This window comes from Rattus norvegicus, chromosome 5, assembly GCF_036323735.1.
Source record: "Rattus norvegicus strain BN/NHsdMcwi chromosome 5, GRCr8, whole genome shotgun sequence".
NCBI classification, from domain to species: Eukaryota; Metazoa; Chordata; class Mammalia; order Rodentia; family Muridae; genus Rattus; species Rattus norvegicus.
This window is the reverse complement of record NC_086023.1, coordinates 90,894,805-91,038,983: the sequence shown is the minus strand read 5'-3', so window position 1 is coordinate 91,038,983 and position 144,179 is coordinate 90,894,805. Positions and strand designations below refer to the sequence as shown.

Here is a 144,179-nt window from a genome sequence, read left to right as displayed (position 1 = left end):
TTAATTTGAACTCAATGAGATTATCTACAAATAAATGTGGTGGTCTGTTGTTCTGTACAAAAGAAGAAGAGAAAGTAAAGTGTAGCAGGCCCCAGACCTTAGCACAAGTGACTCTGTGATGGAAGTGCTTACTCTTCAGGCACTCAGCATAGACAGCATGGTCAATGGGAAACAAGAACCTAGCCTATCATGGTCAATGGGAAACAAGAACCTAGCCTATCATGGTCAATGGGAAACAAGAACCTAGCCTATCATGGTCAATGGGAAACAAGAACCTAGCCTATCATGGTCAATGGGAAACAAGAACCTAGCCTATCATGGTAAATGGGAAACAAGAACATAGCCTATCATGGTCAATGGGAAACAAGAACCTAGCCTATCATGGTCAATGGGAAACAAGAACCTAGCCTATCATGGTCAATGGGAAACAAGAACCTAGCCTATCATGGTCAATGGGAAACAAGAACCTAGCCTATCATGGTCAATGGGAAACAAGAACCTAGCCTATCATGGTCAATGGGAAACAAGAACCTAGCCTATCATGGTCAATGGGAAACAAGAACCTAGCCTATCATGGTCAATGGGAAACAAGAACCTAGCCTATCATGGTCAATGGGAAACAAGAACCTAGCCTATCATGGTCAATGGGAAACAAGAACCTAGCCTATCATGGTCAATGGGAAACAAGAACCTAGCCTATCATGGTCAATGGGAAACAAGAACCTAGCCTATCATGGTCAATGGGAAACAAGAACCTAGCCTATCATGGTCAATGGGAAACAAGAACCTAGCCTATCATGGTCAATGGGAAACAAGAACCTAGCCTATCATGGTCAATGGGAAACAAGAACCTAGCCTATCATGGTCAATGGGAAACAAGAACCTAGCCTATCATGGTCAATGGGAAACAAGAACCTAGCCTATCATGGTCAATGGGAAACAAGAACCTAGCCTATCATGGTCAATGGGAAACAAGAACCTAGCCTATCATGGTCAATGGGAAACAAGAACCTAGCCTATCATGGTCAATGGGAAACAAGAACCTAGCCTATCATGGTCAATGGGAAACAAGAACCTAGCCTATCATGGTCAATGGGAAACAAGAACCTAGCCTATCATGGTCAATGGGAAACAAGAACCTAGCCTATCATGGTAAATGGGAAACAAGAACCTAGCCTACCAAAATCCACAGCTCTGGGAACATCTCTAAATTACTAACCTTGCTATTTGCTTCTGTATTTCTGCTTCTGAATAACCTCTCTTTTTGACTGAAATATGTCAAGGTAAAACATGCCTTTTGTACTTAAAAGCTCACCTTAAGAAAGGCTCTGGACTAGACTGGAATCCTGAACATCCTCCAGTAGAGTTGCTGCCCAGCTAATAAAGACTTGCTGTTGTTTTAAACCCATTTATGAGCGGTCTTCTCTAGTGAATACCTCATAACATAAATATTAGATCAGTGACATCATTAATAATTTTCTGGGAACTCAAATGAGTTCTATTGTTAGGAAATAATCACATGGTGATTAAGGTTCTTTTGTTTATAAGTACTAGCAATAATAGCTTCTAAATATGATTACCTAATATCCATTCTAGCCACATAATCTTATAATGCGATGTTGACACTTTTCACAGAGAAATGGGGTCTCCTTGAACCTAGGTCAATTCCATAATTCATAATTCTATTAATAGGATAAAATGCAAATGACAGACACAAGCTAAGACTAGGACCCCAAGGGCAATGAGGCTTCTGCCTTGCCCATCTTTGTGGGACTTGTGACTTTGGAGCCCCATGACTCTCTTTAATGATTCCTTTACTCTGGAGCTACCATAAAGCAGAGAACAAAGATATCTCAAGAAAATCTCATATAGCCATTTCCTCTGCATCCCAGCCCCTCGAGTTGTGAAGTTCTGATTCTTCTAGCTATAATAGTCTAGTGTATTTGTTGGCTTTTTCAACTTTACACAAATCTAGACATATCTGAGAAATTGCCTCCACTGGCCAACAGGCAACTAATAGGGTATATTTGTGATTAATGATTAATGTGAGAGGGTCCAGCTCACTGGAGGCAGTGTCACCTTTGGGCAGGTTGTTGTAGAGTATAAAAGTGAAGTGAGATGCCCAACAAAGAACAAGTGAAAAAGAAGTACAGCTTCATGTTCTCTACTTCAGTTTCTGACTCCAGGTTCTGGCCTTGACTTTCTGACTTGAATTCCTTGGATAATGGACTGTGGTTTGGAAGTGTAGGAAGCAGGTCTGATGCTAGGGTCCTATTCCCCAATTAGTTCTTGATCTGTCAGTAAAAAGAGCCAGGAGCCAATTACTGGGGAGAAGGTACAGGCAGGACTTCTGGATCCTAGGAGGAAAAAGGCAGACTCAAGGAAGGAGAAGAGGAGTTTCTGCCATGCTTTAGAGGGAGAACAAGCCATCAACCTTTCGAGATCTCAAAATGGAGTGGCCACAAAGGCTGATCCTAGGGGTAGAGGAAGTTGGGGATTTTAGCAACTGAAGTTTAGGGTAGGTGGGAGAGACTGAGATAAAAAAAATTGATAAGGGCATGACTTTCCAGGCAGTAAATAGCAGCACCCAGCAATTGTTCCAGTAAGCAAGTTGTAAAGGAACAAACTCTCTCTCTCTCTCTCTCTCTCTCTCTCTCTCTCTCTCTCTCTCTCTCTCTCTCTCTCTCTCTCTGTGTGTGTGTGTGTGTGTGTGTGTGTGTGTGTGTGTGTGTGTGTGTGTGTGTATTTTATCCAAGGATTCAAAGGAAGCTGGGTAGGGGCTGGAAGCTCAGCCATTTCCTGGAGCAAAGGTGGGTGGAGAAAAAGGGAAACTGGGTGGGGGCTGGTACCATAGACGCTTTCCTGGAGCAAAGGCAGGGAAAGCATAAAACTACATGCAACATGGAAGTAAAAGCCAAATCAACCTTTTCTACTCACTTTGCTTTTGGTCATGGTATTTATTCATAGCAATAGAAATCCTAACTAATACACCTAAGAACCAGACATGTGTGAGCAAGATTTCAAGATTTCAGATGATTTTAATATCCCCATGCCCCTTTAAGGTGTTGCATAAGAAAAGGAAATCAAAGTGGACACCAGCTGTTCATGTTGGTTGCAGATCTGCAGGCTGGTAACTACTGTTCCTGTTTAAGCCACTCGGTTTTAGTTGATTTGTCACATAGCATATCGCTGCTACAGTCAATAAGAGAAGCTCATTAAAATAACATTATCAAAATAGAAGCAAAAGTTAAACTAACAAGGTTTAAGGGCAGCTGATTAAACCCAAGAAGCAGGGGAAATCCTAATAGATTGAACAAGGATAACTTGGGAAACTAGCAGAATCCCAGTCATTGCTTGGCTTCAATGTCTTCAATGTCCTCTCTTTCTTGTCATGTTTTTATTTTTTAACTCTATTTCTTGATTCATGGATCTCATCTGCCTGTTAACATAATGTCTTCCCTCCCTCCCTTCCTCTCTCCCATTCTTTCCTTCCTTCCTTCCTCCTCTCCTTCTCTTTGCAGTCTCTATCTGACCTGCTTAATACACAGCTCCTGACATTGTATACCCTGAGTTTAATAAGGATGGCTGTTCAGGGCTGGGGATTTAGCTCAGTGGTAGAGCGCTTACCTAGGAAGCGCAAGGCCCTGGGTTCGGTCCCCAGCTCCGAAAAAAAAAATAATAAGGATGGCTGTTCTAACACCTAACAAAATAGATTTTAAAATAGAGCTAGTCAGAAGAAACAGGACCCTTCATACTGATTCAGAGTATAATCCACATTCTACTTTGCGTTGCATTACTGTACCAAAGTCCACGATTTCCAAACACAACTTGTGGGGGAGAGTTTATTTGGCTTAGATGTCCCAGTCACAGTTTATCACTGAGGGAACTTAGATAGAAAGTTAGGATAGAAGCTAAAGGCAGAAACTTGAGGTAGAAACTGAAGCAGAGACCATGGAGGAAAGCTGCTTACTGACTTGCTGTATTTAGTTAGCTTGTTCAGCTTGCTTTCTTATATAGCCTGTGCAGGAGTGGCATAAACCACAGCGTGCTGAGCCTTCCTAAAACAATCATTAATCCAGGAAGTGACCTATAAACTTGCATACAGCAATCTGATGGAGGCATTTTCTCAATTTATTGTCCTCTTCTAACTTATATCAAGTTGAAAGTCACGATGACAATTGACCCCTTGTCAATTTTAACTATCAATTCATTAATATTCAATAATTTATACTTCCATTTTATCCTTGTATCTCATATTAATATCAATACCACAATACATAGTAAAACTTTAAAAATTCAGTCTATTTAAAATATCCCATGTCTTTCTAAAAATCCAAATGACACTTAAAAATCCAAAGTCTATTAAAAGTTATATTTTTCATATTGAAGAAAGAAGAGTCAGGGCACAGTCACAATTAAATCAAAACAAAAATCAAAGTCCAACACTTATAAAGCTCAGAATCAGATCTCTGGGACTTATGATGCTCTAGACTCAAAGTGCCAGGGCAATTCCCCTTCTCCATACCTGCCATCCAAAGCATGGGCACTCTTCTGATAGGTTTAGGTCAGCTCCACTCCATACCTCTTCTCTCCTACGGGTCATCCAACAGTCCTAGAATCTCCAATACACTGGCATCTCCTCAGGCTGCACTTTCACAAAAGCTTTCTTAGGTTTTCTTGAGGAAAAAAAACACCCTCAGCTTTTCCCCATGTCCCCTTCATTACAGAGGTCTCCACTGCAGCGAAGACTGTACCATCACGAATAGTGGCTCTTCGCCTCTCACTGTGCCAAAGTTTAGCTGATCTCCATGAACTTTTTATGCCTTTAAAACCAATGCCTCGTAGGAGATTATTACATATTACCGAGTCCAGGTTCCAGAATAAAATTCAGTCTTGGCTCCTTGAGGCCAAGCTTCTGTATTCTGAGCCTGAAGATACACCCCCAGAAATTTTTATCCCAGTGATCCTGGAATCTTAATTACTGTTCATTTATCAAGTTCAGCTGACTAGCATCAATTGTCTCAATAAAGATTTCTCTGTTGTTGTAAAATATAAAAAAAAAAAATAAAAAAGTATGTTTGTCTTTTATCTTGCTGGGTTCAGCACCTCAGTGTCCCAAGATGTCTGCTGGATATCTTAATTCTCAGTCAGCAAAGCATCTCACCCACTCTGCTCCATCCACTGCCTCTCTCTGAGCCTGGCAGCAATCTCTCTACCTATCTAGTTCCCAAGGCAGGTTTCCCAACTCAGTGGTGGCCCAAAGAAGCTGTCCCACACTCCATTACACTTAACTCTACACATGAAAGAACACACAACACAATACCCTTTGACCCAATTGATAAAATATATTTGCTCACCTAAACATAAATAGCCCAATACACATCCATCCTTTAAAAAACATTTGTAACAAGCTTCTGTAAGGCAAAATACACTATTGTTGGGACAAAACGGCAACCAACAGACTGGGAAAGATCTTTACTAATCCTACAACTGATACAGAGCTTATATACAAAATATACAAAGAACTCAAGAAGATAGACTGCAGGGAGTCAAATAACCCTATTAAAAAATGGGGTTCAGAGCTAAACAAAGAATTCACAGCTGAGGAATGCCGAATGGCTGAGAAACACCTAAAGAAATGTTCAACATCTTTAGTCATAAGGGAAATGCAAATCAAAATAACCCTGAGATTTCACCTCACACCAGTGAGAATGCCTAAGATCAAAAACTCAGGTGACAGCAGATGCTGGCAAGGATGTGGAGAAAGAGGAACACTCCTCCATTGTTGGTGGGATTGCAGACTGGTACAACCATTCTGGAAATCAGTCTGGAGGTTCCTCAGAAAATTGGATATTGAACTACCTGAGGACCCAGCTATACCTCTCTTGGACATATACCCAAAATATGCTCCAACATATGACAAAGACACATGCTCCACTATGTTCATAATAGCCTTATTTATAATAGCCAGAAGCAGGAAAGAACCCAGATGCCTTTCAACAGAGGAATGGATACAGAAAATGTGGTACATCTACACAATGGAGTACTACTCAGCTATCAAAAACAATGACTTCATGAAATTCATAGGCAAATGGATGGAACTGGAAAATATCATCCTGAGTGAGGTAACCCAATCACAGAAAAACACACATGGTATACACTCATTGATAAATAGATATTAGCCCAAATGCTCAAATTACCCTAAATGCACAGAACACATGAAACTCAAGAAGGATGACCAAAATGCAGATGCTTCCCTCCTTCTTTAAAAAGGGAACAAGAATACCCTTAGGAGGGGATAGGGAGGCAAAGTTTAGAACAGAGACTGAAGGTACATCCATTCAGAGCCTGCCCCACATGTGGCCCATACATATACAGCCACCAAACTAAATAAGATGGATGAAGCAAAGAAGTGCAGGCTGACAGGAAACAGATGTAGATCTCTCCTGAGAGACACAGCCAGAATATGGCAAATACATAGGTGAATGCCAGCAGCAAACCACTGAGCTGAGAATGGGACCCCCGTTGAAGGAATCAGAGAAAGGACTGAAAGAGCTGAAGGTGCTTGAGACCCCATGTGAACAACAAGGCCAACCAACCAGAGCTTCCAGGGACTAAGCCACTAACCAAAGACTATACATGGACTGACCCTGGGCTCCAACCTCATAGGTAGCAATGAATAGCCTAGTAAGAGCACCAGTGGAAGGGGAAGCCCTTGGTCCTGCCAAGGCTGGAACCCCAGTGAATGGGATTGTTGTGGGGAGGGTGGTAATGGGGGGAGGAAGGGGAGGGGAACACCCATATAGAAAGGGAGGGGGAGGGGTTGGGGGATGTTGGCCTGGAAACTGGGAAAGGGAATAATATTTGAAATGTAAATACCCAATTTAGTAAAGATGGAAAAACAAAAAAACAAAAAAATATTTGTAACATCCTGTAAAGGTACAGCGTGGAATCTTAATGTCACCTGCCATGGCTTCTTACCCTCTCCCTCCTGTCTCTTCCTCTATGTTCCTGTCTACTACTCTTCCTTCAAACTCCTCTCCCACCCATCCTTTCTTCTCTTCCAATGACAGGCCTCCTCCTATCCTGTACCTGCCCCTCACCTGTACTTTACAAATTCAATGGGGAGAAGGTTCTGGTCAAGTCACCTGATTCCTGAGTATGTGACTAGGTAGCTGTCCTTGGGGCAGTGGAATTAGCATCAAAATACAGATAACTCCAGGGCAAACCACAACAGACTTCACATTGGGGGTGCTTCAGTTGTTTCAGTTGATTATTTAGCTCCATATTTCCAGACATGACAGATTATTGATTCCAAACAACACATGAGCTGCCTTGATAGAGTCTTTAAGTGTCTCCTGAACTTCTCTGTCAAACTTTACAAGCCAGGCCTTTATCTTTTACATGGCTCTTTGCATTACCTTCCAAGGTGCCACAACAGCTCATTAAGCTCAACTATCAACAACTTTTATGACAAGAGCTCTAGAGATGGCACTAGTTAGTGTCTATCCCAAAGGACCCAAGTTCAGTTTCCAGCATCCATGTGGTTCAGCACCTCCTGTAATTCTAGCTGAAAGAGATTTGTTGTCTTTCTCTTACCTCATAGTCTCTTAGGTACTCACAAACATATGACATGCATTCACATAAACACACACACACACACACACACACACACACAGAGAGACAGATAGAGATCTGTAAAAAGAAAGCAAGCAAGCGAGCGAGCAAGAGCGAGAGAGAGATAGATATCTGTAGAAAGAAAGAAAGAGAGAGAGAGAAAGGAAGGAAGGAAGGATGGAAGAAAGAAAGAAAGAAAGAAAGAAAGAAAGAAAGAAAGAAAGAAAGAAAGAAAGAAAGAAAGAGAAAAGAAAGAAACCAATCAATCAATCAGAGCAGGGGAACTGGATGGAATGGCTCAGTAGTTAATTGCATACTGTTCTTGTGGAGGACCTATGTTTGATTCTGAGCACCTCTACTGGATTGATCACAGCCACTGACAACTACAACTCTACAGAATCTGATGCCACTGTGCGCACCTGTACTCATGTACACACACAAACTCAGAGATAATGTATATATACAAAATTCAAAATATTACAAATAAATCTTTTTTAAAAAAAAGGAATCAGGAACTGGAAAGTTGGCTCAGTGGTCAAGAACACTTGCTGTTTTTGCATAAGACCTGGATCCAGTTCCCACCAGGAGCCACACAGCAGTTCACAACTCCACTTCCAGCATATCCAATCTTTTTTCTGGCCACAATGAGCACAAGGCACATTCATGGTGCATGTACATATATGCAGGCAACACACACACTAAAAATAACAAATAAATGGAAAAATAAAATTATCACACTGCTTCTGCATTTCACTTTCTGGTCTGTTTCAATGTGGCATGCTAACTGCCACCTTGACACTTGAGGAACAAAGCTTAAATCTAAGCAAAGGAAAAGCAGATGCTTACTGCTTATTTTTGGCTGTCCTAGAGATGCCAGTGTCGATGCTAACCACCAGGTGGATTGTATGCTAGCTGATGGTGACATTCTCTGGCAAATTCTGTGGTCTTGTCCTTCCTATGAACTGAGACTTTTCTAGATTTTGATCTTGAGCCAGAAAGAATGGCAGCAACGCCTGTATATAAGTCCTTATCAGAACCTGGCCAGGTAACAGTGAAACAGGGAGAGCTTCTCTGTGCACTAATGCTGTGTTTTACAATGGCACTAGTAGGCTAAGCCTAAATACCTCTGTGTAGTCTCTTGTTACACCAGTACCTATTAAGCAAATATAAGGAGGCACAACCAAATAATATCAGAATTTAGGCTGTAAGTAGCCCATTGGACAAGAGGAGGACCCTCTCTCACCATCCAAATCCAGCAGTTGTTTGAAGGCCATTTGTATCCTAACCAAGACAATCTATAGTTGAAAGAATCAGAGTGTAGTTGCATCCTCCAGAATTCACAGCCATAGTCATCTCTAGGAGCTCTTACATCTAGCTCACGTCTGTCATTGTGCCAACAGGTGAGCAAAGAACTTCTTGAAATAGAATCTGTGGGAACTGCCAGGGAAAGCTCACCTCTAATGAAACAAACCTAGTGTTCTAAGAATTGTCAAAAACAAAATCCAGTATAAACTCAGACACTTATACATACATACAATTAAAAATAAAAGTAAATCTTTAAAAAAAAGAAAAGAAAACCAGAAACCCCAAATAAATTAAAGACTTTTAATTTAAATGATCTGAAAACAATGTATATGCTTGTGTATGAAACTGGTATTTGTAACATATGATTGAAATGTGCCAAATAATCACGGTTAATGTTTCGATTATATCTAAATATATTTAGGTCTAATTTAATGCAAAAGAAAATCCAGTACTCTGAAACATTTATTACCATTCAGTTCTGCCATCCCTCCCTTCCCTAATAAAGAGCATTCTGAGAACACAGTCATTCATATTTTCCTTTCACACACAGAATCAATCAGTCATCTGTTTGGAATCTTGTGTTCTGTCCCATCACTTCCATGGCAGGTAAGCAACTGGTGAAGAAGAAAGGTAGCAAAAACAGTACAGGAATACATAGTGAGCAGCAGAGGTACCATCTCCAATCCCACTAAGTATTAACATGCCAATAACCTGCTATGTATGGGGAGGAGGAATTTTACCCATTAGGGGATTTCCAGGAAGAAACAGGCTCTTTCTGGTTAAAGGTAGAATTTGGGTTTGAATGAGACCTCTGCCACTTCCCTTGGCTAACTAATTTAAATTCTCTATACTTTGGGTTTCCCTTCTGCAAAACAGGGAGACTAACAATAATGTACTAACAATTATTAAAAACTAGAAGCAGCAATCACTCACTCAGTGTTAGCTATTGTTTATTATATTGTTGTTACTGTCACCTTGGAGTATCTCCAGATCCTAATTATAATCCAACCTCATTATATTTCTCCCCATGTACATGCTATCAAGCCACCATAAAGACAAGGTGTAATTACCATTAGTTACTGAACTCTTTGTTGTAAAAATCAACATGAAACACTTTAAAGCTGATTTAGCAGTAAAGATAATGTGAGCTACTAGAAGAACTCAATTTTTCCAGGAATCCTACTTCAACCCATCCCTTCTGAGGCAGTTATGAGATGTACAAAGAAAAGACACCTCTATTATTTGCAGGTGGGAAACTCCTTAGGGCAGCAAATTAGCTTGGAAGAGTTTGAGAATGATAAAATAAATTCCAGCTTTGTAATCCTGTATATAAGCCATTAAAAGCAGAATTTCCAAAGAACTATTAATGCCCAACAATGCTCATGAAATGAAGTGAAAAGCCACTTTAAAAGCAAGGAGTAGGGGTTGGGGATTTAGCTAAGTGGTAGAGCACTTGCCTAGCAAGCGCAAGGCCCTGGGTTCAGTCCCCAGCTCCGAAAAAAAGAAAAAAGAAAAAAGGGAAAAAAAAAAGCAAGGAGTGGTACATGCCTTTAATCTCCGCACAGAGGAGGCAGAGGCAGGTGGATTTCTATGAGTTCAAAGGTAGGGAGTTGCAAGCCAGCAAAGACGACACAGTGAAACCTTATCTCTCTCACACAAAGAGATGTCATAAACCTAGACTATTTAAACACTGAGACAATCTTTTAGAAAATTCACAGCTGAATAGGAGAACCAGGGCTTGCATCAATGCCTCCTAACCTTTTGCTTTGGTTTGAGCCTAAAATGAATCCCCATAACGAAGATAAAAATTGCTATTGTTCGATTTCCTTAGTATGGAAAGAAAAACTAAGAGAAACTTCCCAGTTGACAAAACAAATGTACATAGATGGTTGTGGAGGTGAATCAGCCGATAAGGGTACTTAATGCCTAGGCTGACAACCTGAGCTTAGTCTCTAGGACCTACATGGTGGGAAAGGATTGATTCCAAAAAAGCTATCTTCTGCCCTCCATGTGTATGCCAGAGCACACATACACCCAAACACACACATACAATTATATATACAATAAATAAAATAATAAATAATAAAACAAGTTAATGTACATAAATATGGACCAAGGCAACTGCATGGATGAGAACCTCTAATAGGTTTCAGAATATAAACCAGCATTGGCAAATTACTGCCACTTGTTTTAGCAGCACTGGAGAGACACATCTTTGGCCCACAGGTAAGGGAAAAGAGAGCTCAGTCTATCAGCTTTGCTCAAAGAACTTTGATTTTTAAGGAAAAGAAGAAAATTAATATAAATTGTCCACAAGATAAAAATCAAGTGAAGTAACAGAATTAGCAAACCCTATGCTTCAATACAATAAATAAAATACAAGTTACAAATGTTAGAACTCAGTGCCATGTAGCTTTGCATAAGAAACATTTCCATAACCTTTTGGCTTTTAGATATTTTAGGAAAGGTTCCACAAGGAACTCCATTTCACTGGTTTGAGGCAGGGTCTCTTCAGGAAGCCTACCCTGGCCTCAAACTTAAGATCCTCCTGTTTTAGCTTCCCAAACACTGTGCTACAGGCAAGGAGTACCACATCCAGAATAATTTTATTACAATGTCCTCTACCCCCTTGTCACTGCATAATATTCTCTGAAGAGATTGCTGATTGACCACGTGGTAGTTTATTCTCCATTTTTCTATGATCCCAGGGAAAGATTCATCCTAGTTTATGTGATTTGATCCCATATTGAGAGTGGAGAGTAAATGACATATGTGAAGGAATTAGTACATAGATGTAGCTATTAGGTAGTGTCTTAGGGTTCCATTGCTGTAAAGAGACACAATGACTAAGGCAACTCTTATAAATGACAACATTTCATTGGGGATGGCTTACAGGTTCTGAGGTTCAGTGCATTATCACCACAGTGGAAGAAGCATGGCAGCATCCAGGCAGGCAAGGCACTGAGAAACTGAGATTTCTACATTTTGATCCAAAGGCAAACTAGAGAAGACTGACTTCCAAGCAGCTAGGAGAAGGATCTCAAAGCCCACCACCACAGTGACACAGTTCTTCCAACAAGGCCACACATCCTCCAACAAGGCCACATCTCCTTAATAGTGCCATTCTTTGGATCAAGCATTTTCAAACCACCACAGGCAGGTACAGAGGAACCAAAAAGTGTAAAACTTTATTTTTAAATTAAGTAATCACATACAGATTTTAAAATATCATACACTTGCCAATCTTAAGGGTTACATAATTATCTGTACATAAAGCTAACAACAAGTAGACTAATGACACAGAATTATAACAAAGTTACTTTTAAAACAAAATTAAACAGTTTTGGTTAAATAGTGTAGAAAGCAGAATGGCAACTTTTAAAATACCTTTTGAAAGTCTTTAAGATATGATGAAGTCAGCTCCATGCCTTACATGTAGTGAAACCTTTTCACAAACTAGAGAAAACTGACTTCCAGGAGCAAGACACAGAACTGCACAGTATAAAACTAGTGAGCAGCTCAAAATACTGAGATATTAGCTAGTCTCAGGAGTCATCAAAAACCAGACAGCATGAAACACAGAGCAAGAATTTGCAGAAACTGGAATTTATGAGAAATATGTTTTTAAACTTAAAAACATTATTCTAGTTACATGAATTTGAGATAAATTATGAGGTACTATGTGCTTTTCATCTCGAAATGACAAGACTTTAATATAAAATTTGTAATGTCTGATTCCATAGTTAACATTTTGTCAAACTTGAACTCTCCCCACTTTCCTTATCCCTTCCTCCTTCCCTGCCTCTCTCCCTCAATAAAGAAAATGGCACTGAGTGCCTACCTGTGAAAATATCTCTCTCTCTCTCTCTCTCTCTCTCTCTCTCTCTCTCTCTTTACAGGTACCATTCTTTTTTTTTTTTATTAACTTGAGTATTTCTTATATACATTTCGAGTGTTATTCCCTTTCCCGGTTTCCGGGCAAACATCCCCCTCCAACCTCCCCTTCCTTATGGGTGTTCCCCTCCCAACCCTCCCCCCATTACCGCCCTTACAGGTACCATTCTTAAACCTCAAGTAATGGGGCCATGTTTCATCTAATGAATACAATTAACTAAATTTTTCTTAGTAATAGTTTACTTGTAGCTTGTGGAACATAACAAGTACAGAGTCACAGCAGAAGAAAAAGATAGCATTAAAATTTCAAACACAAAAAATATTTAGCATTAAGTATAGTTTATTATAATATCAAGTTTTTCAAAAGACAATTCTCAATATTCCAAAAAAAAACAAACTCTTTAAACGAAACAGAAAAACTGATGGAATGCTCAGGCAAAGAAGAAGAAATCTCATTGTCTTTTATCAAAAAGTCAACGAATAAAAAGCAAGCTTTCAATAATCCAGTGATCATAGACTCTAAATCTATCATTATCCTCATTTGTAATATTGTTTTAATTGGAACAGACTCTACTAAAAGTTATAAAGATGTCTAAGCTAGAAGCAAGTGGCTTTCCTTAGCAGGCACCTCTATGAGGAATAGACAAACCTCTCCCAGGTCCATCCATTGACTCCTTCACCCTTCTCTGTCCATTATTGACTTGAATCAAAAAATCTCTTCACCTGGTACTCTAACTTTTCCAGACATATTTTCTTTAGTGTGTTCATAGGAATTCAAGAGTTTGCTACTTCTTGGGGGGAACAGGGAAAGACATGCAGAAAAGTCAGAGCAAATCTCTACCCTTCAAAAAACTTGCACTGGGAGTCCTTACAAAGGACTCATCTGCTCATGGAATTTTTTTCCCCATCTATTTTTCAAATTAAATCCTCCTGAGATCACTTCCCACTTGGACAATGCATCTGGTTTCTGCTTCATTTTCCCACACTGAGACTCAAATAAAATCATCTCCTCTACCAATTATTCTCTTCCAGTTAGTTTTGCTTTAATAGAGGCTTCCTGTAGTAGGACCTACAGGCACCAGTAATGGGCTGGTTTTGACTACACACATATGCACCTTTTCATATTATATGGTCCTTAGGACTCCTTCTGAGACCTGTTTTCAAATTGCCACATCAAGGAGACTAAGAACAAGAACAAAAGAACATTGACAAAATATTTTATATTTAAATGTGAAACTAATATATATTAGTCTTAACAAGGTATAATATCTCTTAGTAACTACTTCAAAGAAAGTCTAGCCTGTCTCAACATCTTCAAAACATGTATATGTTAGATGAAACATCTTTAAAATATCTCTTTATGCAGGTAAATCCTAAAACTAATTTCATTTGGCATTTAGTCTTCCAAAGAAGTTCAGATTGTTATTTTTTTACATTTAATAAAGAGGTGGGTTTAGCTATCTTGACTAAATTCTGTAATCAGATTTTCCTTCAACTAGAGTTTCCTTAATAATTAGGATTTGAAAGCACCAGACCCAAATCATTTTAATGTGTTTACAATTCACATTTTAATTACTTTTACATAAGCCTGACAGAGGTAAAGCCTAGAAACAGGCTTTTGGGTTTTTTGTTCTTGTTTTGTGTTTTGTTTTGGTTGGTTGGTTAGTTGGTTGGTTTCTTTGTTTGTTTGTTTTGTTTTGTTTTGTTTTTTGGCTAAATTTAAGTTTCTGGAACCCTTGGGTTTTAGCTTCAGGAAAGCAGAGCAACTCTTCTTATGTCATTCAAAATTACCGTGAAGACCTGAAGACACTGATACCCACAAACACTCAAATATTTTAAGATGCATGCAAATCACATTTATCAGTGCACACTGAGTGCAAAGATAAATACAAAACTGGTGACCAGAATTTTCTATTCAGGAGTTCCTGGAGCAGAGATCTGTTTTGGTCCCATTCCTCTCTTACAAATCATCCTAAGTGTAGAAAAGACTGGTGGTCAGCTGGCATGGGGGAACAGACTAGAAAGATTTAATATTTTCATAATTAGATAAAGCAGGGAAGATCTTAATGTTGCCATCTAAGGGTCTTGATCAAGTTCATTTTCTCTGCCAGTTAGGAATTAAAAGGCAAGAAAATCTGGAGCACTGCTAGTAGCAGCAGAGAAATTTTCAACACAGAAGAAAGAAACAGTTGGTAAAAAAGGCTTTGAGGCTTGCATACACACACACACACACACACACACACACACACACAAACACACACACACACACAGAGAGAGAGAGAGAGAGAGAGAGAGAGAGAGAGAGAGAGAGAGAGAACAAGCACACCAAAAGAGAGGAGACTCTAGTGCCTGAAAATGTAATCTATCCTCTAGAGCTTGTTTTTCAAGTCTTCCAGTTTAAGGTTAGTGTCTGATTAGCCCACAACTCTTCTGTAAACATGTCCTTCTGAAGCTTGAGCTTCTCAGGTCAGATCTTCAGCAGGAAGTCTTACGGGTGTTGGCGCCCCCTCCAGATCTCTGGTTTCTTTTGTTTTTCTGTCCCCACCCCACCCCAATTTCTTCCAGATCTACCCACCTCTCTTCCCATCCAATTTCCTCTCTCTCTCTCTCTCTCTCTCTCTCTCTCTCTCTCTCTCTCTCTCTGTAAACAAACAAAATGAAAATCAAAACTATGACAAAAAGACAAAAATACCAATACGAAAAGTAAACCGCCAACACAGAGCAGACTCTCTGTTTTGTGTTGCGTTTTGTGGATTTTTGTTTTAAGATGCCAGGCTTTTGCCTTTGATCAGGAGGGTGTGGAAGATGTCAGTGATCTTAGAAGTTTGCCAATTTTATACTTACTCATGGCCCCTTCTCCCTATCTGTCTATTAAGGAAATTGTTTAATTCTAAGTCTGTCTTCATCGCCCTTGTTTCTCTATCCAAAATACTTCCATAGAACCCAAAAGGCACAAGAGAATCCCTAAAGTGTTTCTTTCACGTAGTAGGTACTCCATAATCATGCAACAAGATGTCATGTTTTTTCAAAAGAACTTTCAAATTGATAAGGCCTGCCCTACAAATGTTATTTTTGTTAGATTATGGGTCTGTTGAGTTAAGACATGCATTTCTACACAAAGTCAAGCCAGTTTCCATCCTAGAGCTGACAGGCCTCTTCTGCAAAAGTCATCATAGTAGGAGAAAAGAACAAGCCCAAGAAAAAGGATATTTAAACATTCCCTGAAGCCCCTGACCAGTCAGATTCCCAATACCTTTAAGATTTCTCTGTTCTACTTCTAAGCTTGCTGTGTTTCTCTGTTTTACAATAATACTCCAATTTTGTTCAACAGAAGAACACCAAGAGACAAAGTCACTCACCATATAGCAAGCCTTCTCCCAAGAAGGTTCAAAAGAACCTTAAAGTAAGGTTAGTTTAATTTAACAACTTCATTCTGTCTCTTAAAAATCCTAACGTTTCTGGCTTTTAAAGTTGCTAGTGCTGAGCTTTTATATCAGCATTACTCACAGTGGGTCTCCCTGGTCTACTAGTATCTCCATCATCCTGGAACTTTCAATCAATTTAAATTCTCCAACACTTCACTTAGCTTATCCTCAAGAATCTGAAGCTCTTCATGTAGAGTCTAGCATTTTTCTATTTTATTAAACTTGCCAGGTGATTCTGATACATCTGAACAATGTTTGAGAAGCACTGCCTTATAGGCTCTTATAAGCTTAATAGCTCTTGATGTTTTTACATGATGGTGCATTCTTATAATACCATCACTGAGGAAGCTGAGGGAGAAAGACTGTTTATTAGAGGCCAACCTGGACACCAAGTGAGAGTCTATCTCTACAAACAAATGAGAAACATTTTAGGATGGGAGCAGATTAATTTCCAAAGTAGCTGGTCTATAGCTCAGTGGTGCAGTTCTTGCCTAGCATGTACCAGCACTGAAAATAAAATATATATATTTATATATATATATATATATATATATATATAGAGAGAGAGAGAGAGAGAGAGACATGCTGAATGGAAAAGAAGAGGAAAATGTTAAGAGAATGACGAGTAAAGCATATGTTATGTTGTAGTTTTAGAAAAACTATATATATATATATATATATATAAATTTATATATATATATATATATATATATATATAGAGAGAGAGAGAGAGACATGCTGAATGGAAAAGAAGAGGAAAATGTTAAGAGAATGAAGAGTAAAGCATATGTTATGTTGTAGTTTTAGAAAAGGACATTTCTGACAGAATAAGGTGAGATAGGTGTGACTTAAAACAACAATCTGCTGTATTGACTGGTTGGTTGCTCTCTGGCTTGAGTTTGGTCATGCAGCAGGTCAGGGTTTGGAAGCTGACTTTCCAGTACTCAGAGTCTCTGCATCCAAAATATGTCATGTGCTTTGAAAGAAGTATGGTTTAGGTAGCAGGCACACAGTGACGCTTTCAGTCTACAAGGAAGCAGATACTTTTTTTTCCCTTTCTGAGATGAGTCTTTGCCAGTCACCTCTAACAAAGGAGTAGCCAAGACCTTTTCCAGAGAGGCAACTGTTTGGTTTTAGGTCATAGAAATCAATCCTTTTGTTGTTTTCAAAGAAACCTGCTCTTCATGCAGCCTACACAAACTGAATGACAAGTGGGTGAGTCCAGGATTGGAAAGATAAAACTGTATTTGTTGATTTTTGACCTATTGCTGAAACAATGGAACAAAGGAAAGGCTTGTTTGTCTAAGAGCAATAAAAACACAATAACGTTAGTCATATAAGCAGAAGAAAATAGGAGAGGCTTAATGTGATAAATTACATCTAGTCACCACATTAGAGATTAAAATATTCTGATTAAGCAAACACTGAAAGGCCTAGAAGAAAGGATAAAGGGAAGAGTGTTAACTTCAGATGCAGAAAACAATGGGCCCTTCTATGTGGAGTGTTATACAGAAAGAATAGCTGTCAGCTGCTGTCTGAGCCAACTGTGAGCTCTCATTATGATACCACTTTTCTGTTCAACATCCTTCATCATCAGGGAAATGCAATGTAAAACTACTTTGAGATCCCATCTTACCTCAGTCAGAATGGCTATCATCAAGAAAACCATTTTTTTAAAAGAGGCCACTGAGCTTTCTCAGCAGGTAAAGGCACTTGTCATTGAGTCTAAACATATGAGTTCAATTCCTACCACCCACAGATAGAAGAAAACAATGGGCTCGCTCAAGTTTCTCTCTAACTACCAAGTACAGGCTGTGATAAAAAGTTTTAGATACAACAAATACTAGTTATATTTTCTCTTATATGTGGAACCCAGATTCTAATTGCTATATATGTATGTATATGAAAAAATATGTGCACATAGAAGCCAGGAAACTAGAAATGAGTCTATGGGAGGAGGAAAAAGAGGCCTTAAGGGAAGAGAAGTAGAATGATATGGTATGTCAATAGAAGAGGATTTCTGTGTGAGGAAGGTTACAGTGGAGACAGGATACAATAAAATAAGGATGGGTGGATCAAGAAAAACTAAATATATGTGAAAATGCCATAAGGAAATCTAATACTTATATGCGTATTTTATTTTATTTGTGTTTTGTTCAAGATAGGGTTTCTCTGTGTACCCTTGGAATTCACTTGATCTGTAGACTAGTCTGGCTTCAATCTCACAGAGATTCACCTGTCTCTTCCTCTTGAGTGCTGACTTTAAAGGCATGTGTCACCATGACCAATGAGCTGTATAAACATTGTTGAAAAAATTTAATTCCTATCCTCCCCGCCTGAAACCAGCATTCAGGAGTCAGAGGTAAGTTACTCTCTCTGACGTCAAAGGATAGACTGCAAATTCCAAGCCAGCCAGGGCTATACAGTTAGAGCCTGTCTGATAATAATAGGAATAATGTAATAATAACAATAACCCTGCACTTCATTACAAAAAACATCCTATGCTCAAATCTCCGATATACAATCCTACATATTATTTTCTCATCTATTTACTCTTGTGAGCATGTGAACTCAGCTTTTGTTCGGCTTTCTGCCCATGAGTCTGTGAATGTAGGTCTCTAATTGTGTTTGCATCCTAAGAGTTGTTGCCCTAACTTTCAAAGTGGTACTCAGTCACTAATGGTTATTAAGCAATGGAGAAATGGTAGACTAAACATTTAAGATGGCTGGTAGGTCTATGTGAACAGTAACTTTCTCATACTATCTTTACAAGAAACTTCCAGCAACTGAGATGAAGCTGATAGATTAGAGCTATTTCAACCATAGCATTGCTGGAGTTGTAATCGATGTCATATGCTGACATAGTTGTCTGTGGTTTAGATACATTTATAATGATGAAACAATTTTATTCTAAAGTTAAACATGAGGAAAGTCACTGACTCAACACTTCCATAGCTCCATGGCAGTAGTGATAAGCAAAAGTTGCTGCCAAGTGTTTTAAGACTGTGGAAAGATGAAGGTGTTCCGAAGTGCAAGTCTAAGCACATGCAAGGCCCAAGGGTTGATATTTCCAGCACCAAAGGTTAAAAAAACAAAAAAACATCCATGGGAACAAAATGGCTTTGAAAATGCAAGAGTACTCAAAGAATTTGTACCGAAGATACAGGGGCAATGTGCTCACTCCTCAAGCTCTATGTACCAAGATGCATTTGCTGAAAAGCAATGGCCAGTTTGGAAGTTAAAATTGGCCCTGTCTTAACAAATATTTCTTACTTGTTCATAATATACTTTGGAGATTGTACTTCTTTAGAATTGTCTATGTATACATATGTATCATACACACATGCATACATACATATGAACTTACATGTGTTATGTTTACTTTTTAGGTAGGTTGATAATAATATGATTCCTCATGATTTCTTTCAGATAGCTCTATTGTTACATTACCCTCCTCCTTTCTTCTATATTTATTTCTCTTTTCTCTCTCCCTATTTAGAGTCCCCCATTTTCCCCTATTTGCCTCTTAAGATCATGTGCACCCAGCTATCCCCTCTCTGTTTCTCCTATCCTCATCCTCCTCCACCCCAAGCAGTGGTCCCTTTTTACTTTCCTAGTTCCTGCAGTTATTCCAGGTTATACATACTCGAATCTGAAGACCTGGAGCTCAGAACCTCACATGAAAAAAAAAAAAACAGGCAATGTTTGTATTTCTGAGTCTGAGTTATGATCATTTCAAGTTACATCCATTTAACTTCAAAGTTGGTGCTTTTATTTTCCTTTGTGCCTGAACAGTATTACACAGTGTTTATGTATCACATTTTCCTTATCTATCATCAGCTGAAGGACACATTGGTTGTTTCTATTTCCTAGCTATTGTGAATAGAGCAGCAGCGAACATGGCTGGGCAAGTAAGTATCTGTAGACGAAGTTGTTGAGTCCTTTAGGAATATGCTAAGTAGTGGTACAAGCTAGGTCATGCAGTATACTTATGTTTCAATTTTTGAGGTATCTCCACACTGATTTCCGGAGTGTCTAAAACAGTTTGTGATCTCCTCAACAGTGATCAGAGTCCCTCTTCCCTCAGATCTTCTCCAGGATTTGTTGTTCGTTGTTTTGCTGGTTTTGGTCATGCTGATTGGGAAAAGATGAAATTTCAAAGTTGTCTTGGTTTGCATTTCCCTAATTCCTGGAGATGATGAACATTTTTTGCAACATGTCTTAGTCGTGTTTACTTATTCTTTGGAAACTCTCTGTTCAGTTCCCAGGTCCACATTTTTGGATCAGTCATTAGTTTTTTGATTCTTTGTTTTTGAGTTATCTATATTTTCTGGGCATTAATTCTCTATCAGATGTATAACTGGAAGGTTCTCTCCTTCTTTGTGGGCTTCCTTATTACTGAATTGATTATTTCCTCAGCTGTGCATAGCTTTTAGTTTGATGAGGTCCAACTTGTCACTTTTAGGCCTCAATTACTGAGCAGATGCAAGTCCTATTCAGGAAGTCCTGTCAGGTGAGGCACTAGCTATTTCTTCTAGCAGTTCCAGTCTTTAAGCTTCCATATTTGTATCACTGATCCATTTGTAGTTACTTTTTATACAAGGTGATGAATAGGTGTCTGCTTTCATGCCTCTACATATGGACATCCAGTTTCCTAGAACCATTTGTCGAAGATTCCTTCTTTTCTCCAGTTTATGTTTTTAAGTGTCCTTTTCACATATTAGATGGATGTAATTACATGTAACACTTTGGTATTTGATTTTGTTCCACTGGGCTGTATGTCTGGTTTTGTACGAATACCATTTTTTTATTACTATGGCTCTATATCTTGAGATCTGGGATGGTATCCCTCCTATGTTCTGCTTTTTGCTCAGGATTCTATTGGCTATGCATAGTCTTTTCTGGTCACATATGAAGTTTAGGATAGTTTTGATGGTGTTGTTTTTGTTGTTGTTGTTTTATTTTGTGAAGGATGAGGTGGGAACTTTCACTGGGATTGCATTGAATCTGTAATGACCTTTGGTAGAATGTTCATTTACAAATATTAAAACTAACAATTCCTGAGTATGCAATGCCTTTCAAATTTCTAGTATCTTTATTTCTTTGTACAGCAATTTAAAGTTTTCAATGTAGAAGTCTTTCATCTCTTTAGTTAGGTTTATTTTTAAATATTTGCTTTTCTTTCATGTTACTGTGAATGGGAGTGTTTCCATGTTCTTTTTCTCTGTATGTTTGCTATTGGTAAATAGAAAAGCTATGGATTTTTTCCAAGTTAAGTTTGTATCCTGCAGCATTGCTAGAATTACTGACCATTTATATTGGTTTCTGGTTGAATTTTTGGGATCTCTTATGTATAATATCATGCTAGCTGAAAAATAGGAATAGTTTGGTTTGTACTTTTCCTATTTATCTCTCTTCAATTTCTCTGTCTCTGTCTCTCTCTGTCTCTCTGTCTCTCTCTGTCTGTCTCTGTCTCTGTCTCTCTCTGTCTCTCTGTCTGTCTCTCTGTCTGTCTGTCTCTCTGTCTCTGTCTCTCTGTCTCTCTCTCTCTCTGTCTCTGTCTGTCTCTCTCTTGTCTTATTGATCTAGCTAGTTCTTTGAGAATGATACAGAGGGAGTTGAGAATGTCCCTTCTGCCTCCCTCTACCCCCATAACTGGGTTGTAGATCTTCTATGGAACTCTGGTAGAATTCTGTTGTGAATCCATCTGGGCTTGGACTGTTAGTTGGAAAGTTTACTAGTGTTTCAATTTCATTTGTTATGGATTTGTTTAACTTGTTGATCTCTTCATAGTTTAATGTTGCTTATTTGGTTTAATCTAAAAAATTTTTCCATTTCTTTTAGGTTTTTCTAACCTAATGAAATATTGTTTTGGTTTTTAAAAATATTCTTTTTTAATATTCTGAATTTCTTTGGTGTGTCTTGTAATGGTCCATGTTTATTTCTGACTTAATGGAACACTGTTTCATTTTGGTTTTTTAGTAGACCCTTTGAATATTCTGAATTTCTTTGGTGTCTGTTATAATATTTCTGTGTTTCTTTCTGATTCTGTTAATTTGGGTCCTTGTTTCCTCCTTTGGTTAGCTGAGCTTCATGTATGTCAATCATGTTTATCTTCCCATAGAAGCAGCCTTTAGATACATTAATTCTTTGTAGTTTTCCCCTTTGCTTACATTTCACAGTTTTCCGCTCTGATTTTTAGTATCTCTTAATGTCAATTGGGTTGGAGTTTAGTTTGTTCCTGTTTTTCCAAATATTTTAGTGTGTCAGAATTTTTTAGTGTAGATACTTAGTGTTATAAATTTCCCTCAGTAGGACTGCTTATCATATATTGCAAAGGATTTGGTATATTGTATTTTCATTTTAATTTTGTTCCAGGAATTTTAATACGTTTTTGGTTTCTTATATGACCCATTTTTCATTTAGTAATGAGTTATTTACCCTCCATGAGTTTATATACTTACTACAGATTCATTTGATGTCAACTTTAAGTTTTATTGTATTGTCATGTAGGATATATAGAGTTGTTCAATATTCCTGAATTTGTTAAGATTTGCTTTGTTTCTCAGGTTGTGGTTTATTTTAGTAGTGCTTCCATGTGCTGTGGAGTAGAACATGTATTCTTTAGTGTTAGAGTGAAATATTCTGTAGATATCTATTATGTTCTTTTGATATTTGATATTTTTTTAAACTCTGCTATTACTCTCTTTAGTTTTTTGTAATGGGTTGAAGTTAACCTGTGTCTTTTATCCTAGTTACACATTTTTTATGAAGTTGGGTGTGCCACAGTTTGGTGCACATCTCTGGACATGCAGATAGAGTCTTAGAATCCTAGAGATTGTGTGTGGTACAGAGAAGGGTATCAAATCTAAGCCTGAGCACTGGAGGTGGGACCCAGGCCAGATTCAGGGGTTGGTGCATAGAGAAAGATACCAGATGGATTAACCTAGCTAGGCCTTAGTAATGGCTGTGTTAATATGGCAGGGCAACTGTTGTGTTCTTAGGGTAGACTCTAGAAAGTACCTGAAAACATTTGGCAACATTTATTTGACCCTATTATCCATACATGCTTTATCAGCATCTAATCTGTGTAGATACGTAGCTCCACTTTTACAGCTGTTATCAGTATTTTACTCATTAGGGAACTCCAAACCACTCCTACCACCACTTACTCAAAGATAAATATTACATCTGCTCACTAAACTACTCATCATTCAAGTGTACAGCATAAGCCAAATAAACCCTTTCCTTCCCAATTTGTTCTTGGTCTTGGAGTTTCTTCATAGCTGTAGTAACCCAAACTAATACAAAAGGGTTGGTGTGTTAGCTCATTCATTTATAGCGCTTACTGCTATTATAAAAAAAGAAAAAAAGAAAAAACTGGGTTCAAACTGGAGTGTGAACGGTGAGCAGGATGTAAAGTGAATAAGTAAAAAATAAAATAAAATTTAATTTAAAAAAAGGAAAGAAAAACTGTGTTCAATTCCCAGAACCCACATAGCAGTTCCATTTTCAGAGAACTGGAAACCTCTTTTGATCTATGTGGCCTTTGCACACACATGAAACACATACATATACTAAGGCATACATACATTCACTAAGGCATACACACACACACATACAAATTAAAATAAAATATTTTTAGAAATTAAAAGATAAATTAACTGAAAAGAGATAAATTAACTGAAAGAAGGAAAATCCAAATTAATAAAGTTGAAGATGAATAGAGAAACATAACAGCAGATACTGAGGAAATTCAGAGAATCAAGACAACGTACTGTAAAATTTTATCTTCTGCCATGCAGGGCATTGCCTACATAATGCCATGATAATGAATGGCTAGGGAAGCAGAGGCAGGGAGATTTCTGTTAGTTCCTGCTCAGCCTGATCTACATAACAATAACAATGACTTTATATTTTTCATTAAATTAGAAAATTTACAAAGAAAATGTGAATTTCTACATGCATATAACCTAACAAAGTAGAAACAAAATGAAGAAGATAATTTAAGCAAATCTATAACAAGCAATGAGTTAGAATGAGTAACTAAAATTCTCCCTATCTGGGCAGCAGAGATGGATTAGCAGTTAAGAGCAGTGTGCTGTCCTTCCAGATGACTGAGTTATGGTCCTAGCAACCATGCCAGCTAGCAACAGCTCACAAATCATCTGTAACTCCAGCTTCACAAAGATCCAATGTCTCTGTCCCCAATATGTGCCTGCCTTCATGGGAACCACCCCCTTCTACACACACACATACAACTCAAAATAGAAAAAAAAAAATCTCCTAAGTAAAGAAAAGCTCATCATCAGATGGATTCAGCACAGAATTCTAACAGACCTTCAACGAACTAGCATCAGAACTCTTGAAATTATTCTGTAAAAACTTTCTAAACTCTTTTAACAAAACCAGTATTACCTTGATACCAAAAAAAGGAAGATACAACAGAGAGAGAGAGAGAGAGAGAGAGAGAGAGAGAGAGAGAGAGAGAGAGGAAGGATTATAGGCCAATCTCCCTGATGAGCACAAACCAAATTTGATCAGGTTGTCTTTTTTTCCCAATAATTTAGGGATTACATGACATATGCAAATTAGAAAAAGTAATTCATCACATGGATATATTCAAGGACAGAGAACAAAAATTATATAATCATTTCCATTGATGCATAAAAAGCCTTTGACAAAAGGCTTTCATTCTAAAAATCCTAGAGAAAGGATGGATGAAGGGAACATCAGTTAACATGATAAAAGATATGTATGGCAAGCTGATGGCCACAAATATATTAAATGAAGAAAAATGCCAAGCGTTCCACAAATATTGTGAATAAAACAGGGTTTCTACTTTTACCAACCCTGTTCAACATTGTGTTTGGAGGCCTAAAACAATAAGACAAAAGAACATCAAAGCATTACAAATAGAAAAGGCATATTAAAAATTAACACACCGTCCCAGACCCGGTGAGAGAGAGACCCAACCGCCTGGTCAGGTGGGCACTCCTGAGGCTGCAGAGCGGAAGAGACCACCAACACTGCTCACCCCTGCCCACATCCCTGGCCCAAGAGGAAACTGTATAAGGCCTCTGGGCTCCCGTGGGGGAGGGCCCAGGAGCGGCAGGACTTCTGCGCCTGAGACACCGCCGGAACCTGAAAGAAACAGACCGGATAAACAGTTCTCTGCACCCAAATCCCGTGGGAGGGAGAGCTAAACCTTCAGAGAGGCAGACAAGCCTGGGAAACCAGAAGAGATTGCTCCCTGCACACACATCTCGGACGCCAGAGGAAAAAGCCAAAGACCATCTGGAACCCTGGTGCACTGAAGCTCCCGGAAGGGGCGGCACAGGTCTTCCTGGTTGCTGCCGCTGCAGAGAGCCCCTGGGCAGCACCCCACGAGCGAACCTGAGCCTCGGGACCACAGGTAAGACCAAATTTTCTGCTGCAAGAAAGCTGCCTGGTGAACTCAAGACACAGGCCCACAGGAACAGCTGAAGACCTGTAGAGAGGAAAAACTACATGCCGGAAAGCAGAACACACTGTCCCCATAACTGACTGAAAGAGAGGAAAACAGGTCTACAGCACTCCTGACACACAGGCTTATAGGTCAGTCTAGCCACTGTCAGAAATAGCAGAACAAAGTAACACTAGAGATAATCTGATGGCGAGAGGCACGCGCAGGAACCCAAGCAACAGAAACCAAGACTGCATGCCATCATCGGAGCCCAATTCTCCCGCCAAAACAAACATGGAATATCCAAACACACCAGAAAAGCAAGATCTAGTTTCAAAATCATATTTGATCATGATGCTGGAGGACATCAAGAAAGACATGAACACACTTAGGGAAACACAGGAAATCATTAATAAACAAGTAGAGGCCTACAGAGAGGAATGGCAAAAATCCCTGAAAGAATTCCAGGAAAACACAATCAAACAGATGAAGGAATTAAAAACGGAAATAGAAGCAATCAAGAAAGAACACATGGAAACAACCCTGGATATAGAAAACCAAAAGAAGAGACAAGGAGCTGTAGATACAAGCTTCACCAACAGAATACAAGAGATGGAAGAGAGAATCTCAGGAGCAGAAGACTCCATAGAAATCATTGACTCAACTGTCAAAGATAATGTAAAGCGGAAAAAGCTACTGGTCCAAAACATACAGGAAATCCAGGACTCAATGAGAAGATCAAACCTAAGGATAATAGATATAGAAGAGAGTGAAGACTCCCAGCTCAAAGGACCAGTAAATATCTTCAACAAAATCATAGAAGAAAACTTCCCTAACCTAAAAAAAGAGATACCCATAGGCATACAAGAAGCCTACAGAACTCCAAATAGATTGGACCAGAAAAGAAACACCTCCCGTCACATAATTGTCAAAACACCAAACGCACAAAATAAAGAAAGAATATTAAAAGCAGTAAGGGAAAAAGGTCAAGTAACATATAAAGGGAGACCTATCAGAATCACACCAGACTTCTCGCCAGAAACTATGAAGACCAGAAGATCCTGGACTGATGTCATACAGACCCTAAGAGAACACAAATGCCAGCCCAGGTTACTGTATCCAGCAAAACTCTCAATTAACATTGATGGAGAAACCAAGATATTCCATGACAAAACCAAATTTACACAATATCTTTCTACAAATCCAGCACTACAAAGGATAATAAATGGTAAAGCCCAACATAAGGAGGCAAGCTATACCCTAGAAGAAGCAAGAAACTAATCGTCTTGGCAACAAAACAAAGAGAATGAAAGCACACAAACATAACCTCACATCCAAATATGAATATAAAGGGAAACAATAATCACTATTCCTTAATATCTCTCAATATCAATGGCCTCAACTCCCCAATAAAAAGACATAGATTAACAAACTGGATACGCAACGAGGACCCTGCATTCTGCTGCCTACAGGAAACACACCTCAGAGACAAAGACAGACACTACCTCAGAGTGAAAGGCTGGAAAACAACTTTCCAAGCAAATGGTCAGAAGAAGCAAGCTGGAGTAGCCATTCTAATATCAAATAAAATCAATTTCCAACTAAAAGTCATCAAAAAAGATAAGGAAGGACACTTCATATTCATCAAAGGAAAAATCCACCAAGATGAACTCTCAATCCTAAATATCTATGCCCCAAATACAAGGGCACCTACATACGTAAAAGAAACCTTACTAAAGCTCAAAACACACATTGCACCTCACACAATAATAGTGGGAGATTTCAACACCCCACTCTCATCAATGGACAGATCATGGAAACAGAAATTAAACAGTGATGTCGACAGACTAAGAGAAGTCATGAGCCAAATGGACTTAACGGATATTTATAGAACATTCTATCCTAAAGCAAAAGGATATACCTTCTTCTCAGCTCCTCATGGTACTTTCTCCAAAATTGACCATATAATTGGTCAAAAAACGGGCCTCAACAGGTACAGAAAGATAGAAATAATCCCATGCGTGCTATCGGACCACCACGGCCTAAAACTGGTCTTCAATAACAATAAGGGAAGAATGCCCACATATACGTGGAAATTGAACAATGCTCTACTCAATGATAACCTGGTCAAGGAAGAAATAAAGAAAGAAATTAAAAACTTTTTAGAATTTAATGAAAATGAAGATACAACATACTCAAACTTATGGGACACAATGAAAGCTGTGCTAAGAGGAAAACTTATAGCGCTGAGTGCCTGCAGAAAGAAACAGGAAAGAGCATATGTCAGCAGCTTGACAGCACACCTAAAAGCTCTAGAACAAAAAGAAGCAAATACACCCAGGAGGAGTAGAAGGCAGGAAATAATCAAACTCAGAGCTGAAATCAACCAAGTAGAAACAAAAAGGACCATAGAAAGAATCAACAGGACCAAAAGTTGGTTCTTTGAGAAAATCAACAAGATAGATAAACCCTTAGCCAGACTAACGAGAGGACACAGAGAGTGCGTCCAAATTAACAAAATCAGAAATGAAAAGGGAGACATAACTACAGATTCAGAGGAAATTCAAAAAATCATCAGATCTTACTATAAAAACCTATATTCAACAAAATTTGAAAATCTTCAGGAAATGGACAATTTCCTAGACAGATACCAGGTATCAAAGTTAAATCAGGAACAGATAAACCAGTTAAACAACCCCATAACTCCTAAGGAAATAGAAGCAGTCATTAAAGGTCTCCCAACCAAAAAGAGCCCAGGTCCAGATGGGTTTAGTGCAGAATTCTATCAAACCTTCATAGAAGACCTCATACCAATATTATCCAAACTATTCCACAAAATTGAAACAGATGGAGCCCTACCGAATTCCTTCTACGAATCTACAATTACTCTTATACCTAAACCACACAAAGACACAACAAAGAAAGAGAACTTCAGACCAATTTCCCTTATGAATATCGACGCAAAAATACTCAATAAAATTCTGGCAAACCGAATTCAAGAGCACATCAAAACAATCATCCACCATGATCAAGTAGGCTTCATCCCAGGCATGCAGGGATGGTTTAATATACGGAAAACCATCAACGTGATCCATTATATAAACAAACTGAAAGAACAGAACCACATGATCATTTCATTAGATGCTGAGAAAGCATTTGACAAAATTCAACACCCCTTCATGATAAAAGTCCTGGAAAGAATAGGAATTCAAGGCCCATACCTAAACATAGTAAAAGCCATATACAGCAAACCAGTTGCTAACATTAAACTAAATGGAGAGAAACTTGAAGCAATCCCACTAAAATCAGGGACTAGACAAGGCTGCCCACTCTCTCCCTACTTATTCAATATAGTTCTTGAAGTTCTAGCCAGAGCAATCAGACAACAAAAGGAGATCAAAGGGATACAGATCGGAAAAGAAGAGGTCAAAATATCACTATTTGCAGATGATATGATAGTATATTTAAGTGATCCCAAAAGTTCCACCAGAGAACTACTAAAGCTGATAAACAACTTCAGCAAAGTGGCTGGGTATAAAATTAACTCAAATAAATCAGTTGCCTTCCTCTATACAAAAGAGAAACAAGCCGAGAAAGAAATTAGGGAAATGACACCCTTCATAATAGACCCAAATAATATAAAGTACCTCGGTGTGACTTTAACCAAGCAAGTAAAAGATCTGTACAATAAGAACTTCAAGACACTGAAGAAAGAAATTGAAGAAGACCTCAGAAGATGGAAAGATCTCCCATGCTCATGGATTGGCAGGATTAATATAGTAAAAATGGCCATTTTACCAAAAGCAATCTACAGATTCAATGCAATCCCCATCAAAATACCAATCCAATTCTTCAAAGAGTTAGACAGAACAATTTGCAAATTCATCTGGAATAACAAAAAACCCAGGATAGCTAAAGCTATCCTCAACAATAAAAGGACTTCAGGGGGAATCACTATCCCTGAACTCAAGCAGTATTACAGAGCAATAGTGATAAAAACTGCATGGTATTGGTACAGAGACAGACAGATAGACCAATGGAATAGAATTGAAGACCCAGAAATGAACCCACACACCTATGGTCACTTGATTTTTGACAAAGGAGCCAAAACCATCCAATGGAAAAAAGATAGCATTTTCAGCAAATGGTGCTGGTTCAACTGGAGGGCAACATGTAGAAGAATACAGATCGATCCATCCTTATCACCCTGTACAAAGCTTAAGTCCAAGTGGATCAAGGACCTCCACATCAAACCAGACACACTCAAACTAATAGAAGAAAAACTAGGGAAGCATCTGGAACACATGGGCACTGGAAAAAATTTCCTGAACAAAACACCAATGGCTTATGCTCTAAGATCAAGAATTGACAAATGGGATCTCATAAAACTGCAAAGCTTCTGTAAGGCAAAGGACACTGTGGTTAGGACAAAACGGCAACCAACAGATTGGGAAAAGATCTTTACCAACCCTACAACAGATAGAGGCCTTATATCCAAAATATACAAAGAACTCAAGAAGTTAGACCGCAGGGAAACAAATAACCCTATTAAAAAATGGGGTTCAGAGCTAAACAAAGAATTCACAGGTGAGGAATGCCGAATGGCTGAGAAACACCTAAAGAAATGTTCAACATCTTTAGTCATAAGGGAAATGCAAATCAAAACAACCCTGAGATTTCACCTCACACCAGTGCGATTGGCTAAGATCAAAAACTCAGGTGACAGCAGATGCTGGCGAGGTTGTGGAGAAAGAGGAACACTCCTCCATTGTTGGTGGGATTGCAGACTGGTACAACCATTCTGGAAATCAGTCTGGAGGTTCCTCAGAAAATTGGACATTGAACTGCCTGAGGATCCAGCTATACCTCTCTTGGGCATATACCCAAAAGATGCCTCAACATATAAAAGAGACACGTGCTCCACTATGTTCATCGCAGCCTTATTTATAATAGCCAGAAAATGGAAAGAACCCAGATGCCCTTCAACAGAGGAATGGATACAGAAAATGTGGTACATCTACACAATGGAATACTACTCAGCTATCAAAAACAATGACTTTATGAAATTCGTAGGCAAATGGTTGGAACTGGAAAATATCATCCTGAGTGAACTAACCCAATCACAGAAAGACATACATGGTATGCACTCATTGATAAGTGGCTATTAGCCCAAATGCTTGAATTACCCTAGATCCCTAGAACAAACGAAACTCAAGACGGATGATCAAAATGTGAATGCTTCACTCCTTCTTTAAATGAGGAAAAAGAATACCCTTGGCAGGGAAGGGAGAGGCAAAGATTAAAACAGAGACTGAAGGAACACCCATTCAGAGCCTGTCCCACATTTGGCCCATACATATACAGCCACCCAATTGGACTAGATGGATGAAGCAAAGAAGTGCAGACCGACAGGAGCCGGATGTAGATCGCTCCTGAGAGACACAGCCAGAATACAGCAAATACAGAGGCGAATGCCAGCAGCAAACACTGAACTGAGAATAGGTCCCCTATTGAAGGAATCAGAGAAAGAACTGAAAGAGCTTGAAGGGGCTCGAGACCCCAAAAGTACAACAATGCCAAGCAACCAGAGCTTCCAGGGACTAAGCCACTACCTAAAGACTATACATGGACTGACCCTGGACTCTGACCCCATAGGTAGCAATGAATATCCTAGTAAGAGCACCAGTGGAAGGGGAAGCCCTGGGTCCTGCTAAGACCGAACCCCCAGTGAACTAGTCTATGGGGGGAGGGCGGCAATGGTGGGAGGGTTGGGAGGGGAACACCCATAAGGAAGGGGAGGGGGGAGGGGGATGTTTGCCCGGAAACCGGGAAAGGGAATAACACTCGAAATGTATATAAGAAATACTCAAGTTAATAAAAAAAAAAAAATTAACACACCAAAATCAATAGCCTTCTTATATTCCAAAGACAGACTGAGAAGATAATCAGGGAAACAATCTAATACATAATAGCCCCAGGAGAAAAGATAAATTTGAATAAACTTACTAAAAAAGTGAAAAGACTTATATCATAAAAACTTTAAAACACTGAAGAAAGAAACTGAAGAAGACACTAGACAATAGAGACTTCCCGTGCACCTGCATTGGTAGTTTTATTATTGTGAAAATGGTCATTCTATCAAAATAATTTTTCACAGAAACTAAAAAAGAAAGAAAAAGAAAAAAGAAAAATTTCACATGGAAAGACAAAATCCCTGGCTACCCAAAGGAATCCTAAACAATAAAATCACTGCTTGAAGGACTGGAGAGATGGTTCAGTGTTTGAATATTTGCTACTCTCACAGAGCCCCCAAGTTTGGTGGCTCTAAGAAACCATGTCTGCTCAACCATATTTAATTCCAGTTCCAGGGAATCTGATGTTCTTCCTTGCCCTTTGTGAGCACTGAATCCACATTGGGCACTTACATGCAAAACACACATGTGTAGATAAATGTACAAAATATTTTTTAAAAGAGAGAAAGACTTCTGTAGGTATCATTATTTTTGATTTCTTGTTATACAATGGTATAGTGGTAGCAGCAGCATAGTAACAGATACGAAATGACATTTAATTCAGTGAAACAGGATTAATATAGATTTGTGTACCTACAATCACCTGGTTTTTTTTTTTTATAAAGATGTCCAAATACACATTGGAAAATAATACACCAGTTTTAATTAAGGTTTGCAAACTAAAACTTGACCTTTCCCTCTTACCCTGCATATAAATCAATTCCAGATAAATCAAAGACAGCAATTTTGGAACTTTAAGACTTGTAAAAGAATGACTAGGCAGTAGTACAATTCAAAACATAGGCTTATATAAGGCATTTCCGGCTAGGATTCCATTATACAGAAAATAGACCCAACAATCAAGAAGTAGTAGTTAGGTTCAGCCCATGGCTCTTTCCATTTTTCCAGAGGCCTGCTGGCATCAAGGACATCTAGGTCTGCCTTCATCTATGGAGTCCTGCCTGACCAGGCTTGCCAACATCTGGGACAACCAGGTAAACTCTTTCCCAAGTCCTTTGCCTGCCAAATACCCTTAGGCACACCTCTGCACTTCATTTCTGGCCCACAAAGCTGCTTACATGTCCAGATGCCTGCCTGTACCCAGTAAAACCCCTTTCCCCAATCCTCTGCCTGCCATGTAACCCTAAAGCACACCCAACAGCAATAAACTGCACCCCCTCCTCTGTGCTCCATTTTCTGGCCCAGAACCCTATCTCCATCTTGGTGGTCTGTGGGTACCAGATACAACCAGATAGCTACAAGCCAGCATAATAGCACAATCAACAAGGGCAAGGGCAATATTGCACCAGCAGAGCCCAGCTATCCTACTACAACAAGCCCAGAAGAGCCTAATGAGTTGAAGCACAAAAAAAGGACCTTAAATCCAATCTTATAAAGATCTTAAATAAGAAATGAATACATCACTTAAAGAAATACAGGAAAATGCAATCAAACAGATGAAGACAACGAATAAAACTGTTCAAGACCTGAAGATAGAATAGAAGCAATAAAGGAAACATAAACTGAGAGAAATCCTAGAAATGGAAAACCTAAGGAAGCGAACAGGAACTACAGACACAAGCAACACCAGAAGACTATAAGAGATTGAAGAAAGAATCTCAAGCATAGAGATATAATAGAAGAAATCAATACATTGGTCAAAGAAAATAGTCAGTCTAAAAAGTTCTTGACACAAAATATCCTGGAAATCTGAGACACTATGTAAAGACCAAACCTAAGAATAATAGGAATAGAAGAAAAAGATTCCCTGCTTCAAGGCCAAGAAAATATTTTCAACAAAACAACAAAATCACAGAAGAAAATATCCTCAACTTAAAGAGATGGCTATAAATGTACAAGAAGCTTACAAAACATGAAATAGATTGGACCAGAAAAGAAAACTTTTGCATACCACATGAAATGTATAGAAGTCTTGACTCAAATGGAGCTAACTAATATCTATGGAACATTTCACCCAAACACAAAAAAATATACCTTCTCTTAGTACTTCATGGAACCTTCTCCAAATCTCACCATAACAAAGCAAACCTCAACAGATACAAGATAATTGGAAATTGAAATAACCTCTTTTGGGCTGGAGAGATGACTCAATGATTAAGAGTACCGAATGCTCTTCCAGAGGTCCTGGATTCAGTTCCCAGCAACCACATGGTGGCTCTGTTATGGGATCTGATGTCCTCTTCTGGTGTGTCTGAAGACAACAGTGTACTCATATACATTAAATGAATAGATAAATCTTTTTTAAAAAAGACAGAAAAAAAAACCTCTTCTATCTTATCAGACCAGCATGGACATTGACAACAGAAACAACAAAAATCCTACAAAGCCTACAAACTCATGGAAACTGAGAACTTTCTAGAATTCATTTAAAATGAAGCACAACATACACAAACTTATGGGACACAATTAAAACAGTGCAAAGAGGAAACTTCATATCAAGAAATGCCTTCATAAAGAAATTGGAGAGCTCTAATATGAGCAACTTCCCAGCACACCTGTAAGTTCTAGGACAAAAAGATGAAAACACACCCAAGAGGAGTAGATGACAAGAAATAATCACACTCAGGGATAAAATCAATAAATAAGAAATAAAAAGGATAATACAAAGAATAACAAAATCAAGAGTTTGCTCCTTCAGAAAATCAACAAGATAGACAGGCCCTTCATCAATCTAACTAAATGACAGAAAGAATATCCAAATTAACAAAACTAGAAATGAAAAGGGAGACATAACAACAAGTACTGAGGAAATCGAAAGAATCATTAGGTCATACTTCAAAAACCTGTACTCCACAAAATTAGAAGTCTAAACAAAATGGATGGTTTTCTTGATAGACACTACTACCAAAGTTAAATCAAGATGAAGTAAACAATGTAAGATGACCTATAACCCCTAAAGAAATAGAAGCAGTCACTAAACTCTCCCAACCAAAAAATCTCCAGAGGCAGATGATCTTAGTGCAGAATTCTACCTGATGTTCATAGAAAATCTAACACCAATACTGCTCAAATGATTCCACAAAATAGAAACAGGAGGGACATTTCCAAACTCATTCTATGAGGCCACAGTCACCCTGACACCTAAACCACAGAAAGACTCAACAAAGAAAGAGAATTTCAGACCAATTTTATCTACATTGGTTTGAAAATACTCAATAGAATAATTGCAAATCAAATCTAATAACACATCAAAGACGTCATCCACTATGATCAAGCAGCCTTCATTCCAGGGATGCCCAAGTGGTTCAATAAGCAACAATCCATCAATGCAATCCACCATTAAAACAAACTGAAAGGAATAAAAACCCCACATCATCAATTCATTAGATGCTGAAAAACGTTTGACAAAATCCAACAGCCCTTCAAGATGAAAGTCTTGCCAAAATCAGGGGTTCAAGGCCCATACCTAAACACAATAAAGGCAATATACAACAAGCCAATAGTCAATATCAAATTAAATGCAGAGAAATAGTGAAAGAAGTTTGACAAAAGAGAAAACAATTCCACTGATGTCAAGGAAAAGATAAAGTTGTCTATTCTCTCCCTATCTCTTTAACATAGTATTTAAAGTTCTAGTTGGAGCAAGAAAACACTAAAGCCGATCATGGAAACAAGTCAAAGTATTAGTCTTTGCAGATGATAAGATAATATATACAATAGACCCAAAAATTCTACTACAGCTGATAAACCTTTTAAGCAAAGTGGCTAGATAAAATATTAACTCAAAAGAAATCAGTCGTCATTCTTCACATAGTAGCTTTAAATTCATAATAGCTTTATTTACAATAGCCCAAAACTAGAAACATCCTAGATGTACCTCAACTGGATACAGAAAGTGGGGTACAGTTACACAATGGAGTATTGTGCAGATATTGAAAACAAGAACATCAGGAAATTTGCAGGCAAGTGAATAGAACTAGAAAATATCATCCTAAGTGAGGTAACCCAGGCCTAAAATGACAAACATGGTGGTACTCACTTTTAAGTGGATATTAGTCATAAAGTACGGGATAACAATGGTACAATGCACAGACCTGAAGAAGTTAAGTAACACGGAAGATCTAAGGGAGGATGCTTGAATCTCACTGACAATGGGAAATAAAGTAGACATAGGGGATGGATGTAGTTAGGGAACTGGGTGGGAGAGGGAGGATGGATGGGAACAGGAGGGAAGGAGTTCAGGGAGGACAGAGGGTAAGAGAACTGGGAGAAAGAACTGAGTTTGGGGGGAGCACATTTGGGACAAACTAGAAACTTAGGACAATAAAAACTCCCAGGAATCTATGAGGGTGACCCTAGCTAAGACAACTAGCAATGCAGGATACAGAACCTAAACTGGAGACTTCCACTGGAGGAGTGGGGACAACAACCCAGCTACAAAACATTCAGTCCACAATTTGTACTGCATACAAGATATGTAGGAGGAAAAGAGGAGTAGAAATTGTGGGAATGGCCAACCATGACTGATCCAACTTGAGACCCAGCTGCTGAGAGAGAGAGCCCACCTTTGCATAACTGTCCTCTGAGAGGCTTTACCCAACAGCTGATGGAAACAGATGTAGAGACCCACAGCCAAACATCTGGCAGACTCCAGGAAATCTTACAAAAGATTACAGGAACCAGGGAGGTAAAGACACCACAAGAAGACCTACAGAATCAGCTGTGCTGGATCCACAAGGGCTCAGAGATTCTAAACAACCAACTAAAGAGCATGCACAGGACAGAACTAGGCCCCCATCACATATGTAACAGATGTGCAGCCTTGTTTGCACATAGGGTCCCTACCACCTGGAGCACAGGCTGTCTCTGATTCTGTTGCTTGCCTTTAGACCCCTAGGCTCAATAGGAGAAGCAGCATCTACCTCTACTGCAAGTTGATATGCCAGGGTTGGTGGATATCCATGGGAGAACTCCCCTTTTCTGAGGAAAGGGGGTTGGAGGGTAGAGGAAGAAAAGGGAGAGGATGGGATTGGGAGGCTGGGAGGGAAAGGAAGCTGTTATTGGGATATAAAGTAAATAAACTTTAATAAAAGTAGTAGGAGTTTATGATGTACTACAAAGGAATCTCTCATTTAATTGAAAAGGCAACCTACAGAATGAGAAAAAAAATTTTGGTAGCTATACATTTGACAGAGGATGGATGCCTTGAATATACAAAGAACTAAAGATAGTAAAGACTAATGAAAAATCAAACCAATTAAAAAGCTAGTTGTGAACAGAACAGAGTTCTCAGAAGAACCTCTCATTTAATTGAAAAGGCAACCTACAGAATGAGAAAAAAATTTTTGGTAGCTATACATTTGACAGAGGATGGATGCCTTGAATATACAAAGAACTAAAGATAGTAAAGACTAATGAAAAAATCAAACCAATTAAAAAGCTAGTTGTGAACAGAACAGAGTTCTCAGAAGAAATAAAAATGGATAAGAAGTAGGTTTAAAAGTGTTCACCACCCTTAGCCATCATAAAAATGCAAGTTAAACACTACATGGGAAACATGAGTTTCACGTTACCACAGTCAGAATAACTAAGATTAAGAAAGGAAAAATAAGAAACATGGGTGAGGATGAGGGGAACAGGGAGCCCTCATATAATGTTGGCAGGAATGTAAACTGGTACAGGCACTATGGAAATCAGTGTAGTATTCCTTAAAATACTAGAAATAGACCTACCATGTTTCAGCGATATATTTCCTGTACATACATCCAAAGAACTATGCTTCCAGCTCCAGGGACACATGCTCACCCAAGTTTATACATGGTTTATCCATGTTTATAGCTACTCTAGTCATAATATAGAGGGTATGGAAACATCCTAAATGCCCACTAGCTGATGCTAGGTAATGATCTATATCCTGTGGGATCTATACCCAATGTAAATCTATTTTCATTTTGTATAGATAAAGAAAAATAAAATTTCTGGGCCAATGAATAGAACTGGAAAATGCACTGAGTGAGGTAGCCAAGACCCAGAAATAAAATGTCACATTTTCATTTACATGTGGATTTTACTGTTGACTCTTCAACCTTCTGAGTTTAACTTGGAAGTACATCAAACTCCAGTAAACTAGAGAGGAGCCATTGTTGGGGAAGAGGAAGGTATTGGTATACAATAATACATAGTTGTTAAAAAGAAGGAAAGGAGAATAATGAGGAGAGAGGTTAAGCAGAGAGCAGGATGGGAAGGTATTGTGGAAAAAGATCTCAGAAGAGGAGCAACACAAAGGTTGTTTGAAAAATCAATATGGAAATATACTATTTCTTAAACTTTATATATACCTATGAATATATAGTCATATATTTATTTAAAGGTGTTTAGCTGGAATTAACCTACACAGAAGGTAGTGCTATATGTTGCCAAATAAAAAATACAGCACCAGGTGTGTGCTGCCTCTCCTTGAGTTGCTGGTCAGAGGTATCAGTATAAGCTATTGCCACTGCTATTGGTTGCTCACCAAAACAAGATAGTGAGACCTCATTCCTAAAGACCCAACACAATGTAGTCACAGGATATGGAGAAGTGAAGTTAGTACTGACTGGGAAGCTTCCTTTCAGCTATCTATCATTTTTACCAGCAATGCAGGTGCTATGCAGGCTGCTGGTCCTTGGGGTCATCAACTGTCTTACTCCTAAGCAGATCCTTTGAGCTAGAGGAATTACTTATCAAGATATGCCCTTGATGTAATTGTGGCACAAATGTTATGAGATTAACTAACTACCTTCTAATTGAACTTAACAACCAGTCCTCATGAGGAAATACATCCCTGGTACTATAAATCTTGTCAAGAATCCATGGCTGGGAATGCATAGGTTCCAGGGTTGAATATACTAGTATTATTTTTGTTAAGTGAGCATAATTTCAAAGTTCCCTCTAAATTCACATCGCTCTATAGATTTGGGACTAGTATAGCCTTCATACCTCATCAGAGTAGTTATTGCGTGCAATGAACAATGATTAACACTGAAATTCACAACTGGTCAAAGTTCAGAGAATAAGTGTCTTTGGAATTTTAAAAAACAAATGGGATAGATATATCACATCTCCTTTTCCCAAGGCTTGGGGACAATGTGGGACAAAGGGATGGAATGATTATCAAGACAAAAACAGTGTCTTCTGGGCATGATTAGACCACTGGACTTATGAACTCTCAGCAATTATAGCGGCTTGCACAAGACTAGCACAAGCCAGTCAATATGGTGTGGAAAAGTGGCTCCTGAATCCTCACCATTACTGAGGAATTATTAAATCAATTGGGATTTGACACAAAGTCCTGCAGCGAGCTCCAGAGTGCAGCACTCTTGCCAGAATGAGTTATTGCTGTTGCAGTTCTCTTTGAGTTGTCTGTGTTCCAGTATGGAACCCCTCATCCATATTCCATTGAATCTTCAGTTTGCTTACTGGTTTACTAAGCCAGACTTGGATAGAAATATTTCTTTACTTATTTTTCAGTTCAACTTTATAATTTTATTACATTTATTTGTCTATGTGTATATGCCCATATGTAAGCATGCATGAGGAGGTAAGAGGACAATGTGAGGAGATTAGATCTGTTGTTCTACCATGGGGGTCATGGGAAACAAACTCATTAGACTTGATAGCAAATGTGCTTACCCACTGAACAATCTTGCCATTCCCTGATTTCATTTCTTTTGTCTATCATTGGTGGTCTAATCTGAGTGGAGGTGTTTTTTCATGTATCCTTGGGATTTCACACAATTACACAACTAAAAGTGACTTTGAACATTTGATCTGTCTGTCTTAGCCTCCTGTCCAGTTCTCTTTCCTGATGATGTGGTAAAAGTACTTATCAAAAAAAGTCTGTGCAGATAGACCAATGGAATAGAATTGAAGACCCAGAAATGAACCCACACACCTATGGTCACTTGATTTTTGACAAAGGAGCCAAAACCATCCAATGGAAAAAAGATAACATTTTCAGCAAATGGTGCTGGTTCAACTGGAGGTCAACATGTAGAAGAATGCAGATCGATCCATGCTTATCACCCTGTACAAAGCTTAAGTCCAAGTGGATCAAGGACCTCCACATCAAACCAGACACACTCAAACTAATAGAAGAAAAACTAGGGAAGCATGTGGAACACATGGGCACTGGAAAAAATTTCCTGAACAAAACACCAATGGCTTACGCTATAAGATCAAGAATCGACAAATGGGATCTCATAAAACTGCAAAGCTTCTGTAAGGCAAAGGACACTGTGGTTAGGACAAAACGGCAACCAACAGATTGGGAAAAGATCTTTACCAACCCTACAACAGATAGAGGCCTTATATCCAAAATATACAAAGAACTCAAGAAGTTAGACCGCAGGGAAACAAATAACCCTATTAAAAAATGGGGTTCAGAGCTAAACAAACAATTCACAGCTGAGGAATGCCAAATGGCTGAGAAACACCTAAAGAAATGTTCAACATCTTTAGTCATAAGGGAAATGCAAATCAAAACAACCCTGAGATTTCACCTCACACCAGTGAGAATGGCTAAGATCAAAAACTCAGGTGACAGCAGATGCTGGTGAGGATGTGGAGAAAGAGGAACACTCCTCCATTGTTGGTGGGATTGCAGACTGGTACAACCATTCTGGAAATCAGTCTGGAGGTTCCTCAGAAAATTGGACATTGAACTGCCTGAGGATCCAGCTATACCTCTCTTGGGCATATACCCAAAAGATGCCTCAACATATAAAAGAGACACGTGCTCCACTATGTTCATCGCAGCCTTATTTATAATAGCCAGAAACTGGAAAGAACCCAGATGCCCTTCAACAGAGGAATGGATACAGAAAATGTGGTACATCTACACAATGGAATATTACTCAGCTATCAAAAACAACGACTTTATGAAATTCGTAGGCAAATAGTTGGAACTGGAAAATATCATCCTGAGTGAGCTAACCCAATCACAGAAAGACATACATGGTATGCACTCATTGATAAGTGGCTATTAGCCCAAATGCTTGAATTACCCTAGATCCCTAGAACAAAGGAAACTCAAGACGGATGATCAAAATGTGAATGCTTCACTCCTTCTTTAAATGAGGAAAAAGAATACCCTTGGCAGGGAAGGGAGAGGCAAAGATTAAAACAGAGACTGAAGGAACACCCATTCAGAGCCTGGCCCATACATATACAGCCACCCAATTAGACAAGATGGATGAAGCAAAGAAGTGCAGACTGACAGGAGCCGGATGTAGATCGCTCCTGAGAGACACAGCCAGAATACAGCAAATACAGAGGCGAATGCCAGCAGCAAACCACTGAACTGAGAATAGGTCCCCCGTTGAAGGAATCAGAGAAAGAACTGGAAGAGCTTGAAGGGGCTCGAGACCTCATATGTACAACAATGTCAAGCAACCAGAGCTTCCAGGGACTAAGCCACTACCTAAAGACTATACATGGACTCACCCTGGACTCTGACCCTATAGGTAGCAATGAATATCCTAGTAAGAGCACCAGTGGAAGGGGAAGCCCTGGGTCCTGCTAAGACTGAACCCCCAGTGAACTAGACTGTTGGGGGGAGGGCGGCAATGGGGGGAGGGTTGGGAGGGGAACACCCATAAGGAAGGGGAGGGGGGAGGGGGATGTTTGCCCGGAAACCGGGAAAGGGAATAACACTCGAAATGTATATAAGAAATACTCAAGTTAATAAAAAAAAAAAGAAATGTAAATAAAGAAAATATGGGGAAAAAAAGAGAAAAAAAAAGTCTGTGGAGGGAGAAGTCTAGACAGGAACTAAAGCAGAGACCATAAAACAGCTGGCTCACTTTCCCAGACTTGCTCAGCTACCTTTCTTATACTAATCCCAGGCCCATCTGCTCAGAAGTGGTATCACCCACAGAGGGTTTATCCCTCCCACATCAATCATTTATTAAGACAATACCCCTGAGAATGCCCACACCAGGTCAATCTGATGGTGGCAATTCCTTCGTTTGTATTTCCTATTCCCAGGTGTGTCTAGGCTTGTGACAAGTTGACAAAAGTATTGGGATTGCTAGTATGTGCTGCCAACACCCAGCTATTTTAAAATTTTAAAAATTTTAAGTGTAAATACAGCAAGTGTATATACCCATGTGGTATAATGTAATAATCCAATGTAAAATGTACTTTCCCGTTTTATGACTGTGCTGCAGAATGTCCAACACAGAGTATAATTGCCAGAGGGACAGGTACAACTCAAAGGTAGATTATGGGCACAGCATGCACAATTCCCTGGGTATTGGATAAAAAACTGGTAGAGAGACAGCTAATTAGGATTCCACAAAGCCACAGTGACATACCTCCTCAAAGAAGGCTATACCTCTTAATCTTTTTCAGAAAAGTACTGAGGAACTTCCCTAGACTCCTGAAATTTTATTGTGAGAAGCCTCTAACTCTACAAAAGTTATGTTTCTGGGCTTAGAAACTCATTTAGCTCAAGGAGAGCCAAGACTACTTCTGAAATGTCATTTGAATATCAACATTGAATTGTCCAAAGACTGAATCTTAAGTCCTGTATATTTGTGCAACCACTGGACAAGTAGGGGTACGAGGAAACAGAACTTCAAACAGCTATTGAAGGAATCAGAGACAAAAATTTCCCTATCAAAAAACAATACCAATGAGCTAACTCCAGGTGTCTAAAGGTTCCATCACAAATATACAAATATGAATAGCCAAAACAATAAGCCTTCACTAAAAGTTATTACTCCCATACTAATGTCCTCCAATAAAAGGATGACATAAATGTTATAAAAGGATGGCTTAGATAATATAATAGATAAGGATTTCAAGACACGATAATCTAATGATGAAAACAGAATTTATTAAAAAGGGATAATCTTTGAAAGAAGCAAAAATGGGATTCAAAGGAAAGCCATACTCACAGATTGAACCAAGTGGTAGAGAGAATATGGGTTCTCAAAACCAAGGAGGGAGACTTGGATCGCTCAATCAAATCTAAAAGATTATAAGAATAGAATATGCAGGAACACTTGAGACACTGTAAAAGAGCAAACTTGGGAACAATAGAGATAGAGGAAGGAGAGATGATCCAGGTTAAAGGTACAAAAACTATTCTCAACAAAATCATAAAAGAAAACTTCCTTAATCCAAGGAAAGAGATGCTTATCCAGATCCAAGACCCAAAACTCATGTCATATAACAGTCAAAACTCTAAATATATACAACAAAGGAAGATATTGAAAGCCACAGGAGAAAATATATCAACTTACATGTAAAGGGAGGCCCATGAGAATAATAGCTGCAAAGAAGACCATGAGAACCAGAAGAGATTGGACTAAATGTTCTATAAGTTATGATAGATCACAGATGCTACACTAGTATATACATAGGAAAACTATCACTCACAATTGACGAAGAAAGGAAATATTTCCATAATAAAACAGCTTTGGGGAATTTATGACCATGAAGCCACCTCTATAAAAGATATTAGAAGGAATACTTAGGACTGAAGATAAACATACCCAAGAAGACACAACCAATAAATAATTCCTGAAAGAAATGACTCAAAAGAGGTCTACAAATTTGTGCATGATATGGAACATCTTTACTACTTTAATTGTAGCACTCTGGAGGCAGTGATAGATTTCTGATAGTAAAGGTCAACCTAATCAGGCTGTACAGTGAGTTCTAGATTCGGAGTACAGACAGCTAGGTCTACAAAGAGAGACCATGTCTCAAACAGTAAATAAGTACGTACTACGTAAAAGAGGTCTGAAACAATACTAGAGAACAACCTGACAGAAATATATGTTGTTCAATAATTCTCAATAACGATGGTCTCAACTTCTCAATAAAAAGACAGATTAATAGAATGGATCAGAAAATAGCATCCATCTTTTTGCTGCCTTGTGGTACATCTACAAAATGGAGTACTAATCAGCTATTAAAAACAATTTCATTAAATTCATAGACAAATGGATAGAACTAGAAAATATCATCCTGAGTGAGGTAACCCAATCACAAAAAAAAAAAAGCACACATGGTATGCACTCACTGATAAGTGCAAATTAGCCCAAAAGCCCGAATTAACCAAGATACAACCCACAGACCACATGAAATTCAAGAAGAAAGACAACTAAAGTGCAGATGCTTCAGTTCTTCCTAGAAGGGGGAACAAAAATATTCATATTTTCTCATTAGATTTAAAAGCCACTCTACAAGATAAAATCCATATCTAAAGCCATTCTGTAGCAAAGAACCTATGGCTAGTCAGGACATAGGCTCTTGAAAGAACCAACTACTATTATTCTGCCAAGTGGATGTAGTATTGATCCAACTCCTAATGACTCGTTAACATTTCACCCATAGATTATGCACCTCTCAACTGACATCACGAGAAGTTTCCATTTGTAATAGATGATTAACCCAGAGATCCATAGTAGTAAATTTGTAAAGGATAAGAGACTGCAGAATTCTCAACCTGTGGGGACATTACAGAACATATACACCAGTATTACACTCCCACCACCTTCAAAGGCTTGGGGATCATGTGGAAAAGGAGGACGAAAGAGTGTAAGGGCCAGAGGTGATTAGTGACTACATGGAAACATTTTGGACATGGTAGGGAAGCTTCACATATATACTTACCACTATTGTGGCGATATCTATAAGACCTGGGCAAGCACAATCTAGACCTAATCTCAGCATTGGGAGGAGAGTTGAGCACACAATCTCACCGCTAGCCATGAAGCTACTGACAATTGCTAGTTGGTAGGAAAGGGAGAGAAAACATTTGCTAAGAATGTAGTCTCTGGTAAAGAAGTAGATCACACATCCAATTCAAGAATATTTGAGCAACACAAATTGATTTTGAAGATGTTTTGTTTTGTTTTGTTTCTTACATTGGATGGGTAGTGAATGGGCAATGATGAATCTGAGAAGAGTTGGGGGAGGGGTGAATATATTCAAAACATATTGTATAAAAGTTTGAAAGAATTTCAAAAGAAGGCTTTTGTTTGTTTGTTTGTTTGTTTTTAAGTTGTGCTGATCATTCACCCCATCAAGAGACAACCGCTCAGAGTGGTAGGTCCACCTTAAGTCATGGTCAAGAGATTTAAGAAATAATTATCCCTTTAATAAGAAAATGTACTCTTTCTTCCCAGAATTACTGCTCTGACTAGTGCAACTGCCTACAGAGCTACATAAGTCTGCTGGTTTTTCTAAATTTCCCTTTTCTTCTTTCTCTCTCCTCTAAGATACTTTCCCTAACATTTTGGACTTCACTCTTCTTTAAAGCTTTCCTCTCTTTCATGTGATTCCTCTCTGCCATGTGGCTCTCCTCCATTCTGACCTAACTCAAATGGCATGGCTTTCTCCTCTTCTCCGTCTTACTCTTCTGAGCAGCTGCCAAGATTTACAAATTGCTTGTCCTGGGGTCTTCACTCAATCAATCCAAAGATTAGACATGAGTCTTTCTTAGCTATGGCTACTTAGGAGTGGGAGGAGTGAAGTGAGAGAAGTGGGGAAGCCAGCTATTCATCATGGACTTGTAGGTGATGGAGAACTTGCCCAGGTAGTGGTTGATTCCCTCTGGCTTGATTTCTACCTGGTTGAAGGTCTTGTTGTTATACATGCCCACCATGTTGTGCTCCATTTCAGGCAAGATAATCATGTCCCACTGTTGGGTCTTTTATCACTGCTGGATTCTTTTTCTTGGAAGTGCTTCATTCTTTGCCTTGGACAGGCACTTGTATAGCAAGTGTTTCTTCTGCCACATCTGTATGTCTGTGCACCAGATCCATGAGTTGCCCTCACAAGTCTGAATATGTTGGAAATGGAGTTACATTTGTTTCTTAGCTGCCTGCAATGTTAGTGTTGGGCATTGAACCTGAATCTTTTGGAATATCAGCAAGTGCTAAACTACTGAGTCATTTCTCTAGGATCATTGTTCCATTCCTAAATTATTTTATGAATCTGAAATGGGTAGCCTTATTCCATGGTAACATTTGGCAACTCTGGTGTGACTTCTCCTAATTGCTATTAATAGTACAAGAAGCTCATGGTTGAACTACATGGTATACCTGTCATAATTTCTTTCCCTTTCTTTCTTTTTTAAACCTGAATTTTCTTCTCTTCTCTTCTCTTCTCTTCTCTTCTCTTCTCTTCTCTTCTCTTCTCTTCTCTTCTCTTCCTCTTCTCTCCTCTCCTTTCCTTCCCCTCCTCTCTTTTTCTTTTTCCTTCCTTCCTTTTTCTTTCTTTCTCTCTCTCTTTCCTTTCTTTCTTTCTTTCTTTCTTTCTTTCTTTCTTTCTTTCTTTCTTTCTTTCTTTCTTTCTTCCTTTTTTTGAGGCAGAACCACATTCTGTGGTCCAGGGTAGTCTTGAACTCACATAGATCTACTTGGGATTTTCTTACCTCTATCTTAGAAGTGCAGGGACTACCTACATGAATCACTGTATCTGTCTTTAACTTTTAACACATTTTAAAATTTTTCAGGAATTCAAAATATAAATAAGAGGACACTCCCCTTTTCTCTAGCAGAGGGAAATAACTTTTACTGAAACACTCCCTGGAATTTGAAGATAGTGTCGTCTTAGAACTGCTAATTGGAAGGTACTTTTCTTAAGACAGGCATTATTCCTTGAGACAGCCTGTTTACATTAACCAACATTTCTCTAATGCTTGTCAGTGTTTTATAACACATTTTCAAGTGCCAATTGTAGCTTGCCAGTTCTCCTCAAGTGTGGAGGCTGCAAAAGGAGGAAATCAGAATGGAAAAGCAGTCCCTTGGGGTTGGTACTGCTACAGTAAAACAGCTTTGCTCTTCGGTCTCATTTTATGTAGTCATTCCTAGACAGATGGGAGTTAGAAATACTGGATGAACTGATTAGTCATTGTGTGTAGAATACAGATTTCTCTGTATTTTCATATTTATTGTCCTTTAAGGCATTAAGATATATTATTAACTACAGATTGATTGGCTGAAGAAGTGGCTCAATGGCTAAGGGCATTTGCTGTTCTTCCAGAAGACCTTGGTAGGATACTCAGCACCTATGTGTTGGGTCACAATTGTCTGAAAATTAAGTTTCAGGGGATCCCCCTCTGACCTCTGTGGATACACAAATAAACAAACAAACACAACGTGGAGAATGAATTTATTTACACACAAACCATAACCTGTTAATGTCTAACAAAGTTTTCCCTTTAATAAATACAATGCAGATAGAAAAAACAAAACTAAAGAAAAAACTATTTTCTTTTGAGGTGGAATCTTATGTAGCCCAGGGTAGCCTCATATCCCTATGCAGCTAAGGATAAATTCAGCTATATTTTGAACTATCTATACCCAGCCTCTATCTTCGTTGCTAGGATTGTAAGTGTGTACCAACTGGCTTGGTTTGTTCACTGCTGGAAATCAGACTCTGGCCTTTGTATATGTTAGGTAGGACTCTTCCAAATGAGTCACATTCCTACCACAAAGAAGCAGATGCACAGGGCATACTAGCTGTCTTCTCTCATGTACACCTTATCACTTTTCAAGGCATTTCTGGAAATCTGATTATTAATATGTTGCAAACAGAGTAGGTTCTTCATTCCTATTTGGAAACCTATCTGCTCTAGCAAATTTAAGCATTGCTAAGTGAATATAATGAGGGGGAAACCTATATTTGTACAAAACATTCCAGATTCTATCTCATCATTTTCTATTAAACAATGATACAGAATGAGTTCACAACATTCATATCTCATTAGATGACATGAATAAGCTAGAGATGACTTAAATATACAGGCAGATGTGCACCATATCTAAAGGACCTGAACATCCAGAGATCTTCATGGAGACCTAAAATCAATCATCTCAGGATACTGAAAGGAGACAATGGGACTCTGCATGAGAATAATGTCCACTGTTAGGTTTAGTGCCCTTTTTCATTTCATACTGATATCGAATGGTGGGTATTCAGTACAGTAATGGACATCAGCATAAGACTTCAAAAATAGAGAAAATTGTGTTGCACATAGATCATATGATGTGGCATGTTTGTATGCTTACACCTTACACACACACACACACATACACACACACACACACTAAGTAAATACAATTTAAAACATTTAATAAACTCATTTTGAGACCAAGCTGGCCTCAAACTCAGAGACCTGCTGCTTCTGATGGAATAAACTTGTGTCTTTATTCCCAGCATTGAGGAGAAGCAGAGAGAGATGGATGTCTGAGTGTGAGGCCAGCCTAGTCTACAGAATGAGTAAAGGACAGGCAGGAACAGAGAAACCATGCTTAGAAAAACAAACTAAAATTATAAATAAATAAATAAAATATTTAATAAAAATAAAGAAGGCACTGAAGAGATGGCTCAGAGGTTGAGAGACCTGGCTAATCTTCCAAAGGACCCTACTTCAGTTCCTAGCACCCACAAATCATCTCACAAGTGTCTATAATTCCAGTTTCAGGGGATGATCTGGCACCCTCACACCAACATATGTGCAGACTGAACACCAACGTACATAAAATAAAATTAATTACTTAAAACAATAAAGATGAAGTGAGATACCTGACATCAACCTTTGACCTCCATGCATCTATGCACACACATGCTGGCATACACAGAATAACACGTAAAGAAATACAAATAAAAAGAAACAATGAAAAAAAGGAAGAAAAGAGAAAGGAAGAAAGAAGGAAAAGAACAAGAAAATTGAGAGGCTGGAGAGATGGCCAAGCATTTAAGAGAGACTGCTCTTATACCAGAGTTCCTTTTTACAGTTTCCAGCACCTATGTCAGGAGGCTCGCAATTATCTGTAACTCTAGCTCCTTCACAACTGGCCCACTGGGGCCTTTGAGGGACAGTAGACATGTGATACACACACACACACACACACACACACACACACACACACACACTTACTTTAAAAAATTTTAAATGGGGCTGGAGAAATGGCTCAACAGTTAAGAGCACTGATTGGTCTTCCAAAGGTTCTGATTAATTCGCAGCAACCACATGGAGGTTCAAACCATCTATAATGAGATCTGATGCCCTCTTCTGATGTGTCTGAAGACAGTTACAGTATACTCATAACATAAAATAATGAAGTTTAAAAATATTTAAAAGAAGAAAAAAATTAAAGGAATATTTAAAAGTCTACCTAAAACTACCTAAGTTTCATGGCTGGGTTCATGTGATAAAAGAACAAACTATTCATAGAAGCAGTTCACATCAAGATGCTTTTTCTCAGCTGATTTAAAGAATAAAATGTAGGAAAAGCAAAGTATCATGGGCCAAACATGATTTGTTGAAAGCAGAAGCACTCCCATGCATGCCTACACACAAACTCTCTCTCTCTCTCTCTCTCTCTCTCTCTCTCTCTCTCTCTCTCTCATTCAACAGTGGAGACTTTTCGTCTGAAGTTGGGATGAATTTCCCTTTGTCATCAAGAGTTGGCTCGTATATTTCTATTTCAGGGGACTGGATATTCCAGACAAATAGTGAGATCTTTCCTACCATAGAACCTACAAGAGGAGATTGGAATTTCTGGTGGGAAGAGTCTTAGTCTTGGAGAGGGACATAACTCTACCTAGAGCCTCTCTTCACTATCTTTTTGTCTGCCAAGAATATGTCTGAGTCTTTATTTCTCAAAATTAAAATGCCATTGGATATTTAACATAAATAGCTTTGTTCTTCATCTTATCAATTTTTCTAAGTGATTATATGTGTTAAAGCCCACAAAAGATACGTTAGAGTATTATGAAGTCAATGACACTAAAAATATCCATTTTATACTAGTTGATAATTAGAGATTTCAGAAAAAGCAAACAAATGCAAATGGAGTAACAAAATAAAAACATCTGAGGATCCAGAGCAAAACCATTGGGCAATAATTTATTACTTATGGCAGTTTTCCATGATCAGAATAAAAAAGAATGTCTTTTTTTCCTAGAGATATTATATCAATTTTTAAACTGAAGCAAATAGCACTCACCCTAAGGAAATTAGGCGTAGGGGTTGGAGACTCTGCTTAGCTGCTAAGACTACTATCAGCTGTTTTTTCCTGAGGATCTGGGCTCAATTCCCACCATCTACAGGATGGCTCACAACCACCTGTAACTCCAGGGAATCTGAAACTGATTTTGGTCCCTTTAGGCACTGGGCATGCTTGTTTTGCATAAGTACTTGCAGGAGGAAACACCCATACACATAAGATAAAAATAAATAAAAGATGTTTTTAAAAGGAATAAAAATAGTTGTGAGTGATGATGAACTTGTTTTCTTAGACTTATAAAAATAATTTTCAAAATTTTACACGTGTGTGTGTGTGTGTGTGTGTGTGTGTGTGACTTGTGCTGCTTTTGAGGTCAGAAAACATGCAGGAGGTATAATCTCTCCTCAGATTGGACTCAGGTGGTAGGCTTAGCTCCAAGTGCCTTTATTTGTTGGACCATCTAAAAGCCTCTTTCTAGACTTCATCATGAGAAATTTTAGACAGAAAAAGGATAAAGGGATAATGACATGAATAGCTGAAGACTCATCCCATCAATTCTATAACAGTAAGCCTGTTGCCAAATTTGTCAAATTTGTTTTCTTTTCTCTCTGGACATACTATTAATTTGTGTTCTTTATAATTTAATCTTATATGACAGCCTATTGATATAATCATATCATTTTCATTAACAAAAGAATCCCAACTCTACCCAATGTCCAGCCCACATTAAAACTACCTGTAACCTGTTCCAGGTTTTCAATCTAATAGGATTGACATATAGCATTTTCCCAACCCCCACAAGCCCCAAAGATCTTGTTAGCTTCTCCCACTTATCATTCTCTCATTTCAGCCTCCTGAGTACTAGCATCAAAGGCCTGTGGGCCACATAGGACAAAATCATACATAGCATTAGCCCCTTGGCAGACATGAAGATTTCTGTTTTGTTTTACCTTTAGGTGCTGTAGATAAATCAAGGACCTTGAGCACACTGGGCAAGATCTTACATGACACATCTGAATTTCTCTTTTTATTTTTCTTTCTTTCACTTTTAATTGACTTTAACAATAAATATATTCTGGAGCTGAAGAAACAGCTCAAAGGCTAAGACCACTTAACTGTTCTTCTAGAGAAGGTGGGATCTGTTCCTACAACACACATGGTTGCTCATAAGCACACCTGTAACTCCATTTCTAGGTTATCCTAGCACCTTTTCTGACTTCTGTGGGCACCCAGAACAAATGTAGTACAAGTATATACATGCAGAACAAACACTCATATACATAAAATTAAATAAATATTAAGTTACAAAATAAAACCCTTATTTCTGTATTTATTATTATTGTACATATGCATATGAAGTGTGCAGGGGTACACATGTGGAAGGCAGAAAACAATTTTCTGGAGTCAATTTTCACTTTCCATTTTTACGTGGGTTCTAGTAATCAAACTCAGGCAGCTAGGCTGGCTTACCAAGTGCAATTACCAATGAACCATCCTGCCTGTCCATTTTCCTGAGATGTCTGTTTTTAGGAAACAATCCTCCGCTTACTTTTTTTTCGATCTGTCACTTAAAATTGACTTTTAAATTTTTATACTGGGCAAAAGCACTCAATATATATCCCATAGCAAATTTTGACTTTAACCCTGGCTGGTGTTTGACTCAGTAAGTAGCCTAGGCTGGCCTTGAATGCCTTGATCATCCTGTCTCTACTTCCTAATAGCTGGCAATGATAACAGGTGAGGCCCATTGATGCCTACTTGGGTCAGTTGGTTTTGAAAAGAGCCCAAGGGTAGTTGTTTTGTGGAACGCCTCAAAATTCAGTTTATGGCGTATGACTTCTAGACCTAGACTTTACATTTTAGAAATATGGTGGCACCTTGAACATGCCCTGGCCTGTTTGTGGATTCTGGTCCACAGAAGTCATCTATCCTTAACACCAGAGTCTAAGTGTTATTAAAGGCAGTGGTGGTACATATCTTTAATCCCAGCATTCTGGAGGGAGAGGCAGGTTGATGTCTGGGAGTCTGAGGTTAGCCTAGAATAAGTGTTCCAGGACAGCCAAGGCTACAAAGAAACCTTGTTTCAAAAACCAAACCCAACAAAACAAAACAAACAACAAAAAGAAGACCAGGGATCTCCTCTAGTTGAGTTAGGCCTTAAAAGCTTCAAAGTTAATTAAGCTTCTGGTTAATTTCAGAAAGAAACTTTATTCAAATAATATTGTTAGAACAAAAGCTTTCAAGATCTGAACAGTGTCTGTTTCAATCTGTCTGCTGACTTCCCATCAATTCCTTGGTTTATAGTCATTTAAAGGGGTCACATTCCCTATTATGCAAATTTTTAGGAAGCAGCATCAAAGTGCTTCCTCAAACCACTTTTGTCATTTTACTACTAAATTCCCTTCAACTACAGTGCAGCCCAAGGCAATACTGAACTTTGATCAACTTTACCAGGGATTAAAATAACAGTAAAGTTGTGTTCACTGAGGTCTTCACTTTGATAGGAATTTCAGGCAACATTTGACCAGGTTTCCAAATACTAGCTCTCCTTTTTCCAAAGCACCTTGCTGGTGTACAGGGAAGAGCTCTAGCAGGAACGTCTTCTTGGACTACTTTAAAGAATCCAACCTTGAATCTGTTGTATTGATGTGAAAATCCTTCACTTTTTCTTTTCTTTTCCTTAGAAAGGTGTTTTAGGCTTACCTGGACTAGAGGATGACCTTGAACTTTCGGATCCTCTTGTCTCCTAAGTGCTAGGATTATAGGCATACGTTACCATGCCAGGTTGATGTAGCACTAGGCTTTTAACACAGGGCCTCTTGCAAATTAGCCAAGTGTCTTACCAACTGAGGTATGCATCCCCCTTGCCCAAATGAATCGGACCACATGAACTTGAAAGAATGTGCCATCCCAAGTGCATTAGAAGTAAACAGGATTAGAAAGAAGCAATATGTGAAAGAACATGTAGTACAATGGTATTTCTATCTCAGTTCTGTAATGAGTGCTTATAAACACATGTCGTTTTGGGTTAATACTTCTCTTAGAATACAGACTTAAATAAACAAGTTTGTCTCAGGCTGACCATGATGTTCTAGGGCCACAGACAGAGACTCTAATGGCCTGATTGACTGACTTCCAGCTTCACAGTGTAGCACCTCTCGTTCTCAAACAGTTTACTTGAATACTGAGTGAATAGCTAATCTCTTGTAAGTTTGAGGACTTAACTGAGGTAAACGAATGGCTGGACTGCAAAAGTAATCGCTGTGTTTCCTCCCACCCTCATCCCGGTTTCCAGAATTCCTTCGCTCTCCTTTCACTAGCCTGTTTTCCCAAGTTTGGTTTCCTATCCTGTGAAAGTATTGAAATTGCAAAAGAGATCTTTTTAATTATAAGTACTACAGTAATGAATTCAAGTACACTCATTTATCATAAAGGGCTTTCCCATCTGTCTCTAAAGCATACTTAGAAATGCTGTGTATTTGATAACATTAGCACCAAGCATCTTCCACATGTTAATGTTTAGCGTTTTTAGATCTTGTTGCCATTTCCCTCCTCCTTACAACTTGGTGGTGGTTTGAGAAACAGCACATTCATCTGTGTATTTAGGAGTGCCTGTGTGGTCTCTTCCTAATTTATTTGTTCTCCTGTCCTAGGGGATCCATCACAATCCCCCTAGGCAGGGAGATTAGGGAATGGGGCTGTCTGCCTTTACCTACCCTGCCAGATGAGGAAAAACAACTTCCCCCAAGTCCCTCAAGTTCTTCTGGCCACTGTACAAATTGTTCTTGAGCATGGAGAGTTTCCAAAAGCTCTAATTAGCAACTCACAGCAAACATTTCTTTGCATTAGCTAATGATCCGGCCACACTTGTAAGCAAACAGAACCAACATATCTAATCAATGCTGAAAACCAACCAAACGACTATTAAACATCTGGATGTAATTTTCTAGTTAGAACAAAATGAAAACATATGCAGGTCCCTTTGATCTTCATCTTAACAAAGAAATTGTTGATAAAAAGCATACTGGTCAGTCAATGTGTAATTTTCATAACGTCTGCTGGTTTCTCTTCAAATGCTCCCAGTTTAATTTGGTTGGTTTCCTGCAATCTCTAATTTTACCATATTGTGTGAAACCACAAGAGATTCTTTGGATGTGTTTTTATTTGCGGTTTTACTGCTGCATGGATCTGCTACTGATTTTTTTTTTTTCCTTCTCTGCCTACTCCTCTTAACCTCCTCTCTTTGGGAATGGGATATGAACGAAATGTTACAAGCACCACTGAGAACAATTTCTTGTGGACTCTACTCCTAGGTTTTTAAGAAAACACTTCAGACCAGACCAAACCAAACCCAAATCAACCCAACCCAAGCATGCTGACTCCTGCTTATAATCCCATTAGTTTGGAGGCAAAGGCAGGAGGACTGTTACAAATTCAAGGCCAGATGGGTTTAACATAGTCAGCTCCAGGCTAGCTAAATTTATAAGCAAGACCCTGTCTCAAATAAATATACTGCAGAACAAAGGGTGGGGATGTAGCTAAGCTGGTGGAATACTTTCCTTGCCTGCACAAACCCTGTGTGGTGACGCTCTCACAATCCTAGAAGCAGGAGAATCAGTTTGTGGCTAGCTTGGACTACACAAAACCCTGTCTCAAAATCAAAAGAAGACAAAATAGCCATGCCCATTTATTTCAAGTGACTATTTACACTGTGTTGAAAAACTGCAATTATGAAGAAATGAATGAAAACACACTTATATGTGCATCAACATAAAATGAAGTAAGAGGATAAAATTGGTATTGTTTTTTCTAAGACAATTTCTTATGGGGGTGGTATACTTAACATTATTGACAGATTTCAAAACAAAAGACCAAAGCCAGACAAGACATGGTGGTACATGTCTGTACCAAATCCCAGCACTTGGGAGGCAGTGGGAAGAGGACAGCTACACATTCAAATTTGAGGCCAGTGTGGTGTACAAAGTGAGTTCTAAGTTAGATGCAATATAGAATGAGGCTGTTGTCTCAAAAATCAAACACATATACAAAAATGTGAAATATCAAAATTATAGATTTATGAGTAAGATTATATGTTCTTTTAAGGAAGCAGAAGGTAACTGCACATATTTATTCATTTCAAACATATGATTAAAGCAACTTGATTGTCCTAAACACCATCATCTGTAACAGTTTGATGAGTTTTGCAGTATAATTACAGCATGCCAATCAGTACAAATGTGATCTTTGAAAATGAAAAAGGACACAGCCCTCTTCTGTTCTCAGGGAAGATAACCTGAATGGAAAGGTGCCTTCAAAATCCAGACATCTTTTTATGTGCTTCCAATTTTAAAATCATTATGCACCCCCCACTTCCGCAAACTGCACTTAGAAATAATCCGAAGGGCTGTTTTTCAAAGGCTGTTCCTAAGAAAGTATTAGTTAAGAGAGTAATTCTAGTTTTCACTCACAACAAATTGGGGACGCCAGTGAGTTCTGTGAACAGTTAGTTCAGAGTAAAGACAGTGATTTAGAAAGTGGGCAAGTAACAATACTTTGCTTCTGACCCTAAACCTAGTACTTTTAAATCTAATTATCAGTGTGTTCCAGTGAGTAGACCTGATAGGTAAAACTTTTGGATGGGATCCCGGGGAGAAAATTTCACTGTAGGCGGCATCTCAAGTGTTTCCAACCTAGCCTGGGAGCTGATCAGACTGGCCATTGACTAGGGAAAGTGATCAAATCACTGGAGAGGTTGCTTTCTCAAGTACATCAGGATCACAGGTGTTCAAAAAGCACTGAGTGTTCCTTTGGCTAATCCACACATCACCAAATCTAAGCCAAGGAAAGTGAGCCCTGGTTTTCTTTTCATTTTGCATCCTATGAAAATTAGTAACATAAACCTCTTCCCAATTCCACCTCAAATTACACTGAATCAGTTTAAGCGTTCACTGAGGTCTACAGATTGGCTGATACTTTTTTGTTTTTCATTTATAATTGATGTACTTACAGACACATCAGTAGTATACATGTTTAAAAGGTCATTTCAAACTCCGTAATGTATTGCCCATTTTTTCCCCAGTATTTCAAAGAAAAAAATCTGTTAAGTGCAAATTCATATCTACTTCAGAAAGTTCCTCTTAGTAAGTCTCTATAAAGTAAAATAACGGGGATGGATGTTTATTGATGCCCCAAACTTGTTAACTAAGTTTCAACAAAAGACAAATGCTTGCCCAAACAGTGCCTTTCTTACCAGAGAAGTTACCACCACACCGAGAAACTAAAACAGCATCATTCACTCGTGGTTCAAATAAAAAACTGCTCCACGAACTGCTCTTTAAAGAAGGCAAACCTATGATGGTAGTACAGGTTTTCTGCTAGAGAAAAAGAAAAATTTAAAAAATAAAAACAAAACCAAACAAAACCGGAGACTCTGCATTAGCTCCGTAGCATTGTCTCCTTTACTTAAAACTTCGAAATTCCTCTCAAGTCAATCCTCATTAAACAAGACCCTCAAGCTGCTTCTTTTACCAATTCTCAGTGGTTCGCAAGCCTCTGCCAGGAGTACAACCAAAGCAACTTAGGAAGGGGAGGGGCAGGTTTCAGGTCTCAATGCTGAGTTATCCCATTGCCTTTCATTTCCCAGACATTTGAAACTGACTAGTGCTTTCCAGGCAATTTCCAAAAACGCTCCTATCCAAACAGTGAGAGCATTCCAAAACCAGAACTCATATTTCTCGCGGGGCGCATCTCCTCTGTGCGTGAGATACGTGTGTTAAATACTGCCGGCACCATAGTGATTTTTCTTGCTAAATGGAGACAGGTCGACCTTTCAAGAAGTGGTGCAAAATCCTTCGAAGCCCATGCAGCGGTCCAGTCTTCCCAAGATGGTGTGCACAAGCCAGCTGCTGCACGTCCCATCAAAGACACAGTTCACTTCTCGTGCGTCCGTGGAACAGCAGCTCGCGGAAAAATAAGCCTCCGATAAAGTTGTGAATGGAATCTCACCTTCGGAGTAGCACAAAAGGAACCAATACCGGAAAACCGCATTCTGTTCTTGTTAGCAAGACGCATCCCTCCCCCAACAAGAAACCCCGCAGTTAGTCTCTGGTACTTTCACTGAGATTTTCTTCAAGGAAAAGCAGAGCGAGCCGCAGGCTTCTGCAAACTTCAGCCCCCTGCTTTTTCTTGCCTGCCGCGCGCAGGTCGCTCGGCTCGCGCGCACTGGCGCGCTCCCTAACTCGCCCCACGTTACTTTGATTGACAGCCCGGCCCGCCGCTCTCCTTCCCACCGACCTTCGGAAGCGGCTTGCCAATCTCGGCGTCTAGCCGCTCCCCATTGGCTGGCGTGGGTGCCCCGCAGCTCCTCGGGCGCCGCGGCACTCAGAGCGCACAGGACGCGCTGGCGGAGGAGGGGCACCGGCGGGTGGGCGGGGAAACAAGGCACAGAGGCCGCGCGAGGTGGGCGGAGCGAAGGCCAACACAGGCTGTGGCCGGCATGCGTCAGTAACCCACGTTGGAGCGGCGCACGTGGTTGGCCGAGCGGCTGCGGCTCCGCCCACGTCCGTGGCCGCCTGGGTGCTTGCAGCCCCCGCCACACTGCTCGGGCGGGGTGCTGGTTTGCTAGCGAGTGTGAAACCGCGTGTTAATGTAAGCGGCGCAAGAGGCGCGGGCGGCGGCAGGAGCAGCGGCGGGGACCCCGCGTCCCGGGGCAGGAGCCGGGACTCGCCTTCGACGTGGCCCTCTGTGGAGGGAGGCAGAGCGGCAGCGTGCTCTCCGTCGCGCGGACGTTTGCCTCCGGGTCGTGAGAGAACTTTGCGCCGGCTGGAGCTGGTCAGCCCTTTGCTTAGAGCCGAGGAGGGGAAGGCAGGCTCTAGGAGTGTTAGAGCCGGGTAAAGCGCCCGGCGGCCTGATGCCCGGGGCAGGGGCGCGGCGGGCGGCCAAAGAGCTGCACCGCGAGCAGTAGCCGTGGACTGGAGGAAGAGCGCATACTGGCGTGACCCTGCCTGGACCCTGCTTGGGCTCCGCAGCTTCAAGCCGCGCCGGAGACTCTGCAACGCCGGTCGACGAGCCGGGGGTAACCCGGAGCACACCGTCGTGGGAGCGGGTGACCTCCCGACCCGAGAAGCGGCGCTCGCCTCTGGCTGTCTACGTGGGTTTTAGCCAAGGCGCCACCTGCACAGCCGCCGACGCAGGGAGGAGACACACAGCCCCCCTGCATCCGTGAGCCACCGAAGGGAGCGCACCCCGGGCACCGGGTGGAGGGCCGCGGTAGGTCCGGGCGCCCCCGCTGCTCAGACTCCCAGGCGCGGGGCCGAGCCGCCCGCAATGTGGCCCTGAGGGCGGGGGCCGCACCCGTCGCGCCCTGGCCTTGCATCCCGAGCGCCCCGTGCGCCGGCCTGCTGCGCTGCTTCGCGTTCCTCGGTGGAATTCAAGTTGGAAGTGGCGCGGAGGATAGAGCTATCCCGGAACAGAGCCGCGGCTGCTGCCAGAGCGATGTTCCCTCAGAGCCGGCACCCAGTGAGTCGTCGGCGCGGGTGGGACCTTGCCCCGCGCGGGAGCCCAGGAAGCCCCATTTTCCCTTGCCCGCCCCCCCTCCTACTGGATGTCTAGACGGGCAGACGGGCGGACGGGCGTCGCGTAGTCACTGCCCGCTTATCCCGAGGCAGGAGTGATCCCTGCTTTGCCCTCGTCTTGCCTGTTTACTTGTAGTCAGTGCGGCCCGGTCACTCCGGGACTAGGGGCCGAGAGGGAGTTGGCATTTCATCTCCAGATCCTGGGTCTTTCTCGCACCGGTTGGGGAGGGGCAGCCGGGACAGTGGAGCTCTGACTTGGTCCTTCTCAGCCTCCTCCGGGCCGGGTGACCCCAGAGCACTGGGCACACACTGTCCACACTGGAGGCAGACTTATTTCTGAACCTCCTGAGAAATCAGGGTCCCAGGAAGATCTGCTTTCTCCCTCACTAAAGTGAACCGAGGGCTCGAGTTTGGGCCTCCGTTTTCCACCACCTCTAACTTTATTTATTTATTTATTTATTTATTTATTTATTTATTTATTTTTTGTTTATGTCCCATCTGCTTCTCCCTCTTCTGACTTTTCTGCTTTATGCCCTCATCCTCATATCTCCTCCCTTGGTTACCCTTGCTGGTCACCTGCAGACGCCGCACCAGGCTGCAGGCCAGCCCTTTAAGTTCACTATCCCGGAGTCCCTGGACCGGATTAAAGAGGAATTCCAGTTCCTGCAGGCGCAGTATCACAGGTGCGTGTCGACCTGCTCGGGTGGTGGTCACTTGGGGGGTCTCTTCTCACACAGGCCAGGCTGCTAGGGCTGTTGTACTTAGGGCTTGTGTCCAGGCGGTGGCGTGTGGAGTCACAGTTAAGTCCTGTCATTCACATTACCCCCCTTTCGTCGCTCTTCCTGGGCCGTCCCTTCTGTTGTCTCCTCCTCCTCCCATTGTTTCCCCTTTGCGCATTTGTGGCAGTTCCAGGGAGTCCCTTTTCGTGTATTTTGGAGTTGCATGAGAACCGTCAATATTTGCGCTTCGTTTATTTGTTTTGCAACAGGCTGAACTGAAACATGGGTTCAATCAATGGCTCAGTCCTAGAATGTGCGTTCAGGAAAGCAAAGCCGTGTTGCAATCGCTGTTTGCCATACTAGAAAATTGGGTTGCCTGAGACAAAGTCCATTAGGGAAGGCTAGATGGGTTTAGCTGTGCCCATCAAGGGTGATTAGGTGGTAAGATGTAGTTATGCGTGGCCCACACTCTGGGGTGTTTGGATAGACTAGGGAACTAGAATCACATTCACCTCTGTTCTGGGTTCTTTATGTAATCATACCTTCTTCTTTGGATTGGTTAGTGGAAATTATAGCTAAAAGCCCCATCTGTAGTGAATAGTCCAGAAAAGCTACTTATTTTTCTACTATGAGGTTTTGACTAATTGGCGCAAAGCAGTTTCTTCGAAGATTTTTACTTTTATCATGCTTGAGAAAAAGGACCAAGGAGAAGCTTGGTGGCTTGGGTGTGAATTTTCTAAAGTTAGTCAGGGACTCTGATTTTTGACCTTTTATCTACTTTTATACCGTATCTCCAGAACTTGAGGCATACTTGCACACACTGTTTACTGAACAGGGACAGAAGAACTTCAACCCACTTCGTTTGCTGTAGCTGCTTGTCATGTCTTGGCAGGGATTCAAAAGGTTTTGAAAGGCACTAGTCACTGAGAGGAGTAACTTTACTTACCAGTAAAGTTTTCAGACCTGAAGACTGTCTTTGCTGGAGAATGGGGGTTGTGCAAAGGACAGACTTTGGTGCGGTCAAGAGAGGGGAGGACAGCTGAGAGATCTGTGTTTCCGTTCTTGGCCTCTCTACGGGACGTGTGCCCCACGAACAAAAAAGGACAGTAGTTGGTGGATATTCCCCGTTGTTCACCTTTTCCAGCATGGAATACAAAGACAGCTTTTAGGAAGTATGCCCAGCTTACAACTTTTCTAAATTGTTTTTGCTTGAAGTGCAAATATGGGAGGCAGATGTTAAAACAAGTGACATAATGTTTACCTTAAGCTGCCTGTTTTGTTTTCATAGTCTTAAATTGGAGTGTGAGAAATTGGCAAGTGAAAAGACAGAAATGCAGAGACACTACGTGATGGTAGGTATCAAAGCGAGGAGGACCTTTTCTCTTTCTGTAATGGTGTGTGTCCTTCCCACAACCGTGAGTTAACGGCATGCCTGGTTCTTCTCTTTACAGTATTATGAAATGTCATATGGATTAAACATTGAAATGCATAAACAGGTAAGCTATAGCTAAATCTTAAGCTTCGAAATCAGTTTGTAGGCTTTCACTGTACCGGCTTTGTCCTCGGTAACCACATGTTAAGGGGTGGGTGTTTGTGGGCTGTTTGTCTGCCCCCTGTGAGTTGGTGGTTAGCACTCTGCAGTAAGGATTGTTTCTTCACAGTTACAAGACAAGCTAGGTGAGATGCTTTGGAAATGCTTATGGGTAGACAGGAACTGAGCTCAGTTTGCTTTTCCACATGGATGGATTCCTCCTTTAAAGGTCTCGGATATATTGTGGTCACTGGAGTTTAGAACAGTTCATATTTTCATGTTTGCTTATAAAATGTGGAAAGTGAAGGGTACTTGGGTGTTTCTTTAATTGGATTTAATAAAGCATCTGACTTTAGAGTGCTCTTATGCTTTGGGGTTCCATAAAGTGACACTCAGGATTAGTGGCTTATTAGCAAACATGTTTTTGAAAATTTTCTCAGTTGATGCAGATTTGGAGGTGAAAAAAAATTCCTTTTTACAGCCAATGAACGTGTTGGAAGGTGCTTCAGCCTTAGTGGTTTTAAAAGCATGAAAAGATTAGTGACTGGAAAGCTTTAGCAATGACTTGCGTTTGCAAGTTCCCATAAAATTCACACTTATGGCTACTATAATGGTGTATAAAAAGAGTATTGAGCTGGAACAAGACACTAAGGACCTCATAAGAGAAGAAAAGCTAAATGATTGCTCAGCCCAAAGGACCCTCAATTGAGTAGTCATTGTCTGCCAAAGAAAGCATTAATGGCAGGGTGCAAGTGTTCTGGAGATATGCTGACATTCACTTTATCAAAATGCTGGTACAATAAGTCTTTTAGAAATCGATTGACTCTTAAAAAATTATCATCAGATGAAGTTGCACAGTTGGACACGTTTCAAAGTGCACAATACATTTCTTACTTGATGTATATGTGCTATTTCATCTCAGACCCTTGTTTCATTAAATTAAAGAGCATGGCTGACCGGCTGGGGCATGGTGGGGAAATTGATTAGTTCAGCTTTCAGAGATCTTCCTTATATTCAAAGATTTTCATTAAGCAAGTTTGTTTCAGAGTTGAATTCTGCTTTTGTAACTCTGTACTCTTTGATTTTTAATTCATCATAGGTTTCATAATCTTGTACATTAGATCTGTTCTCAGATACATGTTTTCAGAGCACAAAGTTCAGAGCCTTTCCTTAATAATGTAATGATCCTTTTGCAAAATGTTTGTCTTACTGATTTGCAAATTTTCTATGTGCGGTTGTTTTCCTGTGTTTCTATAGCTGGTGTTATGTTGATTTTAAGTCAGTGATTGTGAGCTAGAATATCTTTTGTCTGTCGGTATTTAAATAAACTTGCTGTCTTGTTCTAATTTGCATCTTTTATTTTGTAAGTTTTTCTTTTCTGTTACACTTTCTCTTTTAAGTATTATGCGCACTTAGCTTTTTCTTAGGCACTTAAACTGGAAGGATTTAATGACTTATATACAAGTAAGCACCTCTCGGTCCTGTGATATGCGTTAGGCTTATTGGGGAAGCAGAAAGGTGTGTAGTTCTGAGTTTGGGTAACTTTTTATTTTCTATGTACAGAAAAGGCGTAAGGAGCCAGGAGGGTAGATTTAACCCTGGGGTGAACAAAGTTTTCTCTTTGGTTCTGTATTGTTCTGTGTGGGGATTATGAGTATATGTGAGGATCTTTGTATGGCAATATACATTAATAATATACTGTGTGTAATTTGGCCAGTAATTTGAAACAAGTGGGAAGTTAACAGACACCATATTCTTCATAGTAAGTGTATTAAGCCCCCTGAAATTTAGTTTTTATTGTAAATGCTAGCAGACCATTCACTAAAATGGTGTGCAAAGTCATGCTGTAATTTAGTTTAAAGTGATCTTACATTTGAAAAACATCCTTCTGAATGTCACATGTTAATAGTAAGTTTTGAGGAGGCATTTGGTGCTGTTGGTGATCATAATTCTTATTAAAACTAGTGACGCCTGGCCCCCAGGGTGTAGCCAGGCTCAAATTGATGCTTTTTGCCGCCTGATCACCAGCGTGGTCTAAGTGCTCATTATATTGTAGAGAGGGCCTTTGGAGCGCTCATTAGATTTGACAGGAATTCTCTCTAGGGGGAAACTGGGCATTAGCAAGACTCCTGACAGGCTGAAATTATTCCTGCTTTATGGCTTATAACCAAATGCTAGCAAGGCATCATCAGGGGACACAAAAAATTGTCATTTCTGACAACATCTTTGTTACTGAAGAAAGGGTAGCAGTGAAAAAAGGGTAGCAATGGGGAAATTTCTCAGGGAGAGCACTTGAATGCTGTTAAGATTTGTCTCTAGTACAGCTCCTGCTTTCCCTCCTAGCTTTCAACAGCTTTGTCAAGATCTCACCACTGACTTTTCTGTCTGGGAGTTTTAAAGTGGAAGTCCATCCAAATCAAGAGTGGTATAATTGTGGTTTCCTTTCTTGGTATGGTGCCCACAGTCCATGTTTATGTTGTGTCAACACTTCCTGATATAATCTTCCCATGACTTTTTTTCTCCATTCTGGGGCTGGTTACAGAAAAGGCAGCTTATTGAGACATAATTTTTCCCCCTTGGTGATTTTAATAGGTTGCTGATGTCTTTCTCTTTCCTGTGTGGGTGGTAAATTTTCTTTGTGATCAGCAGAGAGGTGGGACCGATTTGTGAGAAAGCAGGCAATTCTGAGAACACCGAAGTGTTGAAAATTGTATTGAAAATAGCAAGCTGGTGTGAGTCTGGGTTTAAGAGCTGATCCCTAGAGGAGGAACTATAATTTTTTTGTTGCGTCCTATGTCCCTTAACAGTTTGGGAGCCAAGATGTATTGTATGACCTCTATATCTTTTCTGCATGATTATAGAGCCAAGGATATAAGCTAGTATGGTGGCAAATACCTATACCAGCTTGGCAGTAAAGCAGGGGGATTTTGAATCTGAGATCAGCCAGGGTTGAGAGCACCCCTCAAAGAAAAGATGGATGTGGCTATAAGTGATGTTCCTCATTTTTGACTATCATTTTCAGTGGTTGTCTACCTCCTTTGTGACACATTGAGAAGTAGCTGGGTGGTAGGTGTTCCACCTTGACAGAGCACCTGGAGATCAGTGCTCGCAATCATGGAAACTTTAGCTGGGATTGCTTGATTCAAGAGTTATCAGAACTGCTTCCTGTCTCCTTCAGGCTGCCTTAGGAATATGAACCAGTTGCAGAATCACTTTTGGACCTGTGTCCTGACCTCTTTCTCCTGCTGTGTGTCTTTCCAGGTCACTCAATCTGTGTTGATCAGTGTTAAAATTTATAATTAAAAGCAAGTAACCAGATGAATGTTCAAGTTAGGAAATTTACTAGTGCTGGTTTTCAGCTATTTGCTATTTGTGGGGATCTAGTCACTGGAAGGTAGAAAGCTGTATCCATCCCATTGAGCAGTACTGTTGTCATCCTAAATTGTATTCAAGAACAGATAAACATGACTGGAATCTTGTTGAAGACTGGCAGCCAAGCAGTCACAGTGTATAACTGCTTTTTTTTTTTTTTTTAAGATTTATTATATATAAGTACACTTTAGCTGTCTTGAGACACACCAGAAGAGGACATCAGATTGAATTATAGATGGTTGTGAGTCACCATGTGGTTGTAGAATTTGAACTTAGGACATCTGGAAGAGCAGTCAGTGCTCATAACCATTGAGCCATCTCTCCAGCCCCTATAACTGCTTTCTGTTAGAGTGAGCAAGATGAGCTCTACAACTTCAGCCTGACACTGGAAAGAAAGATGATCATTTTTTCAAAGGTTTGACTTTGGGAGAAGTCACATGATATTTCAGCATGAGTGTGCACGCGCGCGCGCGCACACACGCACGCACACACACACACACACACACACACACACACACACACACACACACACAGTATCTTATATTGAATAAATTTTGGAGTGAAGGTACCATTCACAATTTAGATCCGTGCTTCTAACTTTTCCTAGAAAACAGATTATTCTTTAGTGTGTGCATGCTTGTGAATTATATTGGTGGAATCAGTAAGGATTCATTCCTTAGGTGAAACATTTCCTGTTTTTTCTATACGATTTACCCTTGTTCTCCTTTCATTCTGTTGCTGAGGAATGGCTTTGATTCCTCCTGATCCTCTGCTTCTCCATGCCCTCAGGTTCTACTTTTTTTTTTACTACCTAACAGTTTAGCTGTGTGTTGGCTGTTTTCAGTTTCTTGTTTTGAGAATTTTAAAATGTCACATTTTATTTATTTTGCCTGCATATATATGTGTATGTTGGGTGTGCCTGTGTGCGTATACAGTCCATGTATATTTGCATCTAAATTTGATCTAAGATCTTTTTAAGGATGTAATACAAGGCCGCTACACATGTAGGATATCTGATCTGCTGATATTGAGCTGCTGAAATCCTACAATCCTGAGAGGCCCCCCTCCCCCCAGTAACAGGCTTAGGAATGATTAGCCAGAGGGCAGCACTTAGATTTAAAATGCTCTACCAGGTTTTAATCACCTTGCAGTACAAAGAGGGTAGCTGTCATCAAGATTGGAGTGTCCCCTAACTTGGCTTTCATGAGCCAGGCTTGGTCTTTACAAGTATAAATTCAATGAGATAAAGCAGGTGTGTTTAAAGCCTGGAGTCTGCAGTGTAAGATTAGCTTGCAGGATTTTTTTTTTTAAACAAACAGGCTTGATTTCTTACTACCTAACAGTTTTTCCCCAGCCCTTGTCTAATTTCTGTCCATGGCCTGTATTCGGCCACGGGATGTGCCAAAATCTGGCAAGAAAATTAAGGAGGCATCAGAAAACAAGTTATAATTGCTAGCTTAAAAAAAGATTTATATTCAGTTATGTGTATGTTGGGGGTTTCACAGTACAGCAAGTATGTACATAGTGATGTAGGTTCACGAGGAGGTCAGAAAAAGGAGTTGGATCCCCGCAAGGTAGAGTTGCAGGTGGTTGTGGGAGCTGGGAACTGGGAATGGTCTTCTGCAAGAGCATTGTATGCTGCTACTGTTTTTTAGACAAGATCTCTGTATATCCAAGCTAGCCTCAGACAAAGAATTGGACCTGTGAAGTTCTCAGTGCCATAGTCACCTCTCCTACCTTACTGTACTGCCTGGGACAGATCCTGACTAAGATCTATTGGTTTGGATACTTTAAGGTCACATAATTAGGGACTGGGCATCTCATGAACAAGTCCCAGGTCCTTAGCTTATATCTTTATGAATTGAAAAGGAGAGTGAGTTAAAGTCTTAATTCATTTTAATGCACGAGCCACACCAGGACATGTTTACAGATCCAGCACTCTGTACAGACTGAGGGGAGCTCTTCACCAGAGCACTTAAGATGTTCTACCAAATAGTGTTTGTTAAGAACCACAAACAAAAAATAACCTTCAGTAAATAAATCACCTTGAGTGGTATTGAAAGGTAGAGTTAGTTACTGGTTCATGAACCATTTTACATTTCTGTACAGTTGAGTCTTTCTTCTTTTCCTCCTGTGGTTTCTGGATGTGGATTAAATGAGAGGAAACAGAGGAAGCAGTCCAGGAGACTTTGACTCAGGCAACTTGTCTACCTCCATAGCTTACTGATATTGTAGCCTAGCTCCTGCTATAGCCTAGCTGGCCTTGAACTTTGACAAAGTTGAATGTTTATACCTTCAGAGTAGCCCTTATAAGAATTATCTACTAGTGTATAGTATAATACTTAATGTGGAAAACCACAGCCCCACACCCCACACTCATGTCTTGAAACTTTGTAGTACTTGGGATGGAACCCAGGGCCTCACACATTCATAGGCATGTACTTTACATTCCCAGCCCAACTTGGTATTTTAAAGAGTGCTGGGGTATGTGTGTTAGGAGGCTAAGGGTAGGTGAGTGTATAAGTAGGAGGAAGATTATCTTTTTTTTCTGAGGCATAGTTTGATATGATATTCACATATTGTTCACAAAATTTTTCATTGTGCTTTGTATGTAGTATCATATAAAACTATAGTTTCATAATTTCTCAGCTTATTACCCATTTACAATGTCCTTTTTTTTTTTTTTTTTGGTTCTTTTTTTTGGAGCTGGGAATCGAACCCAGGGCCTTGCGCTTCCTAGGCAAGCGCTCTACCACTGAGCTAAATCCCCAACCCCAACAATGTCTTTTTACAATGTTTATCTAGTAACCTGTGATTTAGCACAATTATTTCAGTTTTTAACATTTAAAATATGAATTGTTTTATTCTTTTGACCTACTTTGAAGCAACCACAGAATCATTTTGAGAACATAGCATTGACTTCCTTCCTATTCAAACTTTCATAATGGTTTTCTTAAGTTTAGGGCTGATGGTGTCTTGCCATTTTTGACAAAGATGGGATACTTATCATTTCTGATAGAGAAAAAACAGAGAAAGAGAAAAAATTCTGAATTTTTTATCAATGAAACTTTCTTAAAAACTGTGGTAATAACCCACCAAGGAGCAGTATAAGCTAACAGATGCTGCTATGTTTTGCTCATTCTTTAAAGAAGGTAAGATCAGCTCATGCTAATGTGGAACACAGTCATGCTGTTCTGTTAACCTGCTGGAGTGCATGCAGTATTTAACTGGATTTGTTTTAGAGCATACTGATCCAACCGTGGTATTTACATTGTGATGTCTTGTGCATCCTGCTCACTAGGTATTTTGAGCACAAATTACTAGAGTCATTTTCTGCCCACTTGTAGTCCATGTATTATACTGCCGTGTTGATGTATTATGTACATTTTGAGTGAATTGAATATTTTACATGTAGGGATGAAAGTATACATGCTAATGTATAATTATATCTTGTTGGCTTTTCCAGTGTATTGCTGGTTAAATACACCCTAGCTCAGTCAGAGAACTGCTTTTCAGGCCTGTTAGTACACTTGAAATGTAGGACCTTTCACGTAGTGAATGCTTCACGAGTTTGGGGCTTAGGGAGGGTGATCTCCTTTAAGTTTTAATTGCCATTCTGCCTGTCAGTCATCTCCTTCTATGCCTGCCTCTGAGTATTTATTATTATTGTTTCTTTCTGTACTGCCTTTATTTTCTGTCCTGCAGCTCTCTGAATCCACACAAATGGGTCTCTTTGTGTTAGTAGTCTTGGACTTTTCCTCAAACTTTACATGGTTCCCTCAGCTTCCTTCAAGTTCTTTTTACCTTAGGACTTTCTGAATTAGCCCACAGCAGTTAGCCCACACCACACATTTGAAATCTGAGTTTTGTCTTATGCCTTGTTTATTTATTATTCCAGCTTGTTCAGAGTCTACAGGTAGGTAGCACATTTATTTGCATTCTCTGGAGTTGATATACATCGCAAACTTGATGTGGTTAGTACACTCCCATGTTCCGTGCTGGTTGCAACCATTTTGGATCCCCATTCTCTGAGATTTGGTGAGAAATCCTTTGCTAGAAACAACAAAAGAAAGCCGACCATTTGTGCCCATTTTAATGTACAGATACAAAAAGTAGCCCTACCCAACAGTTCAGATCCATCAGTAAGTCCATGGAACCCAGGTTAAAATCTTGAATCAAGATTTGCAACAGTGGTTCTCATGTTAAAATTTAAAATTTAAAATGAAAATCTGTTCAGTTGGGCACTTACAATGTTCATGTTTATTTTTTTAAACTTGTTTGAGACAAGGTCTTATAATGTAGCTCAGATCGGCTGGAACTTGCTATGTAGACCAGGGTAGCTTCAAACTCAGATCTTCCTGCCTCTGCCTCTTGAATAAAGACATGTTATTATATATGGTGTCTGAAGTCTGTAAATTAAAACATTTTATGCTTCTTGCCTGTTACTGGTTTTGGTGTGTATAAGGGACTTAGGGGTAAAATGGTATTACCTAGCCAAGGCTGGCCTTAAAGCTAACTATTTTGCCAAGGATGTCTTTAAACTCCTGACATACTTGCTTCATCTCCTGAGAGCTTGGATTACCTGTATGAAGAAAGAGTGGATCTGGAGAGTAGGTGTGGGCTTGGTAGATGACAGGGACTTTCTTTTTCAGCCAGTGTTAGTCAGATTTGATGTGAGGAAGGGGTCTTCTTAGGAGTTCTATCTTAATGGATTCTTCCTATTTTCAACTAAACTTATCCTTGTGCTTCAGCATGTTCGGATTACCAACTTACATAGCATTAAGGCGGTTTTCTTCAATTCTTCCCCAAAACATAATTGGTACTTAAATAGAAAAGCTCCTTTGGGAAGGTGGCCCAGTGAAGTACTTGCTGCTGTAAGCATGAGAAACCTGACTTTGGATCTCCAGCAGTAACGACTGTTTTGTGCTTTGCTTCTGTAGCTTTAACATTTGTGTGTGTGTGTTGGGGGCCAGGGGAGGTTGCAGGCAAATAGTAGGGTGTGGGGTGGAGAGACAGAAGTGGGCTTTTTTCTTTAGCCCAGTCAGTGAGTTCTAGGCTCAGTGCAAGACTTTGTCTAAAAAATAAGATGAAGAATGACAGCAGAAAACACCCAACATTGACCTGGTCCCTCGTCCCCTCATTCCACATATACATGGGCACCTTCTTCAGCCCCACCTCTACCTCCCTGCACAAAGGAAATGCCAGATTGCCTCACCAGGCCTCCAGCCACTTTCCTTTAGTCCCCTCAATCAATCTCTACAGAACCTTAGAAATCTGCCTACAGTGTTTGCTAGGGAGACATTGTTTTATTATTACATAATTAGTAAAAGTATGTTCTGTCATACTTTTGCAAAATGAAGATAATTTTGAAATTTGTATGTATGTGGGAAGTGCCCTAGTTGAGGGGGGGGGGTTGTAGTTCTAGAGGGTGAAAGGAGTATGAAGTGCTAAGGAACAAAACTTATTTGAGACTCCCTGAATAGGGGAGGACCTAAGGCTAGGTTCCCAGACAGCAGGTTGGCTCTTTAAGAGCCAAGCTTTTGTTTATTCCCAGCACCCTCTTATGCTTTAAGCAAATAGTGAGTCAGAGCTACATAGAAGTGTGGTGGTGTCCATTGGTGTATTGACAGGCTCAGATACAGAAGAACCAGCATCAGGGAGGTAAACCATTGGGATTTTCAGTAAATATATTACAGCACGCAAGTGACTTGCCAATACTGCTTGTTGAGCAGTTTACGAGGGCAATGGCAGTATGGATTTTTGAATTAGAAGGAAAGGGCTGTTCTTTCTCTCTGCAGGAACATCTACTTGATGTCTGGGGAGGAAATTGATTTGGAGAACAAAATGCAGCTGCCTTTATGCCATTTGAAAGGCTTCTGTAGATTCGTGAGTGATAATAAAAAGATTGCTTAGGATTTAGGAAAGGGTGTCTTAACACTGATAGGCATCTTAGTCCAGAATGGAAAGGGATGGAGAAAAGGTATCCTGTCCTCATGCAGCCTACAGTTAAGGTGCTGGATTGTTCTACTCAGTGTGCGTGTGTGTGTGTGTGTGTGTGTGTGTGTGTGTGTGTGTGTGTAGTTACTGCTGTTGTTTGGCACATGGAGCCCTAGTAGCTCCTAATTCACTATGAAGGCTAGAAGTGAACTCCTGATCCCCCTATTTCTCCCTTACAAGCATTGGGATTATAAGCATGTGACATCATTCACAAATATTTTTTCCTCCTTCCCTCCCTCCTTTCCTTTTTTTCCTTCCTTCTTTCTTTCTCAATGATTTTTCTGAGATGAGCTATACCATCGTAGCTGAGCTAACCTTTAACTTGGTTTACTGGAGTAAGCACCATGTCCAGTTCAGATAGTTGTTAATATTTTGGTTACCAGGGCTGCTTGATTCATTACCGTGGAGTAGACTTTATTGGCATTAGGGTAACTGTTGAGTCCTTTAGTCGTGGAGCTTTTTGAGAATTTCCTATCTGTTCCCTCTGTCTTGTGGGTGGATATTAACCACATCACTTCCAATGATATACTCAACAAGTAATAATAGGGACAAGTAAAATTAGTGTTGACCCAAGCAGCTCCCCACAGGTAGTTATTTGCAGGAGGAGGGGTGTTAGAGCTGTTATCAGGTCTGTTAGGAGTCCTTCTAAATGACGTTCACGCTCTTGGCCTTACACATCTTGCTCCATTTATAGTTCCATCTTGTTTTTCAGTCCTGGTGTTCTTTTTCTTGGTTTGAATTTTCTTCATTTTTCTCATTCTAATTGTAAAGTCTTATTTTACTGATTTCCTCTTTAGATCATAAGCATTTGTCTTTAGGATCAAAAGGAGAATTTAAAAACCAAAATACAGCCCTTGTTGGCTGCATCCACTCTTTAAGAAATATAAAATCATTAAAATGACAAACATAGGCCAGCCAGCAGTGACTCAAGAATTTAATATATCCGCCAGATGAAATAAAGTGGGTTGGTTTTGTTTTGCTTTCCATTTACTTGGTTCATTTTCATAGAAGTTAATTTCAACAGAATAAATGATAGAAGAGGTATATAAGTGTGTTTTATATTCTTTTCTTTTTAATGCAACAAAACTAACTCTGAAGTTGAAAAAAAAATGTCCTGAAGATAAAAAAGTTTGTTTGCATAGTTACTAGATTAAGTTGTATGGTTAGAGAAAGTTTCAAGCCTTGAAACAGGGATGTGTGTGTATGTATGTGTACATGTGTGTTTGAATAGGGGGTACTGTCTGCATGTGGTTTTGTTTTTGATACAGAATTTGTAAAGTGCTGTGTAGGAGACTTGGAAAATTATTTTCTTTGTCTATCACTGGTCTTAAGATGTTGGTTGACTTGACAGTTGTTGCCTAAATGTTAATATTGGGAGAAGTAAAAACAAGAACAGCAAAACCCGAAGGACAGAGAAAAGTGTTACCTTTGAGAGTGGCTGCAGATACTTATTGTCTTTATTTTGTGATGGGGTCTTGCTCTGTTAATGGCTCAGATTAGTCACGAATTCCCAAGGTCCATGAGCCTCCTTCCTCATTTCAGTAATAGCTGGAACTACAGACATGGGCCACTGCTTCTGGATGACATGCTGAAAGTTGAGACTTAGGATTCTGAAGAAACTTGTTATGTCTGTGATAAGTACTTATGGTGAAGAAGGGCACAGCACAGTCAGCCTGTTCTCGGGCTGAAAAGTAAGTAGCCCAGCTGTCTGTAGAGTAAGCATTGGTTGTTGACAGCTCTGTGAGCTGTCAGTTGGCTGGGGCTTCAGAGCCTTCCCATTTGTAAACAAGCTTACTATCTTAAGTTCTGGGGCCATGGGCTTCCTTGGAGCCAGTGTCTACACAGCTGTAGAGAAGACTGGAATTGGCCCACTAAAGTTGACCTACCGCCCATACTTTTTAGCGGACCAAAGGCCAAACTCATATACTGCTAAATTCAATTCTTATTCACAGACAACCTTGGGTATTGGGGTATTGTTGAAGGAAATGAAGGATATTTGACTCTTGCTTTCTCTAAGAGCACCTAGAGTTTTCTTGTCGGTTGTTATATTTGTATTTATTTCTATTTCTTGACTGATTTACAAAGAACTTGACTCAGTTCTATTAAAAGCTCTGAGTTCAGTGGCAGTGTTTTTAAACAATACTTTTAACTATTGCATTATATGTAGCATGGATTCAATATTTAAAAAGTGATTTTAAGTAAGTTTTTCTCATCAGCTTCTGGGATTACTCTTGTCAGTTTTCTTCACTGCTGAGACTGACATTGTTCTTTGGTTTTTATGGCATGAGTGCCATTGCTGCTTCTCAGACTCAATGAAGAGCTTTTTGAGTAGACTTTGCATTGTGAGAATATGAGTACTGACAGTGTTTATAATGCGAAGTACAGTTGGAAGACCAGATTCTGCTGTTCATCCCATACTAGTTAATATGGCTGCACAAGGGAGATGAATGTGGCTCCTTTTCCAAGTCTATTACTCAGGAGGACTGTAAATTTGATTGGCTGTTACAATTCTAGCAGAATCATTCGATTTGAGAGCAATAGAAAGATAAGATATCCAATTACTCAAATGATTTGCAGGGTTAGCCAACGTTGTCATGGAGACATGAGTTGGAACAAATTAAATTTTAAGCAATAAAATAATCTTAAAGCCCGTCTGGGAACAAGAAAATTTGGCAGTAGCACTTACCTGAATTGAATCTTAGCTTGACACGATGTTGTTTGACATTGATATACTGTGGGGGCCTAAACTTATATATGATACATTATCTTTAAAAAAAAAAAAAGCCAGCTAAACCAGTGAAAGAAAATATTGATAAAAAATCAAGGGGCATGAACATTTATTCTGTGGCTTAAAGGATAATTGGCCTTAGGTTCCTAAGATGTTTTATATTTAAGGATTTAAATGCCTTAAAGATGAAGTGGCATTAATTGGACATTTTAGGAAAAGATTGATTTAGCAGCCACATGAATTTTCAGGGCTGCTGTCGTCCTATGTGTTTGCAAATGCAGTAGAAATCCTATGGTTGCCTCTCAGTAGGGGTGGAGGTGTGAGCATGGCATATGTCTGTATGTACAATTAAGATTTTGGCATATACTGCACTGAAGGTACATCTGTGTATTTGGTAAGTTTTCTACTTTGTGGTGTCTCTTGCAGACTAGAGAACTGTCCTAACCTTCAGCTGGTGACCTAAAACCCAAGTGAGCACTGGCCTTGAGGTCTAGAAGTTATTCCCCTTATTACTACATTGTTTAACTGGTTCCTGGCTTGTGCCCTGGATTTGAAACCAGCCCAATGCCCAGAAGCGTGGTAGCGGGTGGACCTTTTACCCACATGCCTGTTAGGTAGATGGAGATGAAAACTGCTCTGAGGTTGAGCCATTTGCCACATTCTCACAGCCTTCCTTCGATTTTCCTCTCATCCTAACCACAGATCATCTCAAATGATTCAGTAATGACTAAAGTGCAATATTGACCTTTATTCCCTGGTGGATTACTGTGTTTCACAGTCCAAATGACAGGAAGTCTATTCAGTTCTGCAGAATGAGTGCAGCATTATTGAGTCAGCCTAGCCCTGTGGGAACCAGACAAGTGCAGACCAGTGTAACAGAATACATGGGTTAAATTTGGTTTCTGATGCTCTGGGAAATGAGAGCTGGCATGTTCTGGGACCCACATGGTTAGTGAGATGTTTTCTGAAAACACCCACATGCATTGATTTGTCTGCTTTTAAAGTAACTTGTAACTTGGGTCTGGCCAGGAGATAAATTTCTCTCATTTCCGTCACCTGGGTTGCTGTCCATTTCTCTTGTACTTCTATGAACCCTAGGATGACAATTTAAAACCATGTTTCATAATTACAACTGGGTCGGGGACTGTATTTTCTTTGGCATAATTCTTTTTTTTTTTTTTTTTTTTTTTTAGTATAAAATGAAGTTTATTTGGGACATGAGATGGGGACCTGAGAAGGGAGGACAAGCAGAGAAAGAGGGGACAGAGAAAGACAGAGAGGAAAGAGAAAGAAAGGAAAGTGTGGAGAGAAGGGGTGAAGACAGAGAGGGAGGGGACATAATTATTCTTATGTATGTTTGGTTACACTGTAGCCAAATACCCAACTCTTCTATGCAGCATCCAAGTTTTCTTCAGAAGCAGGTGGGGCGTTGTTACTTTAGAGGACTGGTAATTTTTTTTTTAAGATTGGATTTCTCTATAAGTTATATTTCAGTGTTGTAAGTCCCGCTTGCATAAAGCAGTGATTTAATTTCTGGTTAAATTATAATTCTCTTTTGCTTGCCTCAAGAAAAGTTGCCTCAATTATCTAGTAGGTCTGTATGCACCCAGGTCATTGTGCAGACAGTCTTCTAAATAGTGAAGCTTTTCTGGGAGCGATGCTTTGAAAATTTTTAGTGTTTAAAATTTGTTCTAAAATGCTTTTGAGAATTTTTTTCTTGTACAGTTGTTTGTTCAAAGTGGTTTCTAACTTACACCCACTTACTGGCTGAGTGTAGCTGGTACCAGTTCTGTGAACCCTAGGATGGGACAGGCGGGGAAGTATCTCCCCTGCTCCCTCCTACTTCTCTTCAGGATTCTTTGGAGCTTTGCCTTTTTTCTGATGTTGATTGAAAAGAGATTTATGCATGCCTACCTGGGAAACCAGGACCACTAACTTCCTTCCTGAGGGACTATTCCTGTCTGACAGCTCAGCCTGGGAAATGGAAAGATTGCTCAGGGGCTGGGTTTTTCCAACTAAAATAACACATATACATGTCACATGCACAGCCACTGTGTTAGGCCATGAGTGTCCTCGTTTTGGGTCTTGTGTTATAGTCTTAAGTAGTAGCTTTTCCTGAGATGCCTCTTGGGAAGAGCAACTGCTACCATGTGTGTGCAGGTAATTTAGTTATATATAGCATGTTTATAAAATTAGGAAACCCCTAGCCCACAGTTGCATCCACCCATCCAAGATTTCAGTGTGTTAAGGAAGCACACATGCAAAACTGTTTTTCCGTTGATGGCCAAGATGTAAACCACTGGGGTAAGGAGCCTTTGCTATGTCATAATGGACAGTATAAAACAGAGCTCACAGTTGTCTGGAGGTCAGTACCAACCAAATACAAGTGACTTGGGCCTCAGTGATAGCTGTAAAAGGGAATGTTGTTTGTATCATTGCAGTGTACCCCACCTTGTGAAAGAGATACTGCTTTTCAGCCAGTATTTGACTTCTTGTCCTGGTGTGGAATCTCAGTTGGCTCATGCAGGTCATGTTTTGGTTTTGCAGTTTCGATTCTATTCTTCTGGGGATGATGATGATGATGATGATGATGATGATGATGATGATGATGATGATGTCATTGGCTTTTCCTCCTACTGATCTTGCTGTAGGTATTTTGCTTTAATACAGAAACTGTATTTCCATTTTGTAACAAGTCAATATGATTTTATGTGAAAAGGCCCTTTGTGAACTCTGTAACAAGGGTTTCGGAATAATACAAATGAGCCAGTTACAAGCCTAAACAGCTGTGATGCTTTTGTCAAAGATGCAGCTTTACCAAAGTGACAAATTAAAGCCCAAATGTTCTGCTTGGCAACAGTTGGGTCAAAACATTTAAATCATTAATTAGAAGGAACTTAATGGGGGTGGGGTGCAACTCACACAAATACATCACAGGCTCAGACCTCATCTTAGAAAATGCAACTGAATTCTTTGGGGGAAAAATTAGGGCAGCCCTCAAGTGAGGCCGGACAAGCTTGTCATTTGCAAATAAATCAAAAGACCATCATTGCAGGAAGGAGACCCTGTGAATAGAGTTGCTTTGTCATTCTTTGATGAGCCCCACACTCAAGCCTGCTATTAAAAATGAATGCATTCAAGAGGCTCTGCATTAAGAACATAAACAATTAAGGGCACTTGAGCTGGTCTGCTGAGAGCTCCTGAAGAGATGGCAGAGTTTTCTGCATTCTGCCTCTAGAGCCAGAGAATGGGAGCAATTAGTGTTGCTATCTCCACCCAGGCAGCCTTCAGCACTTTTTTCTTTTTCTTTTCTTTTTTTTTTTTTTTCTCCTTTCCTCCCTTCTCTGAACCCCTCCTTGTTTTCAGAGAGGCTGACTATAAAGAAGAGCAGTGAAGGAGAGGGCTGAGCCCAGTTGGAAAGGCTCAGGTTTGGCAAGTGTAGAGGCTGCCAAGTGACAGAGAGAGGGAACATAAATATTACTATCTGCAGTAACTGTGGTAAGTTCTGCTTCGCTGTACCACCAAAGCTTTCTGTCCTTTGCTGTTCTTGGTTTTGTTTTAGTTAAAACTTTTAAGATGGTACCTTTATATTGCCACAGAAGTTGGGGGCAGTATCTGAATAGTACCTGAGATTTTGCAAGAACACATGACTTGTGTTCTTGTCTTGGTCTTGTTTTATGGAACTGTTAGGAAGGTTGCTCATATGTCATAAGAAGGCTTTGGAGAGAATTGGAGAGAATTCTAGATATGCTACCAGGTTAGTTATTTTAAACTTTGAGTCCATTTCCAGGAAGAATTGGTTTGAAATTTAGAGAGATGTCACAGGGCCAAGCTGGAGCTAAGCAGCTGGTGCTGTGCCACTGAGTGACAGTTAATAGAGGTAGATCCCATAGTGACTCAGAGTCCCCACAACTTTAGGAGTACCTAGGAACTGTGAGAAAGAATTGCCAGTTTCCAGGTCCAGACCTCTGGCAGAAGCCCTGGCGTTAAGGGAACTGCTCTGGAGATCCTGATTAGACACCACTGGTCACCTCCATGTGAGGATAACCCATATGGCAGGGCTGTTGCCTAGGGGTGACGTATGTGCCAGTTCATTCCTGAAAGCAAGACAATGACAGAACCAATTCTACATCCTTTTGATTAAGATTTTTCCAGTATGCCAGTTATTGACATTAAGTGTATTTTAAGCAGAAATCTACTTATTAGGATTTTGGATAACCTTACCAGGTCTTGAGCATGTTGCTAATACCAGAGGTTACAGTGTAAAGTCAGAGTGGGAAACACCGAAAGGTTACTCTTTACTGAAAAGGGGTTGGACAAGACCACTGGGGGAGATTTGCACTGTGGTGTACATAGCATTGTGGAGGCAGTTTGTATACATATAGCCTGAACTAACTTTAGACGTGTCAGCGTTATCTTCAGGAACAAGATAGGCATTTATGAATTGTGCTCCCCAGGTGGGAAAGAGTGACAGATATTATTAGTATAATGTTCTTTGTGGTGGAGATACTGACTATAGCTTGCTTGCTTATAGATTGTAGTTGCTATTCATAGTTCATAGTTGGAGTTGCTTATAAAATGCCTGTTCTGGCAGGCAGAGCCTTTTTGTCAGAGCAGCAAGAGTACAGTGACTATGTCTTTACAGGTCACCGAACCTACTTCTTGTGATGTCATTATTAGCTGAGGGGTGCCAAGGCTTGTTTGATTGTATGTCTACCCAATTGCATTGCTTTCCAAATAAGATTTGAGTTTATCAGCTTTGGGTATGGAACTTCTAATCTTCCTTTACTGTGTTAGTAAATCATTTTCTTTTTAAATGTTGACCTCTATATAGCGCTTTGAGGATGGACAGAGGCAGGCATGTAAATAATATCAGGGATTGTTAACATAACTGTTCTCTGGGTTGTGGGGTTGACAGCTTAACAAATAAATAACAGATTGAAACAATAAACCAAGACCAGTGTTTAGAAAGACTGAGGTTGAAGGAGTCACAGGTACTCTAACCATACAACATAGCCATCTTTTGTTTAGCCCATTAGCTTGCATTGATTGCCTGGCTACACACATGCACATAGATGTGCACACTACTACAGAGTTTCTGTTCCTCCTCACTCCATCTAGTGAACATATTGGCCATTTTAGAATCATCACAAATACATATTTAATGGTTACTTTTCATGTCTGAGAGTTGGCATGTATTTGACCATTCCTTTAATACTAGATAGTTGATTTATCAGGGTGTAAATGTTAGGTTTTTAGAAATGTGTCATGGTTGTAATGTGTGGAACTATTACCACATCCTCTCCCTCCCCTTTTGCTTTAAACCAGCTCTGCAGTGAAATTTATATATATATGGAATACTTTGCAATTTGAACTCTTTCCTTAGGATAAATTTTTAGCTGTGGAGAAGCCATTCCAAGTTTGGATAATTTTCTGCTTTTGAAGAACTGTCTCTCTCTTTTTTCCAAGACCCAACTGTACTGGGAACATGGGGTGTAGCTCAGTGGTAGAGCAATTATCTATCATGCCCTAATGTCAGTTCCCAATACTGCCCAAAAGAAAACCAAAAATGACTACTGTATTAGTTTACTGGCCACAGTGACATGCCGTTTTCCTGAATACACAAATTAGATTTTAATACAAAGTTTATTTTTTCAGAAGGTTATTTCCTCATTAAGCTCATGCAGCCCAGGTTTAACTCAGCTTCACTCTGTAGCTGGAGGTGACTTTGAATTCCTCATCCTCCTCTTCCGTGTTGCGATAACACTCAGTTTTATGAGATGCTGTGAATTGCAGTGTGTGTGTGTGTGTGTGTGTGTGTGTGTGTGTGTGTGTGTGTGTGTGTAATTTTAAGTTCTAATAACAAGTTCCAAATGACCAACCTTACTTAAAACAAAATCTTACGAACACTTCATTTACTGTTTTTCTCTAGGCCTCTTTGGCTCAGGGAGACCAAAACAAAACCAAATTGGGAAAAAACTGCAGTAGCTTTCTCTGCCTTTAGTTTAAGTACTACTTTTTAGGATCCTTCACTTGGTAATTTAATCCTGGTAAAATTTCACCTCCCTAAACTGACTTTGGGCAGAGTGCCACAGGACTGTTTAGAGACCCTTGGGCAATTACTCCTGCACAGTTCTTACCCTGCTTTGAGTTTCCAATGGTATTCAGTATGCATTAACTTTGGATGTAGAGGGGAAGTGCATGAACCCTGGGGAGTGGGCTCTTTATTCCTTGTAATTGAACAAAGTATGAGGAGTATGAGAAGAGAATGCTGAACTTTTAGGAATAGAATCCTGATATTGTCACACACTGATCCCCCAAGAACAAAGGTTAGTTTAAAAGCCTTGTAGAACATTTCTAGTTTTCATCCGTCACTGAGTTTTGAGGTATCTCTTGGTTTTAGCTCCTTGAAAGTATGCCTGTACCTCCTCTGCATCATTGTTATTTTGGTAGATGTTTTTGAATAGAGAGCCCGGCCAATGGTTCAATCACTAAGGATACTTGCAATATAACCCCGAAGAACTAAGTTTGATCCCAGCAGCTATGCAGAGTCTCATGCACTTGTGAGAGTAGAGACAGGATGATTCCTGGGACAATGATGGCTGTCTAACTAGTCAATGAAGTTTGCTTCTGATAAGGAACATCAAGGATACACAGTCCCTCTACTAGCCACAGCCTGGATATATAGATGCTCTCACTTTTTATGTACCTATACCACACACTCATAAAACACACACTGTTTGAGTTGACAATGGCCTCCAGATGCTAATTTGCTGTTTCTGCCATAAGGTGTCTGTTGTAACCTAACAGTACCAAAAATATTTTTAGCTTTGAGAGTAAAACCCTTTGCACGTGGAAAATTCAGTTGACAGTGTTTTAGTAGATGGTCTAGTTTTCAAGAAAGGTAGAAGGTGTTATTAAAGGCTTTAAAATGTGTTTTTTTAAGATTTATTTATTTTTATGTGACAAAGGTTTTGCCTACATGTATGCATGCATAACAATCATTCCTGGTGCAAGAAGACCATAAGGATCTCCTGGAATGGGAGTTATAGTTTATGAACTCCTGTGTGTCCTGGGGACCAAACCTATGTCTTCTACAAGATCAACAAATGATTGTTAGTCACCAAACTATTTCTTCATCCCCTAGTTTGGGAAACTCTTAATACTAACTAAGATAGGACCTGATATAACTACCCTGTCAGCATCGAAACCTAGAAGAGAAACATGGATGCAAAACATGGCTGTTAATTCATGCAACAGTAAGCATTTTATCAGGGAGCCCTTGGTATTTAGGCAGAAGACCGTATTCTTCTAAGAATCATCATCATTGTTATTTTCATTTATTTATTTATTCCCTACCCCCAACTACTGCTATCATCATTTTGAAGAGAATCAAAGGGAACATTTTGGGAAGTGTGGATATGGAAATTGGAGATTTAAAATCCCACTTAAAGAACTCACAAAGCATTTACATTCATCCTCACTGCCAGGAGGAAGGCACTCTTGTTGATATCATACATGTGGACAGAGCTGTGAAGCTCAGCAACTTGTAAGTAGAAGAAGCAAAGACTTGGACTGAGTTCTCCTGGCTTTCTGATCAGGTGGTATAAGGTTGCTTTGGAGACCCAACAAATGGGACTTGTTAATATTAAAATATGTTCTCTTACTACTTTCGTAGGTGAAGTGAGTAGCTGGAATGATGGTGGCCCAAGGCCACTAAACATGTTACTGTTTTATTATTTTAACCATATGCCATGCCTCTGTATCCATGTATCCCTGTGTGCATGTGTTACATACTCCAAATGAGTTATCATAATCCTTACCTTTTATGTTTTGCCATGCTAGGGTACTTGTGTATGTATATCAGGCAAGTAAGTACTGTACTTCTGATTTATATCTCCAGCTGTGCATATATTACTTAAAAATAATTTTATGTGTTTGTTTTGCTGAAATTTGTGAATTTATAACACATTCATGTCTAGTGTTCACAGAGAGAATGGGAGTTACAAGTAGTTGTGAGCCATCATATAGATGCTAGATCCCAGACTTTTGTAAAAGCAACCAGTGCTTTTAAATACTGAAGCATCTCTTTAGTCCCATGTATATCTCTTTTACAATTGAAATGTTAATTGCATTTGAAAGAGAATGAATAGGATGATGCTAGAATATGTGGAAGGTGGTAATGAGTACTACACAAACATGTCTCTACTGTGTGCATGTCCTAGTGTGTGCTGTGATGCATTGCATAACTACCAAAGAGGCAGGGAAGGGAGTGTATGTGCTCCGCAGGAGAATCTTGACTTTGAGTTACCTACCTTAAGTGGATGGTGATAGTGATAAATGAACTGTGCAGACCTCGCTGAGTTCTGGTTTGTATCTGGCACAGCTGTTCTGGTTTTGCCCCCTTGGGTAAAACAAGGTCATGGAGTTTGTTCCTACACAAATGCCCCGCCTGCACATTCCTTCTATAATGTGCTCTGTAATGCCATTCCATTGCTTGTCAGGAGAATTGGGTTGGTATCAATTAAATCCCATAAAACCAAAGAGCTAGTCTGCTCAGGGAACTAGAATCAAGTTGTAAGAGAAAAGGCAACTTTTACATATACCTTATCCTAAAGTTCTTGGAGTTTTTCCTTTCTCATGGATATGGCCTGTTCAGTTTGTGATTTTCATCCACTGATCTTTCCCCAACTTTTATCTTCATTCTTCTTAGTCTTATTTAAGACTAAGGCCTTGGATTGGCCTTAAAATCACTATGTAGTAGAAGACTTTGAACTACTCCAACTCACTTATATACGATCATACCCAGCCAGCAAACCTAGGGATTCATGTATCCATCCTGTCAATTTGACTACATATCTCGTTTTCTTGATTCTTTCTATTGCCTAATCTAGTAATAAAGGCAGTATCAAGCATAGATAGAAAATGATGAAATAGTAAAGACTTCTTTACAGATTGGATTTCCCTCTTCTCTCTTAATCTGCCCTTCTCACCTCCTCTTTTGTTCTGCTTTTGTTTTTCTTTGTTCTTTCCAGGTATAAGTTTGTTTGTTTGTTTGTTTGTTTGTTTGTTTGTTTTAGCTAAGCATGGACTTTCTCTGGTTTATTTACATAGAGGCAATACAGCTATTCAGGACTCCTATGTGCTTAGATGAATCAGGGTCTTTTTTAGCAAAGTCTTGGCGTTTGGTGACACCACATTTTTTCAACACGTCATGACTTGTTACACTCTAGACTGAGTTCTATTATTAGTAATATGTTTCACAGTTTATTTACTTTTTGGAAATAATAAATGTTAAAGTCTTAACCATTTTATTTTAAACATTGATTCTCTGTGAAGATTGTACTTAGGGAAAATCTTTTGGTCATTATAACTGTATAGGCATAATGAACTTTTTGAGCAGATTTTAATCTATAAATTTATTTACTTAAAAAAATTCAAACAGATTATTTTGGTAATTTTTCTCCCCCAGCTTTTCTCAGATTTTCCTTGTTTTCCTACCCATCCAACTTCTCTTTCAAAGAAAAAATAACAGCAAAGTAAACACAAGACCCACCAAAGAAGCACCATCATGATGTCCATTTGGTGTTAAACGACTGCTTCTAAATAATGGGACCTACCCTGGAATATAGTTGATAAACCCAGTCTCATTCCATTGAAAAAAACTGGCTTTTCTCTCCCAACAACAACTGTTATTATTATTACTATTATTAAAAAAAAAATCAGTGGATACATGGATGCGTGAACCCCTAGGTTTGATGACTGGGTATGATCATATATCAAGGAGTTGGAGAAGTTCAAGGTCTTCTTGGCAAGGATTGGGACTTTTTTTGCCCACTGCTCCTTCTCTTTGTTCTGGGGCTTTGTCTGGCTTGAACTTGTTTGGGTCATGTTCATACTGTCAGAATTCTTATTCTGTCTGGAAGGTACTGTTTCCATGGAGTGGTCCCCCAACTTTGGCTATTCGACTCTTTTACTCTGTTCTTCTGCATTGATCCCTGAGCCTGGAGGGGAGGGATTTAATGAAGATATGGTATGTAAGGCCAAGTGCTCAAAGGTCTCTCACTTGCAAATTGTCCAGTTGTGGGTCCTTGTATTTATTTCCATACACTACAAGAAGCTTCTCGTGCTTTAATCTATGGATATAGCAGTATGTCATTAAGAGTTGTGTTATTGCTATGTTCACTTAGTATACTTGGGCTCCTTAACAGTGACAGGCTTCGGTTCCACCTCATGGAACAGACAATACAATACAATACAATACAATACAATACAATACAATACAATACAATACAATACAATACAGTAGTAGTTGGTTAAAGTCTTAGTTAGTGTTTCTATTGCTGTTCATAAAATACCATGATCAAAAGCAACCTAGAGAAGAGTTTATTTCAGTTTGCAGCTCTATATCATAGTCCAGTACCGAGGGAAACCAGGGTAAAAACTCAAACTGGGCAGAAACCTGGAGGCAGGAACTGAAGCAAAGAGGAGTGCTGCTTATTGGCTTGATCCTTGTGACTTGTTCAGCCTGCTTCTTACAGTATTCAGGAAGGAACACCCCAAGGCTAACACTACACACATTGAATCATCAGTCCACACCAATCATCAATCAAGAAAATGTATTATATAGGCTTTTCCATAGTCAGTCTGGTTGGTAGCTTTCCTAGTTGAGGTTTCCTCTTCTAAAATGTGTTGACATAAAAGTCTCAAAATTCCAGTTTTGGCCATTCAGACTGGTGTATGATGAGATCTCAAAGTAGTTTTATTTGCAGTACCCCTGATAGCTAAGTAAGTTGAGGTTTTATAAGTGTTTCTCAGCCATTTGTGTTTCATCTTTTGAGAACTCTGCTTAGTTCTAGACCCCATTTTAAAATTGTGTTTTCTAGACATTCACTGTTGAGTTCTTTGTATATTCTAGATACTATATACCTCTGCCCTTGTATAATTAGTAAGAATTTTATTTTTAGACTATGTGTCTCTATTCAGTTGATGGTATCCTTTACTATATAGCAGCTTTTCAGATTGATGAGGTCCCATTTATTAATTGTTGGTTTTAATGCCTGCACTGTCAGGATCTTGTTCAGGATCCTGTGCCAATAATTTCCAGCCTATTTCCTGCTTTCTCTTTTATCAGATTGAGGGTCTGGTCTTATGTTGAGGCCTTTGATTCACTTGGAATTGGTTTTTTTTTTTTTATTTTTTAACAGGATGATAACTTTTGGTTGTATTTCCATTCTTCTACACATAGCTATCCAATTTGAACATCACCATTTGTTAAGATACTCTTATCTCCAGTATGTATTTTTGGCTCCTTTGGCTTTATGTCCAGGTGTTAAGTTCTTCTAGTTCATTGATCAACTTGTTTCTTTTCCTTACTATTACTGGTCTGCAGTATAATTTTAAATCTGAGATGATTATACCTCCAACAGTTTTGTTAAACAGCATTCTTTTAACGTTCATTCTCATTCTCTCTCTCTCTCTCTCTCTCTCTCTCTCTCTCTCTCTCTCTCTCTCTGTGTGTGTGTGTGTGTGTGTCTGTGTCTGTATATATGTGTGTGTCCATATGATTTAAGATTATTTTTTAATATCTATGAAGTATTTTGCTGAGAATTGCATTGAATCTATAGAAAAGCAATGGTAATCCTATGATGAACCTTAACTGTCTTCTTTAATTTCCTTCTTCAATATCTTATAGTTTTTAATCCTACAAGTCTTTTACTTGATTTGGTTAGAGGTATTACAAGATATTTTTGAAGTTATCATGAAAGGTAGTTTCTCTGATTTCTTTTCTAGAATGTTTTGTTAACTGGTATATAAGGTTTATGATATGTATATCAATTTTGTATCCCACTACTTTGCTGAAAATATTTGTAAGCTATAGAAATTTCCTAGTGGTATCTAGGGTATTTTATATATAGAATCCTACTGTCTACAACAAGAACCGCCCCCTCTCCCCACGCCAACTTTCTTGATCTCTTTTAGTTGTCTTATTGCTCTAGCTAAGACTTTGCACACTATATTGAACAAGTGTGGAGAGAACGGACTTCATTGTCTGGTTTGTGATTTTAGTAGGCTTTAAGTTTCTGTTTAGAATGTTGGCTGATGTCTTGGTATAATTTGTCTTTGTTATGTTTCCATATATCTCGTGCATCCCTTGTTACTCTAGTACCTTTTATCATGAAGGAATGTATGATTTTATCAAAGTCACACACACTTTCTTGCAGATGTCGTGATTTCATTCATCATTATGGCTCTATAAAATTCTATTGTGTACATGGATCACATTTTCTTTAATCTGTTCCTCTGTTCCTAGGCTGGTTCTGCTTCCGAATAATTGTGAATAGGGATATCATGTGTGGTGCGTTGACTTATACAAGAGTGATATAGCTGGCTCATGCAGTAGTTCTATTTTCAGCTTTTTAGGAATCTCCACAGCTCTGTAGTTTCATCAGTTTACACTTGCACCAGCAGTGTATAGTGAACAAAAACAAGGGAGGAAGGCTGTGCCAATACCCCCTTTCTTCTGCTTTTGTCCTTTACACCTTGGAAAAGCAGGTTGCCTTGATATGGTTTTTGATATCACTTTGAATGAACTTGCTGTAACTGTAAAAATGTCCCATAGTAATCCATTGAAGGTACTCAATGAGAAGATATTAGGGGATTTGAAACTCCAGATTCAAGTGACAGTATAATCTAAACCATATATATTTTCTGATTCAAATACTCCTTATTTTTATTTTTTTAATGAAAAATTATGTATATTTTGCCAGTATGTGTGTCTGTACACCATGTGTGTGCCTAGTACTCACACAGGTTAAAAGAGTGCATGGGAACTGGAGTTACAACTTGTTGTGAACCATTATGTGGGTGCTAGAAGTGGAATCTGGGTTCTGGGAGAACAGCCATTTCACCAGCTCCATCATTATCTTTTAAGTGACCAATAAAATTTGCACTTACGCCTGTTCTATAGGGAGCTCTGGTATCTATAGTTTATTTCCAGGTAATTATTGGTAATGTGGCTTAAGGAACAATTTTCTACCTCTGGGAATGAGATTTGAAGACTAAAGTTTCACCTTCTGAACTGATTGGGAGGTGTTCTAAACATGTGTGTGGCTTTGTCTTTGTAGACCGAAATCGCCAAGAGATTGAATACCATTTGTGCACAAGTCATCCCATTTCTGTCTCAGGAAGTAAGTAAAATGTTCAGCTGTTAAAGTGCAATTATGCTGCTTCTCTGTTTGCAAATTAGCCAGTTTTAAGATGTTAATTTTATCACAGGGAACAAGTGTGAAGAACATCTGTTACATCTCAAGTGTGTCAACCCTGTCATTCTGTCTAAGGCATACAAGGGCAGGCTGCTGGAGGGGTGACAGTATCTCAACCCCAAATAATAATAATTATTTTTTTAAACTGAAACGTGACTATGAAGCATAAAGAAATCTATCTCTCTCTCTCCCTCCCTCCCTCCCTCTCTCTCTCTCTCTCTCTCTCTCTCTCTCTCTCTCTCTCTCTCTCTCTCTCTGTGTGTGTGTGTGTGTGTGTGTGTCACTATGACCTGGAACTCCTTGGGTAGAATAAGCTGAAGCTGGCCTCAGATTGACAAAACACTGTTCCTTTCTCAGTGCCACCACTGCTGGCTAGGTGTATGTTTGAGTAATAAATGCTTGATATGATTCAGGTACCCTTTTCTCTTTTCTTGAGCTGACTTGAAAGTAACTGCATTGGGGTTGATCTACATGAAAGCATGTATGCATAGTCAAGATTCATTCCATGGAGAGCGTAGATGGTAATCATCATAAGAATAAAATGAATAATCATATCATGTTGATTCACAGAGTAATAGATAAGCCATGTGGTTTGAGTTTACATTAATATGTGCAGAAGGAACCCTTCATAGAAGTAATTGGAGATTAATTCAGCATTGTATTTCAGTTTTGCTTTGAAAGTGTTATCTTCTTTTGGGTACAGAGGAATAATGTGTTTTCAATATGTAAAGATAAACTTACGGTGACAGGCGGGAGGCCAAGCTTAAGTGTGGAGTTGGTTGTAGAGCACCCTGAGCGCCTTTTGATTGCTTGCTAGCTTTCAGTGACCTCTACTGGTCTCCTCAAGTTAACTGTGACTATATGTTAACTACGTGTAGAGTTGGGGAGTGGACAAGGTGAGTTTTCATTCTTTAAACTGAAAACAGAACTTTCTCCTTGGAGTGTAATATCAAAAGACTCAGATAAATATTGAAAAAATTTCTAGTTTTTTTAACAATATTGCTGATGCATCTAGATTTTATTTTTCACCAGAGAAAACACCGACTGACTGGTTCCATTTTAAGTTTCAAGAGAGGTGAATTATTATAAACGTCATGTGCCTAAACATACCACTATAAGCTAGGACAGTCAGTCCTCCATGTTCTGTTTTTTGTAGTATCTAAAGACAGGTCATCATTATTGATATCCACTCTGATATTTACTATCCCACTGGGAGTTTAGTGATGCTGGAACTCTTCAGAAATAAAGAGAAGCACTGTCACATTGTCCTTTCTCTTTGTTCTGTGTTCTGTAAAATAACACTTGCATGATGACCTGCCTTTTGGTCTTTGTTGTCAGAATGAACAGGGAAATTCTTAGCTGTTGCTAACAGTTTTTTCTCCTTGTTTTCAAAGCATCAACAACAGGTGGCCCAGGCTGTCGAACGTGCCAAACAGGTGACCATGGCAGAGTTGAATGCCATCATCGGGGTACGTGGCCTACCAGGTCTACCTCCTACAGTGTGTATCACCAGCTTTCATTTCTTTATGGTTTGATGGTATAGCACTCAACTAAGTTTGTGTAACTTATAGATGAGTTATTTGGTTAATAAGGGAGGGAGAAAGGGGACTAGGGTTGTGTAGAGACGTGTAGGGAAGAGGACGTCATAGCACAAGAACAATGAGAGAACACTAGAAGAGGAAGGAAAATAACTCTCATTTAAGAGAAGTAAAGAAGTTTATCCTGTGATACGTGAAACCACCCTTGCTGCTAGTAGTAGGGTAGAAGGTGTAGGTCACTTTCTAAATACTTTCCTTGTTTCTTTTTGTCTAGTGTCATTCTACCACAGTGAGGTCAATACAGGACTTTGAATTATTCCCAAGTACTTCTTGCCTTTTGCTTTCTAGGCACTGAAACCTGTGTGGTTGTTTGATTCTTCTCTTTCTGGTTCCCCTTTCATGAATTTTAAAGTGGCATGCCAATGAAAAACTCCCTTTCCAGGGAAGAAGTGTTAATTGTCTGCCCTAGTGCTCTGTGGCCTTTCAGGGTTCATGTCTCTGGAGTTTAGCCATCTCTTCTTGCTGGTGAAGTTGGTTTCTCTTGTCAATCACAAGGAATTTGTTCTGCATTAAGGGATCCAGTAAGCCAGGCATTCTGTCTCTTCCTTTGCTGGAGTTCAGCTCCACCCACTGTAGAACCTAAGGTGGTTCTCACATGTTCTGCTCCTTTTAGATTAAAGGAAAGAAGTAGCTGAAATGGAGGTAGGGTCCTTTATTTTATTCATACCCAAGTTCCTCAAATGAATTCAAAATCACTCATTTATCAATTTATGTTAATTGCTTGTGAGAAGATGCCCTGCTGGTCTTTATAGTTCCCTCAGACACTTTGTAATGATAATTAGACATGCTGCTGTAGGGATTAAGAGTGCCATAGTCCAGTGCTGTGACAGACAATGGAACCAGTTAATCTATCAAGGTTTAAAATTACATCCCCACTGGAGATGGGAAAAACACAAGAGCCAAGGAGGATTAAAGAATGAGCCCCAGCTTGAAAACCCTCCTTTCATCAGTTTCTCAATTGCAGATCTGCAGTTGGGGTGCCTGTGGTAAGCTATTGGCAGTCAATTAGGTGAAATAAACTGGGAGGGTGACCTTCATTTCCTTTTAATAGCTTTTTCTTCCGTGAACCAGGGAGCTTCAGTGGATTTTCAGCTTAGATTTTATTCAAGCCGCTTTATTGCACTTGACAGCTTAGCTCTGCATAAACAGTTCTCCCTCCTTCCCCCCAGGTCTGGGCTCTGTCTTTCTTCCCCTCCTGTATCACATTTTTGACTGTTACTTAGTGGGCTCTCTAATCACATTCAACAAAGAACACAATTATGCCTGCATTTGTCTGCTGCCTTCTCTACCCTTTTCTAGTGTAATGAATTGCTTTATTTCAGAGATCAAATCAAATATTCACTGGCATTTTTGCACATACCGTGTTTGATTAGAAGAGACTAATCGTGATTGTACTTGGAGCTGGAGCAAGGGATTTTTTTAACCAAATGAATGAGGATGGAAAAGCCTGTTTTGATTAAAAGAAAACATATGCAAAGCAGATCTCAAGGGCCCTGTTCAACTTTGTGGGACATGTTTGTTTTCTGATAGGCTCTAAATTATTACATGTAATTTTTCTGGTCTTTGTTTGACAGTACTGGGGATTGAACCTGTGGCCTCACACATACTAAGAAAGTACTCAACAAATGAGCCACAGGGCCAGCTACGTGTAATTTTTCAATAATAGAATGAATACTAGTTTTTGAGTTCTCAGAGACACTGCCCAGACCGTTAAAATCTTTGTACCTGAATTGCAAAAGGAGGAAAATGCATTAGCCAGACAGATATTTATAGTTAATATTCATTTTGAATAGAATCAGAAAATAAAAATAGGTTATTTTAGAAGGGTGGGTGAATTGCAAATTTTATTAATAGCTTTAGTTTAGAAAAACATGTTGAGATTACAAAGTAAGATTAGCTTGATAGTAATAACCCAAGTTGGAGAATTGGGCCAAGAGTTAATGTATCATGGTGTGTTCAGCATTTCAGCATATGCAGTTTTTAATCATTCAAGTGGTGGGCTCTTTATGATTTATGACAGGCTCTTTGAAAGTTTGCAATGATCAGAAATAGCCCCTGACTTTAGTTTCATGCTATGGCATATGCTTGATTTTTGCTTGAAAAGAACTGCATATATCCTAGAAAATTGAAGTAGCATAAAATCGGGCTGACAATTCAGTGGACCTTTGCACCCCTTCATTGCACATGCAGTGTGCCAGCCCGTCTGGCCAGAGGGGAGGAAGCACTGGGAGACTGTTCACTCAGCAGCTGTGCAGAGAAAATGCAGCCTGTTTGTTAGCAGCTGTCAGTATTGTTCTAGGGTGGGTTAGGGTGAAGAACAATTGTAGAGGCCAAGCTCTTCATCTTCATTGACTTTCAGGCTAAGAAAAGAAAAGGTTTAGACATCTATTTTAAGTGTGAAAGATCATGGAAGAGTACCCTTTAAAATGCAAATGGGATGAAACCTTCCCTTCCTTTCAAGGTACTATCCTAGCTCTTATGGCTTGCTTGTCATTGCTAAAGATATTTTAGCAAAGTAGCCTGGGCTTGTCAAGGACACCAAACTCTCGGTGAGCTCAGCTTCTGTTCTTGGCCTCTGAGTACTCTTCTTCTACTGGAGGAGTGGGAAGGTTCTACTTTTTTTGTCCTTGTTAGTGAGTGATGCCAATTTCTTACCAGCATATTAATGTTCTGCAATCTAGGAGAAATACTGAATTTTAGTTCTTTTCTATTTGCCGTCAGCCTTTATCTAGAGTATTGATATTTAAGGGAGAATTTTCACTTAGTTATTTTTAACTAAGTTACTCAAATATTTTTGTTACTTTTTTTAAAGATAGGTTTTTACTATATAGCTCTGATTAACTTGCTACTAGCTGTGTAAACCATGTTGAATTCATGGAGATGCCTCCAAATGTCTTGATTTCTGAGTGCTAGGATTAAAGGTACTTAGCCAACACACCTGGCCTTTTGTTGACCTGCTAAAAGCAGCTTTGATAGCAAACTTGTTGACTGGCAGAATATTAACTACAACATTGCTTTTATTTTAAGAGAGAGAGAGAGAGAGAGAGAGAGAGAGAGAGAGAGAGAGAGAGTGTGTGTGTGTGTGTGCGCGCATGCGTGCGCGCGCGCGCACATGTGTTGATCCTTCTGCTGTTTACGTGTGTTTCCAGGGTCAAACTCAGGTCAAATTCACCAAGCCAAAGTTGGATTTCAGATTAGCACTTTACCAACTGGACCACTTCCCTGGCCAACAGGATTTTTAGTGAAGACTCCCTCCTTTTCCCCATATATTTGTGCTGTATTTACATCATTCTGTCCTGCTCTTCCCCATACCTTTTCCATTTCCACTCTCCTTCAAATTCATTACCTCTTTAATTCCCCTCTTGGCTCCTATCTTCACACACATACCTGGTGTAAGCACATACATGCACACACAGAATGCACACCCTATGGAATCCATTCCATGTTTCTCATATGTGCTTAGGGATGACCGTTTGGGATTACCTAACCTATTAGGGAGCTTGTTCTTGGAAAAGATGAGTTGTTACTTTTAGTAGTCATTAACTGTTTCTATCTCTGTCCAAGTGTAGGTAAGGCCTGGTGAGGTTTCCCCATCTACATTGAGATGCCAACTGATGTTGTCATTGGGTAGGTGTTGTTTTAGCAGTCATACTGTTCATGGATGCAGCTTCCTGTCATACAACTGTGAAGCTAACAAAGCATGACAATGACTGCAAGATAGTACCGAGGGTGCAGTACTGGCACTTACGGCTTGGCAGTAAGCAAGAGCCATCTAAGTGAACTTAAGGTTTACTGTATAGGAGAGAATTCATGCCCAATACTGAGTACCCAGCGAGCTACCTGCGGTTGGTGAGATCATGGACCTTAGGAGAAACTACTAAACCAGTATTATTTCCCAACCTTATTCAAATATGCTTATAGTCACTAAGAAGGAATAGCTCTTATTCTACATCAAAGAAGCTTTTTTCCTTTCCTTTTTCCCCCCATTTTACTGCAAGGATTGTTCCAATTGGACCAATTAATTTCACACAAAACCACTGTTGGAAAATAATGCATTGTGGGAAAGAAAACCTCATTCATTTGAGGCCTTGCTCCTGTATTGAATGTAGAGCCATATTGATGCCTACAGCAATATTAAAACTTTTTTCTTTTTATTTAAACTTGGATTTTTACTAAAAACAAAATATAAAACCATCTGCTTATGTCTTACTAGTGCGGTGGCTAATGGCTACCTGAAACAGGGATGTAGAGAACTTGAGGGTGAGTCTATATTCTACATGAGACTGAACTAAAGCTTCTTTCAACCTGCTCAACTTTTATTGATTGATGTTTCAAATGAATTTTTTTCAATCAAGTTCTATCACAACAAAATTAATGTGGATGTCCATATGCTATAAAGCTACACAGCTGCAAAAAACCATGCTCCTCACCCACACTTAATAGATGTCTTCTGTGCAGTGAAATACATGCATTCGAAATGTCTAGCCTGGTCGCTAACAACCCCTTTATACATCAGGTAACCTTACTTCACAAGGGGTACGTGGTTTTTGTCATCCATTATGTTATTTAAATTTTCTTGCTTGCTGAAAGAAAATAATTGGATTTTGAGTGAAATAATGTAAAAATAAAAGCTGAGTGCCCCTTTTAATTTAAAGAAAACAATTACATGGTTGTGTATTTTATTTCTGGCCACTTGTTCTGTAATTTTCTGGTAGTTATACACAGTAGATAGGTACATTTTAGTGTCCCTGTAGATACACAAATGTATGTATATCTGCAGATACACCTAGCTTCATATCTTTTGAGAGCCTAAGACCTTAGCTGGAAGCGGTCACCTAGCATGTGATCCAACTTCTATGAATTCTATGGTCATGGCAGTTTTGTCCGCCTCGTTTTATAGATGTAGTTGCCTAAGTTCTTAGGTGTAGCCTTGTGTGTATGGTTTATGCATGTTGCTGTGTCACCTCCTTGGCCTTTTCATGAGTTTTTGTGTTTCCTGAGTGCATTGTCTATGATTCAGCAGGGAAAAAGCACTGCCATTTTCCTCCCTGCCTGTTTGTTTCTGCAAACCTAGGACTTTGAATGTGCTACACATGCATTTTACTGCTGAGCTAGCCCTCCAGCCTTCTGTTTAGGCGTACGTACTCTGATGTTCAAACAAGAGGACAAATAGAGGTATAGCTAGGACAGACCAGTGTTGGTTTTCATTACTCAATAGAAGAGTATCCTAGTATCCTGCCTTTGTGATTTTAAGAGATACAGTAGAGATTATGTTTTCTGTCTATAAAATGTTAGTTTTTTTGGTAGTAGCCTCATTGTTGACTATATAAGAAAATGTGCACAGTTATCTATACCAGTATCTGAACTCGGGAACTCAAGAAATTTGGGGCTAATCTGGGGAATATTATTTTTCTTTGCAATCAATTTGGATACAGTGTGACTTATTTTTCATGCATATATTTTCTATAAAGACCAGGATGGCTTCAGTAATTGGTTAGGTTTCTACATTCCTGCTTCATAGGTAAACTCACACCTCTCTATACTTTTAAACCAACTTTATATGAAACACAAATAAAGCTTAGATTATTGTGCCTTGAAAGCTGTGGAATATGTGTGTGTATGGGATGCCTGTGTGTCTGCCCAGGGAGGGGACTATAATAATCAATTATAGATATAAAAAGCGCTGCACTGTTGCATGGGATGATTGCTTCAAGGATTAGCAAACTGTTGGATTATTTTCCTTTACCTATAGCTGTTGGTTCTTGATGAGATTGTAATGTTGGAAGCTTAAAGAGGATGAGCTGCTTATTTTTAGGACAATGCAACTAATGCCAGGAAAGCCAATCTTTAAACCTACCTTACATGCCTTTCTAGAAGAGTGTATCCTGATACTTGGAGAAGATCACAAAGGTACAATAAAGATGAATCTTCTTGTTTCAAAGATGTAAACCTTAAATTCTAATAGTGTAAGTCAATTCTACCATATTCTGCCCCCATTTTTTCTTTCATAAAACAGTCTCACTGTATAGCCCAGGCTGGCCTGCAACTCAGATCCACCTGTTCGAGCTTTCCTCATAAAAGAATTATAGATGTGTGAGTTTTAGTTGATTCCTTGGTATGAGCATTTCATACTTATACATATATGTTTTTAAGAGGGAGAAACTGCTCCATAGAATATAGGGTGTTGCATTTTATAGGTTAAACATGTGTGGGCCTGTGAGGATTTTTAAAATTGAGATACGGTTCATGTTAAATTGACCCTTTAAGTCTCATAGTTCATTAGTATATTTAACCATCACTGTCTCATTCTAAAATGTCACCACTGAAAGAAACCCCGTGTCTGTTATCATTGACTTCCCATGTCCTCTTTTTAACTGGCTTGTTCAGAACACTATATATAAGTAAATTCATATAATATATAATCATTCATATTTGGCTTATTTTATTTAGCACAATGTTTTTAAGGTTTTTCCCATCCCTAAGTGGCCTGGGAAGTGCTCTATAGACCAGGCTGGCTACAGACTCACTGGGATTTTCCTGCTCATTATGCCTCTGGAGTATTGGGATTAAAGACATAAGCTCCAGGTCTCAGATATTTTATGTTTTGAGACAGGGTTTGGGCTGGTTACAATCTGTGTATTTAAGAATGACCTTGAGCATGTGCAGCCTTCTGGGTGCTGGGATTGTAGACATGCTCTACTGTGGCCTTTATGTAGTACTGAGGGTCAGCTCCAGGGTTAAATATGCATTAGAGAAATGCTCTACCAAGTGAATTATAATTGGTATTTTCAGTCAATTTTATTAAGGAAATAATAGCATGGCATATATTTATCCCCTTTATTTGTCCATTTGTAAGTTCAGTAGACCATCATGTTGTGTCTACTTGTTGGCTGTTTTGGATAATACTGCTGTGAAATAATTCACAGGAGTTGAATTCTGTCCTTTTACCATATGTGTCCCCAGGATAGGACTCAGTTCTTCAGGCTTGGCCGCAGGAGGCTGTCTCTGGTCCTATTTGTAAGTTTTTAATGCAGATTTTTTTCTTCTGTTGGGAGTAAACCTAGGAGTGGGATTTGCAGGCCATTAGGTAACTTTATTTTCCAAAGTGCCTATACTGTTTTACATCTCCAGTGGTGTATGTGGAGTCCAGGTTCTGTACCATACATTTTCATACCTTGTCTACTTTGTTAGAGTGTAGCCACTGTAGGTGTAAAGAGGTAGATCCTTGTGTTTTAATTTACAATTCCTTTCTGGTTTTTTAAATGGATCTACCTAACACGGCTTTTAAAAATGTTTTCAGACCCTTTAAGTACTAGATATCAGACATAAGTCAGGCAGGGAAGGTGGGATATATATTGTAGTGGCTACACAAATGAGCTGGTCGCAGCAAAATTCAGAAAGAATAAAGATGGCAAGGTTTTAGAGGTGTGGCCTTTTCTTTCGGATCCCTTTCTGGATTTCTGTCACTTTATTTTGCTTTTTCAGCTTTATTGGAGCACTGTTGACAAATAGAAATTCTATTTAAGAAGTATAACATAATGTTTTGATTATATTATTACAATCAAACTGATGAACATTTTAATCATCTCATAGTCTAATCTCTGTGTAGGTGTGTGTGCGTGCATAAGTGTGTGTGCATAAACTTAAGATCTCTTAGCAAATTTCAAATACACTACATGGCATTATTACCGGTGGCCACCATGCCGATTTAGATTTCCAGAAGTTATCTTATGTAAATTGAAACTTTGAATCATTTGACCATCATCTTCTATTTTGCCTAACTCCTGGTAACTACTTTCATTCACTCTGTGCTTCTCAGAGAATCTAGATTCAGGTCAGGCCTGGGGATGTAGCTTAATTATTAAGAGTTCTTGTCTAATATGCATGAAATTATGAATTTGATCACCAATACTGTCATAAATTGAGTATAGTGGAAAATATCTCAAAATCTAGAATTCAGGGGTCATCTTAGCTACATACTCCACCCCCACGCCCCCACCACACACACACACACACACACACACACACACACACACACACTCACTCACACCCTCAGTACTGGACTAACAATGATAACAACATGGAATGATACTGTGGTGAGCATGTGAGTGCAAATGACTCTGAGACAATTTTATTTCCTTCTAGAGTAGGATTGCTGCATCACTTACTTAGTCTTTCTGTTCTGAATTTGTTTTTAGAAGCTGTCTAGTGTTTCCTATAATAATATTTGTCATTTAGGTTCCCAGAAACACTATCTGTAGGCTTACTTTCTTCTATACCTTTCACTAAAACTTACCTGGTTTCCTTTTGATATTATCATCCTGAAAGGCATCTCAATTTTTCTGAATGAACACTGATGAACAGTGATACATTTTGATATTTCTTTGATGTGACCCTTGAGAATTCCTTTTGTCTGTTTATTTGTCGTTGTTGAAGTATTGCCTAGTTCAGATTATGGTTTGCAGGTATTTTTTCCTATTTCTTAGATCATCCCTGTGTCAATTTCTGGACCTTTCAGTGCATTGCTACTTTATCTTCATTGCTTTCAAATGACTGGCGAGTTCTTGGTCCCAGTAAGTCGCAGCTTTCTGCTTGTCACTCTTGCCCCTCAGAGAGAATGAGAGAGATGGGAGGGGGGCACTCATGTAATAGGTTTTCAGATCTCTTAAGAGTGGCCTTGAAGTCGATGCTGCCAGACAAACTTCCCACTTGATTATGGAGGGCACCACTTTCTTTCTTCTGTTCTCTAGACCCCCAAGAGAAGAACAGAGAAAAATAGAGAGCTAGAAATTAAGGAAGAACATTCTTCAGAGTTCAACAATGTCACATCTCGCTCCCTTAACAATGTTTACATACATATTGTTCTCAGTGCTGCTTACTGTGATTCAGGTGTGGAGATGCCAGCTAAGGGAGGGCCTTTCAGTCTAGTTTGGTTAAGTGTGATTTTGGTGACATGGTTTTTCCTGGGTTTATAAAATGGATTAAACTGGAATTTGGTGGCTGGTGGCATGGAGAATTCTTAGTCCCATGCATACTTTTTTCATAGTTTGTGTACTTTCTGGGCAGCTCTATAGCGATGGATCCTGTTGCACTTGTGATTGAGAAGAAAAATGATAGTGACCACACCACTAATGGTTGTTCCAAATGTCAGTAATAGAGGCAGGTTTATTATAGTATAAATTCAAATAGCACGGCTACTTCATGATATGAATGAGGATATTTCATTCCCTGTGGGTTTTCAGGGTTTGGTGTATGCTCTGACCTTTTACTCAGCCAGTTCCTACCTCTTTAAGTCAGAGCAAATCTACACTTTATATGACCTGTTTAGGTATCAGAACACTCCGTGGAAAATTTCAAGGTAGCCCCAATTTGCCTTTTATTTCTTCCTTTCTTTATTGTTTGAATTTTTAAGTTGTCACTAAGATCAGCTTCAGAAAGCAGGTTTTCTTTTAAAATGTATTTATTTAGTTCTCTTATTGTTTTGTAACCAAGACAGACACAGAGCTTACAACACACTTATGGATCTGACCATTCTATTTTCTCAAGTGTTATGATAACAAGTGTGCCTTACCATGTCAGACTTTATGAGGTGTTAGGGATTCATTCAGGCTACATTGCCAGCCCCTTGTTTGTTTATTGCTTGCTGTATTTTGAGACAAGTCTGCCCATGTTGGCATCAGTCTTGTCCTATCCTGGCCTTCTAAATACTAGAAATGTGTTGTGTGCATGAGTGTGTGTGTGTGTGTGTGTGTGTGTGTGTGTGTGTGTATACACGTGCGTTTCAGTGCTCCAGTGGAGGTCAGAAGATAGTTGTGTTGGTTCTTTCCTTGCCCCACTACATCAGTTGTTGGATTGAACTTAGTTCATGTGGCTTGCTTTCAGATGCCTTTACCCTCTGAGCTATCTTGACAGCTCTCAGATTTTTGTTTTTTCAGGTGTGACAAGGGACTCAGATGGTGATGACAGTTAATGCTTGAATATTGAAAAGGATTATGTTTTAAACAGCAGTTTGCAGGATCACCTTGGACTTGGTGGGTGGAATCGAGCTGTAACCAGTTTTTTCCAGCAATGGTGGCATTTTGGGTCTCCTGATTGTCTGGAGAGCTGCACTATATGTTACAGAACAACATCTTCTCTCAGATACAAGACTAGTACTAGCCTTCAACTACTGTTTGTCCAGGTGTCCCTGTCAAGTTTCTCTGTTTGAGAGCCACTGGTCTCAGAAGATAGCCTAAGGAATGAGCTTTATTAGGAAAATGATGCCCTTCAAAAAACATCTTGTATTGTTCATACTGGTGAAGACTGAACACACAGGTCTGAGCAAGGCAGGCTTCCCTCTATCATTGAGCCCTACTTCAGGCCTTAAATTTTTACTTTAAAAATCACAGCTGTACGCACTGTTTTTCTTGTGTCTCTATATATTATAAACCTGTAAGCATTAACTGAGAAGTCCTAACTTTTTAAAAATATTTCTAATGCCTGGATAGGAGTGAATTAACCCATCCTTGCTGTCATCTTGAAAACCAGTAACAGATGACATTTGGGTCTATGGAGGGCAGGTACATGAAAGTTTTCTAAATAACAAAACAGTTGTTTTGCTGTCTAGGAAAGCAAGCATTGTATTTGACCTAAGACATATTTTTAAATGATGTTGCTGCTTTTTGCTCTGGGAAATGGTGGTATGTACCAGAATGTCTCAGGAAACTGGAGAGAAAGTGTCCCTTTAGTAGCAGATGGAAAGAAGTGTGGACTGCCCCTCTAAAGTCTAATGAATCTGATGTGAGCCGTTTATTTAAAATAAATGTTTATTTAAAGATTCCTGCCTTTCCAATATTATCTGCCTTTGGAAGAAAGGCTAGTGCCGTGTCTGGGAACTTGATTCTCATTTATAGGGATACAGGAACAAACATTGAGAAGTGGTACTGAGAGAAGCTGTGCTCAGGAAGTCTAAGAACAAGCTTGTATTTGTCACTGCCTTAGGCTCCATGGTAAAAGTGGATTTGTGACTGAGTCCATGACTTTGGGTGATCTCAAGAGCATTTGTCCTGGCTGCCCTGGGAGCAAAACAAAGTTGTCTTTGGAGGAGGTTGCCTTCTCCCTCTTTTGTGCTATGAATGTGAGCTTGACCTTTCTTTTAGGAAGCAGAAAGGATTTTAGTGCTCAAGGCTCTGAGTCATATTTGTGTCATACCTCTTAACTTTGAGCCAGTGCCTATGCATCCTACCTTAGGTGAGTTGTGGGCTCAGCTGGGATCATAAACATGAATGTGTAACTTTGGCTCAGGAGGCAGAATGCACACTCAAGTTTCCCAGAACCCAAAACATCTAGATGGCTGTGACTCATCTCTCTGTTCTTCAGTATTTGTACTTTTTACTACAGTTTTACTACATTGCTCTTAAAATTATATATTTATAAAAATATTTTTGTTAAAGCAAAAGAAAAAAAAGAAAAAGACCTTTGAGGTTTCCTGAGCCAAAGATGGATGAGCCCAGTTACCTCTAAGTGATAGACAGAGACAGGTGTTTGTGCAGGGCCTGGAGAACAGGACAGGAGTGGAAGGTCTCTGGGCCAGTTAGTCTGTTGAATATTCCCATTGATAGTTATTAGCCCAACTCTTCAGCTTAAACACATACAGTTCCTTCACAAGTGTGACAAAGTATAGGGCTGTGTAAGCTCAGCCTTCTTTTCAGAAGTATATTTTGATCAGCTTTCTAGTTTGTTGTTTTCCTTCTGTAAGTTACCTTGGAATTGGGAGGGAGGGGTGCATAAATCTTAACTGTGTAGGTACCTAGATAAATGTTGCCTAGCACAGATTCACTGCCAACTGAAATCCTGCATCTGAGGTGCTCAGCCAGTGGTTCCATCATGCAAGTTTGTGGAGGGCTAAGAGGGGTGTCATGCTGTGCTTGTCTGTTCTGCTCTGTTCAGTCTCTTTTTCTTTAATCAGAGCTGTGCCTAATGACCCGAGGCGGGCTTGTGTTCGCTTCACTGCTTCTCCCAAGCTGGACGTGGCTCGTGCTAGCGATGTAATGATAGTAATTGCTAGTAGGGCAGACCTGTTCTTCATCCTCCTCCAAGCACATTTCTTATGGCAGGTGTCTCGTTCCTAATTAAGTGCTAATGAGCATGCCTAGCAGACCGAGATGCTGCTGCCAGCTTCTTCAGTTTTATATCTCACTGTTGCCGAGCTCTTAAAAGGTGACAGAGCAAGAATTAGTGTCTTCTGGATGACAGGAAGGTGATTTTACATGTAAGGAAACTGTGATTGTGATCTCAAGTGGAGAATGAGTAATTTATAAATACTTTCCAAGAACGTTATTAATGCTGTCTGTTTGGACCTCACCCCTGTTTTCCATTTACCCCTCTAATTAAAACTAATTCTCTTAGGAGTGGAAATTTGAGATGAAGGTGGATTACTAAAGCTGTTTGAAGGTTCTGAGAGTGAAAATTTTTGCTATAAATATCAGCGTTTTTCATTGCTTAAGATGTTTTTTTGTTTACTCTTGAGAGTAGGAAGTGCATCTGAATTGAAATTAAAAATGAATTTCTAGTGTGGGTGGAAACTACTGAACTTAGCTGTGAAGAGTTCTGTGTTTTGGGCAATAAACAAACATGCAGTTCACTCCTGAGAAATGAGCATGAGTTAGAATCTTAAACATTTTTAAACATTACAACTTAGAGATTTAACTATTTTTACTGTGTCATCAAAATTGAATTTTATATTGGATAGCTGAAATACGTCTAGATAGATGGTTCACGCCATTTCTATGTATTTGAGTGCAGTACATTTAAGTGTGATACATGAGAGCAGTAGTGTGTTTTCTTAAGGATACATTTGTAACTTTTGGAATGGATTAGGTAGTAGAGCCAGCATGGGTGGCAGAACAACTGGCTGGGGATGGGGCCCTCTAAACCTCTGCAGTCAGCAGACAGTACTTCTCCCCAGGTTTCAACCCCTCAGTTTCAGCACTTTGTTCTGTAACATAGACAAGGGCTGGGTTTCAGGAATGAATTTTGGGTGAAAAAAGTTGACTCCAAGGTTTCTTCGAGTGGCCAGCCTGCTTCCTAGGCCCATCTCCTGCGTAGGGTAGTATGGGGCAGCTGTAGGGCTCACTGAGTCTTCCTTCACCCTATTGAACCTCAGAAAATGCCATGGAGCTTGGCTGTTTCGGAGAAATGAGGTAGTCATTGCTTCCCTACAGTTTGCAGAGGGCTTGGTGAGCTAGGAACACAGTGCAATGTGTCATCCAGATCTTGCTTTCTGAGTTTTGTGATAGTTAATGTTGGGTGAAATGTATTTACTCCATAAATATTGTGGTTACTTAATTGCACTTACCATGTACCTTGACTAACTTCAGTCAGCTCAGGACAGATGTACAGCTTAGTCACTAACCACATTGAAGTTTCTCCTCAGAGGTACTCAGATAAGATACACACATGATTCTTTTAAAGTAGCCAGGCTTGCCCAATAATGAAGTTTCATTGTTCAGGTTGCTTGCAACTAAAAGTGGCAGGTGAAAACTCTAGGTTAGATTTGGGGATTGGCCGGGGTGAGTACTGAGGGGCAAAAGCTTTTGATAAGTTGAAAGCACTAACCTCATTTCCTCTTTCCTACCTCTGTCTCTTATTTCCTTCTCTGTGTCCAACTTATGGTTCTTTCTTATATCTTCTGTTGCTTCTACTTTTTCCTGGATGGTTTCTCTATCACCACCTCCTCCTCTTCCTCTTCTTCTTTCTCCTGTTTCTCCTCTTCCTTCTCCTCTTTCTCCTCTTCTTACTTTTATTTCTCCACCCCTTCTCTTACTCTTCCTTCTCCTCCTCCAACCACTGCCAACAGCAGCAGCAGTTGCAAGCTCAGCATCTCTCCCATGGCCATGGACCCCCAGTACCTCTCACGCCTCACCCTTCAGGACTTCAGCCTCCTGGCATCCCGCCCCTTGGGGGCAGTGCCAGCCTTCTCGCGCTGTCTAGTGCTCTGAGTGGGCAGTCTCACTTGGCAATAAAAGATGACAAGAAGCACCATGATGCAGAGCGCCACAGAGGTGAGAGGCCGGGCAAGCCAGATTAGGCTTTGCTCTCATACTCAGACAGTGCTGCAGAGCTGTGCCTCGCTGTGGAAAGCCCCAGCCCCACACAGAGAGCAAACAGTGAGATAACAGGAGCTGTCGCAAAGCTTTCCACTGACACTCAGTTCACCCTGCCACTCTGCAAGGTTTGCCTTGGGCAGCTGTGGGGTTTTCGATCTTGCTAGCCTGCAGGCATCTTGACATCTTAGTAACTGCCTTTTTAATGCCAGTGGCCTGTACCATATTATGGAGAACTGTTAACTGCTTAATTGGGTAATTTTCAAAGAAAGTGATGTTTGTTAAATGGGGCGAAATAAGAAGTTAAATTTGAAAGTGAATGTGTTCAAATGAAAGGCTTGACAATTGCATCTGTTACTAGTTTTGTAGGCTTTAATCCTAGTATGCATTAAATATCGGGCAAATTGCACTTGACTAATTTTTGAAGAAAAGTAATTTATTCTGTCAAGAAATTAAAAATAGGCTTTGTGTATGGTTAAACTGTAAATCTTATGTTTACAAAAATACTGTAATCTTCAGGAAATCACTGTATTAGGAATGTGCAATGACTTACATAAATAAAGCCATTTTTGAAACTGCCTGGGGCCTGTGTTCTAATTATTCCCCCCTTTTTTATTTCTGTTCTTGCCTCTGTGTCTGAACGGGCGTGTCTGTGCATTTCTTGGTAACCTCCGGAGCAGACAGAGAGCCGGGCACGGTAAGTACCCCAGCGCCTGTTGCACATGAACACAGACCCACTTGCTTTTCCAAGCTGCCTTCTTCGAACACAAGCACCAAGCAGACACACAGACGCCCTATGTGTACTGACCTGGGTTTCTCTTTTTTTTTTCTTTTTTAAAAATCATTTTATTTTTGTGAATACTTGCCCTCTCTTTTTCTTTATAAACCTGGTCTTTGAGGAGAGGTGCCTGCCTTGAAAGTAAAGCTGTTTACTGCAATTCCTTACACCTCAATGTACAGCCCAGACCTGCTTGAAAATGTGCATTATGTGTGGCGTCTAGTTTGCATATAGTGTAAAAGAATATTCATTTTTGCCTTAACAGCTATGTTATTTCAATCTAAATGGTTTGTTTTCATTGTGAATGCATCTTAGTTGATAGCTTTCCATATCTGTTTCCTTATTCTATTGTGGTATAACCATGATGTTAAATTTCCTTTACACCTAAGGCTGCATTTAGGAGCTTCATAGTGAGGGCTGTGTGTTTACAGAGTTCATATTTTCACAAATCTAGTCACATGTACCCTTTTATTAGTCACACGTACCCTTTTATATGCTGAACACTTTTCACTGCATGTGACAGTTAATGTTGGGGATACACATTTTAAAGTTGCAGGATGAGAACCTTCTCTGTTTAATCAGGGTGGCCCACAGGTTCTCTTTATTCTCATTCCTGAATACAGTAATATTTTAGCAATCTGTAAAATGTGGTTTAAAAAAGGAAAGAAATAGGACACTGAATTTTAAATCATTCCTCCCCTGTCTTCTTCCTTTCTGCCCTGAGAACTGAATGGAGGGCTTCTTGCCTTGAAGGAAAGTTCTGTACTATGGAGCTAGCTCCTAGTGCTGTTCCTGTTTATTTCTCTGTCTGTCTCTCATATTCATATTCTCTCTCTCTCTCTCTCTCTCTCTCTCTCTCTCTCTCTGTGGGTGTGGGTGTGGGTGTGGGTGTGGGTGTGGGTGTGGGTGTGGAATGATTCTATTATTTCTATAATATAGATCCCAGGAATTGAACTCAGGTTGTCAGACTTGATGGCAGGTGTCTTTAGCTTCACAGACTTACACACACACACACAGAAACACACACACCCCTACCTATAAGATGGATCTCACTGTGTATCCTTGGGTGTTGGTTGAGTCACAGATATGTGCCAACATATTAAAGTTTTTATGTTAAGAGTTTAGGAAGAAGATTGCTCTTCGACAAGTTCAAGATCCCCTACCACCTTTCTGTGTAGAATAGAAAATGCTTTAAAAGTTCTCTGAGATGGGTGCTGCTGTGTTCTTATATTGTGATTTGTCTAGAGGTATACATATTTATTATGGGGAAAAGTAGTTAGGTTTTTAATTATTACAGTATATGGTTTTAAAGGTAGAAGGGAAGAAAACAGACAAAAGCTTTAACCAGAAAATAAAATACCTAATATGCAGAGTATAGGTTTGAGTAAATTGGTTTTGCTTTATGAAGAAACCCTTATATTTTGCCATTTTGGTGTCATTATGGACTGTCACCCTTACTTCCATGTTCATTCAGTACAGTACATTTTAAAAGTCCAGCTTTAGACCTGTAAAAATCAGCAGAAGATGTAGTGAAGAACTGTGTTGCATGTTTTCATCTGAATTTATTTTATTTAAGAGGGTGATTTTCTAATTTACTATTTCCTGACTCTCTTAGCCTTGAATGTATTCATTGTGTGTTACCTACATGTAAGACTGCTACAGTTAGGAGTAGGTAGCTATACAGCAAAGGCATTTTGTCAGTCAAGGACAGGACAAGTGACAGAAATGCTAAAAGACACAGTTTCACCTCATAGCTCAAGTGTTTCCACTGGCAGAGGACTGAGAAATGTCTTGGGTCCAAACAGGTTTGTATGCTGAGGCTGCTAAGAGGCCTTGCCCACAAATATGCAATCTTTTCCAATTTTGACTAAAATTGTAAACAAGTACTTAATAATTGGAGGAAATGAGAGTGGGTAGGAGGGGATCAGTTGGATACTCGTTTTTAAATTGGTCTTCTAGTTAGCATATAAACTAAAAGGTTTCTCCGACTAACATGAATCTCTGCTTTCATTGTCCTTTTTTTTTTTTTTTTTCTTTTTTGGTTCCTACTGGTTTTCCTTCTCCCAAATATATCCTCCCTCTAGTTTCATCCTCAAAAGAGTATAAAACAGTTCTTGAGTTTTAGGAAGCTATAGATTATTTCTGAGTTTATATTCAGTGACCTTCATAGAAACATGGAGGACAACAATGATAGAGTGATGATGGCTTGTGTCCTTTAACATGTAAGAGTTTTGATAAGCTTAGAAGTGTATGTATGTATATATTTGCGTATACTGTCTTTCTGCCTAATAATTATCATTTCAGCGCTGAAAATGGAAAAGTACACTAACTTTAGTCAAACATTAATAGAGCTTGTAGAGGAGTTAAATTATTCTCTTTATCTAAGGTAGGTTTCGATGCAGTAGAATAAAATTAAAAGTTAGCTTCTCAACTTGGCATAGAATTGAATATGAGAACCAGTGGGTAATGAAGTTTGAGTATTTTTAGTGCCTAAAATATTGTAGTACTCTTTGGTAAAGGACATGGAGTTGTGAACCTGATTTTACTTGACTCTTTGCTGCTATCCTTCTTCACTAGAGAGATGAAGAGGATGGTTTCAAATCAGTCTGACTCAGTGTTTTTCTTTTAACTGAGGACCCCCAAAGGACTCTTTTGATACACTTTGACATTTACAATATTAGAATAAAACTTTAAAAACCATTTAGATACAGAGCTATTCAGTTGTGTTAATCATTTTGATATTAATGAAAAAGCAATGTTTTCTGTAAAGCAGGCTTTTGATGAGTGAATTGCTTTTTAATATTTTCAAATATCTCTAATGCTGGCTTAAAAGAAACTTGACTAGGTTCTGACCAGCTCATATTTTCAGTCTGTGATACAATTGTTTTCATGTCATTCTTGAAGAAAATTTGTCTTAAGGGATTTGTGAAAGTCTCTGGGTCTTTCTTGGGGGATGGGGGTTCTTGACTCAAACTCAGACAGGTTGAGCCATGACTACACTGACTCCTTTCTACTATTTTTTGCTGCTTGTATAATAAACATACTACTTAAATCAAATGCAAAAATGTGCAACTCCAGAGGAAAATGGCTGTATGGTAGGTGCTTCAAAAATATTTCCCAATGATAGTATTACTCCGTTTGTTTTTTATGCTTTTAGGTTATAAAACAAATGAACCTTCACATAGGCAATATGTTTTAGTGTAAAAGCTGTAAAAAGAAAGTACTAAGAACAGAATATTCCCTAGTGGATGAGGCAGAATACCACGAAGGGCTTGTGCTGGGCTTTCCCTCTTGTTTGTTTAGTTTTAAATTTGACCAATAATTCTCAGAGTCCTTTCCCTGATTGCCTGTTTGTTTGTTGTTTTCTTAATTATTTTGTGTGCAGATGCCTCTGTACAGGTGCACCATGATCTATATGGAAAGGTCAGAGGACTATTTGTGGGAGTCAGTTCTGTCTTTATCTGTCTTGTCTTCTCAGCCAGCTTTCCAGCCTCTTCCTTTTACTAGAGTCAAGGACTTACACTCTGGTCCAGGCTGACCTCAAGACTCAGTGCCCATTTTCCTGTCTCTGCTTGCTAAGTGTTGGGATTGCAGGCAGAGCCTACCATGCCTGTTTGTTGTTGTTTTGCATTTTAACTTATAAACCTTTATATGTAAGTATGGCTGTTGAACAAATAAATAGTACTAAAGAAAGACCATATTCAGTGAATGAGTGTTTGCCTATGTGTATATGTACCATGTGTGCTCCTCTTGCTTGCCAAGGGCAGAAGAAAGTATAGGTCTGTTGGAACAGATGGTTCTTAGCCACTGTGTGAGCCCTAGGAACTTAACCTGTATCCTCTGCAAGAGCAACACATGTTCTTAACTGCTGAACTATGAATAATAAAAGAAATAATGCACAAATATTATTTAGTTTAAAGGTGACTTCCATTAAATTTTGTCTAAAAGGAGTGTCACTTAAACACATCTACTTGAAATCCTTGGCTTTGGAGGACCAGCAAATAATTACATTTCTTTAAAAAGAAATGGTAGAACAGGCTAGATTGGTAAGTGCATACCTGTAATCCCAGTAAGTGTGGGTTCCTCTTCCTTTAAAATCCAATTAAGAGAGCAAGCAAGATAGCTCAACTGGGAAAGGTGCTTCATGACCTGAGCTGAATCCCTTGGGCCCACATGGTAGGAGGAGAGAATTAACACCTGCAGCTTGTCTTCTAACCTGTACATGCATGCTGTGGTAGGTGTGTATCCCTACCCTTTGAGTACATACTCAGAAAACACACAATATTTTTAAAATGTATTACACAGGTTGTACAGTGCATTTATGGATGTGACGGTTCATCTCCCTAGGTGGAAGTCTGTCATCCTCGGAGCTAATCCAGCAAAGCAGGCCTGCTCAGTAGAGCACATTCAGCTTTGTTGAAAGTAAATAGGGTAGTGAAGGGTCTTTTGCCTAACTATTTACAGATTAAATTTTGAGAAAGGATGGCTTGGATATTCAGGGGAAAAAATTGAGATAATTCCTGTAAAATATTGACTTCCAGGGACTGTAGGAAACATGAACTCTACTTAGGCAGTTGCCTCTCTACACAATCGTGTTTTGGCAATATTTATCACTGCTTGAAAAAAACTGACATTCCTGCTGGGAATTAAGTCCTGAAGGAGACAGGCCTAGTGATCTTAGGGGGTTGGGGTTAGGGTTGGTGTGTACCTGTGATGGTGGGGGTGGGATTTCTTTCCTTAGATAAGTGCTGAGGCCTGTGCCTCCTGGGAAGACATTCAGGTCTGTCTAACTGTGATCAGTGCAAAAACAGGCATCTTTCACCCCTATCAAGTTTTTATTTTTATGTGTATGTGTATTTTGCCTGTATGTATGTATATGTATCACATGTGTGCCTAGTGTTCTCAGGGACTAGATGGCAATGGATCCTGTATTGGAGATGATTGTAAGCTGCTGTGTAGGTGCTGCGAAATGAACCCAAGTCCTGGGAGATGAGCCAGTGCTTTTAACCGCTGAGCCATCTGTCCAGTCCAGACCCCATAGTCAGTGTTAGACTTCGGTTTGTATAATTCAAAAACTTTGTGAGCAGGTATGTGGTTCTTTTCCCTTTTTCTTTCAACCTTGTGATCACTGCTATTTTCCCACTGGTAATTCAGATAGCATCTGTATATTTCAGGTGAGCTGTAGACAAAGATGCTGTTAGAAATCCAAACTGCTTAGGTCCTGACCTAATGTTTTGTTACTTTAGGGCCATTTCTTACATTAGGAAATGCAGTTTGAATATCTTATCTGAAGTACTTGGGTCTAAAAAGTGTTTCAGACTTGAGTTTTAGAATTGGGAATATTTGTAGACTTACTGGTTGTTAATGAAAATGCTCTGAAGTCTAAAGCTATTGCTTAAAAAGTTCAGGTTTTGGAGCTTTGAAATTTTGCATTTCAGATTAGAAATTTCAGCCATACGTAGCCAGGCTGAAAGAACTGAGAGGCACCAAAGTACCCCCAGTAAGAAAAACTTGACACACTGACTTTTCTGTCTCTGTTTTATGAGTTGGGGACATAATTGTGTTAAAGTCACTTAGGTTGTTTTTAAGTATTTGTTCTGTTCCTGAGTGAATTTGTTTTGCTTTTTCTAGAAAAGGAATGTGAAGGGCAATTTAGGGGGATGAGAAGTGGTGACAGAGTCATGTGGTTTAATGTGTCACATTCAAGTATATTACAGGCTCAGTTTCATCTCCTGCAAGGCCCACCTGCATAGGTCTGTGTGGTCCTGGTAAAACTTATCTACATTCTGCATGTAACTGTGAGACAGATGTGCCCTTTTCAGGCTCGCTGCAGAGTTTGGAGAGGTTACGTGTGTGCCCTATGGATATATTTTCTACTTTCTTGTTGATAAGTGATGATCCCTATGGTTATGAGTAAAAGTGCTTTTTTTTTTTTTTTTTTTTGAAGTGGGTAGTAGAAAATGTGAATGGCCAATTTGTACTGCTGCAAAAGTGTAGTGTAGGGTGATGGCTTAATTGCCATCAAGTGTCGATGGAGACAACAGACAGATGTGATGGGGTGCATCCTTACCTAATTGTTTTAATGTTCCCCGAGAAGTTAATTGTCAGTGTGGAATGTGCTATCAAATTAGGTTCCCACCGTCTTAGTGTAACTGAGGATAAATGAGGTGTCTCGAGTCTCCAATCTGTGCCTCTGACACAACCACTTGTCCTGCAGGGAAGAGACTGTTCCCAAGGGAATCAGCATAGCAGCTGGAGAATTCATTTGAATTGTGCTCTCTTGATTAGAGGAAAGCCTGTCTAACATTTGCTGTGTCAATGAGTGGCTCTCTCTCTTGTTTGCTATTGGTGGTTTCAAGGTTTGAATTTGTTGTCAGATAAGTTACTTAAGTGCTTGGAGATTTCTGAGTATTTGAGAAATGTAGCATTCACAAGGCATTTTGTTAAGTTAAATACAGGATTCTCTGAGTCGATGTGTTCAATCACTACTGATAAGTTGCTAAAAAAATAAAGTTCTTGGAACAAGATCATACAGACTGCTTTTATCCTTATCAAAGTACCTGAGTCTTTGCTGCCTTATTTAGTGGGTTGCAGTGACAGATCAAGATAACGTAATATCAAGCTTGCTTGAGGTTTAGCCAGTGCTTATCCTGTAAACTCTTACAGAAAACTATGGTTTTAAAATTGCATTTCAATGTTTAATGTTGGATATTTTAAGAACCTATTGGCTTCCCTTACCACCAGTTTGAATACTTTGCTTACTACTGTCTTGCTCAGTCTTAGCTCTTTACTGTAACAGACAACGCCCTGGTGTGTTTTACGAAGGATGTTCTCTATTACAAAGTGTCATCGCTCTTACCTAAAGGGAATGCACACAGGAAGTTTTCTTTGGGGATTTGTTTTTTTTCTGAAATAGGTGTTCATGTAGCCTAGGCTGCCCTTGAACTGCCTGCCTGAACTTACTGATTGTTGCAATTCTCGGCTCATACTACTCTGCCAGCATGCCAGGAAGTTTTACCTGGAGCTTTTCTCTTGAAGAACTCCATAACTGTTCTCTTGGTAGTGTGGGGTAGATGTGACTCCGGGAAACTAAGTATCTTTAATACTTATTTGTTTGCTGTTGGTGTAGATGCTCCAAGATTTCGTCTGCTCAAATAATCCCAGCTTGTCCTAAGGGAAGAAGCCCCTTTGTGCTGGACTATTAATCTTGTCCAGTCATTTCCTGTGTAGGTTCTTCATACAAACAGGAGAAATTAAGCAAATGATGTTGACCTGTTTTCTTTTTTCGTATATGTCAGTTATACCTCTCCCTTTAAGTATAAGCATATACAGGATATAATGTTATAGTTCAGAATTTTTTTTTTTTCCGGAGCTGTGGACCGAACCCAGGGCCTTGCGCTTGCTAGGCAAGCGCTCTACCACTGAGCTAAATCCCCAACCCCTAGAATATTAAGTATGGGTTTAAACCCTGATTGTTCGTGTTTGTCATGTTCCTGTGGGCTGCATAAATCCTAGTTTGAGGTCTTGTAGAAAACACACAATAAGATGATTTTGTTTATTTAACAGATTTTTAAAATAAAAACTTAAAATGCAGCCTGAAATTCCAGTCCTTGAGATGTTTATAAGAGAATTGTGCCCAATGTTAGCAATATTTGAAGGACCTATAGATGAAAACTTGCCAATCACTTGTTTTGGTTCTAATGTTGGTAAAAATCTGATGCTGTTAAATCTTCACTCAGCAGGCATCTATTTGATGAGTTCTGTGCAGTAAATTAGAATCTTTGCAAGCTCTAGGAAGGGGAGCCCTTTGCCATGGCACACAGGTCTATAAGGTCTCCAAAACTGGTCTTTATAGAACAGCATCCAGGGTAGATGTATTGCTTGTGGCTTTGCTGGGAACTTGGCCAGCGCATGTCTTGGCTCATTAGTAGTAGGATTTATAAATGGAAAGTAAGAAAGTCTGTCTTTCTTGGTAGTGTGTGTGTGGAGGTGTGCTTATACGTGCAAAAATGAGGAGTCTTGAGGTCAACTTTGGCAATCTTCTTAGGTCACTCACTACCTTAGTCTTTCAGACTAAGGTTTTCTCACTGAACCTTGTGCTGCTCATTTCACTGAGACTAGTGGGCCAGTGAGCCCTTGGATTCACCTGTCTCTGTGGGCTGCCTGTTAATATTGGGGTGACAAAACACACCTGCTCCTTTACATGGGTGCTAGTGATCTAAATACACTGTTCTTATGCTCACACAGTAAGCATTTTATTCAGGAGTCATTCCCTCAGCTCCTTTTCTCTGTTGTTATTTGTTGTTCTGCATTTTGTTTATATTTGTTCTGCCTGTGTGTGCCTGTGCCCGAGTTTATGAGAACAGTATGAGTGCAGGTGCCCAAGGAGGCCCAGGGTGTTGGATTCCATGGAACAAAAATTACAGGAAGTTGTGAACCAACTGATTGTGGGTACTGAGAACTGAACCCAGGTCCTTTGCAAGAACAGTCAATGCTTTTAACCAGTGATCATTTTTTTCTTCCCCCCCTCACACTCCCTTTTTTAAGAGACAGGTAATATTATATTTCCAAATAAATCTGCTTACTTTGAAATAGACTATTTGGTTTTCCAAGTATCTTTACACTTGGTGTGGAAAGTCTGTAAACCTGATAGATCAAGAAGTTGTGTGTCTGGTGGTAAGGAAGGGTTATCAGACAGTATGTATCAGGCATCAGTATGTCACAATAGAATGTGTAGCACTAGTCATAAGAGCCATTGTTGGTTTTATTTGCATAATATATATGGATACAAATATTTTTTGAAACCAAGTTTAGAATTTAATTTCTTGGAAGAGAAAGCACTTGTGTATTCTACCACTGAAAGTGGTAGAATGGTTGTAATCTTAGGCTAGTCATATCTATTCTCTGGACATTATTTGGTATTCCAGGTAATATGCAAAATGAAAAGGAATGTCTTTTAAAGCTTGCCTTTACCTCTGCCCATACAGAGGCTTTTGTGCTTGATACATTATTGTTCTTTCCCCATATGTGGTGCTATATGTTCAACTGAAAGCCTTTTACATGCTAGGCAAGTGTTTGGCCAGCTTAACTGCAAGCCATTTTAGGAACTTAAGCCATCTCAATTTCATTGTTTTGCAATCTTCTTTTAAATGCTTTTTAGATAACGTAGACTTGTAGATAGCCTGTGACATAGTCATCAATTTTGAAGGAACAAAGGGCCATTCAGTCAATATTTTAGTTTTATCTTTTAGTTCTTAATACATGTATCTATCAGTGACTCATAATGACAATAAAGATAACTGTCCTATTCTTCATCCATAGGAGCAAGTAGCAGGTACAACTAGAACGGTATTTTTACTATCATAAGAAATTCAGCAGTACCTAGAAATTACTTCATGTTTCAGGAGAACAAAGGATAAACATCAAATATATACATATCTTGGGCAGTTGGAAGTCAGGAACACTGCTATTGTTTTCTGAGTAGTGTAGTAGCCTAGAGCATTACACTCAGAAAAACAGGTCATTGAGGCACTGTGTCTTTCTTGGAGGGTAGACTTAAAGGTTAGTAGACATCTGGCAGTGGCGTGAGGCAAGTTCCCTGGCTCTATCTGATGTTCTGTGCCTCCCTGGTCTACCTTTGCTGCTTTTTTGAATTAAATTGATAGCATCAAAAGCATTTAGAGATGCTTTGTTTTATAACTGTAGTTGAATGGGCTAATCTGTTAACCAGGAATGTTAATTACTAGCCCAGACCAAATTTAGGGGAGTTTGCAGAGGTTTTCAAAATCTTCAGGTTGTAGGCCTCACTCATATAAGCTGCTGAAATGGAAATTACAGTAGTAAGTTCCGAACTTTACAGAAGCAGAGGGCTCAAAACATGGTAACCTTACAGACCTGCCATGGAAATGTATGTTACTGTCCCAGCAGAAACTGGTGTTCTTGTAGAAGTGTGGAATGCTTTTGGGTTTGGACTGAGTATTGTGGACTATCACTGCTGATTTTGCTAGAGACTTTAAAGTTGCTCCAGACCTAGACTCTTTTATTTATTTATTAAATTTATTTTCAACTTATTCACTTTACATTCTGCTCACTGCCCCCTCCCACCATAACCCCGTCCCACAATCCCATTTTCCCCTTCTCCTGTGAGAGGGTGGGACTCCCTGGGAGTCCCTGACCCTGGCACTTCAAGTCTCTGAGAAGCTAGGCACTTACTCTCCCATTAAGGCACTGGTGCAGACACGGCCCCACTCATGATTCATTTGTTCTGTTCAGAGTCTGGATATAACCTCAGGGCTAGAATGTCCTCAATATACTAGTAACTGCTGTGCGTGGGGTTTATTAATTCTCATCCTTGGCCAGCCATGGGCCCTGGTTGGAGTCTGAGGGTTTTAAGGAGGTAATCTTAAATAATTATTTCATAAATCTAGTCAGCTCACCTTTCAGCTCCAGGCACTGTGGGCCTTTGAACTGAATTTGTGGGTCATTCTACCTTTTACCTAATCCTCCTGACCATTTGTTTTGTTTGAACAATCATGAATAAAAAAAAGCTCAGCTTTGGATCGACTCTAAAGTGGGACAAGAGGTTTCAAAGTGCCTTCTAGTCCCCAGGTTTTATTGTTTTTGTTTTTGGGGGTATTTTTTGTTGTTGTCGTTGTTCCTGTGTGTGATGGAATTGTCAAAGTCGGGTACAGGGCTTATCCTGGTAAGCTTGGAGAGCCAACCACCTGGCCAATTGTGTGTGACTGGTAAGGAATGGAAATCCACAGCCTTAAAAAATGTTACATAAAACATTTATTCCTGGTACATACTATGTATTGTGGTCCTCTTTGGGCCAGGAAAGGTGGCATAATTGCTGACTCTCTGTCCCTACCCCATCCTTAGTTCTCAAGCATCTTGGCAGAAATTGGGGTTATCTGGGCTTGTGAAAGGCAGTTTTTGCACAGCTCTTTCAGTATTGTTCAATGCAGTAACACATCACTGAGCAAATTGGCCCCTTGCATATGCTAATCCAGCTCTTACAAGAGCTCTTTGCAACAAGTTCTGCTTTAGCCTGAGGGGAGATGGGAATTGAAAGGATGGGCACGTCATGTCATGTGACCCCAAAATATCTAAAATGCCTGTTTTCTTTGGGTCAACTGTTCATACTCAGCATGTGCTGAAGAAAGTGTCCTGTATGGTTTGTGGCAAAGCTTAGTCCAAGTTCTTGCTTTTGTGTAAGAGCTGCTTTTGCTGTTGAAGGTTCACAAGTAGTTAAGATTTCTTCTTTGTATATTAAATTTCAGTGGTATTGACCAACAATGCCAAATAATTTTCAACAATTAATTAAAAGAATTTAAAAATCCTTTATTTTTATGGGAAATATGATTGGGCATTTAGGAACTACTATTACCCCTACGTGCATCTTAGGTACCTTTTAAAAGAGGCACATAGTGACTTCCTGTCATAATATGCCTAATAAAGTGATATCAGGAATTATTCAAAGACTTCATATTTCTCCCCAAAAGTTGCAGTGAAAATGAGTAAAAACACATCTGTATACAATCAGCAAGTGCCTATTTTTCCAACACTAAACAGAAGCACAATTTGAGTAAATAGGGCCTCAAGGATCTACCAGGGTTTAAACCGTTAGATAGGTATAAAGTCAGGTTTCTCTTGAAGCTCTGTCTAAATGTTTGCCACAGGGTCTTAAGACTTGTGACTTAATAGAGATGCAAGATTGTTGGAGTGTCCAGTCTCTAAAACAGTTTTTCCAGGTTGGGTTTCTTTGCATAAAAGAGGCCTAGGAAGAAAGCTTTATTAGTACTTTTTTGTCTTGCAGAGTAATTCCCTCTTGGTCCCAGACAGCCTAAGAGGCACAGATAAACGCAGAAATGGTCCAGAGTTTTCCAGTGACATCAAAAAACGGAAGGTGGATGATAAGGATAACTATGTAAGTGAATAAAGGACTTCACATAATGATAATTAACTTGCTGCTTTCCCTGTGAGCAAGTATACAGGTGTAATGCTAGAATGAAATAATTCTCTTATCTCTTCATACTGTAAAGCAGGTAAGTTCCTACACTGGAAGATGTTATTTCTCATCAGGGCTATATATTATATTCCACTTCATTTGGGCTTAGATCTTTCTAATTTAGTTATTCACAAAGGGAACCGGAGAGTAGTGTCAGGTTAGTTGAGCACCAGTACCTGGAGGCTGAAGCAGGAGGGTTACAATGACAAGGCCAAATTGGGCTATCTAGAGAGAACTTGTCATAAAATCAAAATTTGGAGAGATAGCTCTGTGGTAGAGTACTTTTAACACATGCCAGGCCTTAGATCTGATCAGCAGCATGGTAAAAACACATAGACACTACAAAACAAACAAACAAAAAACAAACAAAAGTATAACATCAGACTGACTTGAGCCACTTGCCTGTTGGCCTTGAAGGAAGGATCTACTTTGAAGCTGTGGGGAAATTTAGACACAGGCTTCTGTTTCTTGCTGGCTTGCCTAAGCCTTCAGCTAATAATAACAGTTTGTTTGCCAGGAATAGTGCCAGGAACCCTGTGCTCTGACACAGATCATTTCATTTAGTTCTTACTAAAACTTGCCAACTTGGGTATCATCTTCATTTCATAGCTAATGAAACTTGCCAGGAGCTTGTGTTTCAGCAGAGGTCATGGGTTAGTAGCTCTCTGGAAGCACCTTCTTCCAAAGCCATGCTGTATTGCAGTCCTGAATCTATTTTTAGAATTGGCATTTCCCTAGAGGTCCTAGATCACTTCACAGTTTATATCATGATTTAATAAACATCTCAAAAACCAAGGTCATTGGCTCTCTCCAGTTTAACCCAAGCCGTTTAAATATCCTTCTACTACTTTCTGTTGCTTAGAGCTGCATGAGTTTGCTTTCATTTAGAACATTCAGTATCAGCAATCAAGAAGGTCTATGATGTTCAGAAGGTGGACCATTTGCTGATACCTGGTTCTGTATTATCAGTTTCTCCACAAGGCTTACATATTTAATTCAGCAATGAGGGACCAAGAATCAGTATCTTGACCTGATGTTTTTCTGGTACTAATGTCTTGTCTCCTTACAAAAATGAGATTATATTGGAACATGTGGGAGGCAAAACCTAACACCAGAACTCTTTGACAGAACCTTACTGTATTGTGCTGGTTTATATTTGCAGAAGGGCCCAATACAAAGCTGCATTTCAATTGTAGAAAATAAGAATAATTCACGTCAGAATGCCATGGGAGGGGTTATAGGGTATGGGAAATGAGGATCTAGAAAACACAAAATTCTTAAGACAGAATGAAGATACTTTTCTACAGCAGAGTAAGATGAATTTTGTTTACAAAGCCTGTTGCATGTTTATGAAGAAGTATAAGACAGGAGTTTTAGGTCCCAAACAGAAATGATAAAAAGATAAGAATATTATTTTTTCTACTTGGGTCATTATAATACTATATATGTATTTCTCATATTTATTTTTCATTGAAAGGAAAGGTTTTTTCTAAATTAAAAAGGAGTGCAATGGTAATAAGTTCTTTGCTATAGTTAATCCATTTCACCTTCTGTACTATGAGCATTTTAATAGATCTTTTCCTATAGAGAAGCCTTTTAAGTTTATGGTTGTTCACCATTTCTACTCTTGACAGCTGAGAACATTTGTGCTTTTCTTTGACACTAGAAGCAGATAGGTTTTCTTTATCACTTTTTTTCAATGAAAGTATTTCAGTAAATTTTTAATTTGGATGCTTTTAACTGGAGCATTGGCTGTCAGTTTATGCTGCTGGTAACTTCCATATCACTTTTGTATGGCCTAGCAGTGCTGCTTGTACCGAAAAACCTAAGACTACCCCAGTGACATACTTTGTCCAGTAAAGCCAAACACAGCCACTGGCTAGGGGCCAAGTATTCAGGCATCTGAGCTTATGGAGGGCACTTATTTTACACCACACTAAGAAAATGGAATTTTTCAAACTTTGACATAGGAATGAACTCATCTTTAACTCACAGCTTTTCTAAATGCAATGTAACCCTGGAATTTCCTGTGATTAGCCAACTTTAGAGTTCAGTGAGAAGACAGTGAAGAACCCTATACTAGATGGCAGTGCCCTTCAGCTACCTCTGTCTGCTTTTTATCTTTTTTTACTTCCATATATATGGTGCCTGAATGTACATGTGGATATATGAAGTTGACATTGTGTCTTTTATAGCACTCCAATTTTTTGTTTTATAGAGTCAAAAGTCTTGCCAATTTCCTAGAGTCCATCTACCTAGAATGTCCAGGGATCCCCTATCTCTGTCTCCTGAGTACTAGAGTTACAGGTACCCTCTGAGCCTATATGACATCCGTTAATTCTGGGGATCTGAACTCCAGTCCTTATATACAGCAAATACGTTAGCCATTGAATTAAATCTCTTTAGCCACCTGATCCCCCCTTTTTTGAGACAGGAAATCTTATATAGTAGTTAGGCAGGCTTCAACTCATTTTGTAACCAAGTATGACATGGACTTGAACTTTCCTGACTTGAGTACTGGTGTGCAGCATTTCATCTGATATTGTACAGTTCTGGGCTTCAAATCCAGGGCTTTGTCCATAGTAGGTGCTCTGAATTGAGCTGTATCACCAGCTGCTGCAGTTTATTCTTTACATGTGATAGATTTTGTTTTTTTTTTGTTGTTGTTGTTATAATTAGTGACCTCATAGAAAGGTGGCATAAGTACATTTATTTCTATAGTTATGAATTGACTGTGAGCCCCATACTGACTAGCTGCATATCTTTAAGTATAAAAGCAATGGTATGTTGTTCTTTACTTTGAAATGAAGTGCTCTGAATTCTAATATGAAGGTATACAAATTCAGATTCTAAGAAATTTACTCTCATTACAGACATCAAGCCCTTTGAACATATGTTTTATGAGCAAATTGAGACTGGGCAGCTGGCTTGTACTACAGCAGCATTTAGGTGGAGCTCAGTGTACCCTAGGTTATAGGGCAGTGGGGGAAAGGTAATGGTAAATGCCTATAGACTGGAGCCTGCAAGTTTGTTTAGCTTGTCTGCTTCCAAGAATTATTGAAAAAAACTGAACAGTTCAAAACTTATTCTTAGTTTTTACTAAACAAAATTAATTTTTTTCTAGGACAGTGATGGGGACAAGAGTGACGACAACTTAGTTGTGGATGTGTCTAATGAGGTAACTTTTTCATCAAGGATTTTCTTGAATAGTGTTGAGAAAAGTCCAGTTGTAAGTGAGTGGATTTGAGTTACAATATCTGTGTCTTGGACCTTCATGTATCAAGAATTTAATGGATGTTTATACAGAGTAGTCATAACCTAATTGAAACTGTAATTTCCCTTTTAAAACACTTGGGAATGTAGCTCAGTTCAGGAGTGTTTGTCTATCATTGGCACCAACTGTGTTTGATTCCCCAACCCACCAGAAAGAAAAATCTGTTTCCTAAGTCATTTTTAATTTCTATGTTGGATTTCTGGCTAGAGGATGCACCTGGGTATTGGGAGAGAAATGATTGTTTTCCTTATGATATGGTTCTGGGCATTTTATAAATACCATTTTCCTCATTTAGGGAGCATTATACTTCTCGAATCTAAAAGATTTTCAATATTGCCCTTTAGTTGAGAGTATAAAAGAGTATGTTCATTCTGAGCTAAAACATGTCAACTTGTTATTGTGTGTTGAGGACCCTTCTTCTCCACATGCAAGCCCCACACACTCACCCCGGGAAAACGGAATTGACAAAAACCGTCTGTTGAAGAAAGATGCTTCAGGTAGCCCGGCATCCACAGCCTCCTCTGGAAGTTCCTCATCCCTGAAATCCAAAGAAGTGAACCTGGTAGGTAGGAGCTGCTCTTTTCTCTGGGTGACACTGCCATTTTCTTTGTGGGACATGGGATCCTGAAGTGTGTGAACTAGGGATTTTGCTGCTTAAAGTGTGAACTAGGGATTTTGTGTGCAACTTTTGAAACACTTGCTGTCCTATTCACTATTTATCATTACCTCCTTTATCTCTCAGACCATGATTAGAATGACCGTGTAAGTTTCTGTTCATCAGTTTTTCCTTAGATATGGTCATGACTCAGCTCTGCGAAACTTAGCAGATATTGCTAAGCTACTGTTTATGGGGTAAACTGAGCCATTGTGCATATCATATCCGAAATGGCATATGCACAGGAGGTTTGAGATCGTTGGTGGATGCATCATAACCCATTCATGTAGTCCTTTAGCCATTGAACAAATCTTGTATTTCTGAGGATGGCACTGCTTGCCTGTAGTGGCTATATTTGGGAGGATCTGGCAAGAAGGAAGCTCTTGAACTAGAAGTCAAGTCTGTCTTACATTGTGAGACGACCTCAAAGCTGATGTTTGCGTTGGTGGCCTCAAGGTTATTGCTTTATGCAAGTAGAGTAAAGCCAAGCCTGAGTAACTTGTTGAGAATAATATCAAATCCTAAGCCAGAGCTTGGAGAATTTGGCTCACTCTCTTTTCTACACCCTGCTCCTTCTTGAACAGTGTTCTAGGGACACAGGAGTTGGAAGATAAAAGAAGATACCTTTTTTATTGTATTACTGTCTCAAGTTATAAAGGTTGCTGGCAGGTGATAAGTTTCCTGTTTGCACTGGTGAGTCTTCTTTAGCTAGGTAGCCATAGAGATGTCTTTTGGGGCCTGTGTATAAGCAGTGTGGGACAAGTACTTCTGGAACTTTATCTCTGAAATGCTGGTTTGCTTCTAAAATAATTGGTAGTTCCACTGTCTGTCACTGTCAGTCTGAATCCCCAAAAGGTGAGGCTGGGGAAAGGGTTCCACTTTATAGATTTGGAGGCCAGGTACATCCTTTGAAGTGGCTTGGAAAGAATCTCTGTGTGGTCATCTTTCTGACAGGGTAAAGACCCTAAGTTCACAAGCTTCATGGAAAATTTTTTTTTAAATAAAATTTGTGGAGGATCATGCTCTGTGTGTCTCCGGCTCGAGTTTTAATCTGGCAGGAAGAGGAAAGGTCAACATTTCTCACTCACAAGTTAATGCTGTCGACATTGTGTGGATTTATGAAAATTGGCTAGGGAGTAACTAGAAGGTGCCCAGTGCACCAGCTGCTGTTGTGATAAATTGTGTAATATGGCTTGGATTAAAAATAATACTCATTTAATTTGTTTAATGATACCAGCATGAAAAAGCCAACACGCCTGTTCTGAAATCCAGCACACCAACGCCTCGGAGTGACATGCCAACCCCGGGCACCAGCGCTACTCCAGGCCTCCGTCCAGGTCTCGGCAAGCCTCCAGCCATGGAGCCCCTTGTCAACCAAGCAGGTCAGCACCCCTTCTCCTACTGTGCTTTGTTTCTTCTATCCCAGCTTGATGTGTTGTCTGCTAATCTCCTGACAGTTTGCCCCTGAATGTGAACCACTTAGAGCTGTTCTCCTGTTTGAAAAGGCATGGTAACAAGCACATTTGTCCTGGATTCCAGCAGCTGCACCAGTTAGTCTCTAACTATTTACATTCAGCTTCTCTTTTATTTCAAAGTAGTTCAAATCCTAGTGATTACAATAAAGTTTCTGATAGTTATTTCAACATAATCTTACAAATTGTCGTTCTACATCTGGCTGATGTTGCTAATATTAAGTAAGCCCTTTGTCAACCAACCAACCAACCAACCAACCAACTAACCAAAGTGGCTGATTTTATAGCCAAAGTATATATTTTGCCACCTGTAGTTGGCTGGGCTGTTTTGTTTTATTTTGTTTTGTTTTTTTGCTACATCTTCAGGAATCAGGAAGTTGGGAGGGTTTTGCTGATACTCTAGCTCATGAGGTCAGTCATAACTTTGAAATTGATCTTCCTCACTGGACAAGCTAAAATGCAGCAGCTTGAGTCCAGGGAAGTTAGGCACCAGAATGTTCTTCCTAAAGCCCTGCTCTGGTTTGCGTAAATCCAGGATTTGGTTTTCATTTGGAATTGGTACCAGGGAGTGGAAAGTTCGGACTCAAGGAGAAATCTTGGATTTTATCCAGAAAATCTTCTTTTGAGATTAAGTCAGGTAAACACTCAGAATCTGTGCCTTGGCTTGCCCTTTGTGAATTGGGTGCAAAGATGTCGATTAATCCTCCTGGCTTCCTGGTGTGGCTGCTTTGCCAATGAGGAAATATGAGGGTTGTGCTTTCTGTCCTTGAGGAGAATTCAGCTGTGGGAAGGAATGGATCTTGTGTCTAGATTGGGGATCATGATTGCTGTCCCCTGAAATCCTGCCCATTATTATAACTAATGACTAGAATCATTGGTCAGGTTCGGCATGATAGTCAGTTTCATCATACATGCCATGTTTCCTTGCAGCAGCTGGCCTGAGGACGCCCCTGGCAGTGCCTGGCCCATACCCTGCCCCCTTTGGCATGGTGCCCCATGCAGGCATGAACGGAGAGCTGACCAGCCCTGGCGCTGCCTATGCAGGTCTACACAGCATGTCTCCACAGATGAGCGCTGCAGCTGCTGCAGCTGCTGCTGCTGTGGTGGCCTATGGGCGCTCCCCAATGGTAGGTCAGGTGCTTGGGTGTGCTCCAGTGAGTAGGCAACCCAAAGGGTACAGGGCCCAAGGTGTTTAGTGATCAGGCAACAAGCTTCTGGGTACACGAACTGGGATGAAAGGCATAGAATTGTATCCTGGGTGATTGGGTCTAAGATATATATGCCCTCACTGCCTTAAATGGGATATACCCAACAACATGCTTGAAAACAAACACCAAAGGTGATTCTCACTGTTCAAGCCACATATTTACCTTCTGGTCAGCCTTGGCCAGTATACTGGTTATTAAGCTAGGGCAAATGTCTTTTGTTTCAGCATGTCTGTGGATAAAAACGGCAGTGTTTAGAGTTTCCTTGGATGGATGGTTCCAGGGTAGATACAGCTTTCTCTCACCAAAAGTAAATTTTTTTTAAATCTGAAAATATTGAAGTGATTATTGTCATGTATTTTTGAGCTGTTTTCCTTTTTCTACATCTTTAAAAGAACATTTGAGAAGCCATAATCTTTTGTTTTCTATACCTATATGTTCTTTAAAGTGAACACACTGGCTTATGTAAAAGAAGAGATTTTTGTCTGAGTTGGACATATTTTAAAACCATTGGGCCAGTCTCTCCATGTTGCCCTATGTTTTGTCACTCAAATGACCTAGGGTTTTTTGTTTTTGTTTTTGTTTTTTTTACCTAAAAGATACAGAACTGCTTTTGAATGATAAAATTACACAAGGAAAAGGAGTAAAATACAACTCACAGCAAATCTTTCCTGTAAGCCATTTGAAATATATCATGTACAGTTTTGTTTTCTTTACCTCCTTGAGTGGATTGCCTCTTATAATCTAGTGTGAAAGTGCTTAATTGTTTTTATGGTGCACAAACAGGGGTAGCATAGAGTCTGTAAATACTGACTTTGATGAGTAGTGTCCAACAGTTTTGGTTACCATGGGGGATGGGGTGGGGTCAGTGCTCTTATCATTTTAGGATAATAGCCTGTTACACTGTAGCATTCCAAAATGTTCTAAGGGTTCCCAAGGATGAAAAGAATGAAATAGCCAATGGTATTAGTGCTAGATAGACTGTTTCCTATCCTCCCTGTATTTGCTTAGAAAGACAGGACCACCGATGTATATGGAAAATGTTTATCCTGGAAAGCTGGTACCTGGATTGTACAAATTGATCATACCTCATCTCCACATCACAAAACAGAAGTGTGTTTTATGGTGTTTTAGATGTGGTTGAGTTACTACATTGTATGTTTTCTTTGGAAAAATACCAGCCCTTGTTACTGTGCCCACTTAACATTGCTTAGGGGATATGTGGATTTCTTATATGAACTAAATGTCCACAGAGTGTCCACCTGGCATAAACTGAGTCTGCCACGCTTTTCTTTTATTATCAGGTTGGTTTTGATCCTCCTCCTCACATGAGAGTACCTTCTATCCCTCCCAACCTGGCAGGAATACCTGGCGGGAAACCGTAAGTACCTTTGTTCCTTAGTTTGGGGATCTGTTTCAGAAGTGGTAGGGTCAGTAGTGTGGAATCCCAAGGGCAGATAGGTTGGTATGTTTCCAAGGAGCCTTCTGAGGAGTGCTAACACTTTTCTATAAATAGGTAACTTGTAGGTATCATTCTTCTATCTTCTCCATGCGTGTAAGCTCCTAGCTCATGCATTTAGTTATTTTTGAAGAGAAACTATAGAAGATGAGGACAGGTAGGAGGAAAGAGCTGGAGAAGCTCTTTTGCAGGAAGCTGTTGTCTTGATGTTTGGTTGGAAGACAGCTGCCACATTTTTGCTCATGCTGTACACAGGTAAATTGTCAGGAACTCTTCAAACCATGGAGGCTTAAACTGCTATCTCTTTACCCAGAATAGTACAATCATCTCCTTGTTTTTTCTAGAAATACGTTATTTGGTTGGTTGGTCTTGTGAGACACCCATGTCCCAGTTTTGCTGGGTACTTTGCTTTTTCAGTTTCCTTATGAGCGAACAAGAGACTTAAGTTAAAGGATACAAAAACATTCAGAGTGTAGAAACACTGCATTGCTTTATTCTAACTCACAAAAGTAACAAATTAAATAAAAATCACTTCCTTTTAGTGTAAGTTATTAGAAACATTATTTCAAAGAATTGCTGATTTTCTCAAGTTTTATACAAAGCAGAATTAAAATGTAAAGGTCAAGTCAATCTGTGTGGGGAGGGTGTGTGGCTGGGGGCATTATGAAGTTGACTTTCCAAATGAGAGGTTCTAAAGGGTATGCCTCAGGCCTCCATTTAGTCTTTATCCCACCCCTTACCCTCAGGACTTGTCTTTACGTTTAATCTGTATATCTTGAGGGAATATGAAGGACAAGTAGCTGTCTAGTAGGAAGAGATACGAGTTACAATCCTTGAATAGATGTTCAGGACATGCCTAATGTAGAGCATATTTTTTTTTAAAGTTTGTATATGCGTGTGTTTGTGTGAATGTTGTTACAGATGGTCTGTGCACCTGAACATGCACACACATGCAAGATTCGAAGCAAAACATAGTGATATAAGTGTTTCCTTGGCTTGTGAATACCTTGCATTTCTTTGTGTTGAAGATGTTTTAACACTAGTCCTAGTGATTCATAATGTAGGAAGCAGACTCAGGTGGATTGCAATTCTGAATACCTAGACTATATACCACAACCCTTTTTCAATATCACCACCAACAAAAAGCTCTGCAACTATAATTTAACATAATGTATATCAAAGTGCAAAGGCTATAGTAGCAGTTTGTTAAGATTTAAGGTATCCATTGATACCTGGATCTGAACTGCCACTGCTAACATGTATGTGGTGATGACATGAGCTGCATTGTGTGAGGAATACAGGATTGATGGGTAGTATGGAATCGGTGAAATTCCCCATTGCTAAGTACTGGTTATATAGTCTCATTTCTAATACTAACCCAATAATTTTCATGGAAGAATATGTACCATTTATTTTCTCAGTGCTTCTTGGAGATTTATAGTGACACATTTAGTCAGAGTCATACTTCTGAAACAGGATAATTTATTTGGAGGAAAAACCACACAAATTCTAAGAACTAATTGTTATAAGAGTCAGTAATCTTGAAGTGACTGCTAATTTGTGACAGACAGTGGCCAATGTTTACATACCACCCTTTGATAGAACTGCTGGGAGGCACTTAAGAGAAATAGAGACAAATCAGCATGTCCTGGATAGGGTGAACAAAGAATAACAGCTATGCAAATAAGTCTGAAAAAGAGCAGCTGAAGGAATATTTGGGTAGGCCTGCTGGGAGTGGGAAAGGTATCCATGGCTTCATAGCATATCCTGTATTTAAGAACAAAGGACTTTTCTCCAGGAAGAGGCTTCTCTCTGTGTTTCCTACTGTGAGGGTCTAATAGTGTGGCCCCTGAAAGAACAACTACCAACTACAATTCCACTTGTATTAGGTTATATTCAGGCAGAGCAGTAGGTGACAGACAAACACACACATGAACAAAATTGGGATGGGAAAAATCTCCTTAGAAAGGAACATACACAATGCTAAATCTCATGTGTGAAGCACTAGGTCAACCAGGATCCAGTGATAGGGACAGCCAGATCACATAGTGGGCAAGAAGTAAAGGACTCATGCATATGGATAAGTGCCTCCAGAGAATGAACTCTAGGTTCAGCTGGGCTGGAGGGACACTCACATCTGTGGCATAAATGTTTATGTCTGTATCAAGTTGGTTATGGTAACCACTCCATGCAAAGCATACCTCTGAACAGATAAGTCCAAGGACACAACATACAAATGTGAAACTCTTTAGGACCTTGAGTGGTAATTTAAATCTTCATTCCTACCCCCAGAGGCCACACTGCTGCTAAATGAACATCATCTTGATATTCTTAGGCTCAGTTGCAAAATACAGCATTTTACCCATTGCTTTAGTCTTTCCTTGTAGGGTACGGTTTGAGGCCCCCACATCTGCTCATCAAGTTTCCAGGCACTGTTACATCCTCTCTGTGCCTCTTGCATTGGGACCTACTGCCTGGCTAAAAGGGACCTGAATTGGAGCTCACAGCCAAGGAAATTTGTGGTGGGGAATAGACATTTGTCTTCTACCCTTTCAGAGTCTTTCTATGGCCTTGGGGCAGTGGTTCTCCATTTCCCTAATGCTCTGACTCCTTAATACAGATCCTTATACAGTGTTGACCCCCCCCCCAACTAAAATTATTTTTTGTTCCTACTTCCTAATTATGCTCTTGTGTTAAATTATAATATAAATCTCTGTGTTTATAATGTAAATATCTGTGTTTTCTGATTATCTTAGATGACCGCTTTGAAAGGGTCTTTGAGCCCCCAAGCCACATGTTGAGAATCACTGTCTGGCACTAAACTGACAAGACAGTTTTACAGAATACACATAAATTGTATTAAGTCTTTTTTTTTTTTTTTTTTTTTTTGCTTCTTTTTTTCGGAGCTGGGGACCGAACCCAGGGCCTTGCGCTTCCTAGGCAAGCGCTCTACCACTGAGCTAAATCCCCAACCCCGTATTAAGTCTTTATATGTTGTTGAGATTCCACACAAGATAATAGAGTAGCAAAGGATAATCAAGGCAGAGAACTCACACAAGAACACTTGTGCATAATGGAATGATGACAAGAGAAAGTTCTGATTCAGAGCTATGATGTGTTGGGAAATGAAAGAAAGGGGTTATTTTGATCGGTTCGGCATTGGTCCCTAGATTTTGGTGATAAACTGCAGGGTGGTAAGGTTAAGGACTTAGCTTTTTGGAGTTGGGACAGAAAGTCTCTCAAAATATGCTAACAAAGCATTATTTAGGTTATATCTTAGTTTGCTGTAGTAAACACCACAACGAAAGGTTGCTTTGGGAGGAAAGAGGAAAGTGTTCATTGAAGTCACACTTCCAAGTAAACAGCTTATCTCTGAGGAAAGTAGGGCAAGAACCTGAAGCAGAAACAGAAGGAGAATCATGAGGATGCTTGCTCTTCAGGCTTACGTTCAACTTGTTTGATTACACCTCCCAGGACCACCTCCAAAGAATGACGTGATTTTGGAAATGCTTGGGATTAGGCAGTGGTGGGATGCTTACCTAAACCATAGCCCTGCTGAACAGTTATCATGTATCATGCTTCCTCGGATGCTGCACTCACACAGCCTCTGCAGATATACTTTCACAGACATTTGCATTCTGGTAGCCTTCTGTGAGGTCTGTGACACACACATTGACCTTGAATTATAGTCATGTGAGTATTCCTGTTTCTGCCTTCTTTCTCCTAGTAGAAGGTTCCCCAAATTTCCTTGTCCCTTAATTGGAGATACCCCTTTGGGGTAGTTGTAAGTCAGATTAATTATAATTTGGCTTCAGATTGTAGAGGAGTTCAAGTTTTTTTACCCTGTGCTTGAACATCAGTCACATAATTCTGAAGTCTTCTACCTACTCATTTAGTACTTAAATTATGCTTTTAAAGTCCCTTTTGGGGTATAGAGCCTAAAAGGGAAAAGAAAATCAGGCCATTAGAGAGAAATTACCTCTTAGGAAGAAACTGTTTTTCGGTAACTTCTAGCCAGGAGGGGTTCAGTGCCAGTGTCTTTTATCCCACCGCCCTCTGCCTTCTCTGATGATTAACGTGGGTACCATAGATAGCTAGTTTAGTAGATTTGAAAACTTAGTTGTCTTCAAACTTAATTATGTATGGGGGTTCTTCAGAAAAACAAGTAATATATAGTAAAGAGGAAGGGGACTTTATATGAAGAATTCACCCATGTGATTATGAAAACTGAGAAATCCTGTGGTCTACCATCAGTAAGCTGGAATCCTGGGAAATCTGACTGTGCGCTTCTGAGTCTGACGGCATGTGACTAGGTGGAATGGAAGGTATAGCACTCTCAGCTGGTATTTTAGTCCAAGTCTGATGGCCTGAGAGCCATGGGGACTGGTGTCGAAATGACAGGGTAGGCTAAGCAAAGAGTGAAATAAACAATACATTTTTATCAACCTTTTTCAGTTTTAGCTGGGGTTTTTGTTTTGTTTTGTTCTTTTGTTTTGTTTTGTTGGTGCTGTTTTTGCCATTGTTTTGGACAATACTCAGTGTTGCCTGCCTACATTGGTGAGGGTGGGTCATTTTATTCTGTCTACCAATGAGATAATCATCTCTTTAGAAACAACCCCCAGTCACAGCTAGAATGTTTTCAGCCATCTGGGCATTCCCTAGCCTGGGCAGATTGACACATTAAATTAACCACTATAGTGATATTTGGCTTTTGAAGGCTGTTGCTTGCTAAAAATTGTGTCTATTCTGTGTTTTTCTTTTGCTATATGGGTATTTAACTTGTTTTCAACTGCTGGGTCGTCTGGTTTCTTCTTCAGTCACCTTGAAGCAGGGCCTGTCTTTGTGTGGTTACAGTTGCCCCTCCATGAACCCCCTTTTCCTTCTTTATCTCTTCAGAAATGGCAGAGTTTATGAGATAGAAATAGAGTTTGTGTATTTTTCTTCACATTTGTCTACAGCAGGTGGTTTCGTTTGCTAGGATTTTAAAATTGTTCAACATAGCCATATTTCCTTCAGAAACCTTAGCACATGTTTTGCATTGTGTTGCAACCTTGCTCTTTTGTCCTTCTCCGGCACACTTAAAAGTCTGGAATGTTTAGCACATTAGTACTTGGACATCTCATGTTGACTCTGCCTGAGTAATATCTCTTCTTATCAACATCATACATTTTTTTCTGCTAGTAATCAGAAAATAGATGACTTGTTCAGACTCAGTGGTTAAGCACCAGTTCTTCTATGGGCTGATGAAGATATTTCATGTGACTTTAAAGAACTATGGAACAGGAAAGGCAGAAATGTCCTATGTGATAGATGTTGTAGCAAAGATGCAGAGAAAGAGCTACCTGCAGAGAGTGGTGGATGGGGCCCAGGTGATATGTACCTAGGAGAGGGGATGCTCTTCTAGGCAGAAGGGAAAGTTCCAAGTAATGTGGGACACCTTGAAGATGTGGTAGCAGGGAATGTTTTGGGAGCTAGGTTGTGCTCCTAAGTGGCAAGGAGCTTAGTGTCTTGTGAAGCAAGATTAGTTGGCTTTAAAATCTTGAAGGATCTCAGAAGCTGTAGAGAGGCTAGAGAACTAGTCAAGGTTGTTGAACTGCTCAGGCTTTTTGTACCTGTTAATATAGTAAGGACTTTCATATCAGCAGTGCGATGTCCTTGGACAACAGGGACTTATCCTTCATCCCCAGAGTCTCTGCTTCATTACTATTTACTGGATTCTGCTAGTGTGGTTTGATCTTTTTCCAAGTCACCTGCAAGTCTTTAAACACCTGTTTTCTTTTGGTTGCAGAACATGAATAGCTTTGTTAACAGAAGATAGTCTGCTTGCTCAGAATGCATTCTTGGTATTCAGCTTACTGTTTTCGGAAGAACCTCAGGAGAGGACCTTTTCCTTTCTAGTACGTCATCTATACCATTTGCCCAATAAATGAAAAGCCCTTTGCTCTCAATAGGTGCTGATTTCCTTTCTTTTTAAACTGGTAAGTCCAGTGGGCTTTCCTTTCATTTCTTCAGTTCTACCTCCTGATTTCAGAGTCAGAAGTGAATGAATCAGTAGGAGTTTAGCTAGAAAGCTGTGGAAACAGGGGCCTCTTGATGGGGGTGGACTTAAAATAGTGGAGTGGTCCCAGATCTTTCCGTTTCTGACTCAGTTTGCTACTAGTATCCTTTCCCTGTGGACATTTCTTCACATCTTTACCTATAGACTTGTCACTGTGCTTGTTCAGGTGACCTACTTACCTCATTAGACATCCCTTGCTTGCCTGATTGTTTCCACCTGTGTTTTTCCTGTATTCCCCCCCACACACACTGATACTTGCACTTCCCCACTGGAAGTTACATTCAGCAGAGCCTCATTGGCTGTTATATTTGTGGTGGATTAACAACGCTGCTGTTTCCTGGAGACTCACTGTAGTTCCCTAGTACTGTCTTAATTCTAACAGCCAATCCTTACACCAGAATGTGCTTCTATTGTTTTTTGGGGGTGTTTTTGGTTTTTGGTTTTGGGGTTTTGTTGTTGTTACTGTTTTTGTTTTGTTTGTTTGTTTTTGTGCCATGTGGATCAGGAGACAGATGCTTCAATAGCTAGTCAGTAAAACCATACACGTTTGGTGTAGCTAGCAAGCTAATGCCCCTTGTCAAGTCCATTTAATAGAAAAGTCTAGGTTCTTCAACCCTGTCTTCGACTTAATGTAGTGGGTGAGTTGGGAGGGAGACATTCCCTCTACTTTTTCGTGAATGAGTAAGTGTGCCATTTTAAAGATGTAATACAGGTACGGAGCAGTGCATGTATCATGTGTATACTGCTCAATTGCTTTTTACTGGTAGTACCCACCTCTTCCTAACAGCTCATTGAGGAGCAATACAAATCTTTCTCTTAGAAAGTTTGCTCATCACTTCAGCCATGTGGAAAACCTATACTATGATTTTTTTGCCTCTTTCTTAGCCTGTACAAACATAATCAGGCCATTCTTTTGTATCTGTAACTCAGGTCTAAAAGACTCATCCTCACTTATTGATAGTTTCAGGTCAAGTGAAATCTGAAAGTATTAACACTATAAATGTTTTTTTTCATGATTAGTAAATTAAACTTCATAGATTGTACATTAAAAAGCTAGCTCTAACCAGTGGAAGGGGAAGCCCTGGGTCCTGCTAAGACTGAACCCCCAGTGAACTAGACTGTTGGGGGGAGGGCGGCAATGGGGGGAGGGTTGGGAGGGGAATACCCATAAGGAAGGAGAGGGGAGAGGGGGATGTTTGCCCGGAAACCGGGAAAGGGAATAACACTCGAAATGTATATAAGAAATACTCAAGTTAATAAAAAAAAATTAAAAAAAAAAAAAAAGCTAGCTCTAATGTGTCTTTTGGTTTAGGTTGCCCCCTGGGACCCCGTAATGTATCCCATGAGGATAAGGAAAGGGGGTTATGCTGACTGACCGTTTGCAAATAACCCATCCTGATTGGTGATGTTATTCCTAATTTCTCAGCCAGTAGAGAAGATAGTCTCCTCTGGGGTCTCTACCATTGACATGGACATGACATGGGGTATCGAAAGTTCCTGTTACTTTTGTGGGTGAATAGCTAATTCCAGCCATCTCTGTTCCCTTCATGTTTTTCTCTCTGGATCCCTGGAAAAGAGCACACAGCCTGAGTGTTGTTCTGGTTTGTTCATGTACTAAGGCTCTATACCTTCCTCTTAGGCCCCCAGGACTGATTTATTAGCATCCATATGTGCTGCCCACGGGACAGATGGGTATTCACAGCTCTCATTACACTGTGAATCCAATTTAAGTTGCCTCAATATGATACTTCTGAGCTCCTGTGTTGTTGGAAGAAGAACACACTTTGAGATAGGTCTCCCCAAACACAATAGACAGCTCTCCCATCTGTATTTGGTACAGATAATTTTATTAATCTGAAACATTTAACTCTGTAACCAGTGGAATTCTCATTAAAGATAATACCTGGGATTGCTGGAAGGGCATCTGATACAGATTTGTTGGGGCCCCACCTGGATGTATGAAGACCAAGCCCATTATGAGGAGCACCATTCCCTAGGCAGGAGATCCTCAACAGTGTTAAGAGGAGAAAGCTAGGTGAGAGCGGGCAAGTAAGGTTGGATTCATGTGTTTATTCTCTTTGCTCTTGACTGGATTTGATACTTCAGGTTTGTCACCTGACTTCACCATAATGGTGGACTATAGCATGAGATTTCAACCCAGGTGAACCCAGCTTTCTCTGAGTTGCTTGTTTTCAAAGGGTTTTGTTATTGTTGTTGTTGGTAGTTGTGGTGGTAGTGGTGGGTTTTTTTGTTTTTTGTTTTTAATCACAGCAACAGAAATGGAACAAAACTACAACATAACTTTGCTTGTGGATTTTGTTCTACCGGTTAATTGAAGTCCAGAATTCTTTTTTTTTTTTTTCTTTTTTTGGGAGCTGGGGACCGAACCCAGGGCCTTGAGCTTGCTAGGCAAACACTCTACCACTGAACTAAATCCCCAACCCCTGAAGTCCAGAATTCTTGAAGGACAGGAATAGTAGACTCAAACCTCTAAGCTTTGGTAGTTTTTTCTCCCAGAGCAACAAAGTACTATTTGATTGGAACTACTGATATCCCATAATAAGTAGTGTGAGTACCTATTCAAATAACTGTATTCTGCATTTATATATTTCTTTATTGCTAAGAATAGAGAGAGAGTCTTTCTGAATTGAAAAAAAAATCAGAGCATGATTTTGAGGATTGAAGAATTAAGGGCTGAGGCAGTGATTTTATATATATGTTTTTTTCTCTCAGAACATTCTTTGTGGCTTCTGTTCTGAAACTCAGTTATTCAGTCTGAGTTATACTATTTGTTTGCTAGGCCTGAAGACACATGCCTGCTATAGTAGTAAATTGGGAAGGTTTGACAGGAAGATGAAAAGTTCAATGCCATACTGTATGGCTTAATGGGACTCTGTCCCCAAAAGGCGATCTAGATCTGTGATGTTCGAGAGAGGAGAATAACAGGGTTCTGCAGTCTAGGATGAGAGCAGAAACACTGCACATCTTCCACTCTTTGGCTTTGCTGTGTGTTTTATGATGACCATTGTGTGCTAGCTCTTGGGAGTCAGATAATAATTTAATACATTAGAAGAAAAAAGTCTTGAATTTGGTTGCCAGAGATAAAACTACATGACCAGGATTAGGCTCATTTGTGCTGAGCTGGGACACAAGCACAGCAGATAGACAACATGAAAGTTTCCCTTGTTTCTCATGAAAGTCAGCAACCCAGGGCAGGTGTCAGCCCAGCGGGGTCTTCTACCACTCTCTGAAGTTACTTCATCTTCAAAGTCAGCTTGCAGTCTGAGGGACTTCCTGAATCCAGTCAGCTTGCTTACTTAGGCATTGGGAAGGAAAGGCATTCTTTTTTCTTTATTGTTTTCATCGAGCCTTGACCCTGCATACCCTACATAGTACTCAACCCTGAGCTATCCCCGGTTCCTTTGCTTTACTTTTGAAAATGTTAGAAACTTTAATATTTAGGAAAGTTTCAAGTTCACAAAAACTGTGCAGAAAGTTCTCAAGGAAAGTTCCCCCTTTCCTACCTGCCTTTCAAGTAAAGAACTAAATTGAAAGTGCTCTATGCATCTACCTGCCTCTCATTGTTCAGCATCTGGTGCCCTGGCTAATGTGGAACTGGGAAGATGCTGTTGTAGCTGGTTGCTTTGCCTCCATTAGATAAAATTGTGGTTCTGGGGTAAATATGAGAAATTGCTGGGTAGGAAATCTGTCATCTGATATCAGATCTCTTTTATTTTTTTCTTGGTTATGTGAGAGAAATTTGAGACAAAAGTGTAAATAATGTGTTTTAAAAGCAGTTTTTTTAAAAACTTAAATTATTTTGTTTATGTGGTGTGTGTATTTGTGTGCGTGTGTGTGTGTGTGTGTGTGTGTGTGTGTGTGTGTGTGTGTGTGTGAATATACTATGTGTGTCTGTTCATAGAGGAAAAGAAGAAGGGGTCCGATCCTGTAGAGCTTTGTGTATCTTAGAGCATTGTAAGATAGTAGCTTGAATACAGACTTTAAATGTAACGACTTCAACTTGTTTTGATTTCAGAAGGAGAAACCATAGCAAGGAAGCCCCCACCTTTCCCCGTCTCCCACTATAGCTCCCTTTGTAGTAAGTATGGTTTTCTTTCATTTAGAGCATACTCCTTCCACGTTACGGCTGACGGACAAATGCAGCCTGTCCCTTTTCCCCCTGACGCCCTCATTGGACCTGGGATTCCCCGACATGCTCGGCAGATCAATACCCTCAACCACGGGGAGGTGGTGTGTGCAGTGACCATCAGCAACCCCACAAGGCACGTGTACACAGGTGGCAAGGGCTGCGTTAAGGTCTGGGACATCAGCCACCCTGGCAACAAGAGCCCCGTCTCTCAGCTGGATTGTCTGGTGAGCAAGCATGAGGTTCACCCAAGCTTCACTTTCATGAGGAAATAGAAGCCCCTCTGTTTTCTATGTTGGCTGGTCAAGCTTCTGCCCTTTTTGCTAATTGAGCAGGATTTGGTTACTGCTACTACATTGGTTAAATCCCGATGTTGATTTATTTTTGGAGATGTTTTGCAGTGGTTTGGAGTTCACTTTGTAGACATGATTTCCAAGATGGTGTCCTGGAGTAGAAAAAAAAAGTAGTTAATGTGGACTCTGATCCCAGCTCCCTATTCATTGTTAAATTTCCCTGTAAACTTCAGCTACATATCAAACCATCAACATTGGCTAATGTGGCATGAAAACCCAAAACCAAACTGGTTTGTTATTGTTGAGGAGGTGTGGAGGTGGCTTTGCCTTTCTGACATAGCTTCAGTAAGACTGGAATAGAAAGAATTATTTCCAAAACCACTAAGCTATTCCATCAAGAGTCTAAAAGCACCTATTTGCCTTATGATTGCCAGACCCGTAATACTGGTCTTTAGCAGACTGTCAACTGGGCTGTCTTGTTTATACATCTAGATGATGTTATTCTCAAATGAGAAGGGCAGATCTTTTATTAGAGATAAAGACCTAGTGATTGTGTGTGTGTGTGTGTGTGTGTGTGTGTGTGTGTGTGTGTGTGTGTGTGTATGCTCGAATGTAGTGGTGGTTTTGTTTTGGTAGTGCATACTTAGACTGAAAGCACCCTTTGGCCCTCTATCAGGGTTGGCTTTGATAGAAAGTCATCTTTTGGCTTTTTGATTAAGAAGATTCCATAGACAATAGCATGATAATATTGAGAAAGCCAATCCCTCAAATTCTTAAATAAGTACAAAAGCAGATTTGTGGGTCTGCACTGTCCAACAGTAAATGATGGTGCAGGGTCATGTTCCCCACAGAAAAGTGCATTCACACCTGCCTTCCACCTAGAGGCTTTCAGTCTGTCTGTGCAGTTGCAAATTAGGAATACAGCTGTGCAGACCTGTGAGTTTATTCTTTGGAAGAAAACAATGGCAATTAGACACTGGTCCTTCCTGTAGAACAGAGTGTTCATGAAATCTCTCTCTTGAAGTTAAAAAACAGAACAGCATTTAGGAATATACAGTATTATCAGTTGGCAGTGCTCCACAGTGATTACATTTTGCTATTTCACAGAACAGAGATAACTACATCCGTTCCTGTAAATTGCTACCTGATGGCTGTACTCTCATAGTGGGAGGGGAAGCCAGTACTCTATCCATCTGGGACCTGGCAGCTCCAACTCCCCGAATTAAGGCAGAGCTGACATCCTCAGCCCCTGCCTGCTATGCTCTGGCCATCAGCCCTGACTCCAAGGTCTGCTTCTCATGCTGCAGTGATGGCAACATCGCAGTATGGGACCTGCACAACCAGACCCTGGTGAGGTGAGTAGAGGGACTCCCCTGGGAGAGTGTGGAAACAGAGGCTAACTGGCCCCCTGTGGGTGACAAGTGTATTTGGCATGTGCCAGAGTGTCACCAAGACCTTATGTCATTCACGTTACCATTCTTTCATCCACATTGAGATGGCAGATGTGGCTTTGTCAAGGGACAACACAATGTGGACAATACAGGGGTCTCCAGTCTAAATGATTTGAGGTTGGCCAGAGTCTTGTTTGTGCAAATCGAAATCTACTGACACAAGACAACAAAAGAACATTAAAAATAAGCTTCCATTGCATTGAAACCACAAAATAACTTTAAAATATCTGTATTTCTCCATAACTAACTAAGAGGATCATTCCACCTGGGAGCACACAGGCCTCTGATCGGCTTCTAGATCCTCTCTCTTCCCTCAGCCACTCCTCTTGTTCCATTTAATGCTCATACCAGAGTCATTCCAGAAACTGTTTTTAAGAGTAAGCACTTAAGTCAAATGTAGTGTTGGGTGAAAACCTGTAACTTAGTCTTTGGGAAATAGAAACAGAGATTTTAAGTCAAGACTGTCTGTATCTCTATCCTCTACTTTATAGATGAGAGCCAGGCACAGAAGTAACTTTGCTCTGGTCCTGTAGACAGACCTGGCATTCTGTTGCATGCTGGCTCCCTGGAGTAAGCAATAGTCATGTGTGTATGTGTGTGGGCGGGGGGTTGGGGGTGGTGCCTTGTATGTGGTTTAGCTTGGACTGGCCATGCGTGGCCAGTGTCTCCTCTGTGTGACAATCCTGTATTTCCTATGACACAGCATATTCTCAGAAGTCAACAACTTGACAGTCACATGAGGATGTACATGAAGGGGGAGGCTAGAGGAACTCCTCCACCATTGCTGATGGTACACAAGGAAAGATGTTTGGGATGAAGGATTAATAATTCTTTGAGTTGAAAAGGTTATAAGAAGTCAGGATGAAAGAAAAAAGTCGTGACAATTGTTTGAAGAAACAAAAGGAAGAAAGGTACCACAAAGATCCCTTCATTCCAGGGTGATCATGGAGAGGCCAACTAGTACTGTTGAGTACTTGCTAGTCAATAGCAGGGAATAAGGTATGTGAAAGGAGAGGACGAGTAGGGACAGGGATTGACGTAGGGATCATGCTTGTGAAAGACTCCTGGTTCATATCTTGGCTAAGAATTCAGGGTGATTTTTCTTTCTCTTGTACTTTTAAATTCTAAGCTTGGCACTCTGTGGTAATAAGGTATGATGGGGCCTAGAGAAAGAAAGGACCTTTTTGGCATTGAAATTCCTAACCAGTTCTATTCTGGGTCTTTCCTGTTTCTGAAGGTGGGTCCTGACCTCTCTGATCTGCCCTAGCCAAAGCATGCTCAGCATGTAGAGTCAGGTTTATAAATGTCACTGCATACCCCATCTGCCAAGCCCAGACCCCACCTTGGTCATATTCTTTCCACTGCCCATCTGACTTGTTGCCTCGTGCCCTTCCAGGGGTCAGAAATCCCTGCTACCTACTGATTTTGGATTCTCTTTGAAAGTTGTGTGAAGGTCACCTGTAAAGAAAGCCTTATACCAGGGATGGGGTCTGGCCAGTGTCTGACCTCCTCAGTACTTTTCTTTGTCTCTACCTAACACCTCTGAGGTCAAGAGGCTACTTGACTTGGTCTCTGGGAGTCCACATTTTCTAAAGCAAGGCCCTTTATGATTCAGAAGGGCTGAGTACACAAAGTTCATGCTGTGCTAGCAGGAAGGGCTCTACTGGTAGATTATCTTCTAAATGAATGTGTTCTTGGAAGAAGCCTTTTCCTTTCTGTGGGTTCAAGTCTTGGCCACTGAAGGACTGTTCTTTATCTTTCCTTAAGGAAATTGGTTTTTGTGTGTTTATCTTTATTGTCTCTTAGTACTTAAACTCTTTTCCAGACCAGGGAAGAATTTCACTGGGTCTGTTTATCAGAGACCATAGGATACCTGGCTTCTGGCAGCATCCTGCAAGCCATTCCATTTCTTTAGGCTGTGAATGTTGAAAAAAGAAACAGAACCTGCAGGGGCTGTTTCCTGTGCTCCTCAGGGGAAGGTTACTTTGATACTGCACACCAACAGACACTGAGATGACACACAGTGAGTCCAAAACTAACAACACAACAGTGTTTACCTTGAGCTCTGGCAGGAAATCATTATTCAGTCTGGTTTGTTTTATCAGGCAATTCCAGGGCCACACAGACGGAGCCAGCTGTATTGACATTTCTAATGATGGCACCAAGCTCTGGACAGGCGGTTTAGACAACACTGTGAGGTCCTGGGACCTGAGAGAAGGAAGGCAGCTGCAGCAGCATGATTTCACTTCACAGGTGAGTGCTTGGCTCTGGCCTGCTGTGGAGTCCAAAGGGTTCCCACCTCAGCATCAGGGTAGCATGATAAGCAGATGAGTTTAAAACCACAGATATACAATACTTTCTCTCTCTCTCTCTCTCTCTCTCTCTCTCTCTCTCTCTCTCTCTCTTTCCCCCACCCTCTCTCTCTCTCTCTCTCTCTCTCACACACACACACACATACACACACACACACACACACACACACACACACACACACACACACACACACACACTCACTATGCCCCCTTTAAAAGGGGAGGAATGATTACAAAAATCCTGCAAGTCAAACCATGTTAAGATGCTTTATGTACACGTGGTTTTGGTGAAAGGTGCAGTAGAGAATAGACAGGTTTTCTTCAGCAGGATACACAGTCTGCTGAGTGTATTATCACCATCAAATGCAGAACGAGATTGAAGTGAATGTTAATTTTTTTCAAGGAGTTTGAACTTGTGGATGCCCATCTCCTTTCTTAACCTTATAAAACAACCATGGCGAAGCCCCACCACTGAGGGGCAAGTGCACACTTGGTTCCATTCCTAACCAAGAAGGTATTTGCAATTGATACCTACTGGTAATGGAAAATTCGTTTTCTCCTATGGAGGGTCATTATATACATCTGCTACACTCTGGGCAGGCCCCATGCCTCAAAGTAATTGACCAACACGAACTCCATGGGCTTTGGGAAGAAGGGGGCTTTTTTATGTTCTTTGGTTTGGTTTGGGGTTTTTTTGACTTACTGATGTTTTGCTTGTTTGTGTGTTTGAGAGGGGAGGGAGGGAGCAAGAGAGAATATAGAGGTCGTTGGATGAGAAGGTGAGGAAGATCTTTGAGAATGGGGGAAGGGAAGATGATTAAAATATATGAAGATTTTTTCAATAGAAAAAGATATATCACTTGCTTGCTCACTGTGTTTTTTGTTTTCAGGTAAAAAAATTAAAAAATTGGGTAAAAGTGGAAAACTATATATATTGTTTTAATTCTATTCCGTTCCTCTGATAAAATATCATGACCAGAAAGCAGCTTAGAAGAAAACAATTTATTTAATTAATTATTCCAGGTCACAGTCCATTGTTGTCAAAAAGTCACAGTGGCAGGAGCTTAAAACAGGTCACATTGCATCCATAGTTAAGGGGCAGAGAGGACAGGAGTACTGCATACATGTTAGTATATTATCTGTGTTCTTCTCATTCAGTCCAAGGCTCAGCCTGTGAAGGGGTGATGTACATGGTGGGTCCTCCACCTCAAATAACCCAACTAACAAAATTTTTCACAGTCACGCCTACAAGCTAACCAAATCCAGGTAATTCTTTGTTGAAATTCTTCCCAGACAACTCTAGGTTGTGTCAACTGTCATATCTACTCATTTTAGGTGACTGTTGATTTTAGCTTTACAGTCATTCCTGTTCTACACTTCTGTAGGATATGCAGCATACTATTTTAAGAAAATATCAAATGTCTATAAAGGTCAAACATTGCAAGCTTATATCAAATACAGACAATTATATTACCTATCCTAAGCAGGTATCAGTGCCTGGTCAGTTTTGTTATACCATCCTTACTCCAAACATTGGATTACAGATCCTAGACATTTTATTTCTCCCATAAGCATATTTCAGTTAGTATCTCTTAATGATGACTTCCAATGCTATTCTTAAAGATAATTTCTTATTTCACAGCATGGATGGAACTTTTAGTCTCCCATTTCTTCAGTAGAGGATTCTGGACTGGGCTGCATTCCATGTCCCTTCCCAGTCTGGATTTGGCAGATTAAACCTGTTTTTCAACCCAGTACTTACTTGCACGATTGCTGCCATCTCACTTCCTTAATTTATTGCGTAAAGCCGTCAGTGATCCTGTCTTACCTATAACAGATCTTCTCCTTGGGATACTGCCCAACTGGGGAGTGGCTTGCCGTGGGCATGGAAAGCAGCAACGTGGAAGTTCTGCATGTGAACAAGCCTGACAAATACCAGCTTCACCTCCACGAGAGTTGTGTGCTGTCCCTAAAATTTGCTTATTGTGGTGAGTTTAGCTATAAGAGTGTCAAGGGCCTAAATGAGGGAATACTTTTTAAAATATGTTTAGAGATTGTATCTTGGGGGGGGGTGCTACTCCATGCAGCTAGATGCAATAATTCTATTGCCCCTCAGAGCAGAGTAATGTGTGTCTCAGCATGCTTTGTTAATTTGAGAAAAGTCAGCAGGCACTGAAATATATGGTAGGGGTGGGGCATAATTGTCAGTGCTCTGAAGTGTGGAGGGTAATGATATTTAGAATAGGACAACAGTGAAATCACTATGTGCTGACTATATAATGAGGAAACAGTGTTAGAAGGATGTTAGATGCACTCAGATTCTTTTTCTCTGAATAAGATCAGAGAAGGGAAAGTCCATGTGGAGACTCTCAGTGTGCTTTGTATGCTCACATATTTGTTCATTGGCTATGAAGATATATGGGTGACTGACACTATTTAGGCATTCTATATGTATCTAATAAGATGAGCATTTCTGATTAGTTTGATATTTAATTCTTATGCTCTCATTGTTTCCATAACACTGAGTCATGTACTAAATGACTTGTACCAGTGCTCGCGTGTGCGCGCGCGCACACACACACACACACACACACACACACACACACAGATGGGTGAAAAAGTTAGCTGTCTTCATCCTTTATCCTCCTGCCACTCACTTCTTGTTTCTGAGGCAAGATGTCTCACTAAACTTGGAGCTCGTCCTTTGGCTACATTGTACACTAGGTGACAGCAAATGCCCAAGACCTATATGTCTTTGACCTTCCCACACTTGTCCCTGAGGCTTAAATTCTAAGTACACATAGGCCACATGGTAGAAATCTGAATATGTGGACATGCTTGCACATGTTTATCCACTCAATAATCTCCAACCTTCTGACAACTTTGATTATGAACAGGATCACACCAAGGAGCCTAGATTTAAAACTCGCTTGGATCATACCGACAACCCTTTGGATATGGAATTTAATATGTTAAAAATGTTGTCTTTTAGGGATAGCTAGATCATTTCACGGGTAAAAGCACTTATTATTACTAAAGCACGGTGACCTGAGTTCAATCTCTTAAACCCGTGATAAAAGCTAGATGAGGTAGCTCACATCTGTAGACCCTGTACTCTTACAGTGCAATGAGAGGCAGAGACAGGAGAATGGCTCTGGAAACTTATGGGGCATCAATACACACAGTAATAGAGAGCCTGTCTCAACAAGGGGGAAGGAGAGGACCAACTTCACAGATCTGTTCTCACTCACACATGCTCCTTGGACTTTCAATTTGCATGCATAAACACAAACACACATGCACACACACCACACACTAAAAACAGTGCCATTTACTTAATTCCAACAGGGGGATTTTTAATATTGCTGGAATCACGTGTGCCTTTGCTAATTCTAGGCAAGTGGTTTGTGAGTACTGGAAAAGACAACCTCCTAAATGCCTGGCGGACACCATATGGAGCCAGCATATTCCAGGTACAAAAATGCCTACCTTGTGGCCTTTGAAATAATTAGTGAGGTTGCCTCCAAAATGGAACACATTAAATATTCTGTGCCTGCTGTTTTTTCTTACAGTCCAAAGAATCTTCATCAGTGCTTAGCTGTGACATCTCTGTGGATGATAAATACATAGTCACTGGCTCAGGGGACAAAAAGGCTACCGTTTATGAGGTCATCTACTGAGAATACCATGGCTTCATATTTACAGTTGAATTGGGCCAAATGTTTGGAATTTGTAGAAATAGAACTTATAATTTAAAAAAAACAAAAACAACATCAAAAAAACTGAAGAAACCTGTTTCCAAATCTTGACACAGAACTGCTTTGCGTCTACAAAAAGAAGGCACCAAGTCTATCAGTAGACACTCACCTGTCTAACTTTGGACACCACAATCACACCGAGGCCACAGGTGTGGAATAGAGGAGCAAGCTGCTGTCTGCCGTCCTGCCTTTGCTGACTGCGAGCTTACAGTTCTGTTTCTCGCAGTTCAATTCACCTTGAGTCTTTGTAGAGCAGTGGTGTCTCCAGTGAACTTGTTTCTTGGTTTTGCATCTTGTGATTTTTTTTTCTTTTTGTATTTTTGTTGTTTCAACATTTGTATAAATTGTAAATATATTTGGTTTATTACAGTAAAACCTTTAGTACCAGTAAGTGGTATTCTTCCTTGACTCTTTTTAATCAATACGTTCGATTCCTAAATGTAGGTTTTATGAGTAAAGTCTACGTGCATATAGGTAAGTTCCTGGTACACTTGACTTTGCAGAAATATACCTGACTGTGGACATCTGCTGTTTTGGGACTGATCCCATCAAGTCCTTGGGGATCAACAGAAACTCAGGGTCAGAACTGAAACTGTCAGTTAATGACAGATTTAATAGATGCCATTGGAATTACTTTAATACTCATTCTTTGAGATTCTTGTAATTAAAACTTAAAACTTATTATGATTTTTATTCTGGTTTTAGTATGTATAGGCTCTTACACTATTTTTAGGCTCACCTTGAGCTGGTAGCAATCTTCTTGTCTCAGCTTGGACTACAAGTGTGGGCCACCGTTCCTGACTTTTTTTTTAAAGTTAGATAATGTATCAAACAGTGATCCTGTTTTCACATATATTCATCCCTCCAGCCTTCTTCCCCTTCATCCCATCTGATCTCATATCTCGTAAGTGTGAGCTTGTGTGTGTTTGTGTGTGTGTGTGTGTGTGTATATATGTGTGCGCGCGCGTGCATACGCGTATGTTTAAATATAAGATTGCATTTATGAGAGAAAATCAGTCTTTTTCTTCAAGCTTACAAAGTTCTGCCTTTTCCTGGTATCCTACTGACAAATCAAATCAGTATTATAGGAAGGCCCAGTCTTATCTACATTATTTCTCTTGTATTTCAAATAATATATTGATGATTCATGTTTAGTTTTATGATGTGTGCTGTTTGGAAAGCTCTGGAGTTCATGTCCCTGGAAAACTGAAGTGGAAAGTCAAGTCTGTTATATCTCATTAGTTCTTACTTGATCTATTATGCTGATTTACTTAATGCAGCAAGCTTTGCCCCATTCATCTCATTAAGACTGTCCCTGCTGCTCTGGACATTGCAGTCTGGCATTAATCTTTTGCCCTTATTTTTATAGACACGTTTTTATTAATTTGATTAGGTGACATCTGTAACCCTGGGCACTTAATAAGTTACCAAGCATGTTTTCTTTTGAAGAGGCTACACAACTTATGCTTTTTATATTTGTTGTTTACTACCATGTATTAGAAAAGAAATGGTTAGTAAGTGGCAGTAGCCAAGGAATTTCCTGTGTCCTTGTTTCTTACTATTCAGTGAACTGGTAGCTGTTCTTTATGCTTTCATTTGTCACCAAAACCTTTTTATATCTTTAAAAATATTAGTTTTCACCCAAAAACATTTTTTAAAGTTCATAAATATTTTTTATTAAGTAAATAGCAAATCCTAATGGAAAAGCTGATTTCTGTCTCCCTTCCCTATATTGTGAGTAGGTCTCTCCTCTTCTTCCACCGAGACAGTCAGCTATATAGTGATAAAGAATGCAGAACTTTATTTCTCTCCTAGCTTAGACTCAGGCACAGGCCATAGTATTGCTGTAGTTTACAAATCCACTCCTAACTACAAATAGGGAAGAATGGAAGTCCAGGAAAATGAGCCAGTGAATAGAATCTGTTCCATCCCTCCATTACCAGTCCATGAGATGGAACAAACATGGTGTGTCCAGCCTAAAGGGAAGTGGCTCTAGGAGCTGAGAATGGGAAGTGGAAATTTAGGAAACTGTTGAGGTCATCATTTCTCACTTGTATAATATGAATGGTAAAATTGTTGTGCCTATTGCTCAAGGTCTTGTGAACCATAATTTGATACTCATCATGATATAGTGGTACATGTCTCATAAATGGAGCACAGATGGGGCCATTGTCTTTCCCATTATAGTATAACTCCACGTTAACTGTGTGTTTGTGTGTGTGTGTGTGTGTGTGTGTGTTTGTGTGTGTGTCTGTATACACATAGGAGCTTTTACATTTGTAGGTTTCTCTATGATTATTTCAAAGGTCTTTAGTGTTGTTAATCATTCTCTGTTTTCCTTCCTGTGCCCTGTCCTCCCATTCCAAACTCAAATTTAATCCATCATGTTTCACTATTCCAATTCAACCCTTTATGCAACCATGTTCTATGTTTTCCATTGAAAGCCCCTCCCCCAACAAATACTCGTTTCCTAACATCTATGGTTGTTCCAAATATACATATCTGAAGATTCAAAGTTAATATCTACAAATAAAGGAAAACATTAAGTGTTTGTCTCTCTGAGTTGGGAGTTACCATACTCAAAGTGATTCTTTCTAGTTTTACTTAATTTGCCTACACATTTCAGAGGTTTGTCTTTATCTTTTTCTAACAACTGAATAAAATTCCAGTGTGTAAATAAACTTCCTTTTCAATATCCATTCATCTGTTGACATTTAGGCTATTTCCATTTCGTGACCTACTATGAGAAGAGCAGCTTTGAACATAGATGAGTGGGTATGTCTATAGTAGGATATAGAGTCGTTTGGGTCTGTGTCCAAGAGTGGAGGAGCCGTGTCCTGTGAAAATCTATTTCTAGTATTTTAACAGTTATCCACACTGATTTTCCTAGTAGTTATATAATTGTATACCCACCAGCAGTAATTAGCTGCTGAGAATTATTTTTCCATATCTAAATAAACATTTGCTGTTGCTTGCTTTTTTTATTTGAGCCATTCTGTTTCCACTGTAAGGTAATGTTAATTTGCATTTCTCTGATTGCTAAGAATGTTGAACATAAAAGGTCCTCAGCCATTTGTAGTTCATCTTTTCAGGACATTCTCTTGATGTCCATGCCATATATGTTGTTGGTTTTCTTGTTGACTGTTTTGAGTTCTTTGTGTATTCTAGATACAAACCTCTGTTAGATGTATAGCTGGTAAAGCCCCCCCCCCCAAAAAAAAACCTAGGATATGTCTTCCCTCAAATGATGGTGTGCTTTTTTGTGTTCCCCTTTTAGATTCATGAGGCCCCACTTGTTTGTTAGTGTTAATGTACTACCAGAATCCTATTCGGAAACACCTGTCTTGTGCCTGTAAGCACAAGCACCTTCCCTACTTTTTCCTTAGGTTTAGTCTACTGGGTCTCATGGTGATGCCCTTGATCCATTGGCATGAACTTTTATACCGGGGAAGATAGAAGGATCTAGTTTTCTCTACATGTCACTATCCAGTTTGACCAACAGCACTTTTTGAGGATGTCATTTCTCCAGTATGTGATTGGCCTCTTTGTCAAAAGTTGGGTAGCTATAAGGATTGTGAACTTAAATGCAGGATTGTAGTTCTATTGCATTGATCAGTATCTCTGCTTTTATGCCAGTAACATGTTGTTTTTATTGTGATAGCATTGTTACACCTTAAAATATAACAAAGTATATGTATAAGTGTTGATACATCTAGTAGCTTTTGGTTCAAAATTGTTTCATTTTTCTTGGGTATTTTGAATTTCCAT

At 39.7% G+C, this 144,179-nt stretch overlaps 1 protein-coding gene across 14 annotated transcripts; it reads left to right on the top strand.

The window, feature by feature from the left end:
• The first annotated feature begins 56,865 nt into the window (after positions 1-56,865).
• Positions 56,866-140,802, top strand: Tle1 (TLE family member 1, transcriptional corepressor). 14 transcript variants are annotated; one of them, XM_006238284.5, is made up of 21 exons: positions 56,866-58,189; positions 58,828-58,928; positions 60,253-60,316; positions 60,416-60,460; positions 85,720-85,782; positions 87,252-87,326; positions 101,296-101,497; positions 102,220-102,236; positions 114,136-114,246; positions 117,452-117,505; positions 118,011-118,163; positions 119,494-119,638; positions 120,264-120,365; positions 120,659-120,855; positions 122,238-122,314; positions 132,575-132,824; positions 133,998-134,245; positions 136,447-136,594; positions 138,491-138,641; positions 140,050-140,126; positions 140,226-140,802. In XM_006238284.5, the coding sequence occupies exons 1-21, from the start codon at positions 58,166-58,168 to the stop codon at positions 140,331-140,333; spliced, it is 2,412 nt and encodes an 803-aa protein (XP_006238346.1). In that variant the 5' UTR covers positions 56,866-58,165; the 3' UTR covers positions 140,334-140,802. The 14 variants fall into 14 exon arrangements, with proteins under 14 accessions (XP_006238346.1, XP_006238345.1, XP_008762008.2 ...); XM_006238283.5 differs by having other exon boundaries at positions 101,293-101,497; XM_008763786.4 differs by having other exon boundaries at positions 87,252-87,356.
• The last annotated feature ends 3,377 nt before the right edge of the window (positions 140,803-144,179 follow it).

Bases quoted from the DNA above. Each gene is read 5' to 3' on its own strand.
- Tle1 (XM_006238281.5), top strand. From the start codon at position 58,166: ATGTTCCCTCAGAGCCGGCACCCA. The intron at 118,164-119,493 runs GTAGGTAGGAGC...TAATGATACCAG, and splicing joins AATCCAAAGAAGTGAACCTG to CATGAAAAAGCCAACACGCC. The intron at 122,315-132,574 runs GTAAGTACCTTT...TCTTTCATTTAG, and splicing joins GGAATACCTGGCGGGAAACC to AGCATACTCCTTCCACGTTA.